The following is a 141,646-nucleotide window of genomic DNA, read 5'->3' on the forward strand; positions in this document are numbered from 1 at the left end:
TTTGAACATAAATCAGGTGCAATGTATACTAGGGAAGAATTACACATGTACTGTTTCAAAGTAAAACCAGTTGCAAATAGAGCACACAAGAATCTGGTTGCCAAAAGGATGGTACAAACTAAATATCAACGTAATATGACATTGAAATGATGGTATTGTAGTCGATTTACTCACCAGTGTTTTCGGCTAGGAAGACCTCTTTTCAGGTTGAAGTTACATAGACAAACTTTATTGTCCTGCCTTATCCGATAGACTTCGTATGTACTGTACGGTTTCTTCTGCTTTTAGTTTGGTCTATGTTCAAATTTATTTCTATGGTGACACAGAAAATGCAAAAAGAGGCACATAACGGCACATATTGTGTGGTAATACAGAGCCGTAAACATGATGTTTCTCTCAATAAAGACAATGCTGCTCAGTATCCGTCAATTCCTTTTCTAAGTATTTTCCATGCCCATTTTTTTTGAGGGGAGAGACAAGGATGGGTGGAGATAAACTGGAGTATTAAAAAAAAATATATAAAACTCAACATATCCAAATGGGCCGTTACTGAATTGACAAATTTAAAGAAAACCCTACACATCCAGTTTGATTTGGCATCCGCCACCACATTAGATTAAAACAACAAATCACATCACGTTTCCTTCCACTAGTCCATATCAGGAACAAACAGGTTTACAATTTGATGCCACAATACCAAGAACACGATTTTGCGTATTCACGAATTTCCCCTTCAGAGAAGTCATGTATATCAAATGTGTAAAAATTGGTTTCTTATGAGAGAACATGGGCTGCCTGCTGTCAAGATGAAAAACTGCAGTTTGCATGTGAACACGGAGAATGAAGCAATATGTTTATAAACAAACAGACAGTGTATTCACACGAGACACAAGACTATATCTTGATGCGAAAGGCAGTGGCCTGTGAGCTGGGGGGCTCAGTGGTGGAGGTGGACTGTGTGGTGGACTTGAACAAAGCTTTGAGGATGGTCTGAGGGTCCACCTCTGGAGTTGGCTGAGAGGAGGCTCGCTGACCAGCGGGGCGAGACAAGGAGGGGGGCAGACCGTCTTTCTTTGTGCCGCTGCTTGCGCCTGGCGTGTCACTGAGCCTCCTGTTGGAGACAAGGAGAAAATTTCAAATGACAAAATGGAATAAAACAATATGCAGAGTCACACTTCTCTTTCAGGACATCTGGATATCCTTTTGTTTTGTGTATTCAACGTCAAATGGAAGCTAAACTTAATTACTTCAAACTAAGTTTATTACTTCACATCAGTATGCATTGTATGATCGTTTGGAAACACTAAACCCATTACTTAGACTGAATAATCCAATCATAAAATGTCATATTTAAGCAACTGCTTCATCAAAGGCAGCTCAATGACACATTGAATAGATGCCAAACACGCAAATGCTCATTTAAGTTGGACAATGGTCGCGGTTGAGTATTTGCAAAATGAATAAAGGCATTGTCATTTTTCTTTGAACCTCAAAAGTAGTAAATGGTCCACATTAATTTCAGTCAGTAGGGTGAAATAAAGTGCACATAAACACATTTAACAACAGAGTCATTTGGAATAAAGGAAAGGAGCCCTGTGGACTCACTTACAATAGAATGGGCTGATCCGAAGTGATGACATTTCCCTGAATATGAAGGTTACACTTCATGGGTTGCCCTAGGGGAGGACGACAAGAAAGGATGAGAAAAAAAAACACACAAACTCTACCAATCTGTGGTACTAAATACATCTAACTTGGCTATTCTTCAGTTTGACAAAGATCAGTTTCTTTTCTCCACAAACATACACAATGATGGCCCTAACCAGCAAACTCACTGTTGTGGTCATTGACCTGCATGCAAAACAGAAGGCAGAGCCCAAAACTCAGAGGGTTTGACGTGTGCGCCCTTGCTACTGGCACTCACCGTCCAGGCAGCGATTGTTGTACTTCTGGTAGGCGCTCACGGCATCCTCTTTACGCACAAACACCACTTCAGCCACGCCCACCTTCACCAGCCGTGCTCGCTTCAAGGCCCCGCACACACAGAACAGTTCCTGTGGACAAATAGGTGGGGCGTACAAGCGCGCACACACACACCAAATGAGTCATCATAGCACTACGACACTAAGATCAAACATTGCAAAAGAGTTATTGACAATCGGTATGATTTACTCACAACTATGTCCTCTTCAGTGACTCTGGGGTGCAGGTTGTTCACTGTTATTTTGGTCCCCTCCAAGGGACTGAAAGGCTGAAATAAAGGCTAGAAATAAATAAAACACCACATAAGGTATATGAAATGAAAATGACAAAAAGAAAATGTTGTGCAAGCATGATGGTAAGGTTAACACGCCTGTTAATCTATGCATTCCAATCATTCAAATTACAGCTATTGCACTCTTGTCACCATAAAGCCTAGTTTATGGCTCTCCGTCACGTCGACGGCGTACCTACGCCGTCGACGTGACGGAGAGCCATCGTTGAGCCATCGTGACGTGACGCCGTCGTTGAGCATTCTGCGTCGTGGGAACGCGTTGCTCTGCAATTAACCGCCATGCCACCAGGGGGGTGTGCCTGTGTGGCTGTGTGGTTACAGGGGTTATAGCCGAATTCCGGTCACAGTAAACAATGGCGACCAAGTTGGAGCGGCTGCATTAAAGTTGGAGCTCATCAATATTGAAGAGCAAATGCTTATATTGCAAATGTTGAAGCGCAGGCGACAGAGAAGACGTTTGCGGAGGTGCTCTGTACGACCACTAAACCGGTCGAGGCTGGGAAAAAGCAACTGCCGGAAATTACGTTCTGAGCGGACCAATCACAGCGCTTGCGGTCCGCGTCAACGCGACGCGTAGTTAGGATTTTTTGGAGGTGCGCGTGAGGCTACGGCGTAGGGGTCTGCGTCGACGGCGTAGCTACGGCAGGTACGCTGTCGACCTGACGGAGAACCATAAACTAGGCTTAACGAAGTGGTCAGCAGACAAAAATAAATTGGGGTTTCACTTCAAACGCCACCCTCGAAATTCAACTTTGTGTTGAGAAAACACGGACACAGATACTTTTATTAAATCCTAAACTTAATTACTGGGGTAAACACTAAATACTGAAAGGACATCAGCATTTGGATCAGATATTTTACTGTAAGAGTGCAGTAAAAAGGAAGCATAATGGAAGTAAAAGCTTTCTTTCTAAATAATTGGCTTTATAAAATATCAATCAACCTTAACTTAGTTGGTTTCCATTAGTAGGCTAAATTTGACAAGTCACTGACTCAGTGTAAATTCAAAAAAACACCCTGAATAATAAGAATATTAGGTGTAGACAAGCTACAAAAGGCAGAGGAGACTTGCATACTGAGCTACAGGACAGAAACAAGGAGGAAGGTTTTACCTTAAGGGGAGCAGGAGCCGCTGTGCAGGTTTCTGCTGTGCTTTGCTGGAGAGTCCTGGAGACCGGTTGTAAGCCTGCACCGGAGGACCGGGCAGCAGCCATATTGGTGTGGGGCCGGGTGGGGGCCACGGGGACAGGAGGAGGACGTGGGGCTGTGTAGGCATCATTTTTAACCACCTTGGTGATTGGGCCTGACATGGAGAATGTGGAGCCCAATGAACCCGGCTGGAATAGAAAGGAAGGGATTCATTGAATGCGGGAAACGGACACTGGATAAACAATAAAATAATGATGTGTTTCGGCCTCTGTGCTGATCCAGACCGAAAGTACGGTCAGGTCAGCAGTCATGAAGCGGCGCTTACCCGTGATTGTAGCATGTGATTAGCTGTAGTGATCTTTATTTGTTTACTATGGGCGCCATCATGGTCATTTGAGAGAGACTATGGGAGGAAAAAAGATCCATTTTAATAACATGTTTTACAATTTTAGCTTGTATACAAGGGACACATTGTTTTTGCTTTCAGAGGAATAGTTTCATCAACATAAAAATAACAGCTCTACCATTGGTGCCGAGCGTAATCCAGTGGACATCCCTAGTGCTACTGGACGTTGCTGTAAAAAACATCAAACATTACAGTAAGCAGGTCAATGTGCTCATAACACACCATAACACAGTGTCACTAATCACTGAAGAACAGAGCAACTTATTTGACCCTCACCTGGATGGTCTTGGTTATTTTTAGGGGTGGTGCAACAGCTGACTGAATCTGTGTCCCTCCAATGCTCCTCTTAAGGCTCAGCCTATCACGAGCATCCATCATTCTCTTATTATTGCTTAGCTGTGGCGTTGCGCCGCCCCTTGCAATCAGTCCTTGTACATTAGGGTTAAACTGCCTTGAGTTCACGCCGGCAAGATCGTTGCTGGCGTGTATCTGTATCTGTGGCACAAGGGCCTGGCTCTGCAGATGGTGTGCCGTTGCCATCTTTTGCGTGGTCTGCGCAGGGAGGCTGAACTGATTCTGCACCTGCTTGCGTGAGTTAATCATCTGACGAGCATCCTGCACTCCACCTGCTCCACCCATACCCCGGATTTTAAAGCGAGCATCCTTCTGAACCAGCTTCTCTCTGGCATCTTTTACTTGAAAACCTAAGGAAGACCAGCAGAGGTATACAATTAGTATTAATCCCTAAAACACAAAACTTGAGTTTGCGTTCACTCTGAGTCAATAATGTGTTTACCTGTTCCAAGCCGCTGTCTGACATCATTGGCCCCAATCTTTTGCCGAGCGTCAAAAGTCTTGCCAACTCCTGTACCGCGTCCGAACATGGGTCTGAAAGAGGGTGTTTCTTTAAGAACTCCTGCACCCCGTCCGAACATGGGTCTGAAAGAAGAGGGCGTTTCTTTAAGCACTCCTGCACTCCGTCCGAACATGGGTCTGAAAGAAAAACACAGTTTCTTTAAGTTCATCAATGAAACACCTTTCAGGACCGCGAACACAGTGGTCAATTCCACATTTTAAAGTTAATTAAAAATCAAGTGTTAAATATTTGAACACTGTCCACTTACAATAGGAAAGCTACTTTAAAATACTATAATGATTATTTTTCCAGACAGCAATTTACAGGGAGAACGCATATAATGGATGTCCTGTACCGAGGGCCTGCTATTTGAACAGAAAATATGAGATCATAATTTCTTGTCCACTTTCTGAGAATCAACATTAAGACGTTTTCACCTTTGGTCTGACCTAGTTTAGCTAGTTCATTAACTGCGACCATGAATCTGCTTTGTTGCCAACCTAAATATTAGCTCGCTGGCTAACGAAGCCTTGCGATTGAAGCTACAAACAAAAGCAGACTGGTCGCAGCTCTTCGAGCGTACGCGTTATCGCGACTATTGGATATGAGTTTGGTTAAGAACCGAGTCTGACTGAGTAATTAACCACAGTTTCACAAATTCCAACGAAGAATGGCTTCACACATACAGGCCTACAGCCAATACACACAGCGTAGCCTAGCGTTCATGGCTGTAATGGGCTAACATTAGCTTACGGTAACGAACTAACGTCAAATACAACCAGCTCTCAATTCACGTTATGCTTTTAGAAATGGTACTACGAGCCGCTCCATCTTCAATAAGAAAACGTTCGTCCGTGCATTGGTAGTTGTAATACCGTTTAGCTGGTGCCTTGAGATTAATACCGCGCTGTCGTATCACTTCATCCAAAGAGACGTCTGCCATTTTCTCACACTGACTCACAGCGCGTGCGTGAAAGAGAACTTTTTAGCGAAGGCTACGGAAGTCGATTTGGGTCAGAGGGCAAACTGTCTGTCGAGAACTGAAGCAATATTGATTTATTTTAATCTCAACGTGTGTTGATATTAAATGTGGGCATTAAGTTAATTAAGTACGTCGATGTATTGTTACAACATACTGACTATATTGTTTACAAACGTAACAACTGCCCAGTTCATATTCAAGTATCTGCGATCGATTACTTTTGCCAAAATACGCAGGACATACACGCTTTTCCCCATGAGCCTTTGCGCGAAATTGTGGCAAATAAATATATATCTTTACACAGTAAACATAATTTAAGATATTCAAAACACAGTTTGTCATTTCCTTTTCACAAGTTATCACTTAACACACTGGTACTGTTGATGCAAGCAAAAATAAACTGCGGCCAGTGAAGCATAGTTTGCACCCTGAACAAGAACACCTGGACACATTGCCTATACCCTTCTTCGACAGTTGACTTGTTATGCCTTAAACTGATGAGTAAGGAAAATAACGACGCGGGGTGACGCCCGTGTCCTCGTAAACATAACGAGAAGAATTTTTGAAAGGGCATAGGTCTGTCTGCTGAGGTGACTCGCTTACTTCGCGAGATGCCTCGTGGAGCCAGGACCTTCCCCGATCCTCTCTCTGTTAAAAATAAAACAACAATGGCCAACAGCGACAAACAATCCTTAGTGGTGTAGGCATGGCACTTTATAAATAATACGTGAAACTGGTGTAATGAAATGGTCTAAATTGGAAGACTAAACTATTATATGCATCTATTAGAATATCATGTAGAGTTAATAACCAAAGTACAAACATCACACAATACCACACAGTTACCGGGCTGATCAACTATTTGAGCCTATAGTATATGTAGTTAAAAGTATGTTTCCTGAATATATTATAATGTGCCTTAGTGTGTTGTTTTGCTTCGTGTATTTATTTATTTTTTACGAATGTAAATTGTATTGTATTGTGCATAAGAATCACAGCTCGGTAGCGGAGCAGGGCACGGATAACTCAAAGTCCCAGGATGCAGTTCGGCAGGCGCAGATCCAACTTGCTGGCTCTGTGAATCCTCGAGCTGTTCATCACCGCTGTGTCTCAGACCCGCTAGAGGAGAAATGGCTGGAGCTCTGTCCCGTGCCCTCAAATTACCCGGTAAGATGAGCTGCGCGTATTTCAACAAGACAGACAGGCAGACAGACAGACACAGACAGACAGGCGACATGAGCAGATCATTTACTTCAAAGCTTCATCAATCAGGACTAGGTTACGTGAGGACCTCTCCCGCTACTCAGCTCTTTAACGGTGCGAGCGGTTGATTCATTTGATGCTGATTCGTCACACACTCAGTCAGCGCGTGCTCCCTATCAGCCCAGATTAATGGACGTGTTTTCAAATAGATGTATTTAAGGTTGTCCGTGTTTCTGAAGCAGCGTGTTGACATCTGTCTGTCAACGCGTCTCTGCTGCGTTCCGCCTGTCACCTAGCTGCGAGCTAACGTTCAGCCAACCACCACCACCCGCGCTGCTGGGAGATAAACACGCACGATACTCACCTCTCAGCGTCAGGACTTGTATTAATGGGGTATTTAGTATTTAGTTTTGAGTATATTTCATTTTTTTCTAGGTCTCAATTATGAGCAGGCTACAATAATGATGTATTCATCACGTTTTGAACATCAAATAACCTCCAAGCAATCATTATAGGATATGGTTTTACAAGCAGTAGTTGTAGTATTATTAGGAGTATTGATATACTGCAGATGAGATATTAGAAACAGTAACTCTCTTCTTATTACTGCCCTCTAAAATAAAGCGAATCAATGTATATAAGTGTGTGTAGTTGCATATGCCTATATATGTGTGTGTGTGTGTTTAATAGTGTTACCTACATGGAATGCTTCAGGTAAAACGCGTATGGTTTCATTCATTCAAGGCCACAGGAGACGGATAAGAAAGCGCTCTTGATAGGGGGGTAAGAAAAGAATGTGTTCTTCCAGTCAAAAGGCAGTGTCGATAAAACATGCGATTTCTCGGAGAGTTTAACGATAGTGAGTATAACGAGATGCTCGAGGAGTTCCAGCACAAAAAAAGGTTATTGCCAGCATAAGCTCAACATAGTTATAAAAGTAAAATATATGATATTCAAACCTGCAACAATTATAATGCGCAGTACTAAAGGCATTAAAACCCTTAGCTACATCTAAAGAAAGGAGTGAAGGAAGAAATACATCAATGCATCAGTATTTTAAAAAGTTTAAGAGTTATTGTGCATCAATAATGTGTCCCTGCAGGGAAGAAGGGCTCGGAGCTCGGCGAGTACGACCCTCTCACCCAGGCAGACAGCGAGGACGAGAGCGAAGAGGATGACCTCGTGCTCAACTACCCCCGAAATGGCCTCGGCCGGGACGGCTGCCTCGGCGCGGGCTCCTCGAAGCTGCGGGGCGGCCGATCCGGAAGACTTGTGGGGGCCGACGACGAGGCGCAGGAGGACGAGGAGGAGGAAGAGGATGAGGACGAGTGGAGAGAACGTCTGCCCAGCAAATCCAGGCAGGACCGAGACGACGCGAAGGGCATGCAGTACCGGAGCCACAGGGACTCGGGCCGGGACCGAGGCGGCGAGGACAGGGGAGGCCCGGGCCCTTCGGGGGGATCCGGGTTGGGGGCCCACGGCGCCGAAGCGGAGATAAAGAGGCTGAGGATGAAGAACGCCGTCCGAAGTGCGTTCTTCCTGGTGCCTCTGGTGTGTGCCGCGCTGCTCGTGCTGCTGTGTGCATTCCTGATTCCCTGCCAGAAGGGAGAGCTGGGAAAGAGGCCGCAGTGGGAGAGAGCGCTGGGAGACGCGGGAGGTAAAGAGAATTCATGTCGGAGTTTGATACATCAGCGGCGACACGATCAGTGACGGCTCTCTGATAGATTTTATCGTCCAACCCCAGTGAGAGGCCTCACTTCATGAAGACTTACTCAGGAGCCTCTGTGGCTAGACACACCCATTAATTACCCCCCTGTAATCACACCGGAGTGGAGAGCATCACTCCACCCACCACATGCTCAGCTTCAGCATGAAAGCGTCTTTAATGACCACATAGGTATCCCCCCTCCCCCCCCCCACCCCCCCCAGAGTATATTTACAACAAACTCATAACCGTTAATGTGTTGATGCTTAAGCACCCTTTATCCTGGTGGTGTTCATGCTGTGGTTTCTATGTCCAGGTGTCACACCGCCCGCGCTGGCGCTGTGGGACGTCGATGGCGATTCGGTGGAGGACGTGTTCCTGGGCGTTACTGAATGGACCAACGACACGCATCCCACGCAGGGGAACAAAAGTACGTGAGGGATAATCCCCCTGGCGCCCCACGTCAACATCTCCTCCTTCATCAGTTATTCTCCCGTAACCTTTCCGCTTCTTTCGTGAATGCCGCGTGCTCTTCCGGTTTGTTGACCAGTCGTGTCCTCTCTCTCTCTCTCTCTCTGTCTCTGTCTCTGTCTCTCTCTCTCTCTCTCTCTCTCGACCAGTTTACAGCACGGTGGCTCTCTCTGCGGTCAGCGGCCAGGTGCTGTGGAGGAAAGTAATGCGGGAGTCCGTGATGTACATCCAGTGTGGCCTGCAGTACCTCACCCAGCCGCCCCCCGTGGTCCTCCTCATCGGGAAGTCCATCCTCGTGGCGGTCAACGGCACCACAGGTTAGGAGACGAGCCGAGCTACATCTGTCTACGTCGGTCTGTTTGACTGACTGTTTCATGTGAAGCCCACAGGAATTGGCGATCAGTAACCACCTCTGGTTATTCAGATGTTAATATGCCAAATAAAATGCACGTTTGCGCAAAACAAAATTCCTAAGGTCAATCCACCAGTGGAAGTCAAACCGGGTCACAGAGGTTTCCTTTCATTCCCCAGGGAATACCTTGTGGTCGGTCCAGCTGAAGAACATTGAATCCCAGGCGGTGCTACTTCCAGACCTCGATGGCGACTCCATCCCAGATCTGCTGATTGCCACCCTGCCTACGGACGAGGTATGGCTGTGAAGCCGCCTCCCCCTTTGTGTGACCATGAGCTGGAAGTCCACACCTTTTGCGTTCAGTGACTACATATCCTTTTTTCTTCCTCAGGCGTTGGATCTCTCCCTGACTTTGGTCTCCCTGACGTTGTTCTCCGGGCGGACGGGGGCGAAGCTCGGAAACCCCGTGCCGTTCAACCTCACTGGACAAGGAAAGCTGATCGGTCCTTTGCTGCATGAGACACAGCAGGGGGCTTACTACATCCTCTTCGGACTGGGTAAAGGAATCGAATGTGTAATATACAGATCAACAGTCAGCATGTGGGCTCAGGCTGTAGGCATTAGTTTAGCTGTGAGGGTACAAATAGACAAATCAGAATCAGAACAGTTTATTGAGCTTGTAGTTGGTGATCTGTCTGAGACGTCTCCAGACAGAAGCAGAGTCACCTGCTGAGAGCTGGTGTTTAGCCTTTCTACCAAAAGCACAATCTCTCCTGTTGTTAGCGTTCCAAGGGAACTGATTGAGTTCATCAACCTGAAAGAATTTGAAATGCTGGTTTACGAGACGTTTGTCTTTTCTCCCCACTCAGGTAATGTAGAGGCCATCTCCCTGTGTGACATCTACATTCGAGCCATTGGGAAGATGCCCATAACTCAGGCACTCAGAAGGAAGGATCCGGGGTGGGAGGGACTCAAGAAAAGCAACTCTTCCTCCTTCATACACATTTACAGGTAGGCCTCAGTCGCACATGGCTCTCGCTCGCTCCGACTTTTTAATCCGCTTTAAACACAACTTCTATTCCAATCTGATTGGTACGTTCACTTTAAAACGGTTTGTATTGCAGCATTCTTCATGGTCTGAAGTATACATTTGTACATATTTATACCATGTTGTCATAAATGACTGGGGAACCATGGTGTTCAATGTCCTTGGTTGTATATACAGTGAAATAAAGACGTAAATGGCTTGTTTACTGCTGGTTTATTTTTAACCCTAAATTAAATGGATTTATGTTGTACTAACAGCAATTTGCTTACTTATATTTTAATATTTATATAAATGCATGTAGAATATTTTCACCCTTGAATAATCAAATGCAAACACAGTTATTTAACAATATGTTAGGGAGTAGTTTATACAGTGTTACAGTTACAACCGGCTCTTTGAGGGCGACCATAATGATGTGGCCCAGTGTGAAAATGAGTTTTGCACCCTGAACAAGAACACCTGGACACATTGCCTATACCCTTCTTCGACAGTTGTCTTGTTATGCCTTAAACTGATGAGTAAGGAAAATAACGACGCGGGGTGACGCCCGTGTCCTCGTAAACATAACGAGAAGAATTTTTGAAAGGGCATAGGTCTGTCTGCTGAGGTGACTCGCTTACTTCGCGAGATGCCTCGTGGAGCCAGGACCTTCCCCGATCCTCTCTCTGTTAAAAATAAAACAACAACAATGGCCAACAGCGACAAACAATCCTTAGTGGTAGGAATTCCGCTTTATATGTAAAACGTGAAACTGGTGTGATGAAATGGTTAAAAAAAACTGTCTAAATTGGAAGACGGAACTATTATATGCGTCTATTATAATATAATGTGGAGTTAATAACGAAAGTACAAACATCACACAATACCACACAGTTGAACTACGACAAAACCAATATGATTAACTTACACACCAATTAAAAAATAAAAGGATTTTTTTTTCTTTTCTTTTGCCTTTAGGGGATCTGAGCGACTGGAGTTCCTGCTCCCTCTTGTGGCCGGCTTTGGCAACAACCACAACAGCCTGGACGCGGTTTCTAACCTCAACTCCACCAAGAGTGACTGGGTGCTGGTGTACGGCTCCAGCAAGCTGTCGGTGCTCCGGCAGAGGGACATACGCAAAGGGTGGACCTTCAACTCGGCTTCCATTCACTGGTAAAAAGCCCCGCATGCGTTACTGCCACCAGGGCTACTATTATGATGAAATCTGAATACAGAGCTGGAGGGTGTGGAAGTTCACGTTATGTTTAATAATTTTGTGAAATCTCCCCTAAACTATGTCTTGGCCTATCGCAGCGAACCGGTCCCAGGACACTTCAACGATGACGGAATCCTGGATCTTTTCATTCAGCATTCAGCGAATGGCATCATGGAGGTAAAGCGAACTGCCCTCACATACATAAGAGGCTTAAGTTAATGCAAGGGCTGAGAGAAAAGAAAAAAAGCGAGTTGAACCGCTCTTATATCGAGTATTCCCGCCGTTTCCCCCCCTCATCTCTCTTTGTCTCTCAGGCGCTGGTTGTTGACGGCGCAAATGGGCATCTTCTCTGGTCAGCAGAGTTTGTGTGTCCCCGTCTCGTTTTGGAAACCTCCGCCATCTCCACCTCCACCGGCCAGTCAGCGTTCCTCTTCTGGGCCAGCGATCCAATCAAAGCGCAGAGGAATGTTAACAAGACGACCGTAAGTCGGCCGTAGAGAACAAGAGTATCAGTGAAACAGGATGTTTAAGTTACTGTCCATGTTAATGACATACTCACCCGTCCACGCTGGCTGTGTAGGTGTCGCCGGGCGTCGCTGTAGCGGAGCCGCTCATCAGGAAACTCTTCCTGTTGCACCCTGCGCACCCCACAGTCCTGCTGGAGCTTACCAGCACCACGGACACGGCCGTCACCTCCGCAGGTGAGAGTTCCAAACCCCAATGCGCGGTACCGTCATCTTTACCGCTCACTGCCCCAAAGTCTGACGACCAAGCTGTCTTGAAAAGTATTTGACTGTTTGATGAGAGAAAAGAACTGTCCTACCTCCTGCTTTGTGTCCGACAGTGAGTTATCAGGAGCGCCAGAAGGACGCCTCCTACATCACCGTGTCCTCCCGGCCCACGCCCGACTCGGAGCCGGGCGCCCGGATCGTCAAGAGCATGAGCCTCAGAGCCGCGATCGCCAAGGGGCGAATAGTCAGACTGGAGGAGGGCAACAAGCCCGAGGGACCGGTCAAACCTGGCGTGTTCGAGGTCAACAAGTTCTTCAGGGGGTTGTCCTTTAAGCACCAGGTGAGAAACACAGACACACATGTACGTGCGTGCGTGACATTGTCCGAGTGCCGTTGGTCAGTCTGACTGATATGTCTCAACTGTGTTGTTTAGTGAGGCGCCGCATCACGAAGAAGCGGTGCCACCAAGAGGACCGGCACCAAGGGGACCCTCGGGAAGTCCGCCGCAGCTGTATATACATCTTGATTGGTTCACCGAGTATTCATTTTAACTTCCGTTACCCGAGATTTATGCTCTGTAAAAAGGTTATTTGTAGGCAGGTTGTGTGATTTTATTGCTTTGGTTTACAATATGTTTGTACAAAGCTTATTTAATTTATTTAACTTGCATTTTTTTGGGGGGGGGGGGGGGTTTATTTTATTGGATGCTGATGATCGTTTAGACTTGATGCAAAGAAGAGTAACTTTATACTTTGGTTTACAGTGAAGCACAATACTCCTGGAAATGTGTTTACAGTATGCAGCACTCATAACTCTTCCATGGCCGTATGTTCGCGTGGCTTCTTTTGGTTGTCATAAAGCCACTAACTGTGTTCTTTCGCCAAGCTCGCAGTCTAGGGAGTCTGTAAATATGTAATGCTGTACAGTATTTATGAAATTGTTTCAATGTTTTGAACCATCTCGCTTAATTTGTTGATTTATGTTGTGAAATATTTTATGGTTATATAATCCCCCTCAGAACATGTGGCTGCTAAAGGTTATGGCATTTCAATGTAAGCTGCAACTTCACATATCGCCAGTGAAAGTATGAAAATGGATTCTTACTGCATCCTGTATTGTGTGTCCTTTATTTCACCGTCTCAAGTTTTTCTGTTTATTAGACAGCCGGCGATCATTAGAAAAAGAGTACGTGCAGGGTGGAGGAGTTAAAGCTCCACGTCCAAAATCATCTGCAGTTTTTCACATTGCTATCTCACCAAGCGCTGAATTCAGGGTTCTTGTTATCGACAAGAAGTCAGACAATACTGTATTTACATGCACTACGAAAGTCTTGTTAAAACTGTTATAAAGATGAAGAGAACATAAGCATAAGGCAGTGTTAAATACTACTTTGAATGAACCGCCAATCAAAAGAAAAATCAGGAAACACATATGCAGATTGAGTTTCTGTGTGATATTTTTGCTTGAAAGGCTTCTTGTCTTAAGTGCAGGATTCCCAGGTTCACAAAATACCACACAAATATTTAATACCATCCTAAAAGGAACAGTTCATCCAGAAGTCAAAGTGTGCGGTCTTTCCGTCCAAATAGTTTTAGTTTGGAGCTTTCAACAGCAACGTCTCTTAAAAATATAATCTAACTGCTCCTCCCAAATAACCAAAAGACATTGTGAACAGCTTCAATACAAGCCATTTTCTATTCCCCAACTGTCTTTATCTCCTTTGCAGAAGAAGGAGGAACTATTCACAACAGTTGAGTTTGTGCGTTTTTGGTTGAGCTGTCCCTTTAAAATAATCCCATTAAAACGTCTAAATAAAAGACACAACTGTAGGTATGTGAGTTAAGTTTGTATTTACAGTTAAGGGGAACATCTGTCACACAGGACACAAGCAAAGAGGGGTCAGACACACAGTTCATGGGCCGTGACCCCCATAGAATTTGGACAGGAAGTCGGTGCTGCGAGGCTCCTCCGTCTCGTGAAAATAGCGCATCATATGGGTCTTCTGCTTCCAGACGTGGATTGTTTCCTGGAGCTCCATTTTCCCCTGGGGGTTAAACAACATACACATGGAAAATGTTTCAACAGAGTAAAGTTGTGCTCTTTTTTTCCCTCCACTGAGATGACGTCCAAGTGTGTGAAACAACTCCAAAAGACAAAACTACGAGCTGCTTCAATCAAAAAGGTAAAACAAGTATGGCTGATGCAGTTCACAGATCAGTGGCAGGCAGTTTTTACCTTAATGACTAACATGTCTATCACACGGGGGTCATTGACGTGCTTGTTTTTGTCGAACAGCTCCCTCACTTTGTCTCTTCCCTGGCGCGATGTGATGTCCAACTGGAACATTGCCACTGTAGGAAGAGAGAGAGAGACACAGCTCCGTTTCAGCCACATCAACTTCACCCAGGAACCTGAATAACTAAGTTATTGGTGATATTTCTTATAGGTCAGTCCCATGCTCTGACTTGAGGGCATCAACATAAGCCCATTTTAGTACAATGTATTAAAAAAGTACAAGTTCAGCTGTGTGGAAGGGGTTTCAATAATAATCGATATTTATATCGAGAACATGACAATACAAATACAAATCTCCTGCCGTGAGTTATTAGAGCAATAAAGTGTGCAGCATCCAACCTGTCGACCGCGCAATGTTAAGTCATGTGTTAACTGGAGCTAAATGCAAAAGGAGGCATATCATAACAAGCCTTTTTAACAGCAGCCGCCACACAGACGCGACCTTGACGCTCGCGCTTCCTTTTAAATAACGGCACCGTACAACCGCCACAGAGGACCGACGTACCCGTGTTGGGGACCTCTCGGTACCAGGCTCGGTACAGCTCCCGGACCCTGCGCTTGGCTTCGTCCAGGTCCCGGCTAAAAAGGGGTTTAACAACTTTAGCGGCACCGGCCGCTGTTCGGGTCGCCGCTGCAGACGCCATGACTGCTGTGTCGTTACAGCGTTTCCGGTTTTTCTTCTTCGACGGTGTCGCGTTAAGAAAGCCCGTAGTGCCACCTGGCGGAAGGAACGGTTCACGACAGGAGACGGTGAGTCACCGACAGCCGGTCGAATTAAGTACATCAAAAAGAGAAAGAAAACACATTTCATTGTTGTCAATGTTTTACAGACATGCTGTTGTCCTGAACGGCATTGTACTTCTAATAGGTTTGTTCATACAAACATGTAAATGAGACTATATATTATAAATACATACAAAAAATAAATCATAAAAACCACAATGTACCCGATTTGGTCTCAACCTTCTTATATAGTCTACTCTATGGTCTCAACCATAGTCGATATAGGTATCAACTAAAAACATGTCCTCTGTAGTATGTATTGCAGGGCTATTGCATTGCATCATGAAGCCTTTTCTATATTTCTGGAACTACAATGCATATTTACTGTTTATATTTAATGTGGGAACAAAGACAGATATAGGCATGTGTGTGCGTCTAGTCTGCCCAGGTGGGTGTACACTGTACAGCATCTTTGAAATGAAACGTAGAGTGCAGGAGTGTTTCTGTTGAACTCATTTTATTGATTGCAAAAATGGTGTATAATTTATAAAGATGATACGGGTTTTACAGTACATTAAATATGAAACAATATTTTCAAAAAGGCAGGTAGATAAGTCATTTTATCACAATTCATACTGTCAATAAAAAAATTGGCTCATTGATTCAACACCTGTCATCTGTTAAGTGGTGGCACATAAATGTCAACAATGATCAGGGGGGGGGGCTGGAAGCTGAGACTTCCTGCTTCTCAGCCATGGTTTAAAAAAAATGAAGACACCCGTGATGTGGGTAAACATCCATTCAACAGCTTTACAATCAGAGACCAACTTCCAATTCAGCCTGCCAGGAATTATAAACGCTCGCCGTCTTGTCCTGCATTAGTCCCAATGTACGTTTCAGGACTTCATGTTCACAAACACAACACTACGTAAGCTCACTTCTTTCCAGATAAAAATAAAAAATAAAAAAAATGTAATTACAGCAAATGATAAGCTCCCATTTCTAATAAAATGAGCCATTTTCACAGATAAAAAATGACTCAAAAGCTGTACAACAAAGAAAACTGAGATGACAGTAGCTCTTATGTTGATACAGTATGAACTCTATCTACAATACCTGATAATAATAAAAAATAATGTCACTCAACGAATGTTCCAGTTTTCAGACCAAATGCGCACTCATACGTTCTTCCACTCAAAGCAAGCAAAAGCTAAAATAAAACATAAAAAGTGCAGTTTTATATAATGTGTGTGGCCCAGTGTAACAAAACCAGCTACTAGCTATTCTATGCTGCTCCTCGGCAGAAGGGTTGAAAACTAAAAAGGCACTATCATGGACCCCACACAGCCGGAACTGTACAAGTCCTCCGCTTTTTCTTTGCTGCTGAATACTTCTTTGATTCAGTCACCGTGGTGCAGACACACCTGCAAAACAAACACGCAGAAGTAAATACATGAAGAAAAAAAAAAAATCAAATATATACTTTAAATATGCGCCTCTCAAAATGGCCAGAGACGGCGAGTCGCTGCCTGCTCCACATCCGTTCATACCTGTCTCCAGGTCTGCCGGGGCGCTGGCGGGGCAGCGGCGTCTCAGTGGTCCAGGCTGTTGCCCAGCTTCTGCCCCTCCTGCAGAGCAGCCATGGCCAGCCTCAAGTGCTCCTTCAGACTCTGGATCTCTCGCTCGCTCCGGCCCTTCATCCCGCTCAGCTCCTCGTGCACCTCGGCGTAGCGTTCACAGGCCAGACGTTTCTCCTGCGGGGCAGAGAGGAGGAGGCGACTCACTATGGCTGTTTAATGGAGTGCTAGGTTTTCCCAGCCCATCGAAATCTAAGGAGGGCCAACTAAGGCCAATTATATAGATTCATCCCAGTGGTTTATTTTTCTGTTCATTATTTCACTTTTCCTCAAAAGATCTAGAAAAGTTGCTGCACTGCATTTTCTGAAAGGCTCCAGGCTATAAAGACACGTAAGCACCTTGTTCAAGGATTTGAGGATTAACATTCCATGTCATTCATCTAATAGTTTGGGGTTTAAAAGAAAAATAAATAAAAGATATCACATATTTGTAGGGTCGACACAAACAGACAAAAAGTACCGTGTTAAGAAACTGCAGCTCGTTCCTCAGACAGCTGATCTCCTTGTTTAGGTACTCGATCTCGTTCTCTTTCACCCTGAGAAGAACCTGGCAGGAAAACAACAAAACAACAGTGCGGTTGTCATTTTGCTGCCAAAAAGAAAGAAAGAAACGACAAACAAAACATATATACCATAAATCCTTATAATTATCACTTCATTCCAAGAAGAACAAAAGCAATTGTGTTGTGACTGATGTGATAAACACAGTGGCGTTCTCTGTCATTTATTAAGCACAGAACTTAGGCTTTCGGCCAATTACTGTTTATTGTGACATTCCGTTTGTATTCCAAAAACTGCTACAGTTATGCTCCTTCAGGTTTTGGGTGACACGTCGTGTATCATTTCTTTGGCCTATTTCTGCAGACTGGTGCTCCTCCTTAAGTCTCTCTGATGAAGTGTCCTTGAGCAAACCGTACAACTCAATTGAATAGTGCGGCGCTTTGCAGAGCATTGCTGAACATTTGAGGAAACTTCCTGTGACATAAACACTGCAGGTCATGCATCACACGTCTTCATGATCCTTCATGCAGTGGGTGATATTTTCGCACATCTGTCAGTTCAGGAAGTTACAAATACCCCCGTCATCCACTTTCAGTTCGTACGAGCCGTTACCTCTAGTTCACAGGGCGTCCTGTCTTTGCTGTTCTCCGAGCTCTGATATGTGATGGAGGATCGTGTGCGACTGATCTCCACTGCCAAACGGGTTTTTAAGTCCTGCGGAGGGGAAAATAGTTTGTCTTCATGAATGACGCTAGTCAGGTAACATTTACAAATCACAGTGCACAAACATGTCGTGCTACATTTCAGAATTCCACCTGCTACCGCGGCACCACGGAGAACCATCTTTCATTTGAGATAGTGTCCGACCTAAACGTGAAAGAATCTCTCCGTCACCCCGTACTCTGCCGGTAACCCACCTGGCTCTCTTTCCTCAGCTGCTCCATATCTCTCTCCTTGCGGCTGATCTCCCGCTCTCGCTCTGCGCTGTTCTGCTCAGCTCGGTTCAGCTCCAGACACTTCTGGGAGTAGCGCTCTGACAGTCCGGCCAGCTCTCTCTGCAAGGCCTGAGTTTCTGCCCTGCAGAAATGCAAAGATGAGTCGACGGCAGAAATAAGAAAAGAAAAAAACCTGCCATGCTGCAGAATGTATGCACATTACCTGATTTCTGTTTACTGTGAGAGCAGCATCAATTACAAAGAGACAAGAAACAGTTATATGAAACAAAATGTATCAAAGTCACATCCCCGCTGCGGTGGGAAAGACTTTTGTGAAACGTCGTGCACCGACAACCAAAGCTAATCTTCCTATAAAGTGGTAACTCCTTTATTCTGCTCCGCTGTGACTGAATGCCTCTTAAGTACACTGCAAAAAAGGAATTTCAAGAAAGTAAAAAAAGCCTTTTATCAAGAAAATAAGTCATATTTGCCCAAAAAAAATAATACTAATCTTGTCAAGCATGTTTTTTTCATCTAATTTTAGGAAAGTATGCCTTACTTTTCTTGATTTTTTTGGCTTATTTTAAGAAATCTTGTCAAGCAAAAAAATCTGCCAATGGGATAAGTTTTTTTTTTGCTTTGATATAGGATGATTTGATTGAATATAGGAATGTTTTGCTTCTTTCTAGAAGGGCTGTTTTTGCAGTGTAAAGTATCATATTATTAAATAGGATGTATTACATTTAATGAGAACAACATGCTGTGAAAAAGTACACTGCTGGGTTTTTTTTCTTCCATTTTCATGCCGAAAGTATTTCCTACTGCGGTTTTAAAACATATTTACTGGTCATGACCAATAACCACAAAAATAAGGAAGAGCATGCAAAGAGGGGAAGAAGAAGAAGAAAAAAAACGCAGAGTAAGCAGTACAGATAAGCCGTAAAATGCAGGTTCCAGTAGCAGCCACTGAGACAGCGCCGTGTCAAAGGCCTTGTGAAGCTCACAAAGGAAAACCAATCCATGACCAAATTCTTCCACATTCCTCAAGTGCCAAACAGGACCCAGTGTCCGCCGCCATAATGGCCTCACGTAGACAGGGAACCCTGGATAGTTGTGGAGTCTGCAAATTCTACCTTTAATCTTGCAGAGAAACCCTTTTGTGGCCGGCTAACTCCCACTTAAAAGCACAAGAGAGCTATTCACATAAATGACCAGTGTTGGCCCGGCACCGACTGAGACCGAGAGCCAGGCTGCAACCAGGAATGTGTCTTCAAGGCAACATGAAGTAAAAGTGTCCACACGGCAGGGGTTTGTATTCTTCTATTTCCGCATGAATGTAAATTATGTTTTATTTTTTGTTTCCTGTGGAACTAAGTATCTGAGTGTACATCTCTACCCCGCCGCCATTAAACAGATTAGAAGTCACTTACTGTTGTTGAGCTCGCAAAGTCTGTGAGTCGAGCACCCCACTGCTCAGCCTTTTGACTCTCTCCACCTCTCGCTCCAGCTCGTCTTTGTGCTTCTTCTTCAAAGCCTCCATTACTGAAACACAAACAAAAAGAGCGTGACACAACTTCTATGTTATGTTGGCTGTTAACGGCACATGAAGGATTTTCGCTGCGGGACTGAGAGGAGAGAAACCACGGGCAACTGATGCAAAACACGTTCAAGTCTTAACCGGCACTCAATTGTATTTATGCAAATCTAATATGGACGTGGAACGATGGAACCGTTATAGATGTATTTGCCCATTTCCTCACCAGTCAAGATGAAACGGTGAACTCTATTTGACCTTTGACCTTTGACCCCCCCCCCAAACCCAGTTCAGACTACTTTTCTTTATCACGTTGAACACTTAACGCCGCCTTCACGCTTGTAAATTTGTCCTCGACGCTCTTCTCTAGCCCGTCTGGTCTGCTGACCTCGTGCCGTGTCCCGGGTCTCCTCCAGCAGCAGCCGGTCCTTGTTGGTCTCCAGCTCCTTGAGCTGGCGCTCGTGCTGCCTCTGCAGCTCCTCCATGGCCTGTCGGTGAGCGCGCTCCATGGCCCCCAGGCTGCGGCCGCAGGGGGCCTCGGGGCCGCAGCCGCCCCTCACGCCTCCACCTCCACCCCATCGCCCTCCTCCTCCCTGCAGTTGCTCCAGCTGCTGCCTCAGTGACGCCACCTGATTAAAAAGACGAAGACGGAGGTAAAGTCCACTGAGCAACAGAAGCCGATCAATTCATCATCATGTGATTAGCTTGTTGACAGTGACATGCACGAGCTGCAACACAGGAAGCTTTTGGATGGCCAAACTGTTCTTAACCAACAGTAGGAATAATGCAGTCACACTCACTGACTTGTAAACAGCTCCCACTGCCAACACACACTCTACACATGATCACTGGCAGAACCACTGCGCATCCCTTTTCTGAGGGCGGACTAATGATGCCAACTCTCTCGCTCCACTGCCACCATGGGCATCGAGCTTATTTAGTCGTTTGGGCTCAGTTCTAAAAACATTTGAGCTTTGACCCCAATCACTGCTGACCAATCAAATCCTGAGTAGATTCAAGCTACAGAAGAAGCTTGAACACAAAGGAGGCATTCAGCTTTCACTATAATGATAGAATGGTGTGATTAAAGAATGAATGCATATAGGCTTCTCATTAGCATGAATTGAACAGCTCCTGTTTATGAAGTAAATGAATAGAGCGATGCGATATCAGCGTTTAGCCTCGTCCAGCCTTGTGGTGCGTATCATGTGTAGAGAGACCGCAAACAGATTCAAACCAAAGACGCACATCACAACACGCAGAGACAGAACAGACAGGAGTTTCAGCAGCGTTATCTCATCAATATATCCGTATCATACATCTTTACTTTTGATGTTCCACCGCATGTTTTAGATGGAAAACATTGCTGAAGAGCAGGTCAGGTTAACAGGCAGGAAGAGGAAATGTTAACTTCATCCGGACAGATGAGTTCATTTGCATTTTATTCAATTTGCAAATTGGAAAATCATCTCCACGCACTACCTCCCTCTGCAGCGCCTCGTTGGCTGACTGGCTGGAAGGCCGCGATCCCATCGGCGGCAAGGAGCTCATCTCCTTTAGCGGCATGCGCTCGAACTCAGCCCACTTCCTCTCTATCTCATCCACCGAGCGCGGCCTCTGGTTCGATCCCACGCCGGTGCCCTTCCTGGACAGCACAGCCTCCCACTGGCTGCTTGTGTTCCTCTCCTCCTGCCACTGGCTGTGCTCCCGCCCCTGCCCCTCTGCTGCTTCTCTCTGACTGGTCGGGAGCGGGCTGGACGAGGCAGGAACAGGGGACAGCTCCACATAGTCGAACCTACGATGAGCGGGCGGAGCGGAAACCTCTGACTGAACAACATCGGCATGACGTGATGATGGGCGACAGGAAGACAGCAGAAAGCGAGAATGGGAGTTTTCCTTGTCACTGCTGCCGTCAGGTAATCTAGAGGGGAAGAGACATATACATCAATTATAAACCAAGGCATTTATTACTTCTTCTCCTATCTGATCAACTTTTGAAGCACAATTTAGTCAAATAAAGACTTCAGTAAGGATGATGAAATAAGTAAACCAGCAGAATACAAAAAGGCATCATGAACACTCAAGGCACAGCTGGAGGTGAGTCACTATGAAAACAGAACACATCGGTGCACCCAGTAACTCATGAAACGTTGATTCTTCGTCTACAGGCAAAGTCTAAAGTGACTAAAACTCAACTAAGCTGCAAGTGAGTAACAGAGCCTCTTATCGGACTGTATTTAGCCAAGGCTGAGCTTCAGCAAGACCTCAAATGAGCAATACATGAATGCTGAGGCAGCCATCTTAAAATAACAGGAGAATGAAAATTTAAAAAAAGTACTGCAGAAACAACCAGGAGAACTGAAGCATAACACTTTGCTCTAAAAAGGCGCCACCAACACGAACACTTCTCTCTTCGATGATTACAAAAAAAACGATACTACAATATAAAAGGAAGCTGTGAAACAGAACTAGTACACTTTTGGTGCATTCAATGTGGCCAACTTTTGATCAAACCAAGTATCGAGGTGTGATTGGTAGAAGTGACACAATTGCTCAATCAGCCAGAAAAAAAAAACAGAACCAAGATTGAAAATAAGATGAAACGGTGAAAACTCCTTGACTTCATTGAGGTAGAAGATACTGTTTCATATAAGTGATGGAAATCAAATATTTTTTTTTTTTTTTTTTAAATGTCATTGGCAATAAACTCACACTACCAATGATGTCACAACTGACTGCTTTGTAACTTACATTTGCCAGGTCTGAAATTATTTCTTTCTCAACTTTAGCCAAAGCAAAATCTCCACTCCTAAAGTAGCTAATATTTATATTTCACAATTAAACAGCAATTACTGTGTGAGGTCTGGAGAGCTGCTGGGCCGGATGCACTTCTTCAAAACCTCTATCCAGTTCCGCCTGATCCCGGCCGTCATGGCCGACAGTGTGTGCGCGGCCTCCCGCGTCTGCGGAGAAAAAGAGCAAACAGGTTACGGAGACACAAAGATGTGACAGCGCTGGAATGAGATGAAAAGAGAATGAACTACGGAGAGAAAGGTTGGAGGAGACACTGACAGAGATAGAGAGTCACGATAACGAAAGAAAAAGAAACCGCAGCGGAAAACTGAGAGCGGCGGTCGTGGTTATGGCAGATAAGGAGGACAAGAAGTGAAGAATATGAGGAATGAAATCAGTTTGAGAGAGCGACCCATATCAGAGATACTCACCTGTACCTGAAACCCATAGTTCTTCTCCACATCGAACTCACACACCTTCACACAGGATTTTAGGTCAATCTCTCCATCTAAGTCATCTTTCTAAATGGAAAACACAGAGACAAATAACACAACATGTTTGTTTACATGTGAAGTACTCAAAGTTTTTCATGAATAACATTATTACGATCGTTACAAAAATGTCACATGAACAAAGATGTCTCATAGAATGAAAACATACCTCCTCTGCACTCGAGTCTCTGTAGTACTTCAGTCCAGCGTCAGTCAAAACAAACCAATGCTTTTTCCACTAAAGAAACACAGCAGAGCTCAATTAATCCAAGACTGTTCTGAGATCAGCAACGCACAGGTTAAAATGTGACAACCATCAAAACCAAACAATGACAATATCTGAGAAACCAACTAAACCACTTGATGTTCAGAGTAAGCCTGGTCTGAATAAGCAATGATAACAGGAAGGCATCATGCTAAACAGCAGGCCTGCAGCTGTGTGTGAAGAGAGAAGCTCATTCACTCAGGCATATCATTCAAACGGAGACACCTGCTGTGCCTCAACGCCACCAGGCCAGTGCTGCGATAACGGGAACAATCGGCCGTTATGGAGATGGAGGACATGACAACCGGGCGGAGTACGACGTCTGCACCTTACCTCGCCACTGTCGTCCAGTTTGGACATCCATCCCTTCTTGAAGTTAAGGAGGTCGGGCTGCGGAGGCAAAGAACACACACAATCACTGACCTTCATCCGAATGCGTGGCAGAAAGGTTACAAATACAAAACTTGAAGGAAGGAACCAAAGAAAGTGAACAGAAAGACGACGAAACAAAAACAGGACAACCACCAGTTTGAGCTATATCGAAGGGTGGGGCATACGCACTATAATTATATATCTCTATACAAGCAATTAGCAGCTACCAACCCATCCGGGGGTTTATTCTATCATTGTCTAAGAAGGCAACAGATACAATGCTGCAGACTTACTTTGCCACAAAGAAAAGAAACGTTTCTATTGTGCTTTTCTTAAAATGCATAAACTGGTGCTGGTGGCTAAATGTTTCTTTATATTCTTATTGTATACTGTTTTTCATTAAATTACCAACTTCTTTAGCACTTGATAATATTACACGCACTACAATCATTCAACAGTGCTGCACTGCAGAACACCAGAGACATGAAAAATGAAAAGACACATATGGGAGGTGAAAAATAAATAGAAAAACCAAGTGCGTGTACAGGATGTGGGACACAAATGTCTGAAGACAGACAGGCAAAGATTAGGAACTGGAGCAGCACACCATTAGTGATGACAGTAAAGATCTGGGAAACTCATAAACTCTGCAGTGGGAACAAGTACAGTAACATTGCTGTTCCTAACTCAACATTGTTGCACATTACCGACATATTTTGCATGTCTCTTGCTCCAGCTGGGCGGTAGCAGTGGAAGATGTAATAAAACAAGCTTCAGCTGCGCTGCAATATTTCCAGGAACAGGCCTGTTTTTTGCATTGGACGTGATGACATGAGGAGGGGAAACATGCGTTTGGTACCTCAAGACGTGGCGATCCCAGATTAAGATTAGGCATTTTTTTCCACCGTACATGCCTCACTTTGCTTATCTCCTTCGCTAGCGTTTACATTCCACACATTTACATCTCTTTCTGCATTCGTCATCTCATCTCTCGGCGACTGGCATATCATTCCCATCGCTTTTTTTCCTCTCCACTTCATTTTGTTCCCTTGCTGCATCGCTTTGCTCAGCTCCCTCACGGTTTGCCCTCTATAATAATATTTCTGTCTGTTCTTGTCATCTCTAACCACCGCTCTTCTGTATTTATACTCCTTTCCTGGCGTCAGTTGTGCTCTTGTAGGCCACAGTACCACACAGTTTTTCCTAAACCAGTTCATCTATGTGACTGATCTTTTTTTAATCCAATACATTTTAAGGTCTGGTGGCCAGACACCATGTTCAGACGATAGCATTCCAATATCCTTCCATTCATAAATTATGTGGCGATAGCTTAAAACACTTGAGACTTCAGTATTGTTGGGTATCCATGTACATATACAAATATTTTTTATTATAGCTTGTTTTATTGTTGCATCCTATAACATCCTCTCTCAAACTACTCGACTGCCGGAGCCGGCTATGATGTGTCAGACTTCATCATGAATGTAGGTCATCTAGTCGACAACATGCCCATGTGCAGGGTTGAGGAGCGACCACAGGAGGATCCAGAATAAAGGAGCAGTATCTGATATGAATAACCCTAATTAATGCCACAGTGCTTCTGCTTGTCATGTGTGCTCAGATCAGCGAGCTCACATCTAAGGTCAGCGAAGAGGGTCAACCACTAGTGACCGTTTGAGACAATGTCCATTCTTCCTGACTCCCATCTCTATAGAGGAGTATTGTCTGGTGAACCTTGTCCTTTAAGCCTAGTACAGGCTGCTTCTCCTCTTCACTTGTTTCTGTCCAGTTACGTAGATCTGACCAGTGGGAAGAGGAGCAGAGCCCACATATACATGTGTGCACTCATTGTGATGACAGCAGCTGCTTTTTAGAGAAACAATACCTCTGGGTGACTTTAATCACTTTGGCCACTTTAATTACGTTCAACTGGTGCAATATAAATACATTTTTTAATATACTTTTTATTCCGTCTGTATATTTAATATTGCTATTGTATTCTTCTTTACTGTTTTTATTACTGTTTATTTATATTGCCTTTTATTACGATGTGTCTCTTGTGAGTACTGCTGCTGTAATCCTGCAATTTCCCCACTGTGGGACTAATAAAGGATTATCTTATCTCATTTTTTTAAATATATAATAATTTTCTTGGCTCTGTCTATGTGCAAACATGTGTCACAGCTGGCTGTAAAAACTGACTACTGGATAATGACACTTCCTGCGACTGTAAACAACAACACAGGGTAAACAGATAAAACTACAACAGAAATGTACAAGAAATATATATTTATATAAACTCACTTCAGCACACACAACACCACATCTCAGTTTTAAGCTAACTAGTTAGCTAGTTTGCCTACTTGTTAGCTTTAACGTGCACACCCCTCGAGTCAAACAAATGCAAAACGTAAAACGTAAAAACAATAACTAACCTAGCTAAGTTAACTAACTCACATTCGTCTTTCTTCGCAAATAAAACACAGACTAAAAGGGGCTAGCTCCTGGGCCGGAGCTCATTTAATAAAACACCATATGTGTGTATGTGTGTATGTGTGCGTGTATATGTGTGTGTGTGTGTGTGTGTGTGTGTGTGTGTGTGTGTGTGTGTGTGTGTGTGTGTGTGTGTGTGTGTGTGTGTGTGTGTGTGTGTGTAACAGACATTCAGGAAGAAGTGACAGGAAAAACTAAACCGCTCTCAAGGTGCAACTTACCGTCATGATGACCGGATCCAGAGGGTAAAATAAAGACAAAAGAAAAGTACCGTTATCTCGCCCTTCTTGCTCTCAAGCTCACCCTTCAGTTTAAGCTAAACCTCACGGGGAGGAGAGGAAGAAAAAAAACTTTTACTTTCTCGGAGGACTCTGACGTTACGCGACGTGAGATAAAACCCCGCCAATTAAACCCATGGCAACGTCATCAAAGGAGCCGCCGACGGGTCGTCTCTCGGGTCTTTGGGGTAAAGTGCATTCAGCGGAGTGAGACGCACGAGAGAAGTAACGACGTCCCAACTTTATGACAAGTCGCGTGGAGCTAACGTTAGACCTCTGCCTTCTTGTCGCTCTCTATTTTCTCTCTCTCTCTCTCTCTCTCTCTCTCTCTCTCTCGCTGCCACTTCCTGGGCGGATCCGCGAAGATCGTTTGCGAAAAACAAGCCTCACCACACGGTGCTGGGTCCTGAGCCCGGGGTCTGTGGACCTCCAGGGCCCGAAGGGGAATAATAATAGTAATATAGCTGCGGCTTGTTGCACCCACGACAGGTTTTCATGAGAAGAAACCGTGTAAAGCTGCTTAACACGAGGCCCTGTCTCTCCTCGGGGACCAAACCTAAAACATTCTGGGTCCTTAGTCCAAAACTCTCCAAACACACTGAACGAATCCAAACTAATTTGCTGTATTTTCCTGACTGCAAATATTTTTGAGGGCTTTCAAACAAAAAGTGGCGCTCCCCCCTCAAAAAATCCTCTCTTGGTAGCTATGGGTTTCAGTTCAGGAATTTCAACACATGCCCTGGCAGACCACAATTGACAAAGCTCAGTCAGTCTTATGAAATGCCTGCAGGCTGTAGGTGAAGTCTATGGACACACACTGCAACCGGCGGTTATGAGTTAAAGAGTAGATCTGCTGCAGATATGCCAGCAGGTTAAGGTGCCAAGTGCATAAAATCTTTACAGTTATGGGACAGGATCTGTGTGAACACTGGACAAGCTGCCACCTTGTCTAGTAAATGTGTAACAGAGAGATACCATATATTGAAATAAGACTGCAAGGGATAATAAACTTGCATTGACCCACGTGTGCTCCAGGTTTATTATGTGTTCATTACAAACATTAGTGATAGGAAAATCAACCGTTACTTGTCTTCAGCCTACGGCGCAGTAGAGGGAGAGGTTGTTTCCACCTACACATAGAAAGAGCCTGCATGCATTTACTGTAAACACACTGGCCGTGTCACATACCTGCATTTGTTCTGATCTGTGGTGGTTACCTTTCCAAGAACTGCCCTCATCTGCCGTGGGACTGCCAGACCTCTGGAGAGGAACAGCGTTTAGTTATGAAGGTAATCAATGTCTGGCTGAGCAAACACTGGAACCTCTGGAGTTTCACATCCACAGCCTTTTTTTCATATGTGATGTACAGTATGGTATGTGGAAGATGTGGTTAGGCATGAACATACTATGAAGGTGAGAAAACAACAGAGCTGCCATTCCACTGCAATGCATTATATTGTGTAGGGTTTTGTGCACTATTCTGCTGCAGCTCTCTCTCTGCTTATGAAGTTTTAAAAAAACAATACGACTCAATGTTAGTGTATTGCAAGTTTTGCTAAATGTAATATCCCCTTATTAATGTTTAGTTGTGTCAAGGTTACTCTAATAAAACATGGTTTAAGAGAGCTCATTTTATCCTTTATTCAAACTCCTCTCCGCCCCAACCAGCCTACCTGCAGTGAGGTGGAGGAGTGAGCTCGAGATAGATACCCACTGCCACCGGAGTGCCAGTCTCTCTCCGTGTCCCCTGTATCGTCCCACTCTCTGGAGGGATGCTTGCTCAGAGAGTGGCTGAAACAGCACAAACAGGTCTTCAGTGACTCTGATTTGGTCAAATGTATTCAATGATGGAGTCACGGGAGTTTGACATACCATTAAATACCACAAAAATGCATGTAACATAATGGGCCTCATGCAGGAAGCGATATAAGAAGAACACACTGTCCTGTATTTTGTGTTCCTTCCTGCACACCGTCACAACATCTGCCCTTTTATAGTGTTTACGAGAGTTACCGATGCTAATAATAGAAAATTGCCCACACTCCTCCAATTTATGATCAAGTGGGATTCCTCCTTCAGCACAGCTAGGGGATGATTAACTTTACTTATTAGAAAAAGAAATTTAAGAGTTGTTGAAATGTTGCTGCATGTGGCCCAATGTAATGTTAACGAACATGCATATCGTTTAAATATGTTGCTAGCACCACTCCGTCCCTAATCTGAGTCTGACCTGGCTGGTTTAAAGAGCTCCTGTCTCCGAGAAGGCTGCTGGGTCTGAGTCCGACCCATGTGGCTCGGCCCTTCTCTCTGAGGGATCATCTTGACCTTCGGCACGTCGGCCAACATGGCATACTCCTCCCTGTTGCGTCCTGTAGACCCCACCGACTGTTGACCCGACTCCGAGGACTCCAAGGAGCTCTGGGAGGAGGTGTGCTTCCTCAGTTGAATCTGAGGGGAAGGAGAAGGGCTCCGTGCGCGACGGGAGGGCCTCTTGTCATTGGGGGAGGGGCAGCGCTCGGCGTGGCTGTGTCTACCAACCCCAGACCTGACGCTGCCGGGGCTCCTGGGTGTTTCCAACGTGACGAAAGCTGTTCTGCGGCCATTCGTGGTCTGCCTGGACGGGGAAGCAGCACGAGACAACGAGGAGCTGCGGGGGGACGGAGTCGACTCCCGCCAGGAGCGCGGTGAGCGATTGGAGTCAGATTTTGAGTCGTGGTTAGTGTTTTTTCTCTGAAAGGAATGGCTGGATTCTCCGTTCGTGACCTGTCTTAGGATTGAGTAGCCCGGCAGGTCGCTGCTACCTTTTCTGGCAGGAGAGGAGTTGCGGCTGTTGTGGTTCTTGGTGTTAAGGGAGGAGCTAGGTTCTGCTTTCCGCAGTGAGCGCTGGTCAGGAGCATCATAGCTTTTCCTTGAAGGCAACAGACTTTGGCTCTCACGACTTCTGGCAGAACTGTTTACTTCAGACTTGGGCAGCAGGGACTGAGAAGGAGCTTCATAGCTTCTCCTCGAAGGGGAGGAGGTGCGACTCTCGCGACTACGGCTGTGTGAAGAACCATTGGTGTCTGTTTTCTTAAGCGGATACTGAGTAGGGGTTTCATTGCCTCTCCTTCCAGGAGAGGAACAACGGCTGCCACGACCTTGATTGCCACCGACCGCGCGTGATTCATTCTTACGGAGTACCGACGGACTTGTGTCATAACCTCGCCTGGTCACGGTGGGGCTTTCCTGTTCTTGGTCATTCAGTCCATTCTTTTGACCCGTTGGGCTGCGTAGCAGAGCCTGGCTTTCAATATCATAGCCTTCTCTTATGGGGGAGCCACAGCGTCCGTGGTGACTACGACCGCTTAGAGACACAAGTGATTCAGATTTATAAAGGGGCGATTGGCGAGACGAGCTGTAATTTCTCCCTGGCGGAGAGTTTCTGTGACCATCACGGTCGGATGTTCTGCGAGACGGAGACGAAGTACGAGTGTCGCTCCGGCGTCCGGGAGATGAACTGCTGGGGAGTTCCGTTTTGCGGAGAGACGTTTGGCCTGAAGGGTTGTAGTCCCTCCTCGAGGGAGACGAGCCTCTGCTGTCACGACCTCGACCACTCGAAGACCCGCTCGCTTCAGTTCTCCTCAAGGCACTCCTAAAATCAGAAACCGTGCTGGTCTGGGATTGGACCGAACCAGCAAATGATTTAAAGTTTCTTGGCAGAGTTCCTGACTCGACACGTCGCCCGTTGGTGCTTTGCAAGGAGTTTCTGGATCCCGGCGCCGTCCCTTGAGACCGCCCTCCACCATCAAAGTTCTGCCTGCTGAAGGAAGCGTTGGACTCACTGTGTCTGAACGGTAAGTTTCCACGCGAGGGAGAAGAGGATCGAGATGGCAGAGCTGAGCCTTGCCTTGAGGACTCAAAGCGTCCTGACTGATGATAGGAAGAGACGTCAGAAGAAGGGTTTCCCCGACCATAGGAACTGCTGAAACCTTTTCGCCCCGTTGAGGCCAGCGACTCGGCTATCTTAAAAGGAGTAGGACTCGGAGAGCGGGGGCCGACCTGTGCCTCAACCTCAACGGCAATGTCATAGGGGTCAGGAGGCTGGTTTTCCAATAGCAAGTCATCATTTAGACCCTCCGGCGTTTGCCTTTCAGAGGCCACGCCGAGATTAGGGTTTCTGAAGGGCACGGTGTCTTTGGGCTCGACGCCTCTGCTGCCGTAGATAGGATGGCCTCTCTCAAAATGGCGGAATGGAGCCGGTGGCCCGTTATCGTGGAATGAGCGGACACCCGCTGCCTTCCCCAGGGAGAAGTACCCACTTTCACGCTTCTGTGCGTCTTCTTTCAACCCTGCAAAGAAAGAGAAGTCGCACAGTGTGACAGAAATAGAACGAAGGAGGGGTAAGAGAAATAAGAGATCGTCAAAGATCAACCGCTGAGCTACTACCAGAGGTTTCCTGACACAAACTGAGCGATATTGTATTACTGATAATTGCTCTGGGACACCTCAGCTGGTGACATCAAACAGTATTGCCAAGTAAAGAACACCTTTGGCTGTAACTGGATATGGATTGGTCAAATGCTGTAAGTCATAGGTTTACTGAAGGCTCAGCCTATTGGTGCACAGGACTCATCCTTAGAACGGCATGTGTTCAAATAGGAGATACTAAGGTACATTTCTTCTTCCAATGCTTCTATTATGTCGTGCATACATCTTCTCCAACTCTAATCAATGTATCCCTTCTGCCAAGAAATCAATGAAGCAGTTGACAGTCAAAATATACCAGGTCATCTTTCATGTACCTGGTTGACGGCTGAAATTGTCTCTGCTCCGAGCTTCCTCCATCCAGGCGCGAGGGTTGGGCCGATAGGGCGGAGGGTCGAGCCGGGTCATGGTGAGCTTGGTCGAACGCCGACGGATCGGCAGGTATTCGTCCTCTGCACTGACGGAGCCGCTGAACTCTTGGTAGTCGCTGTGGTCACGACAGCTGCGTGGAAGAGGAGATGGGAGAAGCATGACGAGAGCAGAAGGGGAAAGATGAGAGGTTAACAGGAGGGGAGAAAAGTACGAGGCAACAGAAGGAAGAGAGAGAGAACAATTTAATCAGTATAACAGGAATTTCATAGATTGCGTCACACTGAATGTTTAAGAAACATCAAACATTAAAGTCTACAATTCCACTTTCGTAGCTCTCCTGAGTTACTTATCACCGTCCTGTGCTGTCCTACCTGTCGGTGCTGTCGTCGTCGTCGCCGTCACAGATATAAAGCTCACCGTTGGGGCTCAGGATGCACAAAGAGCTCTCCCCATAACCCAGACGGCCTCCGTTGACATCACAGTAGCTGCTCACCACCGACAGACCGTCGGAGTCCTCCTGATAGGATGACAGGGGAAGACACGTGCCAATCACAAGGCCTCAGAAAACTCCATCTCTCTTTGAGTGACAGAGGTAGAGGCACTGATGTCGCTCTCCTAGATCTGTCTCTCCGACTCCATCTCCTTGAGTGGAGGGTTAGCTGAATAGTGTCCGTCCCCTCTGTCCTCTGTGACACACACTCGCATGTTCAGTCTGCTGTTCGATTAGGGTTACACCTCTGTAACTCGACCTGGCTTGTGGCTTTCCTCATTAATATTTCACCGCTTTTTTTTCTTGACATAAAACCTCGAAGACTTAAGATGTCTTAACAAGGATCTAAAACGGTGACTTCACTGTCTGTATATGTCAAAAACTGGCTTCCATCCGTGCAACTTCCAGCAAACTGCAGGTGGACAGTTCCACTGGAGCTGAACTGGTCCAACTCGTGACCCACTGGGTACATCACTGTAACCAGATAACAGCGGCTGTGACATGGGAGCAGTAATAAACAGAAAAAAGTGCAGTTGTCAGAGTTTTAATACTGTATATAAACATGCCATTCTGTGTGTGGCCCCTCTGTCTTGTATAACAAGTGATTCCCAAGAGGGCAGTAAGTGATCCAGCTTCGTTAAATTATAATAGGAGCCACCTTGCTACTCGTCAGTGCCTCTCATTCTCCGTCGCTGACCTTTTCTTGATTTACTCAAAAGCAACAAAGACTCACACATGATCTCAAAAACTGTGTTTACGTGTGGGCCGTGATAAATTAGGGGGCACCGGATTTCTTTACAAACCCAGAGAAACGCTGACTTTTGAATCAAGTGAGAAGTTGTTCAACAGATTATTTTTGATTCTAAATGATATCATGAAACTTTGTGCATCATTTCTTACATCAAATCTGAGTGAAGCCACACAGTAGTACTTGATTCCTTCTCATCGGCTTCGCATACACCATCAGCATTCACTTGTGACTTCTGACGCTCTCATCTTTCTTCAGGTCCAGCTAATCCCATCACTCGGCACACATTCTACTCTTGTTCCCACCTCTACCCTGTTACCTAGTTACTGTGTTCACTTCCCTCCCTCCTCTCCGGCCCTCTCTTCTTTCGTACCTTGCTGCTGGTGTCTCTTTCCTCTGCCTGCGATGGGATCGGTGTTAACAGCACTCCCTTGTCCGATCCAATCCCAGTGTCAGTCCCAGTTTTAGCCCCAATTCCAGTCTGTGCTGTGGATTTCTGCTGTGGCGCTGCCTCTGCGCTGTCCCCCGCGCCGGTGTGCAGGCGCCTCTGACGCAGGCAGTCGTGGCAGCGGGAGGGGTCGAAGATGTTGGGCTGGAACTTGGGGCAGATATGCTCATCGCAGGAGAGGGGCATGGTGAGTCCGGAGGGGGAAACCTGCCCAATCATCACATCCCTCGGCGAAAACTGGGAATAGGGTCAAGGGGCAATATCCCAATGATATAAAACAAACAGCAGCCACTATGAGTATAAGTTGAAGACTTCCGTAGCAATCTAAACATTAGAAATGTGTTGCACCTATTAAATCACTTTGAAAAGTATAGCAGAGCAAAGTACCGTTTCAAAAATACATAAAATATAAAAATGCTATATTTTCAGAGCATCCTCCAAACCAACAGTGTGACATGAAATAAGACTATTACAGTTTTGGGAATAAAAAACTCCCCGTGTGCTGTAACACTACATTACAGAGACACGTGTAAACACAGAGCAGCAGCTGTGTGAGTACCAAAGAGGCTCTTTTACTTCATGGTTCATAGAAGATCTGAAGCACAAGTGTTTCGGTAGGTGTTGACTCACACTTGAGATAATGAAACACAACCCAACCAGACACTGTCAAAGCTCCCCACAGAGTAGCATTACTACGAAGCACATGTACTGTAATCTACCTTAATTTAAAAGCTGCACAGCATCTATACATTGTGAAAATAGTAACTTTTGACATTGAAATCATAATAACTGATGAGCATTACCTGACGAGAGGCTCCCGCTGTGAGCTCCACTTTGAGTATGTCATCAAGAGTCTGAGGATAAGCTGCCCATCAGACCCCCATCAGACACATGCCTCCTCTTCCCCCATGCTCTCTATCCTCCAGAGCTGCCAAACCCTCAAATCCATCCGATTGGCTGCTCTGACAATGAGTGAAACTGAAGCAACCGTGACGGCCATGGTGGCTCTCAGTTAACACAGCGGAGGCCCCGAGGCGCACGCGGACCCTAGAGCCACCATGGAGCCAGTGGCCGGCCGGTCCCTCCATTGAGCGGTTGTATTAAATATCATGGGCTTTAGAAAGCGAAATGAAACGCTCATGCTAGTGACAGCTGGCACACGCTGGCTCGGGTTAACGTAAATAAATAAACACCGGCGAGGTGTAGGTTTAACATACGTTCAAAACACTGGCTGTGTGGTCTAAGGTTCTCGAATAAGTACACAGTAAGAGACACAGTGGTCTCACACATGTGATCCTGAGCTAGGAGGAAACATAGAGCAAAGGGTTGATTTCCTCATGCTCCAGAGAGGATGTTGACATCAGTGTCAGCTTTCCTATTAAACAATAGCAAGAAAAACAAACACTGACAGCTTATGAGATGCGGTTGCATCACAAGGTCAAGATTTATCTTTTATTTCATGAAAAATCTAGCCAAACACTTCAGTTTATATACAATCAAGCGATAAACACTACAAAAACAGTTTGAGCACAAGATTTCAAGAGGCAGGTACACTGGAAATATTCTGAAATGTCATGATAGATGGTCCAACACGGTGCAGACAGAGCATCCACATCAGCTTGTGTTCATTTTACACTGTTCTCAGCATATACACTTCCAACACAGGAGGGTAAATACTCAAAAGTCCATTCTGTTTCCACAGTTCCAACCCTACATTAGATTTACACCCGATGATGCACCTTTTTCCCAGTCAGTCGACGTCTCTGCCACTTGGTGGTCTTCCCGGATTTCTTTTTACTCTCCGCGGTGCTCTGTTTCTTGTCTGCCTGGTGGCCTCGTCCACCTCGGCCTTCCTGCTTCCCCTTCCCTTTCCCTTTCCGCTTGCTGCAGGTGAAAGAGCTGAGCGACGCGTTTAGGGTGCGGATCCTGTAGCAGCGGGGGGACAAAAAGAAATGCAGCTGGACTGAGTGGCTGGAAGAAGATGGCCAGACAACTGAAGAAACATCTGAAGACTGCCGTTATGTCACCACTGTATTGTTGGGGTGTATAGCACATAATACAACACTTGGAAGACCTGTTCATTCATTTAGCCTGCAAATAACATCAGTGATGTCTGACCAATTGTATTTAAGTTGTCACAGGAAAAACTGGCAACACTTATTGATGCTCATATGAAGAGACCTGCATGATAACCAGCTTACTTTTTGTTCATGATTGGATTCCCAGATTTTCTAGGCATCGCTCTCGTTTGCACCTCCTCACTTTCTTGCCCCGTTTCTTCATCCTTGCATTCTTCATTACCCTTCAAAAGCAAAGTTCCTCATTGTTAATGACATTTAATTGCCATCAGTATCCTTCATCCTGATCACAAACACTGATGTTAAGATGGGGCCCGAGGATTTACTGTTTACCTGATTCGCCGCCGGTCCAAGCAGGTGAGCCCCCGTGAGGTCAAGTTCACTAACGGTCGTCACGGTGACGGTGTGGTTGGGGTGATCGAACTGCACAGACTCCGTTTTACCGGTAATCGCACCTTCCAGATCATCTTCAGCCTCCTCTGAGAAATTAGATCAAGCGAGGAAGAAAAACAACAACAACAACAACAATCAGCACAGATTCTTAAGTGTTACAGGGAAGTAAAACAATCAGCAATAGACTTCTGCTTAAAACTCACCGAGAGCGTCCGTCCTCTCCTTCAGCAGCCTTATGTATTCCTTATGCCTCTGAAAGCAGATAGACAGAAACGTCGTCAGTGGATTCTTTCCTTACATGCTCCCACCAAAAACAGATTTTAAGTCCCCGCTCTTTAACTTCACACTTACTTCGTCTCGGACTCTGATCTCCTCTTCCTTGATTTTCTTTCGAATTTCCGCCACTGCTACCTTCCTCCTTTCCACCTTTCTTTTATGGAACCCGGTTAAATAATCCCTGCCAGGGCAGAAGAGGAAAAGGTTCAGAAACCAGTCACTGTATAATTCTCTACTGGTTTGTGTAGCATAAAGGATACATATAACAGCGATTATAATAGAATAACACTTGGCTTGGTGCATTTTCTTAGAATGAAAACACTTATTTACAATTCAAAAATAACATCTTGGTCACTGTTTTTTTTTAAGTTTATGTTACAGTAAGTAAACTCACAATGAAATAAACTCACAATGAAAATAATATGTTGCTCAGAACAACAGCACAATGCTTCAATTGTAATAACGTTATATTTAAAACTGTTTTGGCTGGTGTTAAAGAATGTGACTAACTTCACGTTACTAAGCTCCCAATAACCTATAATTATTGTTACCTATCATGAACATACCCTTAAACCTGCTGCTATTTTGAAATGTCTGCACTTGCTTGGTTGTTATACTTGGGAGAAAGCTAACTAATGATAACCTAAGTTAGGGCTAATGCTAATGCTAGCTAACATCTGCATAACACGGTTATCGGTAGAAAAACTTACTCTCTGCCTTTGTCGTCAAACGCCACAATGGTTTTGTTTTCTCTTTTCTTGGACCCGGGCTTAAATTTACCCGTCTTGGTCTCTTTCTTGGGTTTTTTATTATTTTTCATGTCGTACACGTGAGTTTACCCTGCAATACTTCCGGCTTCTGCTGTTGAGGTGGTCATTTAACTACGTCCGACTAGAAACACGCAAGTAAAAGCTCGACAGGCTCCACCCGCAATAAACACAGAGGACAAAGTAATGATTTTGTTGGTTCAGACTGTATAGTTGGTGTAATTAGATGTCTCCTAAAATAAATACCATAGTTTATATTGTTTATGATGCTGCTTTAATTTAAACTGCATAATCTGTTGATATAATTATGTTGTTGATATCAGGTCACTTGTCTTATTGGGATATGAATGAAAATGAATACAATGCTATTTCAAATTAGGTAACACGGTCTGTATTTCAGTTAATCATGATGTGATGACTGCCTTTAGTCTTCAATCTTTCACCCATGCATTTGCTATTTCTGTCTTAGGTACTTAGGTATTTACACAGAGGTGTTCAGTGTTCATCGCACAAAGAGAGTATGTGAAAGATGACACCAATAAACTTCACAGCGTCATCGTTATCAGATCTACACCGGCAGTCACACACAGCCAACACCCATGTTTAAATGAAACATGCTCCCTCAATTCCCCCGTTTCATTGCTCGTATTTGGGCTTCCTATCTTAAACATCCACGACCAGCATGGGACTTTTAACACCGAAAGATCACACACAAAACACTGTCATGTGTTGTTTTATTACAAAACAAACATCAAAATTAAACACAGAAAGTCAGACAATAAAACACATCAAAGGGGAAAGACAAAAAAAAATAAAATACTGTAACATAATTATAACGATAACAAAAACTATTGTCCACCGATGTGTGAGCACTGTTTTCCTCTTTGCACACGTTTACCAGTCAGGAGAGATAATCTACACTGAAAACAGTATATTCAGGACTCTTTATGTTGCTAACTTACACCTCGGGTTGACCTGGAAGACAGAGTTCTAATAGCATTCGTGTGTGTTTGCCTGTATTCTAAAAAACACCAAAGAAAGAGTGAGTCGAAAATGTCTTCGACAAAAACAAATCTTTCTTTTAGAGATTCCGTTTCTGATCCAAGGATGCTTTTACAATATGAAACAATAACAATGAAAAAACTGTCGATAAAGCATTTGTATTAATATTGCATAACCTTTAAATAAGAAAACCAGCGCACAGAAACAGGAATGACAGAAGTGCCTTCTCCCGTGTAAGTCAGCAATTACAAATAAAAAGCAAACTGGACAAAGAACTCACAAAGATAAAACTCCTCCATCATTTCACATGTGAAGAAACATAATAAAATAATTCTTTACATTACATCAAGGCCATTTTGCTTGAGAGCGTTACATCACAGGTGGATGAAAATCCACCAAGAAATACCATTCTTCACTTTTATCACCGTGTTCGGCCCCTTTTTCACTCAGATTTATCCTTAAGTGATACATCAGCCAACATCTGGAGTCTTTGACACTCACAGCCTGTGGGCTCGAAGGACGGCTTCACGAGGATGGTCAGCCAGCACGTTTATGGATGTTCGGATGATTTTCTTTCTGGTTGGAGTATCACTTTAAGGGTGAGGATGCTGATGTTGCTCTCCTGGTGAGAACTTCTGACAAGAAACCGTTGGGACTTTGACATGATACGTCTCTTTCTTCAATGTGTGTGTATACTCTCTCAAGCAGAATTCAGGACTCCTTGTTTCATCTACTTCTGTCTGTCTGCCTATGTACAACCTATATACAATCACATTGTGAGTTTGAATGCAATTAATTTAATATGGAATAATATGTAGAAGCATCTCTGTGAGTGTGTCCCCGCTAAAATCCAACCTTTGTCTCGTTTGACAGTGCGAAGCCGCTCTCTACCGTTTTTACAGTTTCTGCAGCCGCAAGTAAAATCCCTAAAGCACTGCTGCATCCTAAAGTCTAAATAAAGCAGCTCAGCAAGGTTTTATCAGAATGACTCTGCACTGGATTGAAGCATCACTTCAAACGGTCACTTGTTTCGTATTCCGGATAACTGACGTGGTGCTTCAGTATCCTATTTTTGCTCCACAGTACAATGCTGTCATTGCACCGTGTATGAGGTAGATAAGAAGAGACACTACTCAGCGCTGCGGGTTGAAAAGCGAGATCGTCTATCTCCGTCTGCATCCTACAGCACAGCCATGCTCAACAGACCTCGGCTGTCTACTCTCAAATACTCAGACGGCCTTAATTGAAGCGCGCAAGCTCAATGAGACGTTACAGTTATTGCAGCACTCACATTGCCGTGTGCCAATAATGATTGTACAGCTCGGTATCCTACAGCTAATCAATGCGCTGCTGCATTGCGTTAATTTGAACAGCTATTAGATAATAGTCCCTTTTCCCTGTGGGGCCTATGTAACCTGATTTTCCTTGTCGTGTAGCATTGTTAAAAATGAGGCAGGAAGCCAGCGTGGTACCCTTAATGACCAGAAGGTGGCGGGATTGTGCTGCAACAATGAGACTAAGCATCAAAGAGGCCGTCTGTGTGTGAGAACAGTGTGACAGAAAAGTCTTACATGTTGTTGGTGGATGAGTAGCTTGGTCTATCTCTTTGTATGTACGATAGCAAATTACAGAGTGTGTTCTTGAGTAGCCCTAATTTGTGTGTGTGTGTGTGTGTGTGTGTGTGTGTGTGTGTGTGTGTGTGTGTGTGTGTGTGTGTGTGTGTGTGTGTGTGTTCAGGAGGCAGCGATGGTTGTGCCCCCGCTGAGGCGCAGCAGGATCTGCTGACAGTCCTGCAGGGAACGACGGTCTCCCACCCGCTCCAGGGTGCGCTTGGCCTCGGCCAGCAGGCGGGCGCGATGCCCGGGCGGGGTCAGCAGGGGCATGGGCAGGTGGCGGCAGGCCAACAGGATGGCATGAGCCCGCTCCCTTTCACCCAGGACGCACTCGCCTTCTGACGGCAGCAGGCAGGGGGAAGTGAAGAAGAAGAAAAGTGGAGGTTAGGGTCCATTGAGTGAGTGAGTGAGTGAGTGAGTGAGTGAGTGAGTGAGTGAGTGAGTGTGCACGTACAGGGTCGTGTTGCCCTCTAGGATTGTTTCGAGTCATTTCGCCATTAATAGTTCAAATTAAGAACGACCACAGGGGAAATGATTCTGAGCCGGCGGTCAAGGTGAACTTCCACTCCGAGTTGGAGCGTGAATACGAGTCGGTAACCATGACGATGATGTCTGTACTTAAACCTCTCCCTTACCAGCCGTGAAGGAGTTGTGCGTCCTGCGTCGGAGGTTGTGCTCCAACAGCTGGTGTGTCCTCGTGGGGCTGGCTCCAGCCATCAGCCTCACTGTGGTCTCATGGAGAAAAACCTGCAGAACAAAAAAAGAAATTCATAAATTAAAAATCCACAGGCATCAAAGCTGCAATGATGGTCATCATCATCAAGTATTTACAGGTGTTCGGGTGATGTTGAAGCAGAAACACATCGGTTTACGCCACATACAGCAAACTACCCGGGCGATCTAGAACAGTGATTTTCAACCGCCAGTGTGCCGTTAGAGATTGTCAGGTGTGCCGTGGGAAAATGTCCAATTTCACTTAAAATCGGGCCAAAAAGATATTATTTAGCTGCCACAAATCATTTTCCATTGTTAAGCGTCTGAGCCTGCAATATAGTGGCTGGCCTAGTAATTAAATACTCTTCCATGCCAGTAGGTAGCGCAATAATGACCTACCATATATGCTCTATTATGCTACAATGTGATATTTTGAAACGTTTTGGGTTGTTGGGTGTGACACTGATCTAGAAGCGTTCTGCAGTTCTTGTGAAGCACCTCACAGCACCGTGAGCACACCTTTCTGGTCTCACAACAGAAGCTCATGAAGTGATGCAGTTCACGCGGTTCTCAGAGTTTTGCACGAGTCAAGACGGAAACAAATGAGCGCCAACCACTGTGAGAGCAGTAGTTGCTAAAGACCCTCTGGCTACAGTAATGACTACTCCAGTAAATCTTACAAGTATGATTGATGATAGATTAAACTGCTGAGAGATTTCTGCAGCTGGCAAGCGCCAGAGAGAACGTGATATCCAAGACCGATGCAGTAAAGGCATTATTATCCCGAACAAGATCAGCAGGTCCCACCTGATTTCTGGGCTTACAATCAGTACAGAGTTTTTGTTAACTTGACATGCCAGCAACACATTTTGGGTATTAATACTTAGGAGAGTTGCCTGCTTGTCAGTGTTATATCATTATACATTGTTTTTTGTTTTCTCTGGCTGAAAGACAATTTGATAACTTGGGTTGGGCATTTGTCCATATTTTTCAATGATAATAAATACATGCGTGTTGGAGCCAAGATGGGGTTTGTTGTTTGAGGGAAACACTGGGTGAATGTAAGACTAATTTAATTCAAGTATATTGGACATTGCTGATTACTAAATGGATCAGAGAGACACAGCGCACTGGACAGTGGATTTGTTCGTGGCAGAACACGCGTCCGAACATGTTCTCCCCCCCCCCCCCCCCCCCCCCCCGAGTGGCTCTAATACTTAAATAGGTAAAGGTTTGAGCCTCTACAATGCGCAATAAATTAATCAAATACATGAAAATACTGGTTCATCTGGCCAAGTTGCTGCATGAAATACAGTTTGGCCACGGTTGTGTTGTCAGAACTTAAGCGTCGATGTTGTTTCTCCATCTCATCCTGCACTTGTTTCTTGCAGATTACGACACCTGATATGATGTATACAATATAATGTACAGTTCTGAACCCTACCCACTGTAATCTATTGCCGATTCCTGAACATATCGGGTTGATCTATTCAGAGATGTACCTTGTGCTGCGCCTGTCTGTAGCACTGTGTGAGCTTTCTGAGCGCGCTGAGGTCCCTCTGGAAACCAGCCAACTGGGATCCCGGGGCCGGGCCAGGTTCTCCATTACTGCTGCTTCCCCGCTGCCACAAACTGGTCCTCAAGGTCAGCAGAAGGTCACAGATCAGGAGCTCCACCCCCTTGGAAGGGAAGGAAGACAACAAGGTCAAAGAGCTGTTTTGTGCATCTACATTATATGCATGACTTGAAAAAAAACACTTGGGTTCTTCTCACCCAATGTCCATGCTTAAAATTAAATATTCAGTGCCGTCTAATGTGAAGTGGTGGGGTGTGTAGCGGGTGCGTGCAGATTGGGGAGGCCTCTGTACTGCACTGCAGACACATTGCACTCGGCTTTAAGGATCATGCAATGCAACTACAATGCACCACAGCCACCTCCTGTCACCCATACTGCCCACACACACACACACACACACACACACACACACACACACACACACACACACACACACACACGTCGGCCCGTCCCCGACAGAGCATGCAGTGCGTGTGTATGCATCAGAGTCAGACAGCGGTTGCTGTGTCTACACGCGTGTGTGTGCAAGACAGCAGACAAGATGACATAACAACAAGCGCTCTAACCACAAACCCAGAGCAGATCTTAAGGAAAAGAGGGCGCTGCGAGGAATGCTTTGTGCTTTACCTTGTTCAGCCAGTTCCCAGTCTGGGCGACGGGCACCGAGATGCTGGAGCGCAGGTAGCCGCTAGCTCTGTCGCAGTGGGACAGGTAGGCTATCGCCCCCTCGCCCTTCAGAGGAGGCAGACTCATCTGGACCGCCTTGCAGAGCAGCAGCACGGCCTTGGGCAGAGGGTGGCTGAAACAGAGTCGCAAGAGGACAGTTAGTTCCTTTACAAAAGAGATGAATGTTTAATTGTCTTTATTACCATTCTTCAGTTTAATGTATCTGAGATGCTTGTAATCTACACAAGTTAGAGAAGGTTCAAAGATGATCTAGTTATGACGTCCATGTTCCTGAATCCATATTATCTTGATTATTTTGTCGGAATTTAAAAAGGTTGCTGTGATCGTCAACAATTTAAACTTGAAGGAAGAATGAAAGACGTTCACTCTGGTTTCTGTATCGTGTGTTCTGTATTTCTGTGTTGTCATATCTGGACCGACTGAAACAAGTTTTAACTTCACTTACTCAAGAGTGTGTAGAGCCCTCGGCATGCGCTCCGCTTCTGCCAACAGTGACCTCACGGCGACATCGTCGCCCTGCAGCCAATGCACGGTGGCCTTCAGGACCAAAGCCCACCAACGACTCACTGGGTCTCCCACTGGCAGGACGAAGAGAGGGAAATGATGTCGGAATAAAAACAAGAGGGAGAAACTAGCGCGAGTCAGAGAGCCTGAAAGCCCTTTTCTTGAGGCTGTAAAAAGCTTTTTCTTTTCAAGCTTTTGTGAAATGAGACGATGTGAGGTTAAGACCCCGTCTTTGAGACTTCGCTGTGTGTCTCCAGTGGGATCAAAAGCTGTGTGTGTGTGTGTGTGTGTGTGTGTGTGTGTAAGATGATATAAAATGCTTTGTGTGCTGAATGTCTCAGTGTGAAAAAAAAATCTATTAACGTCGTTGCTAATTATCATCCTCAACAGATTGTCAATGTGTTTATATCTATTGCAATCATTTATTACCACAAATCAATGACTGCAAGTGTTATCTGTGATAATCCGATAAAAAGTTAATCTCCAAAGCCAAAATGGTTGTCAGTGTGTGGTACAGAAAATCCATTCATGCTGACAGTATAACTCTGATGGCTATCTGGATAATATGCAGTAATGACAAACTGAAATCTCTTCTCTTCCCTCCCCCAAGCAAACAACATCCGATGTGATTCATGCTTTATCGTGATTGGACAGGGTGGTTCTCCTCATGCTATTCATACCTGGAGTGGTGGTGTGATTGGGAGGAGTCGAGAAGGGAGGAGGAGGGGACGGCGACTCCTCTGTACAGCTGTTTAACAACTGGAGGAACTCCAGGGCGCTGGAGAACTCCCTGAAAGAGAGACAGATTAGAGAAAAAGATTAGGTCCAGGGTGAGCCATTAATTCACGTCAAACTGGGAACAACGTCGCTGGTGCGGACGGCCTTACCCGGAGTCGCTGGTGCGTTTGCCGGCTTCAGAGCCGCTCTGCGGCTGGATGAGAGTGTGAACCGCTCTCTCCAGAAGCTTCCTGCAGAAACAGCGGTGCAGCTGGGCAATGGGGTCAGCTGGGGGAAGAGAAGGAAATAGAGAGGTGAACAGTGAAATCACAGCATTCAGCATGTTTTATTTTCTTTAACATAAATAAACAAAGAAACACAGTATTCCCTCAAGGTATATGAAGCTCAACACAATGCAACAAAGATCTGTAAGCCAACCCAGCCGACATGATTCAGTGTTAGATCCCTCCTTCTATCTATTATCCATTGATTATCACGGGCCCGGATAAGATTTTAGTATCATAGCTGGAAATAAATAGCTGGAGTAATACTCGCAATTTAAGATAAAATTAAGTACTTCCATTTAAAAATATTAGATTTCCTTTTAAAGAAAGTTCCTCTCGCAATACGATTGAGACTTCTTCAAAAGGGCTAGATGTACCATAAAAACTATGATGACTTAAGTTTATCTTGTGTTATACAACATTTTCTTACAACTGTTGTTTGAGTTCAAATTAAAAACAGAAAGAAAGAACAAAAGAAATACACAAGGGGTTAATTAGAGTATGTATTTGTGTCCTACTTGGGTCTCTCTGAGAGGTGTACACCCCGTCGCTGCTCTCTGACTTCACCGACCAATCACAGCTCAGGAAGAACTGCCTGCCCAACGGGGTGAAGAGCCAGCGCAGGCAGTCGGGGATTGGCTTGGTCTCCGATTGGCTGGCCACACTCTCTGCACAGCTCAACAGGTAACCCTGGGAGATACACGCGGAAGAAAAGATGCTGACGATGGAAAGAAAACTCAAACAAAGTAAACGCCACTGAAATACTAACAGACAGAAGATGCACTATGTAAAAGACTCACAGGCAGACAGGAGAGGTGGTGGCCCAGCACGGTGCGCAGGGCTGTGGCCGCGGTGACGTAGATCTGGGTGAGCTGGGCGGGGGCCATCTTGCCTTGGGCGCTCTGGCTGAGGTTGACGGCGCTCAGAGACACGGATAAAGCCCACAGGCTGCTACGCTGAGGCAGCTTTCCTACAGAGAGAGAAAGAACAGAACCCGCATTATCGTGTTTGAATCTTCATATCATGTCGAAGTGTAAGTAAGGTCCAATATTGACTCGTTGCATGTAATATGGTGTGGAGGAATTTATTTAACCACTTTTTCCTCACCTGTGAGCTGCAGCTGGCTCAGCCGGTGGTAAACCAGCGCTGCGTCCTTCGCGCTCGTCCGAGCCTCCTCCCCCTCGTGCTTTCCTCCAACCTGATGAACCAGCCAACCCAGAGGAGTCGGACGATGCAGGATGTAGCGAATGAGATTCCAGGACAGCGAGCAGACCAGGTCCAGAGTGGTCGAGGGAAGCAGTCGCGTCAAGACGGACAGGCAGGTCTCTAAACTGGCCATTGCCGCGGTGTAGTCACCCTGCAGGAGAGACGAGACAATCAGTATTCAGTGAAGAGTGATAGGAAAGAGTGGGGGGGAAATAAAGCCTTGCGGGGAACAGGCAGGCGAAACTGAGACATCAGCGAGAGATTCAAAGCCAATCAAACCGGGTGAGGTAATCTTCAGTTAGTGATAAATCATCACAAATAATTCTCAAAGCACATCTAAAACCAGAGCCAATATTCACATATACACCAGTCACATGAAGTGTGAGGAGTGTGATAATGTCTTACTATCTTTGAAAATGCTACCTCACTTGCAAGGAAAAATAAATAGTAATTGCATTCCAAATTGGCTTTACTTGGCTTGTTTAAGACTTCTCCTAAACGTCTGATCCCAGGGCTCGTCTGTACTCACCCGGTTGAGATGCAGGTCGGCTTGTTTCCGATGCCTCCAGAATGACACAGACTTTGGCGAGTGCAGGGCCGTGACGGGCTCCCACAGGTAGAGCACCCTGACACAACCCCACACCGCTCCCACTCCGCTCAGCACCCACACCATCACCCACGGCAACAGGCAGCGCAGCCAGGAAGCTGGAGGGCCAGAGGAGATGAGACGTGTTAGAAGACTTCACAACCAAGTGTGCCGCTGCGTCAGCAGTTCGATCACGACTCCGCCCTGCTCACCAAAGTCCTGCGTGTGAATTGGGAACCAGACGAGCGTTCGAGAGGGCCCGTGGCCCGCAGACAGGCTGGGGCTCCCCGAGGCCTCAGAGCCCAACAAAGATGGCAGCGGGTTCAGGGACAGGCAGAAGAAGGTCAGGGCGCAGAGAAGCAGTCGAGAGCGATCCATCACCCCAACCGAGGAGGGAGAATCTGGCTCAATCTTCATCTGGCGAGAACAGGTTTTCAATAATCAATAACTAGACAAGCAATGTCTGTGGAATAATTCACAATCATGTCGGCTAATAAACCTTGAAGTATGCTTTGGCAACACTGCATTTTAATGATGGGGAGTATAATTATGGTCGTGCTATCTAAGTAATTTAGAATTTGAATCTTAAATTGAAAGATAGAGAGAGCGATCAAATGAGTAGAGGAATACAAAAAGGTAGTGGTTCGTGAGAGACCCAGTATTCACAAAACAATCTTCTTAAACGCTCCCTTCTTGTAACATTCAAATTCAGACGATTAGAATTATTTATAGATAAAAAAAAAAGTGATAAAATGTAGTGATAAAATGTATGCCAACATAACGCCTTCTAAACTATTTCGCAATAAAAACCACTGGAGGAAAGCTTTAACTATGAAGCATAAGGAGCAATCCATATAATAAACTACTACTATTCTAAGAGACGAAGGCGTGTTACCTGCTCGTGATCCATCAAAGGGCTGCCTGGCTCCGAGTCCACACAGTAAGGAGAGAACTGCCCAGGGGAACCAGAACCAGAGTCCGAGGCCGGAGGAGACATCATCACTATTTCCTCTTTAAGCTCCACGTCCTCAGACAGGATCACTGGCTCTGAACCAGAGAGGGGAACTCAATGAACGCACAAGTTGCCACAGATCAGCAGTCATTAATGCATTAATGTAAACGCTTACTGTTCTTCTGGTTGCCCATCTTAAGGGCCATGTTCTCCTGCCGTAGTTTGTTGTTGACTTGCTGCAGGTATTTGATGTAGTCAATGGCCTTCTTCAGCACCCCTGACTTGTGCATCTGTGAAGACATGTAGGAGGAAATTTGACGATCCAACTATCAAGCCATCAAGCGTGCAAGAGTGAAATCAGAGGTTTTATTTGCTTATTTTAAATGACTGACCGGTGGACTAACCTTCGCGTCATTGCCCATGACAAGGTCTCTGAGCTGCACGATCTTGTCGTTGATGGACGAGCGATACCGCTTCTCGATGATGTTGTGCGTCGTCCTTCTCTCGCCCTCCTTCACCACCACTCCTCCCGGGCCTATTACTGCGCCCATCATCTGGCCCTGATCCATGCTTGATCTGGCCATGTTTGTGCAGTGAGAACCTGGCTGTAGCTGCTTGATCGGCAGTTTTTCTCCTCCTCCTATCATCATGGGGACGGTGGTCAGGATGTTGCTGCTCATCAGCGTCTGGGGATGGAAATCGGTAGCAGTATGGTAGCTGTCAGTGTGGGGGGGAAAAACAGGATCATTATTAACAAACAAATGGTTATGCAAAATCTTTTAAGCTCGCTGAATACCGGAACTTGCAGAGCTGTGTTCTGAATGGGCGTCGTCAAGGTGGCGATCCCTGTGGGGCCCTGCATGGTAGACAGCACCTGCGTGCCGTCTGGTTTCAGGGTTGTGAGAACCAGCGAATCCGTCTTCAGAATCTGAGGCTGCTGGACAAGAACCTGATGGAAAGACGTCTAAAAAAGGTCAATGCAAAGCCTTTGTTTGTTTACAAGTAGTTTAAAAGATCAAAACAGATCTGCAGGGCCTCTACTCCGCTTTGCAGTGACATCAAGCGCTGTAAAACAAAAGGAATTAGTGTACGAGCTGTCGTTTGTTGGTGATTGTCAACTGCGAGCTTACTCACAGGAACTTGCTGCATCTGCTGCTGCATCGCGTGGACTGTGGTGGGCGCTGAGAGGGTCTGGATGGTCTGACAGGTCGGGGTCAGAACACGCTGGTGTTGAATGGTCATCGGCTGGAGCTGCTGTGACGTCATAATGCTCTGCATCTGTGGCTGGAGGACTGGGAATGGAAGACAGAGGATGGTTGATTTGTCTGTCAAATTAAAAACACACTGCAGATCCTGAGAATGAACCACATTAATACAGCAACAACATGTCACCATTAAGAGACACTGTAATGGGCTGTACGATGATCTTAAACAGCTTCCTATTCCTCTCTTTAGTTACCTTGGAAACCAGAACCTGGGCCCTGGTGGCAGATGACGGGGCTCTGGATGAAACGGGACTGTCCGCCGTTGGAGGCAATCATCACAGTTTGGGCCGCTTGGGTCTGGATGGGCATGCCCGTCTGGCTGTGGGTCTGAACCAGGGTGTGGACTGGGAAGCTTTGGGTCTGCATGGCGATCCCCTGGGTGTGCATCTGTGTTTGAGTGAAACAAATACACCCAGTTTTCATCTCAACATGCATTCTTCCCTCAGAGATCACTCAAGCTTGATGCGACATAAGACAGTTCATCTGTCTTTTTTTGATGTACTAGGAAAAAGTTATTTCACTCAGAAACAATAAACTATATCTGTCAGGCCGAGTACAGTTTTGCTGAGACGTGCTTTGTTATTTGTGGGGCTGCTGAGCTGGATATTATATTTTACGGTCCGTCAGTACTATGATTTTTTTTCTCCCGTCAGCAGAAGTTTTCTTCTTCTTCTATGGTTGGCACAATAACAGAAAATTAATCCACACTGTCTTCAAAACAGACAAAGGAATCACAGCAGGAGCAGCAGACACTTTGAAAACAGCCTGACTCAAAACTACAGCACTCGTCCATCACTGCAGCACAGTGCAGACCAAGGCTGAGATCCAAAACGTATCCTTGAATACAGCTTTCAATACGCAATTAACAGCAGTATTACTACCAGTAACAATGAGTAACATGGGAGGTATTACTCAAAGTGGTGACAGTTGATACCTTGATGGTGGGCTGGGCCGTATGTTGGAGCTGAGGCTGGATGGGCTGGACCACCTGAGGCCGCGGCTGGAGGAGCGGAGGGCTGCGGGTCACCTGTTGCTGCACCGTGGAGACGGCCACGGGGGAGGGAGTCTGTACGGGAGTGAGGGGAGGGGTGAGGGGCATAGACCGGGGAGACAGAGTCTGGGGAGACAGAGTCTGGGGAGACAGAGTCTGGGGAGACAGAGTCTGGGGAGACAGTGTCTGGGGAGACAGTGTCTGGGGAGACAGTGTCTGGGAGGCGACAAGGCCGATGGCGGAGCTCTGGTACACAGCAGGGGCTGGCGTCTTGGGGGTTGGTGGGGTCGGAGGGGTCTGAATGGTCGGGCGCGGAGCGGCGCCGCCGCTCTGCACCGAGCCCACTGAGGTCATCTGATCCTCAAACAAGTCGGGGAAGTCCCCCACCTGGTTGCTGACAAACTGCAGCATCTCTGAGGAGATGGAGAAACAGAATGGACGTTACAAAACGTCTGGATTGGATTTAGAAAGGAACAATTACTTTTGTTCAATTATATAAAACATGAGGTATACATCAACACCTTAACAATTCCGTGGTTTAAATACAACTAAATAATAGTGGATTAATTTAATTCCAACATATTGCAAGATTTAGGTCTTAGCTACACACAATATTACAGTAACAAGAAGATAATAATCTATGGAATCGCTTTCCCAAGTGTCCTTGAAAAGAACCCTTTGATTAAAACTTAACACAAGCTGGAAAGGTTGCCCCACTGCCGACCTGGCACAGATGTGTGAATGTGGTTTACTGCTAACAGATAAGACCAGTAGAGCCCAGAGAATTACTCGGACTGGCCTTGAGCTGGCAGATGCACACACAGAAAGATGCTACTGTTCTGGCCATAAACCAGTGGAAAGGTTGTACTGAAAGCAAAAGGCCTTCACACGGATAACCTTGAATAGGTGTTGAGTAATCTCACTGATGATGCCACGAAAGTAAAACGAGTAAAGCAATATACAAAGAGATACAAAAACAATGTCACTTATTTAAGACTTTGCTGTGATGGCAATGGGTTCTCTGCAATATGATATTATACACTCAGTTGGGCCCGCATTAGCAAAACTGCAACAAATCACTTCCTCATTAATGTCAATGTTAAGTTCTTGCACATGCTTTATGAAGACGGAAATGCATTAAATATCTTTTTCAGACCTCAAGCAAAACACAGCAAGTTTGTTTTAGAGAAGAAAACTCCAAAGGCCACCTTTAATATTTAGTCTACCTTCGTTGATATAAACACGGTGGATTATTTTTCACCAATGATGAAATACTAAGCATTCTTGTCTGTTTATTTTAATAATATTACAGAGTATATCATTTTTAAATGGAATTCCCCAAAACATAAAACAATAATATATATATACATATACATACATACATACACACACACACACACACACACACACACACACACACACACTATGATCATTTGTTTCATTTTACTTGGTGCTAATGTCTCTTCAATGTCAAAAAGCAGATGGCTAAAGAGAACAAGCCTGTCCATTACTGTGGAAAACACCATGCTGTTCATAGTCCCTGAGGACTTTGGTACTTCCAGACATTTGACATATTTACAGGGTCCATATGGTGGAAGCTGCCATGACTGATCTATATCACTGATAATGCACATGGGATCTGCCCTCAGAGTTTTCAGCCTTGAACTTAGTCCTACAGTTCAGCGAACAACAGAACATGTTTATGGATCGTCTCAGAGGGACTTGAAATCACTGGTTACCCACACAGCCCTAATATTCTGAAGGGGAAGAAGCACAGACAGACAGAGTCAGTCAGTCAGTCAGTCAGTCAGTCAGTCAGTCAGTCAGTCAGTCAGTCAGTCAGTCAGTCAGTCAGTCAGTCAGTCAGTCAGTCAGTCAGTCAGTCAGTCAGTCAGTCAGTCAGACACACACACACACACACACACACACACACACACACACACACACACACACACACACACACACACACACACACACACACACACACACACACACACACACACACACACACACACACACACACACACCTGCGTAACATGTAGAAGTTAATTCCAGTCACCACTGTGCTCTGTGACATTATAATGATGTCATTCATTCGAGAAGTGGCAGTCTTACATATTTTAAGAACTCGTCTCAACAAAATCATCCATGGAGCGGTGACACATGCTTTCAAGGACCTGAGAATAATACTTATTTTTTTGTCATCTCTTATCTCATTGTGATAGATTCGACCACAAAGAGTCAAGGGCGAGGAAACCAGAATAAATGTAAGAAGCTGGAAAGTTGACACGGTGGGGAAATAAAACGTACTCATCTTTCTCAGCAATGGAGGCCAACTTTCTGTCACCTCTAACTGTCTGTCATCCCTTGTTGCATATAATTAGAGTGTATAAAACAATAAAAAGGTGTTCTTCTCTCCATGCATGTCCGTCTTTTTCATGACCATAAAATAATTACGCGATCGAGGGTCACAAAGTACCAACTGGCCGAGGCCGGTAGTTCCTCTGATGGTATGACTGAGAGGAAGTTCTGCTGACACTGAGAGGTAAGCAAGAGGGTCATAAACAGTTAAAGTACTTCCTAACATCACTGATATGAAATTATGCAGAATCATCTTTTCAAACAAGCCTAGTTGAGTGTAGGACACCGTTTCAGATAGAAAACAACATTTCCCTGAGCTTTTCCTTGCTCAGGAGCTTTTACCAGCCTGTCCTTCCTGCATGTCACATGGACATGCACACACATTATCGAGGCCGACACACTAGTGCGTGCACTTGTGCACCTCCATGGGGGGCAGACTGTTGATGACAGACAGGACAAAGCAGCTCTGAGCCCCAAGAGCCTCGGACAAGCTTACACAAAGGGTAAATCCCTCAAAAGGGGGACAGTTTCCCTTGGCTGCTAAACGCAGAGAAAATAGGTTATATAATTAGAGCTGCGGTTGCTAAGAGAATAATTGGGAGAGGAAGAATGTTCTAGAAGATGACTAGAGTCAACTGCATGAGCCCTTACAGGGGCCTCCAAGACCTGACACTCAATGAACATGGCTCTTCTTAAGTAAAGAGAGTCGAGAGCAATCAGACCCATCACTGAAGATTTGAAAAGAGGTCGGGAGGCTTTCTGTAACTAAAGTACATTTCTCTGCAGTTGGCTGCTCTGCCTGATGGGGGAAAATTAACTCATCGATTAGTCGTGGGCCAAACAGTGAAAACAACCTTGTTGTTGCAGCTACCCTATGAATTCATCAGTCAACCCTCAGTGGTCATTTCCCTCTCTCACTGGTCACAATCTGTACGTTCTTGTCTTTTCACACAATGGTTATGTTGAGATTACATAACTGTGGCTGAGGAGGAGGGGGTGGGGGTTGTCTGCTCTCTGTCCAAGGGCCCCCTTAGAAATGAGAATCAACACCCCAAACCAAAAGGCCAGGAGGTTGTGAAATGTTTCATGAGCCTGTGTGCAGTAAGTATCATTATTATTTGTGACATCATCTTAGTAGGTAGTGGTATAAACCCACTAGGAGACAAACAAAGACAGGATGCTACCTTGAAACAGCGTTAATCTCACACATCTGACACAGAGAGACAGACAGAGAGACACACACAGACACACAGGTCCATCAGTCCGGTCTGGTGATTTGGCATTCATTGAAATTCCACCTAAATGGAAATCTGGTGACTCGGCACTGGCCAGCGTTTCACCAGCAGCCCAGTCCTTTCAATATGTGCCAAAGGGCTAGACTTGTTTTGATACAAGCTGAGAGCCTGTCTGCAGAGCGCAGACGGGATCTTTACGGGAGATGTTGTCCCACAAACTCAGCTCTGTTACAACAATTCTGCAGAATAAGCCTGGAAAAGATGCTGAAGAAAGATCTTAATTTAATTCTGAAAAAAAGAAAGAACTTAAATCTTGACATGGAGGTCATGAAGTCTCAATAATCCAAAGGGTTCACCTGATGACCCTCGGCTCAGGGTGGAAACAAAACAGACAAGCTGGATGAGCAAGTTACATTCTTGGGTCATTCACTCACAGCTTCGTGATGAATGCCACCTCTCACCGAAACCCACCTCTGCCTCATGGAAAATAACACACACAACTTATTACTCATGTACTCTTCCATTGATTTGCAAAAGATGGTGTGTATATTTGCAATGTGACAGACACGTGCATCCTTCTACATTTGTATTAAATTAAAAGGAACTGTGAGGCTAGTAAAGCTTTACTTCCCTGGCTAGCAGTACCGTGAGTACTTACGTCTTGTGCAGCCTCCATATAGGTTACTTCATAAGCAGACCTCTCCAGCAGGACGAGCATCTCGCACACAGCGGAAACAGGCCCACGCTAACTTAAACACCACACCTGACAGCGTTAGAAGCGACGACTCACCGTCGATGTCTCCCAGGGTGAACTCGTCCCCCAACTCCGCTAAAGTCGGGTCCATGTTCTCCATGGTGGAGATGAACTCTCCGGTGTCCATCCCGTCCGTTCGCACCTCGCCGCCCCGGCTGTCACCGGAGGGTCGCGGGAGGGAGAGAGAAACAAGACCCGCAGGCTATTCCCAACGCCCACAGCACCGTTATCCACCCGGGAAGAGTAGTCTTGTTCCGGGCAACCGTGAGACAACACTGGAGCCCCACGAGAGGCGGACAACGGCGTCGATAAACTAGTTCACACCGATATACGGTTAAATCGTCGCCATCTTGTTTTACGCTCATTACGTCATCCACAAACAGACTCTGTGGCTTATAGCGCGCTCTGATTGGTCGAAGCCGAGCTGTTGTTGTCGTGAGACCAGTCATCGCCGTCCAATCACAAGGTCGCGTTCGCCGTGGTCTGATAGTACGTCAAACATCAGAAGCCTCTGTGTCATTTAAACCGCGCCCCCTATCTTTGTGACAAGTGGAGTCATTAGACAAAAAAACCACCTTGGAAGTAATGTAAATACATTCATGTATCAATAGATCACATTAAAATAAACACTTGAGACATTTTAATTAAAATTATAAGCATTTTCCTCAAATTATACAACACCCAACATTGTTTTATGTTCAATAAAAATGGAAAATATATAACATAATTATAACATAATTTACAAGCTCACTTTTTTCCATTCAAAGAGATAATGATTTTCACCACTTTATTGCATACAAATAGGATACTTCAGGTCAGGTGTTTTAAGTTTTGCTTAAACTGAAAATACATATGTATTAGCTGTTTAGCGTTTCAGTTTTAAGACAGATAACAAAAGAAATACAAATATAGCTGAATTATTAATGTGTGCACGTATTTCAACCAACAGTTCTAAGATATAGTGGATTTAAAAAGTCTCACAAAATATACTCGGGCGCAAGCACCTAAGTGATCTTCAAAAAAATTTCTTGTGGTAATTTTCTCATAAAATCAAGTGACACAGTTGAGGCAGAAAATATAATCAACAATTTAACAACAGAAAACATGAAATGAGGACAATGCATTCACTGAAAGAATACGGACATTTGTGTTTATTTCACTGCAACACAGTTAACACTGAGCTATTGATACAATTTACAATTTGAATTCAGGTTGGTCAAAACTAGTGTTAATACTTAACTTCATAACTCTTGTCTGGTTACATATTACAGGATGTGAAACACTGCAAGTCATCTGCCAATACAAACACGTCAGGATATAAATACAATACTTAGGCCTTTTGTTCATTTATAACACTCATTACTGTCATGAGTAAGACTAATTACATTAACACTTTTTTTTTCACCTGGCAAGAATGTCTTATATATAAGATTTTTCTTTTGAAAGGGCAACATGTTTTTTTTCAGTCAAATTGTAAACCTTCATGAGATTATCATCATTCGTTCAACTCTCACACTGTTGATGACACTTTCAGCAACCCAGTTTCCACAAGTAATTGTCTTTATTTCTATTCTGTGACATTAGTCGTGTTCAAAGGCAACCAGCTGCGAGATGAAAAACAACCGCATGAAAATAGATTCAGATAAAAATGCGATTGTCATTATTACTCAGCCCACACAGCATTGCATATGCCACTGAATTCATTCACCAGCCTCAAACAGTTCCAACCCATGTACTGCAATTACAAATGCCGCTCTCTTTTATCAATTGTAATTTGTGCTTGAATCTTTGGGGTAGTTTGAATTTCTGTAGCAAAGCATTATCTCTCACTGCTACTGTGTGTGGGGTCTAGCACTTTATAAGAAGGCTACAGGGAAACAAATATGAAAATTATCTCACGCCCTGTGTTATAACTACTTATTTATTCCAGTAGACCTCATACGACTTCTTCTCTGAGTAACTGGCTTCTGTTGTTCCTGTGCCACATCTTATTTTTTCCTTTACCACCTTCACTACCAGACCACCAGCCAAGGCAATGCCTGCTGCAGCCTTGCCGATATCAGCCACTGCAGTCAGGATGCGTGTCGATACCGCCACGGTGCCCCAGGGATCTGACCCCACCCTGCTCGCCACCGATGCCGCACTGGGCCCCGTTAGGCCACACACAACACCGGGGGACCCAGCAGCTAGTGGGACATTCACAGCCATCTCCTGAGCTAAGGCTGCTCCGGCTGCAGCACACTGAGGAGTCCCAGTACCTGCGGCTGCACTTCCTACGGCGGCCACTGCATGCTGCCCGGCTGCTGAGGCTAAACTGCCCTGAGCTACAGAGGCATTGGCCACTCCTGCTGCCCCTATGGATGCAGTTTCAGCTCCACCGAGGGCCGCTGTGGTGAAAGCTGCTCCCTCCAGGGCTGCGCTTATAGCAGCCCCAGCTCCCATGGTGCCTCCCACACCTGCTGCCACTCCCACTGCGGAGGCACCTATGACACTAACCTGCCCCAGGGCATCCAGAGCACCCTCCCTAGGACTGTCAGCTTCTGAACCAGCAATGGCTCCAACAGAACCACCCAAAAGTCCACCTGTAGCTGCCCCCAGTGCCACAGCCGTTTTCCCTGAGGCGGCCGCCACTATGGCCCCAACAGCTTTCCCCACACCTGTGCCTCCCGCTACAGACATCCCGGCGAACTGGCTCGCAGCGAAACCAACCGAGTTCCCCATGAAAGATGCCCCGGCCGCAGCTGCCAAAGGGGCAGCCGCCCCAAACACTGCCCCCACCGCCATGCCTGTGGCTCCAGCAGCCACCAGGATCTTAACTCTCTCCAGCACCTTCGCAGACAGCGCAGCCTCCCTCCTCATGTGGATCAAGGATGAACAGACAGACTGGCGCCTGCTCCCGGCCCTGCGCCTGCCTCTGAACTGGTCCCTACAATGGTCAATGCCGTCTCTCAGGAAGCTGAAGGCGTTGCCTCTGCGTTCCTCGGTCCACCTCTCCACCCTAAAATCCTCCCCTTTTCCTCTCTCCAACTCCCTCCTCCTGACCCCTGCTGACCTTCTATCGGTGCCCTCTGCTCCGTCAAACTCCATGTCGCACTTTCTTCGTTTTGCAAGTTTAGCTTGCTCCTCCGTGTCGTCATCGCTTCTCTCTGGTTCTGCTGGCCCTCCCTCCCTCAACATCCTTTTCTGCTCCTCCCTGATGGCGGCCTCTGCTTCTAAAAACATGGCATTGGTGTAAAACCCTTCTCTAGTCTGCTTCGCCATCTTGTCCACCTTCATTAGGAGTTCTCTAACCTGCACTGAGTTACTGGGGTCTTTGTTGTTAAGTACATGGTACCTGCCCCCACAACTGTCAATCAAAGCCTTAAGCCCAGCAGGTGCAGTCTCCCGCAGGTACTCCTCAATCTCTACGCCCTCCAGGTCATCACCTCTGGTAAAAAGAACCACTGTGTGGTGACGCACTGCATCCTCCCCAAATATCTTGGTCAACTCACAGGCAGCCTGGTTCTCATTGTCTGTGTATCGTCCTATCGGCACCACCAGGAGGAAAGCATGTGGCCCGGGGGCAGAGAGAGACACACATTTGGCGACCTCTGCGTGGATCTGCTCCTCACTCAGGTGAGTGTCTCCAAACCCGGGCATGTCAACCACCGTGACTCTCCCCGTCCTCCTCTGTGCGACTGCCTGGCCGTCCTCCTCAGCATCCTCTTCCGCTGCGAGCTCAGTGCTCCCAAGCTGGCAAGTCCGGGTGACAGAGCTCGCACTGATCTGCGACAGGAACTGCCTCCGGCCCAGGAGGGTGTTCCCAGACGCGCTCTTGCCAGATCCGGTCTTTCCGATGAGGACCAGCCTGAGCTCTTCACTGCATCTGGTGTCAGAGTCCTCTGCTTCTTTCTCAGCCTCCATACCAATTGGTGGCCTCTTCTCTTACTGGTACCCTGGAGGAAAAACTGCACAACAGGAAATTGTCTGTGAGACTATGGGTATTTTATTTTGATAGATTCACTGCAACAGCATGAGCTAATGCAGACAATACAGGCGTGTTAGTGTTCAAAGGACCAGAAGAGTCGGTGTTGGTAAGGACGGTTCTGGACAGAAACAAAACGTTTCACCTCAATAGGTCAGCTAACAGTTACTACTATGTTACTACACAACAGCTAGCCAGCTAACAGTAGCTATGATGTTTATAACCTAAAGTACTAGCTTACCAAATGATAACCTCGAAACTAAAGATCAAAAGGCAACTCTGTCACTCATTTTTTTCTTTATCAAGCCGACGCGAATTTAAACAAATAGCAATAAACAAAACTCCCACATGAACAAGCTAGCATTAGCAAGTTGTTAATTTAGGACGAAAACAGCGACTGTCACGAGATAACCGTTATTAGTGTTATCTTACCAGGGTCCACGTTGTTAGTCGCTTCTCAGTTTCAGTAATAGAGGTCCGCTTCTTCTCTCCATTAGAGCTTTCACTGAGTTTTCTTCTCGTGGAGCTAAAGTTAGCTACATGCTCAGTTCAACCCCAAACATTGGACTTTAGTTGCAGACAGTCGGTTTGGTGACGGCCTGCCCTCTGTTGGCTGACTAGCTCTCACACACTCTGTCTCTCTCACACACACACGTTTTTTTGTACATATCAGAGTCACTTTATTTCTTTAAACGTGATAACAAAATGGCTTGTTCATTCTGCAGCAGTGATATTCTTTCTCTGAATATACATATAGTTTTTTATAACAGTCTTAATACAATTTCAAAATTACATCAATCTCAATTCCATAAATCTAAACCATTAAAATATGTTAATTTCCAGCAATGATGAACAGAAGATGACAACAACAAAACAAAAAGAGAGCACCAAAACAGGTGCAGGGCTCATATACTCTAATTCTGGCCGACAGATATTTCCAACAGGATACAAATAACTAAAGGTCACTAAACTGAAACAACTACGGAAGTGTGTGTAAAGAAAAAAAAAAGAAAAGCCAAATATGGGAAAAACTAATTCACTTATGATTCATTTGATGGAGATCAAATTGACAAAACAAAAACAAAAAATTCAAAAATATATGAAAATTAACAAATTAAAGAATACTGTCTTGTATGCAAACTAAACATTACATATGTCCTTGACACCTTTGAGCGGCAATAATATGACAGAAATCTGTCAATTTATAAACAACCCTCTGGAAATATCCCACAAATCTCAGTTGGAGGAACAAGGAACAAATAAATAAGCTGTTTTCCATCATCAATTCAAGCTCAATCTAACCAGAAACAGGCCGAATTTAGATTTAACAAACACACGTATTTCGAAGCACACAGGTTTTAGACACATTAAATCTAGACACAATACTGTGTTGTTGTTTTTTTTAAAGATTATACTGAAATTAATTCTATTCCATAAATTATCAAAAATGAGCTTCCCTTATCAACTCCTATTCCAGAGACGTCTTTACCTCTTATACATTATTAGATTTTCCAATTACGAATCACTGTAGATGCACAGCAATTCAGACCGTTGATCCTGACACTTCCCCGTTACTTTATTTTTGTGTAACCTTGAGGGTTCCTCTGGTTTTCAACAGAGCACCGGGCTTTTTACAAGCGATGACAGCTTTTTATTTCCTTCACTGTCGCCCAGAGTCTACCAGTCGAGTCCCCCCTTGTGGACTGTGCGTATGCTCCCTCCTCCTCTTCTCTGCTCTCCACCAGCAGCGCCGGTGCCGCGCTATAGCTCGGTGCGGGAGCGGGAGATGCGAGGGCCTTTCCTTATTTCTTTCCTCTTCTCTTCTTTCCTCCTCCTCTTCTCCTCCTCCCTCAGGATCTTCTGGAAAGCCTCGGCAGTGTGAAGCACCTGAAGCACACGGGTCAGGGTTAGAGGGATGGATCTTACATCGAGGCGTTGCGATGATATCGTTAGTTCAGTGACTTTTTCAAAGTAAAGATCGGTCTGCGTTACTAGTGTTCCGGGCTGTAACTTGGGGGTCACCTGACTGTAAAAGGATCGTGAACAGAGTGTGGAAAAACATGTGCGCATACTTACATCGTCTCTCTCCGTGCGGTACGGGTTTATAAAGTCCGCGGATTTATCAATTATTCCCAGCTCCTGTGACATCTGCAGAAGAAAAGAGGAGGAGAGGGCACGCTATCATTTCTCCAGAAGAGATAAGGAATGAAAATGAGACACCGTCCAATCCCTTGCAAAAATCTATATTTCTTCGGAGAACTACAGCTTATGTTATAATTTTATCATTTCATCTTAAGACCCTATGAGCTGCATGAACTAGAGAGTGTGGGGCAGTTATACTCAACTTTGACCTGTGACAGGTGGCCGCCGAGCCATAAAATTAAAATAAATTGATACACGATGGGATTTCTTTTAAACTGTTAATGTGAGTAAGGAGTCAAAGTGCATACAGAAAATCATTAAAATATACTAAAAGAGCTGGTTTAGAGAGAAAAACATGCTGCCATACATACATGTTTTGGTTGTGGGAGAAAACCGGAGCCTCATGTATTTGAGCTGATGAATTCTATTAATGTTTGTTCATTAACTGGCCCCGGGCAAGTTGAGTATCCCTGGAGTCGAGGATCAGAGGCAAACTAAACTAAGAGTGCGGTTACTGAGGCACGCTTTCACCGCTGCTGCTGCTCCCAGTCTCAGAATTAATCCACAATATAATCCTCTTGGCACAATGCTCCAGTCACAGATTAATCCCACCAGAGTTTAGTTCATTAACCCGCACGGAGAATACCGTCTCATCCGCTACAATGAAAGGCCTCAATCCATCGGGACAAATCTGACGCCAAATGACACATTTAGCGGCGATGGCAGAGCCGGCTATCGAGGATGTGTCGTGCGCCCACACGACAGCGTCTGGTCGCAGTTACACCGCGGTGGGCTTTACAGCGTTTAAGTGTTTTCCATGTTCTCTCTGGTTCGTCTCATCGTGAGCTTGTATTGTGTTCTGCGTCGAGACTTCGTTCACAACAAGGACGCAATGTCAACATTTTGCCCAGGATTTAAATGGACCGTGAAAATAAACAAAACTGAACACATCAATATTGTGACTTATTTTCACATGTTCGAGGCATTTACTTTTAGCCTCTTTAATGTGGTTTGGGTTCTCACTTTCAGCTGCGTTGTCTAAGCAACGCTCTTTCTGTTTAGCTCTGCTAGAATGGTGATCTCACAGATATTTTCAGTTTTACAGTTGGCACGCAAAGCCAGATTTTCTTCTTTTTTTTTTTTACATCCTTGCTGCAGAAGACATGAGATTTGTTGCAAGACTTATGAGTTACAATAGGAACAGGGTCAGTGTGCAGCCTTACAAGGGTGAGGACATGTTGATGGGCTCCTCCTGTGAAAACCCCCGTCTGGTTACAGAAATTCAGGCCCCAGCGCAGCAGGCCGTCCCAGTCGGTGTTGCGGTCGTAGTAGTGGTGGACGATACGGGGGAAGCGCAACGCCACGTCGCCGAAGAACGCGGTGTTCTCCACCACGTGGGAATAAGCTGCAGAGATAAGAGAGAGAGAAACCGGGAAGTCAATAAAAAGAAGTAAAGACGGAGAGAGGAACGTTTTAGACGTTATATTTTGCACTGACAAAACACACAGAGCATGCTGGGAAATAGAACAAAAGGGGAAGAGTGCAGCTGCAGCAATGGCTGATCTAGTTCCAGGGAACACTCAAATAGGTGGAGTCGTTGAATAAGCCGGAAAAACAGGCGAGATGATCTTCGTGACATTCAGAGAGATGTTTAAAGCCGATATTATTGGCACCAAACGGGGATAAGGATGAAAAGAAAGAAAGAGCGACACAAGAGTGGAGCTTTTAGAAACGGGTCACAAACCAGTCAGAGCAGTTGGAGACAGAAACGGGGTGAGATAGACACACGAGAGAGACTGCTAAATAAAGTGGCTCATATAAGTAGAGCAACAGCGAAAGGCGTCGAGACAAATAAATGAAATGATGAAACGGCGGCGGTGTAAAAGTGAATCAGACCTTCTTTGATCTTGTCGTCCATGGGGAAAGGGTCTTCAGGCTGCATGTTGGCCGCAACCAGGATTAGTTTGGAGTCCTCCAACACCTTAGGAATACACAAATAAAAGCAGCTCAATAGCCAGGTTTATTTACTTCACACTATGAGCTGGGGATTTAAATTGCCGTCGTAATTCAGAGAGGAAAGCAGTTAAGATCTTCGAGAATAAAAAAAGGATTCCCACTGTGATATTTTACACAGCACTTGTACTGCTGAGATCATGGGATGCAGTGAATCTGCTCAACACAACTTTCACAGAGGATTCCACGAGCAAAGATCAGGGATAGTAAGAGACACTTGTCGTATTGAGGTTGAGACACAAACTGTGCAACACACTAATCTGAGAGTTAGTCAGCTTCTACTTGGAAGAGATTTAAGCAGGCACACTGTTAAGTACTTCACTCACACACACGGTGTATAGAAATGCTGACCATGTCTTCGGGCCACTGAAGGTTGACTATGCTGGTTGTCCTTGAGAGGCGAGCAGATGCATAAGATAACCGTCCTCTGGGAGAATGCGGCGCGCTGTAAAGCAAAGCTCCGAGCAGCTGAGTCGGAATTAACATTCAAATGAATGCGAGGAAACATGCTGAGGAACGAACGTGGTGCGGAGCTTTTGATCCTCTGGCGCGCCGCGAAGCTCCTCATCCTTCGATTGTGCCGAGGAGCACAAGCCGCTCGAGCTCTTTGAAGGGAACGGTTTCTGTTCGCATTGTTATTTTTTATACTAGTGGCCTGTCTGTGTTCGATTTCGCTGCTGCCCAACAGACTATGGGAGCATATGAGGCGAGTGCACACACATCCTACCTTGAAGAGTCCTTTCAGCATGATGTCTATGATCTTGTACTGCTGGTTGATGTCGTTCAGCTCCACCAGGTTCTTCAACGCGTTCAGCTGATCTTTCCTCTTGGTCTCGAACAGCCGCTTGTCTAAGAAGAGGAGCTCAGGAAGACACGCGCTCTCCATGAATGCTCATGCACCCATCGGTCACATTAAAAAAAAGGGACAGAAACACAATCACACACACACACACACAAAGAAGGATACAGATGTCCAGGTTGGAGTCATGTCTCAGTCTGTGTGTGTCCGAGTCCGCCGAGCAGAGGGCGGCAGCGGCGAGCGCCAGGACGAGTGCACACACACTCTGCATGGTCAGCAGGGAGGCCTCGCTCCTGAAAAAAGAAAAAGATGACAATCCATGAGATGTACGTCGCATTGTTAAACATCTAAACACCGAGCGTGCACACACACACACACACACACACACACACAGTGATTTTGAATGCGTTCAAGGTTCCAGAGCGAAGACTGCACATCTCAAAAGAATTCTGCTTTTGAGTGCGAGTGTCACGATGATCACGTCTTCTTTTTCATTCATGTGGCCGTTTTTTCTTCTTCTTCTTCTTCTTCTTCCGAAGCCGCTAGGATGGCTTTCGTCTCGTCTCCCTGGTGATACTTTGTGGAATAGGAGAAATAGAGAGACGGGCTGGGGAGAAGTGGTCAATGTGTTGCAACGAGAGGAGAGCCGGCATTTGAAGAGGCTCCTTATGCTCTTTTAAAAAAAGAAACACATCTGATATCTGGCACTTGCATAATGCCCGAGAGGAACATTCACAATCTCTGCCTCTCTCTCTCTCTCGCGTCTCCTCCTCCCCATCTCCCCCTGGTCCCTCTATCCAAAGCCGTGGTCGTACCCAACATGTTTCATCCATATGCAACTTCCTTTCCCTCAAGAGGCGTTTAATACATTTGAGAGGGAGAAGATAAATACAGCAGCTAAAAATAGCATCTCATCAAATGAACATTGGATGAAAGCGTATTTTTTTAAATAAAAACATTAGCAGAAAAACAGAGGGAATTATAGGAGGGGGCAATGTTGATGAAAAGCTCAAAGGTGTAATTCATATAATTCATGCATAATTTAGCAATGACACCACGAGAGGGAGGCCACAGGTTACGGGGCTCGGGTTGTGGTGGAGGCCTGCAGGGAGAGTCGGGAGGAGGGCAAGAGATGAGCAGAGGGCGGCGAGGCATTTGAGGAAAGGGGGGAGGCTGCAGGAAAGAACAGCTTTCCTAGTGAATATTTAATTTGCGCGTACCTTTGCTGAGACACAGCGGTACAACTTAGAGACTCGCAGAGAGGAGAGACAGTGGGAGGTAGAGCACCGTGCGAGAGGAGATGGAGAGTCAGGGTCTGGATGCTGCACCGACAGGATGAGAGCCTGAAGGACCAGATGGAAGTGAGCAAACGTCTCGGGTGAAAATGTTAATTGAGACTGGATCTCACCTACATCAGAGGAGGAAAGCATATATATGCTCCTGGACACAGACACACACACCATCCATCTTCAGATTAGCGATAACATGGATCGAAAGCGATCATTTCCTACTACAACTTCCTCCTGTTTCAGGAATGCTTTGCTTCTTTTTACAGCAGCAACTGCCCAAAGACTGTAATCTGACAGTTGCCTTCAAGATAAAATTGCAACTTTCTTTGGTTTTGAAGTGGTGGTCTCTGTGTGTCTTATTTCAAAAAATAAAAAACAGCAAGACAACTTTTTCCGGGCAGAGTCAGCAGAATCCAGTGTTCCCGCAGACAGCTGAGTGAGGACAATGTTTGATAAAGGCCAATTTGTGCTTTCTGGGTAGCTTCCCAGCCTTCTGAGAAATGCAGCAGTAAATATCCTTAAGTGCGGGTCGAAAGCCTCCATATTTCTAGATAACAGCCAGGGAAAGGGCGCCTCGTCCCTCTCCTCCCCCTTGTGCCATGTGGCTCTGACAAACATTTATGAGCAACGGAAAACAAAACAAAAAAAAGGTTATCACCACCAGCACAATGGAATGCAGTCAACACACACACTGCTGACGTTTCCACGCAATTGGGCGAAGTGCAGAGACTTGAAGAAGTAGCGGAAGGAGGACATTAGGAGAGGATCAATCATCTCTAATGTGGCACAGAAAACGAGGGTCCGAATGCGTCCATTAACCTCAAGCAGGCATCACTGATTGTAACAGGACGAGCATTTGGGGGGAAATCAAACTCAAAAGGAAAACCTACCCGGTGAAGCACTCTGGTTTTGAGGTCGGATTACACCGGAGTTTTAATGGAGACACAGAGTGCTCCTTACATCGTATGAGACACCGACATGACACGAGTTCTGCCTGTGGTCTCAACACCTCTCTGGCTTTCTACAGAGATGCTCTGGAGAAGCGCGTTTGGATGGATCTCTCCTCCAGATGACCAGCGTCCAAGGTGGGAGAGGTCCGGGAGAGGTGAAAACGCCGCGGGGAGATCTGGAGGCAGGGGAGAATGTTTTCTTCTTCTTGCTCTGCCAACAACAACCCACTGTGGCAGAGAGGATGACGTTTGATTTCCCGTGTGGGAGACCCAAGGCTCCAGCATCGCCAGGTAAGAGAGGCTCGCCTGTCTTATCACACCACACACACCCGTGAAGATACAGCTCCACTCTGAACTCCCCCAGCGGTGTGAAAACACGCACCGCTGTGCAGCAATCTGAAAATAAAAAAGCAGGAAAACGCTCCAAACTGTTCAGAAACCAACTCTGACGTGATCTTCAAGGAGGCACAACTATAGCCCTTGAGGCAAAAGGGACTTCTGAGAGGATGGAGGCAGCATCACCAGGCAGCTGGATGCAGATCCAGATGCGGACCCAGACCCAGATCCCCTCCGGGCTGCCAGCCTGCTGTGCGAGGATTGAGGTTCATGGACTGACACATCATCATCCGCGAGGCTGTTATCACGCATGCTGCCACGGACATGCGTAATAGTGATGATGATGATGATGATAATGATGGCAGAGCCTGGATAAAGTCATGTGGACCATCAATTACAGATTGTGGTTGATTGCGCGAACCCACGTTATAATGGGCAATAATGAGTTCATGCATTTAATCTGCAAGCAATAACGCGTTTAGTGTGACGCTGTGGCGCGAGAGCCCGTCTATTAGTGATCTCCATCAACTCCGCAACACCACATCGCAACCATTCAGACCAGGTTCCCCTCAAAGGGGAAGCGCGTTTCGGGGAATCGAACAAGTATTTGAAGTCGCTCCTGGACTGAAATCGATCCCGCGACTGCGCGCGCCCCCGGGATCCAGCAGCCAGCGGCCAGTTCAGGTGAGACGACGGACAAACGCGTTGCACAACACACACACACACACACACACACACACACACACACACACACACACACACACACACACACACACACACACACACACACACACACGCTCACCGTGTATTCGCGAGCAACGGCAGCGGGCGGAGAATGGCGTTTGCTCCAAAGTAGTGCTGTTCAACCTGTTTTTTCTTTTCTCCCCTCTTTTAAATCTCCATGTTTGCGGTCAGTTCGCCGATGAAAAGGCACGCGCCGGTCAGTCTGCCGCTGTGGATCCTCAGGTGACAGCAACACGCGCATTTACACGCGGCTCTCGCTGCTCCACTCCGCCAGCGCCACGATCACACCGGCTGGCTCGCCTTGGACGAATGACAGCCAGCGGGCGCTAACAGAGGAGGAGGAGGATGTTGTTGTTTCCGCACGGAGCGTTTAGAGAGGGACGCCAACCAGAGAGGCGGCTGCGTTCCGCTTCCCTCGTGTTTTTCCACGTTGGGTGATTTCTCCGAGATAGAGTTTTGATTATATTTGCAGTGAAATGGTAAAAAAAAAAAATGGAGACAATAAAAGCATTTATTTGTTTGGTGATGTAAAAGTCAGCTGAGCACACAAATAAACTCTTATTTGATTTGTTTTTTAATTAAATGAACACTTGTCCTGTCTGACTGATCCACCTCTATCAAATCATATCAATTTTTGCTTGTGATGTCGTCCTTTTATGTTTATATTTTTTTTCGTGCAGTTATCCCCCCCCTGTTTTTGTTTGTTTATTTTATTTATTTATTTGTTTTCAATTCCATTTGCTCTTTTTTCATTGATGTATTCATTGCCTTTATGGTATGGTCCTTTTTTTGTTTACTAATATTTATGTTATGTATAACTATACTTCACTTCTCTGTAGAGCACTTTGTTTTTAAAAGGTGCTATATAAATAAAGTTATTATTATTAGGAGTTTTACAACTACATTTATCTTATCCCTGGAATACCAGAATCCTAATCCAGAGATCACCAGTGGACATTATAGTTAAAGATCCTCTCCACACTTTGACGTCTCCAGAAGCTTCTACACACATCACCAACAGCTGCACCCATGGTCACCTCACGAATCCCCATCAATCACCCAGTGGCCTGCAGGGTGCCACACTCTCACAGACTGACAGCTTAGTGAAGGTGCTGATGGGTAACCAGTCCTTCCAGTTCTGGGTAATTTACGACTGGGACCCTCACTGGGACTAAGCCTTCTCCCCGGGTATATGAAGGGTAGAGCTGAGGCTTGAGGTGTGGGATGGAGATAATGGCCGTTATGATCAGGTCAGTTACGTCTGTGGATCGTGTGAATCATTTCTATTAAGTCAAATGTGTCTTTTCACCTTTGTGTTACAGAATCCATGGAAAAACCTGGCTACATCCCAATAACAAATGGCGACACTAATGATTGGTTTCACCTTGACCACAAATTCTAATAGAACACAAAAATGTCCAAGTGAGAAATTTCTCTCTCTCTCTCTCTGATTGTGTCCTGTCGGCGGCTCAGTGTAGTAGAGACTGGTATAGCGTGAGTCATGGTATCATATAATAAAGTAGTACATTCACAGATGTAGGCCTATAATAAAGAAAAACAAATGTGTTTTTTAATCTTTAATAAATAAAGCTCACGGCTTATAAATACTTTCAAAAATACACAAAGTAAAAAATATTTCAGAGACACATTAAATGTAGGATGGGTGTGCTGCTTTAAGAGCGCAACAGAAAAACACACGAGGTATCTAGTAAAGGTGTAACAATGAGTGAACAATGAATCCAATTGCTAACCCGACGGCGCAACAATATCAGACATTATAATATCAGTTTGCCAGAAAACATCCGCCTTCTTCCACGGTGAAGTCCGACAGACAGATGGACACATCTCCAACGCGCCTGAGGACAATCGTTAAGGAGCTTGGAAGAGAGAATGGGACTAAATGAGGTTTCCCCTGAATGTATGTATTGTGTTTACTATGAGTGCCTAAAATGCTTTGAATGAGTATCCTTTGTATCAAGCCACTGCTTCATTTATGTATTTACAAGTAGTGTGATATGACAATATTCCTGTTGTAAGACAGAAGCCAATAAAGCTCAGATCAAGCTGAACAGACAGAGACGGAGTGTGTGGGTGTGTGAAAGGAGGCATGTGTGTGTGTGTGTGAGAGTCAATCAGCACGACGGATGTACTGAGCCTTTAAGTACCGAAAGACAGTAACGACCCTGTGTTGTACAACACGCCGTCACGGAGACGGAGTGAAAAACAAAACAGACGTTTAATGAGTGGCCAGAGAAAAAAATCCAAGAAGCTGCTCTGCTGACGTTTGAAGTACAGCATGGGTGTCTTTTATGGCGTTGCAGCTTATTAGAAACATACAGATGCATGTTTGAGAGAGTGACGTTGTTGTGATTGTGTCAGCGTGTGTGTGTGTGTGTGTACAGGTGTTTCACTTCAGGTGAGGGATACAAGACGTTGCTGGGCAGACTGGGGCTGCAGCTCTCGCTTGGCGTCTTGGGGCCGAGGGTCTCAATCATACTCCTCACTCTCCGCTCTTGATCCCCCGTGAGTTGCGAGTGCAATGCACTGCTCTGGATCTGAATGAGCAAACGGACGAGAGACGGGGAGAATTTTGACTTTGTTAAATTAAAAAGGGAGAGGGGAGACGAGCAGCATTGTGAGGAAGGAACATAAAGGAGAAGGGAGAAATTAAAAAGAAAAGAGCACAGGACATAATGCCAATATTGGGACTACAAGGTTAATCGGCAGTGAGGAGGGAGATGAGAAGATAAAAGCTGACGGAGGAAAAGAAAGTTGAATGTCTTTTTATCCCACGTGGCTGATATACAAGAGTGGGAGCATTTTGATTGCCTCTCAACATGCCGACGGCTTTGACCTGAAATTACAGCAAAAGTGCTGATGGAGCTAACAGTGTTGACCTGAAGGGAGAACGGATGGTGGGAACTACGCTTCCTGCAATGACCGCAGTTGGTCAAGACGTTATCAGCTGTAACCGCCGTATGAGAGCGGTGACCGTGAGCTGACCAGTGGGGCCTCATGCACGTACGTGCACTAAAAGCACTACGGCCAGAGTGGCGGCCACGTCAGAGCGAGGAGAGGCGACTTCATTCTCTGCTCAGGTAGACAGTTATCCGTATACTGCACCTTTAAAAAACTAAATACGAAGACAAGGCTGACAAAAGGCAAATCTTTAGAGGGAGACACGCACACACCTGGGATTTGCAGAGATCTAAATAAGAAAGCATGACAGAAAGAAGCTTCTACTGCGAAAACAAAACTATTACTGTCAGTTGTCACAGGCAATACAGAAGAATTACAACCGCATTAACGGAATATTGTTGTGAGCTACAGCAGCCCGAGTTTTGTCATTAAAGCACCAGCATCCCTGATATTGTCACCAAACTATCATCATCTTCCTCATCATCATTCTCTATATCACTGGAGAAGGAAGAAAAAATCTGGTACTTTTCCAGAGAGAGAGAAAGAGAGAGAGAAAGAGAGAAAGAGAGAAAGAGAGAGAGACACTTGGTGGATCTCCATATCCAAGTGAATATTGCATTGAAAGTTAAAGCTGTTTTTTCCCGGCAGTTCTCATGAAGCGACTCGAGAGGATGACATTTTGAGGAACGGGCGAGTGAACAAAAGGGCAACATAAAAAAATAAAGTGTTCCGGTAACTGAAAAGAGCTAAAGGGGGAAATAGAGGTGAATGGAGAGGAGTTGGTGGGGTGAGAACAATTTGGAGAGCAAAAGAAGAGGAGAAAGGAGGCAGAGAATAGGGGGGAGGAACAGAATGGTGAAAGTTCAGGCTGTGTACGCGAGAATGAAAGAGAGAGAAAGAGTGCTGGGTAACAAGAGTCCCTCCAGTCTGAGGGAAGTTATGAGAAGTCTGCAAGCATTACAAATTATGAAGAAGGGACTCTCCCAGAAGACCAGCTCCTATCTGACAAGCTGACTTAGCATGCAGCGCCGCCCTTTTACGCCGAAACACTGGATCATGCAGACACACACATACTGTAAGAGGCTGGAGGACCAGCACACGCAAATGTTTAACGAGTCTGAATGGAGGACTGGAAAGAGCCACGGGCTCAAGCGGCAGCATGCGCACGCGTGCTTGCTTGTATCATATCGTGTGTTTCACGACACACACACACACACACACACACACACCTCATCAGGAGGAAAGCGAGATAGTGATACGACAGATGTGCATGGAGAGCTTCCTCGTGACCTGAGATTGAAGTCCACAGGCAGATCATCTGGAGCTCATGGACAAAGCTCAACGTGTGTGACGGATTGGAGCAGAGGACATGTTGGGGAAGTAAACTCGTACTGTCTAGCGCCTGTGAAGAGGAGTCTGACACATTGAACCCTGCCTCCCCTAAACCGCATCAATGTCTCCAGAAACACAGCGACACACACGGTACACACACCCACACACACACACGAGCGAACAGACACGCATGCACACAGATTTGTGATCCCTGGCACTTGCTGCACTGGGAGCTGCAGTTTGTGCCATCATTCTGTCACTCCTCTGATTCTGAGCTACTCTCAGAATACTAAATGTGCTTCTGGTCCGATATGCGATGCCACATTTGAGCTACATTATCTGATGTGGCTGCTTACTCCTTCTGTGTTTTATAACATCTTGAAGCTAGCACAAAACCCAGATGAGCTTTATGCATCCGCCGCAAAGCTAACAAGGGTAGCGACAAGGAGATACTTCATCATGTTCAAGTCATGCAACAAGATCTTCACAGGGAATACTTGCATTTAAAGCCAGTTCATACAATACCGTTTCTTCTGGCAACGATCTGTGGGATTTGACGAATGATACTAATCACGAGTTAATGCTGCGATCACAACTGAGCAGAGCAAAAATTGGATTGAGGGCCATTTATTCAATTTAAATTATTTATAATTATTTCCTGTTGGCACTTTTTTGCATGATGTCCTACATTAAAGTTCAGTGTCACTTTTTTCAAATTAATTAGTTGTTTCCATGTAAAATGAAAGTTAACCTTTGATGGCTTTGCGCGACAACTACAGATTAACCTATAATAAACAGTTTAAATGAATAATTCACCAACCGAGGTCTTTAGACTGACACAACCTTTTCAACATCTGTGGGTAGTAGAGTTTACATCCAACATCAGCGCTAAAAGGCTGATACTGTGTGCAATCATCTTCAAACAAATGGCCCGCAGCAAGAAAAATGTCTACTGAGTGAGATTGCAGTTATGTATTTATTCCTTGAATGCCTCAATGCTAACCAGCTGTTTGGGTCCAATATACGTCTTGGCCACACTCAGGCTCTATTCCTCGCCTTAAACTGCCAGGGGCTCAGTTTGGAATAATCACAACTAAATGAAAGGAAGAAAAGAGAGAAAGACACAAGCTGGAGCCGTATCAACATAAAAAAAGAAAGAATATATAATATTGATTATGATAAATTAAATTATTAATCAATGATCACATGAAGCGTCATTAGTGCCGACATGACGAATGAGTCTGGATGCCGAAGGATATGTACAACTAACAGATGGGGTTACTGAGTTCATGTCAATGAAAAGCACTACTGACCATTAAAGGTGCTAAATTCCTAAATCAGGGCATATCTGTTGCTTCTCAACGGCTCTCAACATGGCGGCGAGCAGCTAACAGCCCTAACCGTGCAAACAACAATAACAGTTCTGAGAACTATGCTTCTGCTACAATGTGTCAGGATGCGTCATCAGCTATTGTAGCTCACCAGTGGACCACACACACACACACACACACACACACACACACACACACACACACACACACACACACACACACACACACACACACACGCACACACACGCACACGCACACGCACACGCACCCCCTCTGGTCTTTGCAATTAAAGTTTACCATGTACCTGTCACTGCTGTGTCACTAAAGTGTGATAGAGTCCCACACTGAGGCTACTGTTTTAAATTGTCACTTTATATTTCTGCAGTGCTTCTGTTCAAAATTTTGGGCATTTTATTTGCATAAAAAAACATTTATTTGCCGTAAAGAACAGCGGGACCAGAAAAACACAAAGTGTTAAAAACCCTGAGTGAACCAGACTGATACTGAACTCTGTCTGAACTTGATTTATTTAATACATTATTTATTCAAGGATGTAGATATTTATGGATAACAGGGGATAGAAGTCTATTGCTGTGAGAGTGTCCATTATTTGTTCTGCGTGTGCGTGTGTGTCAGCACGCATGTGTGTACCTGTGAGAGGAGCAGCCTCAGGGCCAGCGCTGCTTCCTCACTGAGCACCTCCCGCCCCCTCCTCTCCACCGCCTCCATCAGCTGGAGCAGGTCCGGCTCCCACAGCACTGAAGTGCTGCCGTGCTTCAGGAGCTGCCGAGGACAAAGTAAGCAAGCAGAAGAGGGAGGGAGAGATGAAGAGAGGCAGAGGTAAGCATAAAGAATCAAGCTGGTAATAAGCATGTTTTTGTGGTGGGATATTATGGACAGAGTAGAGGTCAATTGACCTTTTGCTAAGTCCCGCCCTTGATTGCACAGGATCTGGCTCTGCTCTATAAATTCACATGCAATCCGATTTTTTTAATTTTCAGGCTGGTTTTGTGAATTTGGAGCTCGTCCTGATTAAATGTTCTATAGTGATACTCGTTACCTGGAGAGGTTGTAAGGATATATAAGTTTCTGAAAAAAGACCGGTGTATTTTAGTACATTGTTAGCTAGCGTCAGCGCGTATATGCTACGCTAGCTACCGAAGGTGAACTGAATGTATACACATGCTGCTTTATAATGATTGTAACAAACCTGCCGGGCTTTACAGGAACAGTATTGTTCCTTAATTTCGTTGTCTTTTGTCCCGATCTCCAGGTGATGTGGTGGTTCACTTTTACACTGTGATCTGTCGGCTCTAGCTTCTATCTTAATCGTTTCAACCTGTTTTCTCTCCTGCTTGACATTCTGGATATATCCTTCAAACACTTTTTGTCGACCCTTCTGTCTGCTTCACTCTGAAAGAGCTTTTACATTTTTCCACAAATGAGATAATATCTATTCAGGGAGTGCAGTGAGTGCTCCATGGTAGCTCTGACCGCTTGACAGAGTAGCAGTGGGGGGCTTAGCAGAGGGACAATTTAATCTTCTTCAATTTTGTAAAAACTAAAACATGTCCGAGAGATTCAGACAAAAAAATGTTTCTCAAATTTCTCAATTTAGTTTCTGCTCATTTGCATGTGATGGGTCACTGGGTTACAGCTCACCCGTAGTTCCTCCCCTGATTTAATTGAATAAATGAAAAATGTTTAGAGCCTCAGTTCATAGCAGATAATATGGTAATATTTTTTTTGTATGTCAGCCTGCATAAAACTGTACTATATTCACTCTCATTACTCATGTGATCCAAATACCCAAACACTTTTATGTTTTCATTACCTTCATTAACTTTTCATGATATTAATATCAAATATGTAGTACTGCTCAAAACCTTGCCCAATAAATTATACTTGATTTGAGTGTGTGTGTGTGTGTGTGTGTGTGTGTGTGTGTGTGTGTGTGTGTGTGTGTGTGTGTGTGTGTGTGTAAAACGTCTCACAATTGTGATGAGTCTGAGAGTGACAGGGTGCAGACGGGTGCTCTCTCCTGAGCTGAGCAGGCAGTAGATGAGGAATCGACTCCATGGCTTACATGCCACGTACGTTTCTAACACGCCGACGAATGCAAAGAAAACAAACCCAGGGAGGAAAAATGACAAGTTAGGATGCCTCACCCAGATCAATCACTAAAAAATGCTTCATGGTTAATGACATACAGCTAATGGCATGCTACAGCGCTGAAGACTGCGCTGATAGGAGATACACACATACACATCCTCTTTCATTTCTCTCTCTCTCTCACATGCACACGTGCACAGATAAACCCACACTCCCCAAACTGTCTCCCTGTCTGGTACCTGTAGCGGGACTCTTCCTCTGGAGGAAGCCCAGCAGGGAGCTTAGACAGTTGACGGAGGCTCTCAGCAACAACTCGTGCTTCTGAGGAGAAAGAGAGGCGGAAGGTTGAGACATGAGAGAGGAGCCAAGTATACGATAAAAAGAGAAGAAGGAAAGAACATCTTCCAGCTCACAAATGTCAGATCATTGTAAGTCTTAGGAGCACGCGGGAATTTGATGTAGACACAATGGACACAAACACACATGCTCAGCAGTGGAAAGTTGCACCAAGAAATAAAAGAGAGAACAAGGGAACATCGGAGAGAGCGACTGAGTCAGGGTTTTAATAATGCATGTCTCTCCCACAGTGGCGGCGTTGGCAGTGAGCACTCTAGGGTGTCCAAAAATACTGAAGTAGGCCAGGCGGATATCAGGACGACAGTGGAGAGTTACACCTTGATCCTGAGACGGAGCGGAGGAGATAGGAGAGGAGAGGAGGGCATGAGAGAGAGCGGAGGAGGTGAAGTTGGTAAAAAAGAGGGCAGACGAAGATGAAAGGAAAATGATTAAGGAGAGAAAGGAAGGCCAGAAAGTGAGGAGAAAAAGAAAAGCAGTCAAGAAAGTAGAGGCTGGGAGCTGCAGTATTTCCTACTGCTACCCAACCCGAGCATCAAGCGGCAAAAGAGAGCAAAACAAAAGGAGGGAGGGGAACGGTTACGGTATCAGCAGCTGAACAGCAGACTACAGAGCACTGAACCATAGAGCGGAAGCTCAGTTCACCTCTAAAGTCAGTTACAGAGAGAAATGCCACTGGTGTGGAGCCAGAGGCTGCCATGCTGCAACAGAGGCACTGGATAGAAAAAGAAAGACAACAGGCAGAACACCTAATTACCCCAAAGTTACCTTATTTCATCCACACTATCTGAAGATTGTCACACTCAAAAACATAAATATCTATACTGTATATGCTGATGTCTTTGTTTGCTTGTCATGATTGAAGCCTTACCAATTAACTTCAGCGCTGTTATCTGCATTGTTCATATCATTATTATAACCATATGGTGCAGTGTTGGCCAGTGTACTGGAGGAGCTGGGTTTCACAACACGGTTTGCATTCTGCATGCAAATGAGCATCAAAATGAGCCCAGTGGTATTACACTTCATTAGCGGGAGCCTTTTTCCAACTTATTTGATTACCCATTAAAATACATCGCAGGTTTCCATTCAACCTCCCTCGACAACTCTGACACTTTCTCTCTGGTTCAGACATCTTTTTGATGACCTCTCACCGCCGGCAAGGGCGGCAGCGCGCCGATGGTTTCAACACATTTTGTGTCGGCTGTAAAATTTTAATGACCTGCCACTGCAAAACAAAATCATGTAGCTATAAATCACGTCTATTTGGATGAGTATCTGTTGAGTCAAGAATTACTTTTCAACCTGAACTCTAAATGACTGAATGCTGGTGTAAATCTACAGCATCCCTACCCCTCCCAACCCCTTTCAGGTTGCTCATCCTCGTCAGTCAAAAGGACCAGCAGTGCGAGGACACGGCACTAAACAAATACATTTGACAGTTTTAGACATCAGTGTGTGTAGGAATACTTCATCTTGAACACAACCACACACTTCACACAGTCATTGGGAGAACAAATGTATGTGGCCAAGAAAGCTCTTTTGTCCAGCGTGTCTTGTATCTAAGGATGGGCAAGATATGGATGATTGATATCGTAATATGAGACCAGATATCGTGATATGGAATAAGTGTAGTCTCTTCCTGGTTATAAGTTCTGCATTAGTCAAGTGATGGAACTTTCTGAACTTACCAGACTGTTCTATTATCTGCATTTACCCACTCACACATTATTGATGATTAGTTTTAGGTGGTTTCATCAAAAATTTCATCCTGTAAATATTTTGTGAAAGCACCAATATTTTTCAATGTGGATATCGAGGCATTGGGTCAAACCTCTCTTGATATTTGATTTTCTCTGTATCGCCCAGTCCTACTTGTATCCCAATCTTCTCATTACGTGCTACTGTATGTACGGGTCTTAAAAATAAGTCAAACCCATGTCCATTTAATGCACAATGAGTCTCAGAAGTGAGCTGTATTAAAGAAGTATCTTCCTGCCATTTTATGGACACAGTAAAAATGCATCACCACCACTCGTCCTGGAGCTGCTCATAAGTCCTGCCAAGCCTTGTGATTCATTGGTTCCCAATCTATTAGATTCAGTAATACAGAAACAATTCTTCCTTTATTATGTGACTGTTGAGACTCGGCCGTTAGGTGACGGCAGTAAAGGTAGCAGTCAATATACTTTGACTGTGTGATGGAGCCTTTTAGTGCTTCATCTTTATGTGCAGCAGTGCCTCTGCGTCTTGTGACACTGCAGCACTGCTTTGATCATAAAGAATTACCAGGTTGAGTCAACTGTGATATCAAAGCTGTGTGTTAAGTATCAACATATGTAGTAGTTATGTGCGCAGCAGAAGTTAAAAGGTACAATTATTTCTAAGGGTCTGCCTCCTGCCTTATGTTGTGCACTGGATGACTGATATTTTGGACCATTTTGGTTCTTGCTCTGTACTCTGCCACCCAGGAGAAGTAGCTTCACCTGTTTATTGTTAAACGACTACTGGTGAGACTCCAGTCAGCCTCTTACGTAACACACGACCAGAGTCAATACATGTAATAACTCTCCGGGATTGCTCAGGAGATGTGTGCCACCCCATTACGCTAATTACTAAATCAATGGAAATCTCATTTTCTGCACAACCTTGTTTGTGGAAGGCGGGTTCGATGTCATGCTGTTCAGATCTCAAAGACTACCTTCATGTTATCTCTGCTGCAGAATGAAAGGTGGAGTGAAAGTAAGGCAAGAGACGGTAGGCATCGTCATGTCAGTGTTATGAATATCTGTATGAGGACAGATACCCTGCACACTGGCTTCCGTGAGTGAGCATTTTTTTCAAGCGTTACCTCAAGTTTTGTAACTAAAAAAGAATCCCCAAAAAGTATAAATATCCCCTTTAATGGAACATCTCTCCTGTCTCCAATAATCTATTTCTCCCTCAATCTCCTTCTCAGTTTCATTTTCACACCTAAGTATGCCCCACACGTATTTTCACACACACATACACACACACGCCAACACAAAGATCAATACCCCCAAGTACATTTAAGTTGTTAAAGTCTAAAGTAGTACAACCTGCAAAAGAAGTCCGCTGAGAGCAGTTGAGAGGCACTGGGCTCCTCTGGAGCCGAGCGGGTACAAAGCACCATCTTCGACCCCCAGAGGTTTGGACCCGACCAGGCCGGGACCGGTGGTCAGACGCACCACTGCTGATGACAGGTCAGCATCAAGGAGAGCTTGCAGCAACCTCAGGTAGCTGACTGGAAAGAGAGAGTGAGAGAAAGAGAGAAGGGGAAGAAACGAAGACTGGTTAATGTCTGCAGGGAGGAGATGAAATGCCTAAACACACAGGAGAGAGCAGGAGGAAGATGAAAAGAAAAAAAAAGTGAAGGGCAAGGCCACAAGAGAAACAGGTGCATGGTAGAACCGTAAGGTGGGGAAGTGAAAAGTTTGAAATAAAAAATAAGAAAGATGTTAAAAGCAAGAAGCAGAGGGAATACAATGAGGCAGAGGGAACCGTTGAAAGGAACTGAGGGACATTTGAACTGATATGTGACAGAGAGAGATGGAGCGTGTGAGGCAGTGAGAGACAGGGTTGAAGGAAGGTCAGAAAGACTGACGGACCAAAGTCGTGATGGAGATAAAGAGAGAGACACGGCCGGAGTGATTGCTAAAACACAGAGGGATCCAAACTGAGGGCTGCCAGCCATTTGAATGGCACTAATGCCATGTACACTGAGATTAGAGCTCTCTGAGGGAGGGAGGACTCAATTAGTGGCAGCAGAAGAGAGGGAGGAGACACAGCATAGAGATAGAGAGGGAGGGAGGGATGGCTGGAGGCTGAGTGAGGAGAGGGAGAAAGAAAGAGAGAGGGAGCCGATACATCACAGCAAACCCTGACAGGCCACTTATCCGGCTGACAGTCACAGACACAGGAGCAGCAGGGATGATCTGTCTCCGAGTGGTGAAGCGAGATGTGGGCCACTTAATATAACTAAAGTGTGTGAAATTCATGCTCAGCGTTTGGTTTACTCCTCTGAGGATAAAGCATGAACAAACAGACACTCTACCTGTGCTGGAGGAGTACGGGGAAACCAATTGGAAGTGAACCTCATTAGTCCACCCTAAAGCTTACACAGTATATGGACAGTTGCTGCAATAATCGGGGGATGCCAGCCAAGCTCCAATTCCTAACTCTACTGACGTGTCTGGTTTCACAAACCCTCTAATGTCTGCAATTGCCCTGGACAGAGTAAAATAGAGAAGAACACAAATACAGAAAGGATCAAGCTGAGAAGAGACTAGGAGAATGCAGAAAACTGGGAGGACAAAAACTAAATGGTTGGGGGGAGAAGAGAAACGGGAGGCGAGCACACGACCCCTTCAGTGCTCTCAGGTTACACACACTTGCTTTAAGCAACGCATTTGCATTGCTGACGAACTCTTTTGGTACCGACTGTCAGTCTTTTTAAAAAACAATCATCAAATTAGAAATCAGAGTTTGTTACCCAGCAAGAGATTGTCTGTGTTTCTTTTGCGAACAAGGAGTCGCTGCACAACAGTGTCCAGACTCCAGCTGACGCTCTTTGGGACCTTACATAATGGAGAAAAAGAGAGAAAGAACAAGAGAGAGACGGGAGATCAGAACGATAACTAATTAAAACATATCATTGCCAGTTAGAATGTGTTAACTCTGCAGTGCCAGGAGAGAGCAGAGAAGAAAGTGCATTGTTTTGTACCACATGCCAGCTGTGATGAGTATCGAACAGATCCAAATAGTGTTTTGTATTCTGTGTTCAGATCTGAGTCTATGCTCCATTTGCTGCATGTTCAATGTCTCGCCCTTGATCGTGTTAAGTTCTCTACGGAAGTTGTGATAAGAGCAGAGCTGCGCTGTACTGTGTACCTGAGCAGAGTGAACGCGCTGCAAGGTAATGAGGGAGGACAGGAGTAGATGGCTGCAGCACAGCAGGGCTGAAGGAGGACAGGCTGATGGAGCAGAGGAGGAGGAGGAGGAGAGCAGAGTCTGCAGCTGGTCCATCAGTCCACTGTTGGAGAGCAGCACGGAGACAGCTGGGGAGGACAAAGCACTATGTCATCACACTTTGATGGGATTTGCACTTGGATGTGTGTGTGTGTGTGAGAGAGAGAATAGCAGTTGGTCTGGATGACTGCATGGTGACACACTGCACTGCAGGCAACCACACACACACATACATTTCTGTGAAACATTACAAATTGATAAACTTGTTACATTTAAAACACACTCGGGCACAATCACACGCGCGCAGGCACACATTCACACATTCACCCACTCACTCGCACATCATGTGCACATCATGTGCACACGTCTTTTGGTTTGACTTAATATACAAGCAGCAGTTGAAAGAACTTCTAGCCTGAGGCTGAAGTAACTAAAGTATCTGTAAACTCACCACTAGTGATGAAGAAGCAGATGGTGAATGCAGGTAGCCTCCAGCAGAAGCGGTAAAGCAATGCTTTGGGCATAATTAGCTTTGCTTCCCAAAGGCATGCTATGCTCCCTCTCTGGCCGCTAGCCTCGCCTTATTTACTACAAACCAGCTCATTGCTGCTGACCTCTGATGAGTTGTATTTCTTAATTAATTAGCTTGTAACAAAATCAATGGCATCAAATAATTGATGTATTGGTGTAATTGGTGCCTTGATTCTGCCTGTTGATTGCAGCTCACTGTAAATTATTCCATCATATAAATTATCTCCAACTGTGAAGTTATTTCTTCTGTATTTTGGCTCGTTGGTTCTAATTTTGCATCGGCTTTGTAGGTTTCAGCAGGAGGGATTTTTTTGTTGGTATAATGAATTATTTAGCCCTGATCTGGTATTTTTCTAGTATGTGCAAAAATAAAAAATAAACTGATAGTGTCCACCCTTCTGGGAGTGTGTGTGTGTGTGTGTGTTTGAGATCTCTGATCTCTACTGACCCTGTTACTGTGTGGGTGAGTGTATGTTTCTGTGTGCATGTGTGGTTTTGTCTATGCGATACACGTATTCATGTTTAGCAAGGCCACAACATAACACTGAGCTCTTGTCGGGATCTTGTGCAAATGTGTGAGAAGCTCTCCGACTTGATGGTGTAACTGTAAGTGTACAAGACAATGTGCCACTACGTATTTACAGCAGGTGTCAGCGTGTTTACTTTTTCCTTCCTCTGTGTCTCAATAGTGCACGCTTGTCAAGGTCAGCTTCTCGCCTCTGATAAAACTGGGCAAAAAAAGGGACATATTTGAGCAGAGATACAGAAAGAAAGAGGTAGTGGGTGAAGAGGGAGGGAGTAAAAAACAAACGAGGAGATAAAGAGACAAGAAGAAAAGTGTCTCTAACCTCTGTCGGTGCAGTGTGCTGGGGACAGACTCAGGCAGCAGTACAGGTAGCTGAGGGCAGGTAGCAGGCTCTCTGTGTCGGTAGGCTTCAACCTCCCTGCTATATTACTCACTGGAACACACACACACACACACACTCAAGTCTGATGCCTCACTTGGTATTTGATCTGCAGTGCTCTTAAAAAGACGAGAGAGACACACTGAGACACGATATGACAGACACAAAAATGACAAACATGTCCTGCCTGTCACGTCTCCTGCCGGTCGGTAAAGACTGAATTAATCTGATCTGCCAGTGCAAATATGAAGCTGGAAAATGTAACTACCCACACAAAATGACTTCCACTAATGCAATCAAAACACAAAGTCACAGAGGGATCAGGCCGTGTTGACACCAAGGCAAGAAGAAATGCAGATGTGATTCTAATCATAATACGCTGAGAGTTATAAATTGCCAGACGAAATGTCTCGTAAATTCTGAACAGCATTTTCATTTGCAGATCAGCAGCGAGCACTCCCTTGTTGATGAGGGTATTAAATAAAGAATGAGTGATGCCTCCACTTAGAAAGGAATATAGGTGAATATGGAGGGAGGTGAGATGAACTCGGCAGCAAAACAGACGTGCTGAATGGAGAGCTGTGTCTTAGTGCTGTGGCTAGATGATTGTGTGTCTGTGTAGCAGTTGAGTGCCTGTGCGAGTGAGGAACATACTGAAGGGTGTTTAAGTAGTCTGTGTTCACAACAGCAGAGCACTCTATGCATTGCGTGTGTTGTTAGTGAGTGCCTTTGCGTGACAGACAACATCTGTGTGCGTGTCTGGCTGTGAAGTAGCAAACATCTTCTGCCTCAAACGTAGGGTGCGTGCGAGCCTTACATGTAAACAATGGGTTTGTGTTTTGCGAACAGATGAGGTCTGTGGGGAGTTTCCCTCAGTGTGACCGGCCAGCAGCACCTTTTGAACTCACCGTGATAGAGCAGCTTGAAGTGCACTCCATCCATCTTACTGTAAGTGGAAGAGGAAGGCAGGTCACTGGCCTGCATCGCACAAAGCAGCTTCAGCACCAGAGGGAGTGAGTTCACTGCTAAACAAAGAGAGAAAGTAACAGAGTACGACAGTAAGCATAAACGTGAAGGAGATCAAAGAGAGACAGAGACTGATTACATGTACATGAAAGTAAAAAGTATGTGAGAGTGCTGCAGGGGAGAGAGAAGGCGAACTTAAAAGGGACAGTGAGGTGAATGAATAGAGTCAACAGAAGAGAATCTTGCAGGGTACGAACAAGGTGTAGCATCAAGAAGAGTCAAGAAGAAGTAAGCACATCTTTGCCAGAAATATAACAAAATAGCATGCACATTTTAAATGACAATATTCTGGCTCTGAATCCAGATCAGGTTGAGGGAATACAAACGGAGTGAAAGGAGAGAAGTAGGCTGCAGGAAGATCAGGCATTTCTTTCACACTGTAGTGCATCACATTAAAATGTCTCCCCTTGGAATGCCTCTGCATTAGAGGCTCGTCTAAAGTATATATTAATGCAAATTACAGTGGGCTGAACTGGAGCGCATGCACGGATAACGGCCTGTAATCCCCTGCGGGCCTGTGATGAGCAGAAAGCAGGCAGAGGCTAACCACAGCAACAGTTTCTGAATCCCCAGCTGGCACCCTGGTGTCGTGCCCTTCAGCTGTGCTCATTAACCTGGTCAAGTATGCAGACATAATAATACCATCTGGCAGACACCTCGACCAATAGCAACAGAAATGCATGAATGGATTGCACAGCATGTCTGGGAATTGAACCCCATCAGGAGCGTTCAAACCTGACCTTATTTGGACAAGACAGTATTTAAAATATACTTTTTAGAAGGTTTCATTTTACAAGTTTCACCACATCTCCTTATTAGTATATAATCATTAACTTTCAGGGTAGCTTGTATAGTGATGTCATGATCATCACTGTATTATCATTTGACTAAACTGTTGTCAAATGTATGATTCAGAAGAAACTCATTATTGTGATCTCTTTACAAGAGTTTTGTCTGATGTTTGACGATGCCACAGATGCTGTCGCAGACTGTAAACATGGAAACAGACCGTAAACATGTACACTGTCTCTTTTATGAGACAATTTAACAAATACTGCACATTACTAACAAAACACAACAGGTTGCAATCGTCCAACTCAATCAATGTCTTCCAAAATGTGCATTTCCCCTGCTTAGTTTATACTATCTGAATACTGAAATGTAGGAATAAAACTATTGAAACAAAGCTGGACACTGTTTTCTTCTGAATTATACACAAGAATACAAAACCAGTATATGATAGCAACCTCCTGCAAACAGATACTACCGTCTGTTCAAACTAAATCAATAACATGCACTTTAATGCAAGGGAGTCAGCTAGATAAACAAGTCTCTTATTTCCCACAGTCTGTACTGACAGAAGATGCTGGGAGGATTCGTCTTAACGGGAGATTAATGGTTCTTCCCTTCCAACATTAATCAGAAGTGACAAGTGTTCTGGGACCGGTTTTCCATTTCAATTTAAAAACAACCAAGTTCCAAGGAAGACTTTGTGATTACACTTAGGTTAAACCAAGTTTTCCTGGCAAAACAGCTCAAATAAATAACACCAGCACATGCCACATTTGCTCCCTATAAATGGCCCGTAGTGCTATGACATTTAGTAGTATTAGCATTCTTACTTGGTGATCGATGAACTGTCCTTTAGCTCAACTACAAGTTCACTCCAATATGAACTCTGTTGTGTCTGAACAGTGTAAGAGGGTGAATAGTTACTGTACGCTTTTGTGACCGGCATGAGCCCACCTTTAATTATGTCTTCATTAATTAATTCTAACTTGAACAGTTGTTCGCACCATCAGAAAGAAAATGTTGGCACAGAGAATGACCCAACAAACATAAATCAACATAGGTATTCTTTTAAATATACAACATGTGGGAATAATTAAACTAAGAGCTTTCCATTATGTTGCAAAAGAAAATTGTGCCCAATGGAGCTATTAATCCATGCACATGACTTTATAGATGTTTTACTGCTGTGTCTGGCCATTGTTATTTTCATATCATTATTCAATTGCCGTCTATCATTTGTAGGTTTACTCAGATCAAGTTTGTGGAGTTGAGCATTAATATATGTTTACATGATAATTGGAGGATTAAAAAAAAAGCATTCCGATAATCTTGATTTCTAATTATAAAATGAGAAATTTAAAGCGTGCAACAGACTACCACATTCTCATTTCAGCACATTAATTACCAATTAATGTGCTGAAATTCGACAAATTTCCTTAATGCAATTTACATGCTTTTGGTCTGCCATTGGAAATAAAGCAGCCACCAGCCAAATGCTGGTAAAATATGCGAGTGGCTGCTAGATTTGCTTCACTCACCAGCCCAAAAACCGAGTTACCTATTGAGTGGCAGTTTGATTTTGGATTCCACCAAAAAAGTTAAATTGCAATACTATTTCAGTGGCAATTTCCAATCCTACTGTCACACATATTATATTTATTGCCAGCATTTCTACTGGGGACAGGGTTGACATGCAAAAGGTTCTTCCAGTCTCTTCAGCCTCTTTTTTTCACCTGCCAGCAATGTGTCTAGTACTTACAGCCAGGCATGAGGTCCAAACTCTAAAATCTATCAAGTAGCAAAACTTGGCACCTCATACAAATGTGAATATTGTCACACTACAGTGCATCATTATTTCTAGTATCTTCCATTATTGAAAATCTCATCTCATCCATTTCAATGAACTTGAGCTACGGCTCTGCAAAGGTTTTTACTTCAAAATACGTTTTCTCTGGGGATGCTCCAATACTTCTAAAGATAAATATATTCTGTGTGTTTATGTCTCTTACCCTGTGCAGTGGGTCCCCGTCCAAGCCCGTGGCCCATGTTCTCCACGCTGAGCCTCTGTAATGCCTGCAGCAGGGCTGGCCTAAGATCGGCACACAAGTCAGCCTCATAGTCTCTTTGACCACGGATAAGAATTTCCAGCACTTCTAGGGCTCGCCTCGACAGTGTGGCCTCCCTGGTGCAGACCATGTCCTGCAGTCAGTCAGACAGACAGTCAGTCAGTCAGACAGACAGTCAGACAGACGCATGCTTGAACACAGATTGATTGAGGATATCTTTGTGTACCAATGTTGTCCGAACATTGAAGCGGCACCGAATACAGGTTAAAGACAAATATGAGTTCTCCACAAACTATGAGACCCACGTCTTATTACCGCTTTAGATTGCTACACATAAGGCAGCATTTAAAAAGTATCTGCACTGTATAGTGGCTAACTTAAATACTCTCACCAGGAGGGTCAGTATGACAGCTGGGTACTTCTCAATCAGAGTCAGCAGCTCCATAGTTTCCGTGTCTGGCTCCTGATCCTGTGTTTCGTCTGCATGGCTTTCTCCCTTCTCCTGAATGGTCTTCTGTGCCGAGTGATGAAATCCAACCACTTATCATTAATGCATATTCGTGAGAGTTCAAAGGGAATTTAAAAAACACATACTATAATGCAACTCTAACAGTTACTCTGTTAAAGTGAAATTAAAGCTTGGTTGGGTAAAATTGGGATTAAGCAATTTATTTTAATTAGCCAACCAAAAAACCCAGCCGAGGGTTGTCATTGGCAAACACCCTTCAGGCCTCCCTCCTCAGCAGATCCCCCAAAATGATCACAATGAACATAAAACTAAAATGTCTGCAATTGTTAGTAATAACAGCTGACAAGCTAGCAGCTTGTGATGGACTCTGGTGACGTTCAATGAGTGCACAGGCAGGCGGACAGGCACAGCATTTGATTTATTGTTCGGGATGTAAAGAGAATTTATACAAAAATAACAAAAACTAATTCTAAAATACATTACTCAACCTAGCTTTAAATTGTGAAACACGGCACACTGAGTCGGTTTCCTGCTTCTGTGTCACATGGGTTTCACCACTGCCCCGTCTCTTTAGGAGACTGGCGTCAGGTCCCGAGTCTATTGACTCCAATGAGTGAACGTGAACACAGATTATGACCGATTCTTTCCCCCCAGTCACCAAAGTAACTTTTGAGAGCCATTTTTCAAAAGCTGTAACATCAGTTGAAGTGTAGAGTATTTCTTAATTTAAAGAAAGGTTTTTCTAAAAAGGAAAGGATGTTTTTGCTCTTCCTCCGACTCACGTCGGTATTTGTTTGACTGACAGATGGTTCATTAAATCACCTGCTATGTATACCTTCCCTTTTCTAAACTGTTTCCAATGACTGCTTCACAAATGTGTAACAAACCATGTGGCGGGTCAGAAAACTTGTGAGTCTGAGGTAGAAGAGAAACACTTGTCCCCTTACCACGGTCCGCTCTGTATCTCTGTGCTGAGCTTGCTTGGTCAACCAAAGTTCCAGGACCAGGGGCCCATATTTCTCTGCTAGATCTGGATATCGCCAGATGAAGTGGAGGAGTGCAGGATGGTGAATGTAGAGGGAGGGGAAGCTTTGGCGGGAGGAGAGTGCCTTGCTGATGCAGTTCAAAGAAGCCTTGAGTGGGTTGGTAAAGAAAGATTGAATAAGCTACAGCACTTTCTTTGTGATGAGCATACTAACACAAGTTTAAAGTTGGCACTTTTGAAAAAGAATTAAATCCAAAATGTGAGACTGCTTCTAAAACCCCACTGAGGCCGAGCCGTCAGTCACAGCAGGAAGTCTCCTGTAATCTAGTGCTTATACATGTCCATCGTATATACTCTTCAGCAGTGTGAGAAATACCCGTTGGCAATCGGCAGGTCACCCGACTTAGTGCTCCAGTGTGATGCTGAAGTCTCACACACACACACACACACACACACACACACACACACACACACACACACACACACACACACACACACACACACACTTTAGCTTGTTCAGCTTTTAAGAGCTCTGGTCTGGCTACTTGTTTTACTGTTCCACTCAGCGTAAAGGACAAATTTCCCTTGCCATTTGAAATCTCTTATCCTCTGTATCATTGCCATGTGTCGGGGCGAACATTCCATTAAAATTATGTCAAATGACAAAGTGACAAATTATTATAATTTTTTTGATATTCTAGAGACACCCCCAAAACCTTTGCTGTTGTGTTGAGGCTTTCAGGGTTTCAATCAAGTGTTTCGGACACTGCTATTAAGAATTATTTTTGAAAAACGTAATTTGTCCTGTAGCTATAATTTGTCTTGAAAGCTATAATTAATGTTAGTTGCTGCTGAATCACGTACAGCAGAATATGGACTTTGCATCAAAAGATGAATATGAGCTGTCAGGCTTTGACTCTGGGTAAAGTGTGTCCTTCATATTCACGGTTTCCAAATTAAACCACGCAGAACTTGAGCTCCAGTACACGCTGTTCTCGTTCTCTGTGCACAGGAAAAAAACAACGCTTTGAACATCTTCATCTTAATGAAATCCTTCATGTGCTTGTATTAAACCTCTGTCGCTAGTTACGTCTCAAGGATTTCACTTTGTTAGGATGACTAAATGGACAGAACATTAAATAGAATAATGTAAAACTGAGGCACAAACTGAGTACTTGGAAACTTGGTTAGACCAAGATAACAGTGCAGCTGTTCTTATTGAAGCAACACCTCCCAACTTCAGTTTCATGAGTGAAACAAGAACGCATAAGAAAGGAGGTGGAGTTGCTATTTTATATAATGAGTCTCTTCAATGCAAGCAGATGTCTTTTGGTCATTCTACTTCCTTTGAATATGTGGCTCTCAATTCCACGCAAGTTTTATTCCTCAACATTTACAGACCACCTAAATACTGTCCAACCTTCTTTGATGAGTTTACTGAACTGCTGTCTATAATCTGTATTGATTTTGATTGTGTTGTCATTGTTGGTGATTTTAATATCCATGTTGATAATCCCCAGGACAGAGGGTCTATAGAGCTATGTGGTGTCCTTGATAACTATGATCTGACTCAGCATGTAACAGGTCCCACACATAACAAGGGGCACACTCTAGACCTAATCATCACCAAAGGTCTGGACATTTCCAAGGTTGCTGTGACGGATGTTGCACTCTCTGAGCATTCCTGTGTTTTCTTTGAGAGTGCAATCTCCCTGCACACAAATGTCCAAACCAAGGTTGTGACAAAGCGTTACATCACTGAAAACACCAGTGAATTATTTATTCAGAAGTTCTGCTCCACACCAGGCCTCTCTTGCATCTCAGTCAATGAGCTTGTGGATGGCTTCAATTCTAAAGTTAAAAAAGTTATTGACGCCATTGCACCCACTAAGGTGAAGGTTGTCTCGGGTAAGAAAAGATCCCCTTGGAGAAATGCCACGCTGGTCAGAATAGAGAAAAGAGAGTGTCGGAAAGCTGAACGCAGGTTGCGAAAAACTAATCTCCAGGTTCACTGTGGTATCTATAAAGAGAGACTTCACAATTATAATTTGGAACTTAGAAATGCAAGACAGGCCTTCTTCTCTGACATCATAACCAAAAACAAAAACAATACACGCGCCTTATTTGCTACCGTGGACAGGCTAACAAACCCTCCGGTGTCGGTAACGGCTACGCTCCAATCCACCTGGGCATGCAATCAATTTGCCTCCTATTTTGCTGATAAAATTCAGAAAATTAAACAAGCAGTCGGTGGCTCCACACCAACCACAGGATATGTGTTGTCCCCATCTTTAAATAGCATCCATTCAAATATCATGACACAATTTCACTCAATTAACCAAAGAAGCCTAGAAGACATTATACAACATCTGAACACATCCTCCTGCTGCTTGGATATTCTACCAACACACTTTTTCAAAAATATTTCACACTGCATGACCGCTGATCTTTTACAAATTGTAAACACATCCCTTCTATCAGGTGTCTTCCCACAAGCCCTAAAAACTGCAGTTATTAAACCACTTCTAAAGAAGGCTAGTTTAGACCCCGAAATAATGAAAAACTATAGACCAATATCAAACCTCCCATTCTTAAGTAAAATAATGGAAAAAGCGGTTTTTCAACAGCTGAACAACTTCTTGGCCGAAAATAACTGTTTTGATGTCTTCCAGTCCGGCTTTCGTCAGCACCACAGTACTGAAACTGCTCTTGTTAAGGTTTTCAACGACATCCACTTAAACACAGACAGTGGCAGAATCTCAGTCTTAGTATTACTGGATCTCAGTGCTGCATTCGACACGGTTGATCATGACATACTACTAGACAGACTGAAAGTCTGGGTAGGACTCTCTGGCACAGCACTTAACTGGTTTGAATCCTACTTGAAGGACCGACAATACTTTGTGTCGGTAGCTAATTACACATCAGAGCTGACTAGGATGACATGTGGTGTTCCCCAAGGTTCAATACTGGGGCCTCTTCTGTTCAACATCTACATGCTTCCACTGGCTCAGATTATGAAAAACAACAAAGTGTGTTATCATAATTATGCAGATGACACACAACTCTACATAACTATATCACCAGGGGACTATAGTCCCATACAAGGGCTGGCTAAATGCATTGAAGAAATCAATAACTGGATGTGCCAGATTTTTCTTCAATTAAATCAAGATAAAACAGAAGTAATTGTTTTTGGTCCCAAGGATGAACGATTGAAAGTCAGCGCTCAGCTTCAATCACTAATGTTAAAAACCTCAAACCAAGCCAGAAATCTAGGTGTAGTTATGGATTCAGACCTCAACCTGAACAGCCATATCAAGACAATTACAAAATCAGCCTACTACCACCTGAAGAATATATCAAGGGTTAGAGGACTTATATCTCAACAGGATCTGGAGAAACTTGTCCATGCATTTATCTTCAGTAGACTTGACTACTGTAACGGTGTGTTCACAGGCCTCTGTAAAAAGTCAATCAGAAAGCTGCAGCTGATTCAGAACGCTGCAGCTCGAGTCCTCACTAAGACCAGGAAAGTGGATCACATCACTCCAGTTCTGAGGTCTTTGCACTGGCTCCCTGTCAAACAAAGAATTGACTTTAAAATCCTGCTGCTGGTTTATAAAGCACTGAATGGTTTAGGGCCTAAGTATGTTTGTGATCTGCTGCTACCTTATGAACCATCCCGGCCACTCAGGTCGTCTGGAACGGGTCTACTTTCTGTTCCAAGAGTCAGAACTAAACATGGAGAAGCAGCGTTCAGCTTTTCTGCTCCACATATCTGGAACAAGGTCCCTGAAAGCTGCAGGTCTGCTGAGACCCTCAGCTCCTTTCAGTCCACATTGAAGACTTTTCTGTTTGCTGCTGCCTTTAACTGAACCAGATTCAATTACTGCATCTCACTACTGCATTTTATTTCTTAAACTGCACTGCAACTTTTATTCAACTTTTATTTTTTAAGTTGCTTTTTCTACTTTTATTTTGTTTTTTGACTGTTTTAATGTTTTCTTAACTGTCTTTAAATCTGCATTATGTTTTGATGCTTTTAATGGTTTTATGTGAAGCACTTTGAATCGCCTTGTTGTTGAAATGTGCTATACAAATAAACTTGCCTTGCCTTACTTTCCACCAAAGTTTTAAATATTCTGTTGTAAAAAGGTATCTCCCAGGTATGGACATGTACTGAAAAGCCTCAAAAACAGTTTAAACTTTTCTTTAACTATACCTGGATACTGCGTATCTACTATACTTTTGTAAGTGACAGTGTGTTTCGGTTTCTGTGCAGCGAGCGAACCAATCATAGCTACCCCGTCGAGGTCGGGGCTCTTGTCCTGCGTCCTTGCCAGCAGGTAGAGAGCAGAGCGGAGCGCGGAGCGAGGAAGGGCACAGCTGCCCTGCGCCTGCACTGAATGCAACAGCCACGTCACACTGGAGAACACGGTCTGGTCTGGGAGGAGTCTGGATGAACACACACACACACACACACACACAATAATGAGGACAGTAACAAGTTGTGGTGGCGGGGCGGGGTTATGCACAGGTGCAGAGGGAGAGAGGGGGGGAGCGATTCAGAGAACAGGTGCTGGGATGAGGGATAATCAGGCTCATTTGGGTGCAATTGGTGTCTGTGTCTCTCCCGGTTTAAAAACCAGCAGTAGCGAAGGAGGAGGGGTGCGACGCAGCTGACTGGAGAGCAGTGAGCCGAGGCGACGGCGCGACAGGACCCGAAACCAGCAGGCAGGTGCGCTCAGGGGCGAGGCCGAGAGCGTACCCGAGTCCGTCAATAAAGCGTGTTCCTAACCCATCCCGAGTGTGTTGTCTTGTGTGCCGCCCAGACCTCACGGGGTAACGCAGAGTCGTTACACAAGTATATGTGGATAAACATTTACATTTGGATGTGTACAAACACACAGACACACACATGCTTGAATGTCAAACACACCTCAGCAGTGACGGTCAGTGTGAGGGTAACCGAGTGGACACACACACAAGACAATGTGCTCCAGGGCCGCGTTGATGTCCCAAACTTGGTATCTCTCATTCTCACACAGAAATATGCACATAGACAAACACGGACAGTTAGAATGTGCGCGCACACAGATCCTCTCCCCGAGTACGCACTCAGCCCTCCCACGGTATGTAAATCTCTGGCCACAGCTCCCATTAATCTAGATGAGACCACAGAGTGGTAGGGAGAGGCTTTCATCCCCTTTTCCCTGGGGGGCTAATGCACAGCCGAGGCTCCACAGAAGGACAGATTACACTTTCCAAAGAGGGCGACGACTCTCTGAGGTCATAAAATATGTACTTAAGAACGCCCTCGGTGGGCTGTGGTCGTGCCGCTGGGACAAGGAGAGCGCTACATGCAAACCCTGCTGTTTTCCTTACAGAGCTGATAAAAGACACAAGATATCGTCTGGTATTTCGACTATTCAAAAACTGTGATGGAGCTCAACGCCTGCCTCTCAGCAAAGTGGTGCTTTGTGAAGAAATCCTCTCCAGTTAATAAACTTGGACAAATATTTACAACATTAATATAATTTTCAAGATTACTTCCTGCATCAAATATTTCTGGAAGCACCTACAGACATATCAATATTGTCAGGGCATAAAAGTTTACACACAGACAGGGCGGGAGCACTGGCATGAAGAACAGAGGTTTGGTGATGTTTTACTCTTTATATTGATTCTCTGAACACTGAATTATGCTCATCGAACAAAACCACTCTACAGCAGCACTAGTACTTACAATTTGTAATACCAAAATGCTTTTTCACTGATGCTGGATTATTTTTGGGTTCTTTCCATTTCAACTCCAACTCGTTTTTTTCGGCACTCTGTTTTAAATTGATCAAAGATTGACTTTCTAATAGGCAGAATGTTTGGAAAATGAAATGCTACTCTCCCTTTTCAAATCTTGATGAATTATGAATTCCCAGAGTGATTTGAGTTTATGTTTCCTTTTGCTTGATGCTGTCCTGTGTGTTCCAGTGGGACGTGCAGATCGTGTGCATGCACTGCATTACCTGTCTCCCTGCTGCAGGGCGAGGTGTAATATTATCACCAGACAGTACTGGGTGGCCCTGGGTCCTTTGTAATCACACAGCTGGAGGCCCGGTGATTCACACAGCAGAGTCGGCCAGTTCGACAGATGACAACACAGAGAGGGAAGGTTGTATAGCAGAAGATTCTCCACCTCCTCAACATCTGGGGGATGAGCAAGGCAAAAGAAGAGAAACAGAAAGGATAAGGGTTTAATAGTCAATGCTTGAAACAAGAACAGGAGAACGTTAGAGAGAGAGAGACAAGAGAGGAAATAGTTAAGGATATGGATGAGTGAAAGAGATGGATGGAACAAAGTAAAACACATCAGGAGAGGCCCTGAGGCCTCATTTACAAAGGATCATTACTCACCCATTTTGTGTTTACGACTACAACAAGCCAAAGCTGTTTCTGAATAAATTATCTCGGGGTGAAAATTAGTGGAGTTACTCAGATTTCACACTTACAACATTCTTTAAAAAGCTACATCATGTAATATAGCAAAGTTAAAGAATGTTAATTTCCATAAATGAGGTCCCTAAAGGATAGGAAGACTGGAGTGAGGTGTGGTACGAAGAGGAACACTGCAACTGCAAGGGAGAGGTGGATAATGCTGAGGAGGGCTTTCCACCTCTTCATCGAATGGACGACTGAAAGACTGGAGGAGAAAGAAAATGATACTTGTAAATAAACAATACTGCATGAAATGGTAAGAGAGGGAAAAGACAAAAGAGACAAAAGGGAGGGTAAAGCCCAGCAGGGAATTCAGATTTTTTTTCTGAAACAGCTATAAGAGTAGGACTATCTGCACCGAGACATTGCCTCCATCTCTGGGTGGTCTTTAGGGAGCTGGAGAGAGAGAGGAAAATGAGATGCAGCATATAAAGAGGAGAAAGAGAACAATGCAGAAAGAGACGAGGAAACAGAAAACAGGACTATTGAAACATGGCACAGAAAAGAGAGGAAATGCAATGCAGCCTCTGAAAGGTCTGGAGAAGGGGAAAAAAAGGTAATTTTAACCTTTAATCGAGGTGTGAGGGAGGAAAAAAAAACATATGCAGTATATGAGGGAATTGCAAGAGAGCAGGGGCAGAGCAAAGAAAAGAATGACAAAAAGGGAGATGTCAGACAGGGATAGAGGTCACTGATGCATGACCACACAGAGGCTATAAAGCCACAGCGAGGTCTGCAGGGACAGAGACTACCAATCAATCAGAGAGGGAAGCAAAATGAAGAAGGGAATGGGGTTTTGAAGAAATACAGAAAGAGAAGGAGAGATAAATATGAACGGGAACCGAAAGGGTAAGTGGCCAAGGCTGCAGACCCAGACAGAGAGCACTGTGGTCGAGAGGGACAGCTGGGAAGGAAGAGCACGAAATAAATGGCATTGTTTAGAAAGCACAGAAAATATGAAGAAAAAGGGACACCAGGCACCAATGAAGTCGTCACCTCCAGGGAACTGGGGAGAGAAGGAGGATGAGAAGGGAAACATCAGATGGAAGAAGACAACAAACGGTCCAACAAAGCAGGCTGCAGTGAGATTGTGGGACAGAGAAGAAACATTTGAGCAATTATTCAATTGTCAGACACGTGCAAAAGTAGAAATGACACACGAAACAAATCACAATTAAATCGGAAACATTGCAGTTATTCAATCAACAAAACACACAATCCGAACTCTGAAAGAGAGGGTGTGGACAGAACAAGATGGCGAGGAGAAGCGGCAAAAAATCCAATCTGTTTAATAAGAAAAATGAGAGGCTGAAAATGAAACAAACAGATAAGGGTGATGAAAGGGAACAAACAGGAGTCTAGCTCCGCAGAAGCCATTATTCAAAGCCACAAGCGCAAACAAACACACACGCGGCACGCATACTAACACACACACACCTTCACACTTGCTCAAACAACTCTTACATCTCATTACTTAAAAGAAATATTTGACTCAACTCAGGTCTCAATGTCACATCATGTCTCTGGGGAACAACGGCAGTTTCCAACAAAACACGTCTTATATTTCATTTTAGGGGACGCTACGGTAAAAGGGATCAGAAGGGGCACAGCACTGGAGTTTAGCTTTTGTTTTTCCTCACTGACCGCTTCACTTCACCTCAAGTTACCTTTCCCTAATATCATTTACTTCAGTGAAACATAATCAGAGGCAATCCCCCTGTAATTGGAGGTGTTATATGTGTGGTCACAAACGGCATCTGCATTTTAATCAACAGCAACTAACAACCGGCAAGCAAACACTGTTCAGTGTTTAATCCAAGGCCATTTCACACATTCAACATGTTTACAGTAAACACATCTGAGTGCCTTCCTTTAAGTCTAGCTGGAGCTCATCTTTAGTGTCTATGACACTAAAGCCTCTCTGGCCTTCAAAGTGTAAGGCTTAATTAAATGAGTAATTATTAAAAATCTAATTTAAGAGAACAGGCATCTTTATTAGAGGGGAGACTCTTGTTTAATGTTATTGATGTTTAAAGTCAACACACAGGGTGAGAGAGAGAGAGAGAGAAAGAGAGAGCGAGATAGAGAGAGAGAGAGAGAGAGAGAGCATACAACACAGATAAACTGGACTTAAACTGGAATGTCATTTGAAAATGTTCACCTTAAACTCTCAATTTGTTTGTTGTTTAGTTTGGTTTATTAAATAAATGCCGCTTGATTTAGTTTGTTGAATATCCCTTTGGTCTGTGCATTTACTAGAGCCGGGGGACAAATTTGGAGAAAAATAACTTTAAAGTCAGCTGAGACCTTACTTCAAGACACAAATCTCCAAAGTGGTAGTGCTTCCTTCGCTTCGTGTCATAAACAGCATCCTGACATCACCTCTCACTGTCAGTATGGGAGTTCAGACTGTCACACCAAAACAATTACAAGCAACTCTGTTGAGTGGCAATTATAAAGAAACTTGTTAAGATCTGCAGCCGCCAGACTCCGCCCCGTGGAGCAGAACCCGCATGCCTTGAATGTTTTTGTCTGACGTTGCAGAGAATCTGACCCGATGAGAGGATTTAAGAATATTTACCATCACCTGCTTATGTAGGTAGGTCAGTGGCATCAGTGTTGTGTTGAGTCTGTTTCACAACCAGGTAAAATGTCCTTGTAGGACTTAAATAACAATGATGTCATCCATTTGAAACGGTAATTAAAAGTGTTTCCGCAGGTTTTTATAGGAGTCCAATGGGATTGGAACTTTTTATTAGATAATAAAATTTAAGATAAAACTAGTGAAAGAAAATAAAAGATTTGGACAACTGAACACACCTGACCTTCTTTACACAACAAACAGATCTTTTCAACAGTCTCAGACGACCAGCCGCAGACAACATTGCTTGGAAACAGGAACAGGGTTAAACTGGCACTTCATGTCGCTCTGTGAGTGTGAGTGTGTGTGTGAGTGTGAATGTGAGTGTGTGTGTGTGTGTTTGTGTATTTTCATACCATGCAGACAGGAGACAGAAGCAGGGTCGGACTGATAAAGCAGACATGTACTGAGTTTCTGTAGAAAACCGCAGCAAGACGTATTCAGATATGGGTGCCTGAAAGAATTGGAAAGAGGGAGGAACACAGAATCAGAGAAAATACACAAAAAATACGGAGAAAAAAAAAACAGTCAGAAGAGAGCAGAAAAATGGCAGCAATAATGGAAGAGTCTAAATCTACTATCTATCTAGACCAAATCTACCACACGTAAAGCCGTGAAGAGTGAACTGTGAGAGAGGATGTGCCTCGAATTAGTCTTTTCAAATATGAAACACAGGCAACGGCATGGTTCAGTTTCATTACAGCTCAGAGCAGCGGGGCCTCGAGCCTCGAGAGTCACATTTATGACCACACTAGCACACACACAGAAGCTCATATGCTTACATACGCAATCTAAACACACACACACAGCAGGCTTTGAAGCCGCAGATCTGTTGCTCTGAGACTGACGCACTGCTGAGAGGACTGGCTTATTGGAAAAAAGGAGACAGAGTGACTCAAAAATGACGGATGCCTCAGTCGAATTATCTGTCTCATTGTTCAATGTGCACCAACAGGGAATGATAATAAGAACTCAGCTTTATGAGCCACCATGGTTTAACACACAGACACACACAGAAACACACACACACTTTTAAATTGGTGTGTAGGTATGTGAGTGAGTCTGTGTGTCCTCAGGTTGTCCTGCTACACTTTACCTGTTTCCCGCACAGAGCAGCCCTTTGTGTTCCAGAGGCAGCCTGTAGAAACCAGAGGACGCTGGAGGGAAGAGGAGGTGTCGAGCAGAATAAAGGATGAGACAGTAAGAAATGAGGAAAGGGAGAAGCATGGTAATAAAAACACTATTTATACAACACCTTTCAAAACAAAAGTCGTTTTAACAGTAGAGACACCTGTCAATATTGTGCCAGAAATCTGCCACATGATTCCGCCTCAGTTCATGACGTAGCCCCAAACGGGGACATGCTAATTTAATGTTGGGTTTAAAGCTACACCCCCACACACACTATATTATTAAAAAAAACTCTGAGGGATCAGAGGGGAGAGCTCATCATTTGGCCACGTTGGAGGTAATGAGACAGCGGTCCTGTTTTAATTCTAGTGGGGGGGGGAAAAGCTATATGGTAAAGCTGTACTTAATGTCTTGGCTGTGTCAGTGGTGCAGTGGGAGAGAGAGTACCCCTCACTTATCAGAGGGAACATTATATTTCATAAAGCTCCTAACTCACTCTCTCGTGGACCTGTGCCAAGGTACTGCTCAGCCATATCAGCAGAACTGCTCTGAGCGTAAATATAAAGCTTAAGTTTCTGTTTTATGCCCCACACCGGCTCGAAATGATGCCCGAGGCGGCAACGCGTTTCTTGCCAATAATTGAGGCTCATCGTGCTGACTGCCAGCTTTGGACAGATTGCTTCGTTTTTGCCCTACAGTGATATGAAATTCCATCCAGTCAACAGTCAGGCAATTAGTCCCATCTTTGATGTGAGCAGAATCGACTATTAGTAAGGTTTTTATATTAGGGGCTGCTATTGAGCTCCGTTAAGACTGGCCTCCCTTTGTGTGCAAACTGTTTTTGGACTGCAGTGAAAATGCTTTTTTTTTTAAAATTTATATGGATTGAAGCTGAATATTTTGTGAGAAAAAAACTTGTTGTCAATTTTGTAAATAATTTAGAATGTGATGATCTACGTTATGAATGATGAAACTATTGGGTACAGCCCTGTACTGTTAGCATTGCTGTTTCTTTCAACTGCAAAACATTTGATTTTTGTTTTATGAACATTACCTGACAAAAAGAATCAGTGTTTCAAAGGGGAACAAAATCTGTGATGTGTTAAATAAATAATACTTAAATAAAGCGTATTGCTTTTTTGCTCTTTATTGGATTAGCTGGAAACTGATATTAATAGTATAATTGTTTCAGCATATTTAGTTAAGTTAGACATTAAATGCTTGAAATTAAATGCATTATTATAAGCAAGGTACTTCATTTGCAAATCTGCATTAAAGCAGCAGGCATGTTCAGAAATGTGTTTTTATTCCACCACCTCCAGCTTTACAGCGGTGTGGGGCGGTGCTGCATGTCACCAGCAGTAACAAGACATAAAAGCTGGGGCTACTTTAAAAACATGAGCTGTGGGCTCACCCTGTACCAGCCTCTCACTTCTTGATATCATAAATCTTCTTCTCATAGATTAGCAGAAATCTATCTTTACATTTTCAGTTTTCCACTGACAACCATCAGATAAAGACATTAAAAGAGAAACACTGTCCATTTTCTTAAAATACGGTCCATAAAGTCTTATTTTCATTAAGTGGCGTATTTACCAAATTCAGTGTGCAGGGAAAAAAACATGTCAAATTTGACATTGATTATGCCAAATATATTTTTAATGAAGGCAATATTTGTTGTATTACTCTAGAGGACTGTATGAAAACTCATGAAACAAAATTAATATTTCTCTGTTGTCAGTATTGCATTTATCTTTATCTAACATTAAATGAGTTCCGTTGTAGCTCGTCAGCAATGAGTTCATAATCTTTTTCTCTCACACACAATCTATATAATATTACAGGGATCGACAGTCTGGATTGACAGATAATGGGAAAGATTTTTCCATTTAAGGTAGAACAATCATAAGATGATAGATACCGACATCAGGATTGCCTCACCCAACCTGGCAACATGCCAGTTTGCTGCCATGAGAAGACAGGATGTGTGATACAAATCAAATCATGGGACACTTGTGTGATGTTGACTTAAGATTATAAAGTGTTCAGTGACTCACCAAGCTTATTTGCAAAGACAGGCATTACAGATGGAACCAGGGTGAACTGGAAGGACAGGATGGAGTAGAAGTACTGCAGTATATGAGCGTTGGGTGCGTGCTCAGACATCGTCTACACACACACACACACACACACAATGACCTCAACACAAACAGTTAATCGATTTCTAGCCTGAATAGAACCAACTTTAGAAAAACACAACATAATAAAACAATTACTAGCACGACGGCAGAGGTACTGATCGATTGGCTCAAATGTCCATGTTCACACGAAGCAAATGAAGACAGAGGCTGTGTGGCTGCGCGTGTTAATAGAGCTATTAAGAGAAACAGCCAGTGTGTGCTTTCAGATCTCACAATGACGATGGGTATCCAGACGGAGTCGCAGCAGTGCAGCAGACACTCACAAAGAGACTCCAGTGAGTCCTGAGCATTTCTGTGTTTAGATGGAGCTGTGAACGTGTTCTCCTTCATACCAGGCTCTGATGAACACTCCTCGGCCAACCTTGGACACACACACACATTAATGCAAACACAGCCACTCACATACATACAAAAATAACACAAGACATACTGGTAAACATGCGTACCAAGGATTTCACTAAATTCCCTTATCTACATTCCAACGAAAGCATTCTGCGGGTTAGCTGAAAACAAACAGTTTTGAGACTGGGCACTTAATTCAATACTATGGTTTAAGACACAAGTAACAAGAAAAACTAATCTTTTCACAAGGATATTCACTCTCACTCTTCCAGTGATGACATTTAACTCTCCGAACATGTGGCGCGACAATGTGCTGACCTGCAGGCAGCCTGGAAACAGACCAGGGACTGGAGCAGGAACCCTTCGGACCTGGAAGCCCGGCTGTTGGGGTCTGACTTCTTCAGACTCCTCTGGAGGATACCAGAGAAAGATGGGGGAAAAAAGAAAAGAAACAGGATGAGTGAGAGGAGGGAGATGTGGAGCATGAGCATGACCAATTTGATTAAATCATGTCAGATCACAAAGAAAGTGTTCCTCAAGGGAATCACTAAAGTTGGTGTTTAAAACAATACAACTTGATGTCCTTCTTCGTTCGGATGTCCCAATCCGAGTAATTCAATTTGCCAGTCTGATACTTCTGTTTTAATAGATAATACAGTTGCACAGTGCACAATTCAAGTACATTCAAATGATGAAATTCAATCCAATGTATATGCTTGACAATTAAGTATCTCTGCAAGGCATTAAAAATGCCTGCATCCAAGCAAATGTTTTCTTAATGAAACGAAATAAGCTCAAATATGTTTAAATGCCTCTTGACAATTCCACTTAGTGCAGCATTGTTATCAAACTAGAGTGGTGTAATAGCTTAGCTTTAACATTCACAGGCGCAACGAATAAAAATCATAATTCCGCTTAACGGAGCATTATAGTAAAACTAGTATACTCACAATAAACAACAGAAATGTTAATGACACTTAACTTAACACAGGAAAAAAAGAAAAAAAAAGCATTTGCAGTAAAACCTAAACAACAAAATCTCAAGGCACTCTTTTGAAATCAAGGAAGAGCAGTTCTTAAAGTGCTTTTATTGGAGCAGCTACATGAGCGCTCTCTCTCTCTCTCTCTCTCTCTCTCATTCAGTTATACTCTTCCTCTCAGCATCTCTGTCATGTTAGCGTTCAACCAGTTCCTCTTCTCTTCATCGACATTTGAGAATGCACTGAAGAGTCTCTCGCTGTCCACAAGGGGCACAGAGAAACTTTGCTGCAGTGGCAACCAGTGAGGGAAGATTGTGCAGCACTTGCCCTCCGGTGCTGGAGTGGATTTCTGACCTTGGGATGGTTTGCTCCTGAACAACTACTGATGAGGAGCTCACAGACCCCAGCCTCAATCTCTTCTAAGATCTCATTAAAGACCCTGCCGGGGCCGCTGCTTGCTGTGTGCCTTTTTCACAGGCTCTGCCTCTGGCATTTCACTGGAAGCCCTCCTTACCTCCCTCTACTTTACCTCTTGAATGAGAGTATCCTCAGCAAATCAATCTGGATATCTTCCAGACGAGCCTGTGATGAATGCTTTAAGTGTCTTAAAATCTTCGTTTTGTTAGTCATTGTGTCCGTGATGCTGCGCTGAGAAAGCAGACCCTTGAGTACAACCAGCTGAAGCATGCGCACCATGAAGCCATCGCATGGTAACCCCCATATCATCCACTGCCTTTTCAAAATATTTCTTACACTGTCCCTCAAAATGACATGGACCCTTTGCTTGTTTTTTTTCCCGGTGTTCATTTCCTCAATGTTCTGGTTTGCATGCTCTGCTGTATGTGACCCGCAAAAGTCATGAGCATGCAATATCTCCTGCTTTAAATCAACAGTGGAGTCAATCCAGTGTGCAGTGGGGCTAAGCAATGACACGGGGCAAGCATCAGAACTCCAAATGTCTGTGGGCGAAAACCTGTATTCCCTAAAACCGCGATGGGCTGGTCGTCGAAAAGTACGCATCCCATTATCCTCTCTGTAACCTTTTAAAAGTATCTACTGGTGTTAGCTGCTTGGGTGCAGTCTTTGCCTGAGTAACCTGAGTGAACTCACTGTATCCCATAATGTGGTTATTTAAATTTTTTGGTGTATCAAATCGGTAGAACTGAACACAGCTCCATTACTGTGTTACCATGCTTGCATTGCAGACATTACAAGTGGCTGTTGACTGCTTTTATTTTCCAATTTAAAATATTTACACACTGCAGACAATTTTGGCAAAGATACTACAATCGCCTCTAATTATAGACACCTGTGTGACAGCTTGTGTAAAGTAAAGGGTTCTTAATATAGCCAATACGATCATTTAAAAAGAAAAAAGAAAGATTGATAGGCATCCCTAATTACATGCATTCATTAATACATGTACCCTTTAAGTTGGGACATGAACACATTCAACCAGAAAATATCTTGCTGACAGTTGCATCACTGTCTCTGCTACATGCGTAATGCTCCAGTCTGAGACAGAAAGCTGCAATGAGTAACAGCTATAAAAAACAAACAGAAAAAGACATTCAGTCCTTCACAGAAGAATGAAATTCCTCTTGATCGAACCTGTCAATCACAGATGTACTGTTTGACACGTTGCTAGATAGCATCAAAAGCTGATATGTCAGTTGTGATAATCACAAAAATACTCTTGAGAGAATCCCCACAAGACAAAGTCTCAGACACACGGCACAGACTCTTCTCTTCACTGCCAGTTCTTGAATTGTGTATCCTTATTATATATTTGTGGATCAGACATAAAGAAAAACTAACTCACAGAGCTTCGACGACGGGCAGGAGAGGGGAGGGGCAGCTCTGAGAATCTGCTAGTGATAGCCTCAATCAATCCCTCTATCTTCCTGTACTGGACTGGTCTGGACTGGTGGTTCCGTCTAGAGGATTCAGAGTGACAGCAGTTTATACAAAGGAGTGTTAAGTAGGAGGGGACGGGGTAGGATGGAATTTCTGGGTAAGTGTGTGTCTGTATGCGTCGTTATGAGTGTAACTCGTGTGTGTTGAGTATCCTTGAAAAAACACCTCCATCACTACGAGGAAGCCTTTCCGTCTCTGAATGTGTGTGTGTTACTGTTTATCTGTGACATTGTGCAGGTGCACGCGCATACACGTGTGTACTGTACATGTGTGTGTTCATCTGTTGACTCAGTAAGTGACTATGTGAGTAACTGACTTGCAGTCCAACATAGAAAATGTCTGGAAGGACAATTTTTTGGACGAACAAACAATCATAATCTGAAGACAAAGTGTCCTTGACAGTGTGTGCCTCTTGTATGTGTCGACAGGATGTGTTTGTGTATACCTGAACAGGGCTGATGCAGCGTTGGCAGCCTGTGTGGCTACCAGCAGGCAGGAGTAGCAGACTCCACCTAACACAGCCTCTGAAACTGCCTCAAAACCTGAACCACTGGGGAACAGACGCTCGCTCGGGGGCTGCCTGTTCACAGATAAATAAGTGCCATTATTAAATGTAGCCTTGAAGCGGTTCCTGGAATACGCAGGGAAATGGGCTTCTATTAGGGCTTCACGATATGTTGTTTCATCATCGACATTGCAATGTTTATAGATCCAGCCTCTTAAATGTTGCTCTCAAAGTGCATCAGCCCAAAGCATTTCACTTACCAAATTTAAGGTGAAAAGGCCTCCGTATCGCAATATAAATCACAGAAAGAAAGAAAAATGACCATGTCAGCTTTTCCCAATAACATGCAGCGCTAGCATCTACGATAAATTCTACAGGAATCACTGTTGTAAGCAAATAATCAATTATCGAGACAACTACCAAATGAGATGGAACTGCGTGGATCCTGAATGGACCGGTGAATCTATGCCAAAAGTACAGAGAAGGGGAGCGGCCTTTCAGAATGGTTTGCTGATATGGGTTTTTGACATTTTGGCCCCAACAGTCTGTTCCTTTGCCTGGTCTGTCTGTCATTATTTGGCTTGCTGTACCAATAACAGCAGTCAGTGACTGTCACAACGAACTCACCCTCCCTCTCACTACCGTCCACAAAGACACTTGTTTTCTCCCTTTCAGGGCAGCGACACATAATAAACAAATAGTGCCGACCTATTGGCGTTACAAAGATCACCAGAGTATGTCTCTGCTCTATGATGGAGCACCACAGCAGCTGTGGACTGGCTCCCTGTTGCCACAACAGTAGTCACAAAGAACATCCTAAATAGCACATCAATGCACACAAAGGTGCACACAAACACACACATGGGTGCTTATCTATGGATACAAACGCACACGAAAACAGCCACAAACGAAGAAGCACTCACTTACACATATTCAATGGCCATCACACACACACACACACACACACACACACACACACACACACACACACACACACACACACACACACACACACACACACACACACACACACACACACACACACACACTTTAGCTTGTTCAGCTTTTAAGAGCTCTGGTCTGGCTACTTGTTTTACTGTTCCACTCAGCGTAAAGGACAAATTTCCCTTGCCATTTGAAATCTCTTATCCTCTGTATCATTGCCATGTGTCGGGGCGAACATTCCATTAAAATTATGTCAACCTTGCAGAAATATGACAAATTTTACTGGCTCGTGATATATTTTCATCTGTGAGCCAGCAGACACTTAATTCAAATATAATTAAACCTTCCAGTGCTCCATATTTAACACGCTTTACAGGAGGTCGCTGTTCTGTGTTTCGCGTGGTTCAGTGTATGTACGAACATGCAGTGGTGTAAAACATCATTAGCATAGGTGTCTTGTTTTGGTGATATTAAAACGCAAAAGTTTCATTATTAATTTGGTTATAAAGTAAAAACTTCTTAAATGCCACGAAATGGAAAACAGAAAGAAGAACAATGACATAACTCATAATCATGAAGTAATTATATCACAAAATATGATCAACTAGTAAGTTTTACAAAGTGTGTTCAAACTCCATCTCATTGCATGATAATTATGTCAAATCAATAACACATCTTTCTTCCGAGTTCAGTGGGCGATGGCATAAAGTTATGATAAATGAATAAACTAGAAATTGCTTCTTCAGTTGAAAGTAATTCCCAACGAAAGCTGTTTACTGTGAGGTCTGTGGATCATCGTGAAAAACCAGGACAAGGTTTTTGCCGTCATTTTTCAATCCTTCTCAGTGCGGCAGAGGTCTCGGCAGCAGATATCTCAAAACTTAAATAAATAAATAAACTCTCAACTGTTGTTTTTTTTGTGTTCAGCTGAACTGACCTTTCACAAACATGGGTTTAACAATACTTGCATTTGCAAGTTATCGAAAAGGGACCTTGAGTCGAAAATGTCAGCAAAGAAAAAGTGCTATTAGCTGCAGCTTTGTCTGTCTACCTGCGACGTGGACACTATTCAATGCAACCTTTGTGATCGGATTTCCTTTACATTTTTAACAATAAAAGTCCCCCATTGTTGTTGCTGATTACATTTCCTCTCTGCAGTATTAATATACTTGTCTTATTAAAGAATAGTCGTGAACAAAGCGCAGCAAATTTTTCAGTTAATTTCATATACAAACACAAACGCACGCGCGCACACACACACACACACACACACACACACACACACACACACACAGTCTCACCTTTCCAGTATCTCAGTAAGGAGCAGAAGACCTTGTTTCGGCACTTCAGAGTTGGTCAGCTGCAGAGCCTCCTTCAGACTGCGCACAATGGAGTCAATACCTAACACACAAACTCATTGTGACAAAGAAATACTCGACCTGGCCGACAGAAACATATCCATCTCATCTTCAGAAACTTATTTCCTGCATAAAAATGAGAGTGACATGCTCATAAATGGAACACATGTGCAAAGCATCATCACACCAACTAACACAAAATCCTGCATATCAAAAAAACAGTGGCAGTGGTACATCTTTCTAATTTACGGCGACACAGAATCTGCTGTAAAGACCTCATGTTGATACTAAGCTAGACTGGGAACCTAATAGCACAAGGGATGGTTACACCAGATATCCTGTGTACTGGTAAATTAGGTTTTTATTGCAAGTGCTTTTCAAACAACTTCTCATCACCTACTGTAAAGGCACACACTCATAGAAGATATGAAACACACACACACACACACACACACACACACTAGGGGTTTCAGAATTGAACAATACTGTAATTGAGATATTTGTTCTAATAAAACACATAGGTGTGAACTAGTAGCATATCTAGTTTTGTGCATTATGTCCACGAGACTGGGAGATCGGCTGACAGTTTCCTCCTAGCTGTTGGCTTTATTATGAATCATTACTAGCAAACATCACAATATTAAACGCGTGTTTTCTGTTTCAAAAAGTACAAGCGTCGGAAGATGGCAAATACTACTCACCCATCTTTGTAAGTGGTTACGTCTCCAGTCTGATCTGTACAGTACGTGGTCAGTTTACATGACGTAATGCTCGCGGTTATCTTTCATTTATTACGGTTGTTGTTGAATTATTCATGGTTCAGACTTTTGTGTATAAGCTGTCACATGACCTATATTTCCATCAATACATTTTCAGATGTTAACTGATATACCACGAAACTCTGAAGTCCTACAATGGCCCCTTTCACATAGAGATTCCTCAGTATTGTCGGAAGTGCTGTCTGACGCTGTTTTATGCAGAACAGCAATCTGTCTAAGTTCTCTTACCGTAGACCGAGTGACACTGGGAGAAGAAGAGTGGGTCCCCAGTCAGTAACATCAAACAGCTGTAGACCGACCACAGCAGCATCTCATTCTGACAGCTGGCCAGACGGTCGAACAGAAACTCTATGAGGGAGAAGAGCGATGGAAAGAAAAAGAGAACATGTGTGAGGGGGTAAATGACACAATGTTGCTACACTATTCACTACAATACTCTTGTGTAGCATCATCATACCATGGCGAAAACAGGGTGTAATGTTTTTCATGCAAATTTAGCGAATGCTAAACAAAAAAAGGATGTTTATATTGTTATTGAAAGCCTCATTTAGAAATGTTACAAATAAATCCACTGCAGTGCTGAAGGGAAACATATAAAAGCAGAGCAGAAAGCAACAAAGGCAAACAAGAAGAAAGCGATATACACAGAGTGACAGCTAGGGAAATAATAAAAAAGACAAAGAGAACGAGTCGAAATGGAACGTAGAGGACAGGAGATTAAATTATTTGTAGAAGACAAAGCCGAGAGGGCAACAGCTTGCATAGCTAGCATGTTTGTGTGTCTGTGTGTGCGTATCACCAGTTACGTCAGCCTTGATGAAGTGAGCACTGCACTGGGAATGAACCAGGATAGATGCAATACACCTTGCACTGGTCGCCTGCAACGTCTCATCACCACTCATCAGCAACTGGGAGAAAAACATTGTATGGGCTTTATTAGAATCCATCTAGCATTGAAAACAGTGTTCAGAGCTTTCATCTTGTAGATACATACATTACATGTCTGAGCATCTACAGTACACTGTCTATACTCTTAGTTTAGGTCATTTTAGTTTATGAATTTGTCAAAGGCTGTCAAATATCAGTACCATGACGCAACCGGTCAGCTTGCACACACTTGGAAATGATCATGTTTTTGTAGATTTGTCAAATTTACATGATTTCTGATCTATAAACTCCTTTAAGAATGTCGGTTTAGCATTGGGTGAGGCTTGATGTGCTGTATATAAAATAACAATAATGTACCAATAACAGCTACTAAACCATCCATTTTCTTGTTAGGTTTTTGTGAAGCACTGTTATGGTTGATTATCTTTGCAACTTTTTTTTTACCCTTCAAGTTCTCTGTAGTGTAATGCTGCATTCACCCAACTCAACGCAAAGCGAATTTTTCGCACGAGTGGATTAAATGTAAAGTCAATGCAAAGATGCAAGTGGGCGCCTCCGCCTGTCATCACTGACATCCTCTCGTCGTTGAATCGGAAACTCTGGAGGATAAGTTGATCGTAGTTTGTGGGCACCCGGGCTCTCATCAAGACGCAGTTCCTGGAGAAGTCGGTGAAATGTACCTAGCTGTGTACGGCTACGGATAATATTATGAACCCAAACACAAGGGAGTTTGTGGGACTTCCACAACATGTACAAAGCAGAAATATATTTTACATGGTGGATGGCGTAAATGATACCTATTCCCATGGAGATAAGCCACTTCTCCTCTGAAGCGAATGACCACTAATAGTCCGACGAATAAACTCACGCGAGTAAAGTGACACGAAAATTTGCTTTGCTTTTGGTGTGAATGTTAGGGTTTGATTTTTAGATCAACTCAACACACAATGGTTATCTACAAAAAAGAGTCATAACTGAGAAAATCTAACTAGATGTCCTCTACACATTGATTTCCCAGGCATGAAGCACACATCTTTGTCCAGGGTAAACCCTCCCTGAACCCCTATTCAAAGGGAAATTAATCCAGGATTAGAACTTCTTGTTATGATTATCGTCAGTGTCAGTATGTGGGTCTTGGGGGTGGGAGCAGGATGTTTAGACAGAGACCTTTTTCAGCATGAGAGGCAGAGGGCACTGGTCCGGGGACTGTTGCTCTTGGTCTTGGCTGAGGTCGTTGTCGGTATGGATGTTCTGGTTCTCATGGCTCATGATCTGATCGGTATTGCTGCTCATCAGAACTGACACGGTCCCTTTCAGCTGCAACAGCAACCACAGCAGGCCTAACAGACGAAAGACACAATACAGTTACTGATGACAAAGCACAGCATTCTGAACTTAGACACAAGTCCTAACACATCGATAACAAGATTTTGGACAAGATACATTTATGATGACAGGCATAACTCTTGCAATAATAAAAGTCAAGTCTGGGGAAAGGATCCACAAAAGGATATTATAACGAAGTCTTACTGTGCACAAATCAGAACACACAATGCAATAAACAGTTATATAATTAGCAATTACATATTTTCCTTTCCAGTCACTTGGGGACAAAGTACATAAACGCAAGAGATCATAAAAAGCACATTTTCTTTTCATGGAAAACTCTTGAACGCTGTGTTGATAATACAGCACTAAATACAAAAACAAAAACAATAATCCTGTTTAAGTCCTCCATGTTGCTGTTCTCACCAGGGCTGGGAAGGTTGAACCTATTAAGATTCAATCCATTCAAAATTACACAAACAACAGAAAAATCTGAACTGCGGCTCCTGTAAAAGCTGGAATAAACCAACCTTGCACCTCTATTCTAGGCCCACAATGCATCCCACCTCTCCAAAATTAATACAGTGATAAAACAACTTCAAATGTCTCGATAATAATGACTTTCCTTTTTAATAACGTCATCCTGGTTATCACCCACTGCACACGCTAACATTTTTTAATTAAATGAAAATTCCTACAAGATAGCAACACTATTTCATCCCCGTATAATCACTCCTCTTTCTCCATCTAGCTTCACTCTTAAGTAGATTCTGGATCTTCACTGAGAAATATGATGATGAACGTGTTATTTTATGGCCTTTTAGCTTTTCTAAAAAAAGAACAACCGGCTCTATTTCATTATTAATAATCCCCACTAACTAGTGGGGATTTATTATGATGAGACAGCAGTTTGTGAATTCACCGTGGTTCTGACAATTCTTTTAAAAGTGAACATAATTGCCACCAGGGCTATAAAGCCTTTTATTCCTCTGTTAAATCCACATCTCATAAATCCCAATCCTAATTCTATCCCAAGCAGCTGGGAGTGAGATGATGTTTCCTACATGACAACAGATTCACAATAGCCATTCCCTGACTCTGTCACCAAACTAGCTGTTGTTGTGCTCAGTAAAAATGTCTATCTATTTTTAATAACATCCTCCCTTTATCTTGGCCCGATAATTGTATTTTTCATGCTTGCCTAAAATAAGCACGCTGTACTGATCTCAACAACTTCAAACCTGTAGAAGAAAGCGATTCAATCTCACTTAAACTATCTAGTGCTTCAGAAAAAGAAATGAAGCCAATCTTTTTCTGTCCTGGCAGCTAATGATGCTCTCAAGGATGCTTTTACACGCTCATTTAAAAAAGAAGTACGTTCTTAAATGTGGAAAAGTCACAAAACTCTAAACACACATGTTGTCATGAAAACTTTCAGTTCAAGAAGAATATCCTTATATAGAATATATCCCTTGTCTTTGCTCAAGACATCGGAATAAAATAAGATGTTTTTTTCTCACCAACACAGTTTTTGATGAGTTGCGGGGAGCTGGCATTGGCCAAGGTCTGCAGCAGCAGGATACACACTCTGTCCCTGATGGCAGTGGGCAGAGACTGAGCCGCCGAGCCCCCAGCTGTCCCCAACAGTTTGAGCCACACATACAGGACCGAAGCCTTCAGCGTTTCATCCGGGTAAAACAAGGCCGAGCACAGGCGCTCCAGCAAGGGCACTGGAGGACAGAGACGAGGGACAGGTGAGTACACGCAGAATAAAAGAAGGGAAAACCAGGTCGGTGCAACTGCAACAACAAAATATCTTGTATACCAATGCAACAAATCAAGTAAAGTGTGTTTAATCTTGTGATGCGTCTACAGATAAAAAGGTTTACTTGGGTTTTACTTGATCCGGACTGTCTGGAGTACAGCAAGTGTGATCTAAAAGATTTTCAGTGTCATAGCTGAATATTTTACTAATTACCACAATGTGGATGAGGCCACAGGATTTCATAACAAGGCCCAAAATCAAAATGTATTAGTTTTATTTCCCTGGAGAGTCTTTTCCAAAATGTTATCAGACACGGTCAGCGGCAAAAACAAGCACATTTACTCGTCGCACACTGGCGATGAGTAATTGCCCCGATCGATTACATTATTGTCCGTTTAGAGGCTGCCGAGTTCTCCCTCAATACAAAAGACTGTTTAGAGAGAAAAATAGGGTCCTGGTTGAAAAATACTAAAGTCCCCCTTTAAAGGTAAGGGAGGAGCAGACAAAGAAACCCAGTGGAGAGTTAACGATTATATATTGCAAGAGGAGCACAGATAAACAGCACAATGAAGCGTTGAAATGAAGCAAACCCCTGGGAACAAAGTCTGTTTGTGAGTTTCACCTGAATGACTTCGTAAGCGATGACAGACAATGCTAGAGCCAACACGGAGGGGAAAGTTGCCATGAAGATGAAAGGATTGACGTCAGGCTATTGAGGAGAGAGCACAGTAAAATGGCAGGCGGAAGAGAATGAAACAAGGAGATACATAGGGGTAGGATAGGAGTCTCCTCTCTGAGACTCACAGGTTGGCTTACTGACAAAGACAGAGAATTATTCAGAATCTGAAGAATGGGAAAAGAGAGAAAGACAGAGGGTAGAGAGAGAGACACTTTTGGAGAGACAGTGGTGGTGCAAAAGAGAAAGATAAGAAGAGCTGGTGGAGGTAGAAAGGCTGAGTGAGAGAAAGAGAGAAAGCCAGATGGTGGGGGAGTATAAGAGGGAGGGAGAGCCATCCACAAGAGTCAGAAAACACAAGACAGATACATATACTAAGTGACACATTTCTTTCTTTTTTATGTTGTTGCAAATGAGCGACAGTATTTATGTATAGTACTTGAATAAAATAACATATAATTAGTCTCTAACATCACAGTTGTTTCTATCAAGATACAAATTAAAGAAGTGACATGAGCTAAAACGTACTTAGGCAACAAACATAGGGGGAAAAAACTCCACCTGGAAAAAAAGGACGTAGCTTTGTAAATATAGAATAGCCTTAATGCATTATTCTGTAAACATAAATAAATGATGATAAAAATCCCTGTAGTATAGTCGACAATGCGGTGTGGCAAAATTGGTGCAATTTCGACATGTGACACGTTAAATATCAATTAACTTTAAATAAACAAGCGGGCCGTGCACTGAGCAGTAGGGGGGGGGGGGGGAGGTGTGCTCTGACATATTGAACGAAGACAGGGGGAGAAAAGGTGTGTGTGTGTGTGTGTGTGTGTGTGTGTGTGTGTGTGTGTGTGTGTGTGTGTGTGTGTGTGTGTGTGTGTGTGCTGAAACAATGACGTTGGGACACACCTCTATCATAGCTCAGAGAGCAAATGACCACATCCCCGAAATACAGATCAGGTCTAATGAGTGAACGAGAGTAACGGAAGACGTTAAATCAAAGGCCTAAAGCAACACACTGTGATCACAAAAGATAATTAATTTGCTGGTACAAGCTCAGTCAATCAGGGATCTTAATGCCAGTAAGGTAACCTTGAGCGTTTATGTGGCAGCTGCAATACCTACTTTATTATTGTGGATATAATCAAATTATTAGTGAACATTTTAAAAAGGTCAGACAGAAAATGGCTCTCGAGTAGAAAGAGAGCTTCTTTGACAACAGAGGATGAACGATGTTTAAGCGCCGGGCAGCACTGGAGGTGGAAAGAGACAGAGGAACAAAGACTCAGCGAGAGGAGAAGAGAGATGCAAAGAGACGACAGAGCCGGACAGCCAAGCCCAAAACCAGCTGCCCTGTGCAGCAGATCAAACCCCATGTGAGGTAGGACAGGCTCCCAGACATGTTTGATTAAACCAAAATACATGAGAGAGAAGAGAGCCAGGCTCAAAGAGAGGAGAGAGCGAAGAAGAGGGAGAAGGGGAGGAGGGAGATAAGACCTCCACAAGCAGAGAGTGGTAACATAAAAAGCCTCATTGTGGTTGAACACCACTTTTTATGACGCATACATGCGAGAGAGAGACGCACAAAGAGATGACTAAAAAAAAGATCAAACATGTTCCTTTTGCTTTCTTTAACGTGTAAAACCAAAAGGTTCATTTCCGTTTTGGCTTCTTTACCGTTCTGCTGTCCCACTGTGACGCTGTGAACTACCGCTCTCTGTTCGTCTTGTGATCTGCTTTCTACAGCGGTGCTCTGTTGTTTTTGCACTTGTTGCTTCAGCCGGCTTGACTGAGCCTTTCTGTAGTTTTTGACTTTGAGCTTCGAAACACAGCTGTAGGCGCATTCATTTGACGTCTGATCAGAGATATTATGTAGTGAATTTATTTTATTTAGTGAATTTATAGTGAGCTGTGATCATCTGAACCTGTAAAGCGTTGCAAATTTTTCGCGCGAATAGATTGCATGCAAAGTCAATGCACAGACACGGATGGTTGCGAACAACGCAAATTTCTAGCGTCAGATGTTCCGATGTTTGTGGGACTTCCACAACAAGTATAAAGCAGAACTGGTGGTTATTGACATGGTGGATAGCAGAAATAGCAACAGTTTTTACGGAGATAAGTTGAGCGAGTAAAGTCATGCGAAAAAGCGTTGAGAAAATTTGCAGTGCTTTTGGTGTGAACGTAGCATTAGAAACACTGCAGTCGTTGTCCTTTCCCTCCCTCATCTGCCTTGTTATCTTTGACTGCCTTCCTCTTTCCTCATCTCATTAACGCTTCATCTTCCCTCCCTGCTCACTCATTTGTCTGTATCCACTCCTCAGTTAGGACCTACGAGAGTGAGACACCGGCAATGCAGAAATGAGCGAGGGCGGGGGGAACAGAAAGAGAGAAAAAGAGAGAGAGAGAGAATACAGAACAGGTTCAGGCAGAGAAAAGCAAAGGGGTTAATCAGTTAGACGGGCAGGCGGACAGGTAGTCAGAGAGAGAGAGAGCAAGAGAGAAATGTGTTGGGTGCTCTGGGCCGTGTTGTCGTTGCTGTGCTGTTGTCATTAGTCCAAACAGCCCCACAGAGACTCGTTGAGTGACAGGCCACAGACAGACGCACACAGTCAATAGTGGCAGCCCGCATCTCGCATCCGCATCACAACAACCCGCCGCTACCTGAGGCTGTTCAGGGGAGCTTGTAAAACTCATTAAAATACATGAAGGTGGACACACATGTTGCACAGTGAAATAACTCTGCCGCCTGCTTCATTTGGCACAAGGCTCACATTCACTCTTGCCTGTAAAAACAAGCGTTCGAGCATGACACAAACATACAACAACAACACACACACACACACACACACATACTTGAGGTTGATTAACGATGTGCATTAAAAAGAGTGCGTAATGGTTCAGGAAGTAGACGGCCATCATACAGGTGATTGTGGCAGAGATTAAATCGATTCTGCCTCACTACACTGCAGGATTATACACACACATATTATATACAGTATATGTATATATATCCATTTATATGGGGAATTTCAGGGTAAAGGTTGGATGAACATGTATTTGTAACTTTTGTAGAGCTGGCATGGCATTGACCATGCAGCTGGAGCGTAATTGAAAAGGTCATAGCGGCTAGAGAGATTGAATTGGGGAAGTGCCGGGGAAAAAAGGATATGAAAAATACAGTTTTATGACTTTTTCCCCAAGACCATTTCGAAAGTGGACACAGTACAACTTTTTCTATGCATTAGGGATGTCATTGAAAAGGTCAAAATAGGCTGTCGTGATTTCATTGTGGATATCCCGGTGCCGAGAGAACAGGGGATGCGGAAAATGTAATATTCTTTCATATCCTTCTCTTCCATTCAAGTTGAATATATTTCTCGATCTCAGCTTTCAAGGTGAATTGCCCCAGTGTCGCATTATTTTTATGAATCCAATTATTTTAGAAGGCACAGAGAAGATAGACATAACAGGCGCAACAGCATGTGGAGCCATCTGAGATCTGACCCGATCAAAACTCATTTGCAGTTTTAAAACGGACCCAAACCAATTTTTATCAGATTATCTGTTCTGCCCCAAATGATTGTGCAACTCTGTAAATTACATTAACAAATTAACTAAATTCATCACCCTTCTGTCCAGTATCAAGAAAAGTAGACAGAACACTGTGAACTGCTGACAACATTTACAAGTATCACCTGCCCTCTCACAAAGCAAGGTTATTTTTTAAAACACTAGCTTTATTGACTGTAAGTGCCAGTCATAACCATTAAAAATGACAATGCAAAAGTAAACACACAGCTGTTCACCATTGTGCAGGGGGGTATTCTTCGTACGTGGTTCAACAAAGTCGATAAATTAGCGAGATGATTGACATCAGGCTTTCCCGTTCTTCAAAGGTTGACCCGTCCTCAAACGGTCTTGTTAATTCGAACCAGACGTCAGTCATCTGGATAATTGCGCGTACACGCTCCTCTTCAAAAGGGGGAGGAGTCGAACACAGATTTGATGATCTTCAAACGCTACAATGGCAAATAAACTCTTTTCTCCATGGAGGAGCAGGAGATGATCATGACTACATATGATGAATTTAAGTCCATAATCATGGCAAAGTCTAATGGTGCGGTCACATCCAAAGTGTAGCGAATATTCGCAACACTTCCTGTTGTGAACGCAGCATAACGCAGCCCCCGCTGGTCGAGCTAGAGTCACATAAGCATCGCAAATAGATCAAGTTAAATGCGTACATTTTGGGAAAATGTATTGGCTAATTTTAAGTGCCTCATCACCCAAACAGCGCGGCATGCAGCAGCTTTCCCGATGTTCTCTGCATCGCCAACACTGTACAGACATGTACCACTTGCAAAAAAGCTCAAGGCTGTGATCTCGTCTGTGAGACACTGGGATCCAGTCTATGCATACAGTATGTGAGACGGACAATGCTCGGCTACGCCGTGTGGTGATTTTTCTAAACTTGCTTCGAAGAACCGAAAAGCCTGACCTACGTAATCTTATCCTGAAAATTATCCGGCTAACTCAGTAAACCAGGTACGAAGAATAGGGCCCTGTATATATAACTGAGATGTGACTGGGTGTGTCTCTTGCAGTGCCTCACCATACTTCGTCACCAGACTGTGTGCCACATTGGGAACTGCTTCCACGAGGTTCCCCAAGAAGTTGAAGGTGGGCAGGAAACCCTTCACACTGAGCTGTACTCTCAGCTGGACAGGGAATGCACAAAATCAAAATCAATAGCGATAGATACACAACAAAGGAACATAGCACAGGCACATATATATACAATGGAAAGCTTCCAAGAATTTTAACTAGATTTATAGGTATTATTTTAGTAGCACAGCAGGCATGAAAAAATATATACTTCCATAATCTTATCTACGATTTTCATTTACCATTATGTTGAAATGATTTAACTACAAATACCACAACCCCACAATTGATACTCCGATCCTTATCCATCTGATCCATATTAATCCGAGACAAATCCCTGTAATTCATGTTTTTTTCTGAACTATTAGTTCTAATCAGAATGTATTCTAGCAACATACATGAGACTTTTTCTGCAGCTATGCCTGGTGCTGTACATCATCAGTTCACACAGCTTTACTATCATCCACCTGCGCCGGCTGCTCAATTGAGTCTTTTCCACGGCTGCTTTCCCGAGAGGCGACAACAACAGCGGCAAGAGGGAGACCAGCCCAGTCTGTTTACTAAACGACCCTGGGAGGATATGTTGTGGGTTTCACGAGCGCTGCTAAATATTTTATGACGTTGATGTATGTTCTGTGCCTGCACGTGTGGAGGAGCAGGTGTGTTTCTTTAAATGTCCAGAAGTGTGCTAGTCCCACCTGTTCGTAGATCTCATCCAAAACAAAGCGGTACGACAGCTCGCACTGGAGCTCCAAAAGCAGCTGAACCAGCACTGGCACACACAAACACACACACACACACACACACACACACACACACACACACACACACACACACACACACACAGACAGTCATTACACTTTGGCATTACAGTTTAAGCTTAATCTCTTCCTTCATAATATTTACATCTCTCCGTTCCCTGCAAAAAAGGTTAGAACATTTCAAATCAGGTTAATTTACGTCATAACTAGAACTTATGTTGTTGATTTCTAGAGTGCAAAGGGCAGAGGTTTAGTCTTTGACATAAATTGTTTTGCCATCTATTATAGAATTGTAATTAGTATTATCAAGAACATTAAAAATTAAGTGTCAAGTCCAAGTAACCCACTCTACTGTATTTGAAAAAATCTAATGTGTTGATTTTGAGTGATAACCACTTTTGCAGATACCAAATTCATATACTGAATTTTCCATACTCTTACTGCATGCAGAGCAGATCTTTTGGGAATATACTTTATCATGTTTGATATGTTGTTCTTGATTTATAATAATCCAGAATGAATACTGACACAGTTACCAAGATAAAATATGGACATGCTATCAAATTATAGATGAGGACCTTGGTTTATGAACAATAGGTTGATCATAGCATACAGTATTTATGCAATATGTTCCTCGTCACATGCTTCCTAAAGTTTAGGCCTCAGCTACATTACTTTCTGTCTCACAATGTCTGTTGATTTTTTCAAATTCCCACTTTATTTTTGAATCTGAGCCGCTTCATCACAATGGATTAAATGATTAGCTTGATCTTCACATTTTCCCTTGCGATGTACATTTTCAACCTCAATTGATTTGGGGGTCAAATTCCAAATTGTCAGCCAGCAAATGTTTAACTTTAGATTCTGTGCCTTGCCATGTTTTGCTCCTTTCTTAAGGGATCAATGATGATGTTGTTCCTTATAGACTGACTCTACAGATACCTGCTGGAGACTCATAGTGTCACAAAGGCAACATGCCGGTATGCATGGCTTTCTTTCCCCTACTTTGTTCCTCCTCCCACACACACACACACACACACACACACACACACACACACACACACACACACACACACACACACACACACACACACACACACAAACATTATGACTGCATTATTTATAGGGCTCAAATGAGTTTCACAGTGTGTTCTTCACAAATTTTCTGTGCAAAGAGCAAAACCAGTGTCAAATTTTAAGCACTCTACTTAACTATTACAGCAAAGTGGTCCCTGAGGCATGTTTGAGAAAGCTACCATAATATCTCCTCACGCCATAAGATCTTTTGCATTTTGGAAGACTTTGCTGCAGTGAGACCAATCTGACAGCTTAGTTCACTGTGAGTCCAACATTACGACCGAATCTGCATATAGCAGCCTAAACTGATCATTCAATTCAAAGAGACAAGCTAGTGCAAAGTGTAGCAGTAAAATAATATCAATAAAATGAAGTCAAGAGCATTACATTTAGAAACTGCTGGGTGAAGTCAATGTAAGATCACCTTAGTAACCGGCAGAGACCATTATCACAGTCACAAAGAGAGTTCTTGTGGAAGTGTCTTTGAGATTAAAAATAAAAAATTGACATATAGCCTGTGTGTGTGTGTGTGTGTGTGTGTGTGTGTGTGTGTGTGTGTGTGTGTGTGTGTGTGTGTGTGTGTGTGTGTGTGTGTCTCAGACTCTGCATTGTAACAACTACATCAACAAAAGTCTGTGTCTATGTTTGTGAGCTGGGTGTATGTCCGCATACAAGCGCACACGCGTATTATCTGAACCTGAAAGAAGCATCTCTTCACCTTGGTCAACGTTTTCCTGAGTGGCTTGGTCCTCCACTTTGTGAAGCATCCCTAGGGACAGAACAGAAATGACACGGTGGATTTAAAGAGCACACTTTACAAACCCATTGTGGCATTAAGAGCTCTACCAAAGGTATAATATGAAAAAGGAGAATGGATAAACGAGAAAGGAATTAACAAGGTTAAAAAATGGGACCTTAAAATAGAAGACACAAAAGTAGAAGGAGATTCATGTTATTGAGGCTCGAGGTCAAATTGATCATACTGTACAGTTTGTACCCAAATGGAACCTGTGTGACAGTCTCTAATCTACTGCATCCTGCGTTAGCTTTGCAGTATTTCCAAAACATAAAGCAGCAATAGAACAAAAAAAAAACAATTTCATGAAGCAAGTGTGTGAGAAATACTGGAATTGCTATGTCTGCATTTGTGTATACTACCCTACAAGCATGTAAATATGAAATGAAAGGCTTATTTTAAATTGGATTATGCTCTCGATGGCACATGGTGGAACTCAGTTTCGCCCCACAAGCACCGTAATGGCTTTTACTGTCATATTGGCCGCAGCTTTAACAGACTTCCCATTTTGCCACACATCCTCTCATTGCCCAAATTTGATTAAAGCTCAAATGGCATAATAATTTACGCTGTAATAACCTGGTGAAATTCATCCAAGGAGATAAGTATCAGTTCCATAAAAACACACTTTGGCGGTAAGAATTGTATAAACTGTGCTAGTCCTCTAGAAGCCTTAGTAATTAATAGTGGTGGGGATAATGTACTGGCCGAAAAGTATTTACCAATATACAGGGATAGTAGAGCTACTCTCTCTGTACGCAAGGAGGATCTCGGAGGGTAACTGGCTTCACTCGGCGGTTGTCATAATATTGATGACTTTATATACAACCAAGATAGATGGATGAGGGCTGCACCAATTCATTGAAGATTCTCATCAATCATTGTATCATAACAAAATAATTATTGCATCGGTATGCAGCTTTATACTCTACTTATAGCTTGGTCAGCAGAGAATATTTGAACAGTATTTAGACAGTCGGAAACAAGTAGTTTAAATTAAACTGTGCAATTGTATTACCAGACAACTTCACATTTGATTTAATCCAGCTGTCAGGAAAGAGGAACAGCAGTTATATACCCGGTACTTAATGAAGGGCCAAAGATCTGCTCAGTTCATCATCTGTAAATGCAATGTATGGGTTTGATCCACAGATGGTCAATGTCTACTTTGATTATGTCTGTAACATGGAAGAAAAGCAGTGAACAGCTGGTCAACTCTATTTAATCTATTTTTAAATATAATTACATAATATTGATTATTTCTGTAAACTACTCAGATAGCACAGGTATTGTGATAAGATCTATTGTCCTGTTTGTTCGGTCTGACCTTGCAGAAAAGATGTGAGGTGACTGCAACACTAGCAACGACTGTGGACCGACCCAGTGGAGATTAGTTGTTAGTGCTGGTTTGTGATGGCAATATCAAATGGAAGATCTGTGCAGTGCTCAGTAAAACGTACAGTTGATGCTTCTTGTTAAATTACCTTCCCAAACACAAACCCACATTATGACTTATCAGCGTAATATTTGCGACAGCAGAACAGGTGAGAGATGAAAGCCCAGAGCTTCCCAGTCATTCTTGCTAGTCCTTCCTTCACGTCTTAATTTGTATGATCCACTATTTCTCACCCAGTAGAGAAGCTATAAATCGCAGAGAGGCCCGGTCGTCCTGTAGGAGCAGCTCTCTCAAGGCCCCCGGAGAACCCCTCAGCACGCCACTGATGCTAGACAAGGCAAAAGACTTCCTCACTAACTGCAGCAGAAACAGAGGGAGGTAGAGAGATATGGGAGGGTCAATAAAGGGGAAATCAACAGGATAATGTAGTTTAAATATTTTGTGATGAATCCTATAAAAGTACCTAAGATAGGAAACGCTGGGGGATAACACACAGACACACACACACAGACACACACACACACACTTACACACACACACAAACAAACACACACACACACACGCACGCACACACGCACACACACACACACACACACACACACACACACACACACACACACATACACACAAATGCCAACGAATCCAGTCAAATAATGGAATAAGATAAATCAAGTGAATACTCCTCACCGCTATATCTTCACTGTCAATCATTTCGATGACGCAGGCCACACAGAGCAGCGGCCCGCTCCCATCTGCAGGCCCCAGGCGGCCGCTCCATTTAGGGTCATGCCGGAAGTGGATCTTGTCCAGAACAATATCCCGTCTTGTCATTTCGCTCATTCCACCTGTTGAAACAGAAAAACGCAAACTATGGCCTCTCAAATCATGTTGCAGTCAGGCAGGTGAACAAAACGCTCACCAACCTGGCTACACATAGCGTGACTAATTAATGCTAACTGTGAGGTCAAGCTAGCGTTTGCAAATTAGACATTTCCATCACGTTCCTCATAAAACAACCGTCATTATTTTTAAGAGAAACTTAAAAAAATAAAAAAAGTGGCCTAATTGACAACGCTACCACGAGACATTTATGTAATTCGGTAAACTAACCGTTAACTAAACTAAAACGCGATGTGGCGGATCGACTCGGACGGGAATTCCACTCCGTGATGTTTAATCAGGCGCTCGCGGGCAGGTCGCGTGCGCCTGTTGCGTTCCGTGTCACCTCGGAGGTCGGAGACTTCCCACTAATAACACGGTTATTAATATTTAATATTTTGACATCGACTTACAAACACGTACAACAACAAATATAATGGCAACGAATACACAAGTAATGCTACTGATACAACATAATGTTATGAAAGTATTAAAGGTCAAATGAATAGTTGTAAAACATTTCAAATAATCAGCCTATCAGATGTGTTAGGACGTCTGATTTCCACAAATGTGTTTCGAAGAACATTTTTACCTAGAGCATTTGTGTTTTAGTTGTTTGTAGGGGCAAGAAAGGTCAACTCAAATAAGAATTAACCACACAACTTTCCTGATTCTTATAGATTGACATTGATATACCAAAGTCCAGTGGTGAGCAATTGTTGACAATTATTCCAAGCTGTTACACCATAATTTCCAGGCAATAAGTAATTGCTAATACAAGTTAGAATAGCATGAGGACACTGCATACAGTGAAAGTATTTAAGTTGAATCTATGACATTTCATCAAATGAATATTGATCGGCTAAATGTCTTGGATCTCCATTAGCTACATCACACTTGATTGATTCGGAGAGGAGTAATCTCAGTAATTATGCCATTGTGCCAATTTGCCTTGTTATCACATTATCACATGCGTTCATACAGTAATTGTATCAAAAATGTAAGTGTATCAAAAGTCTCTGTAGTTCAACGGTATAGGCTCATATCTTGAGCAACAGGCATACACTATCTTCAAAATGATGCATCAGCATTAATTTATTCTCTGAGGAATGTCATTGCTGAATAATATGCTGTGGGTATAGTGGGATGCATGAGACGGTTTTTCAGTATCATTTAGCAGTGAAGGCCACAATTTGGTTATTGCCATGACAACAAAAGCCTCTCGGCAACTATCTGATGATGGGAGTGTGGGGGCGAGTATCAACCACTACCTACATGTCAATTTATAATCTCTCTCTACTTCTCCTCCAACAGAGTTCCCTGCACATCAAAGTAGTGCATGACATAAAGGGAAGCCAGCTCAGCTCTGCCTCATGAGCGCGAGTGTGTGTTTCTGTGTGAGTGTGTGTGCACTCACACACTCTGGCTAATGTCTCAAAGTGTCTCAGTCTGCAATATGCATGTGCAGGAAGTGGTCAAAGCCTTCTTTGGCTGACTGAAAAGAGTAGCAGACCTCTGACAAGCAGCAGGTGGAACATATGTGTTTCCAAAGTCCCCATTTGTAGCGGGACAGGAGCTAAATCCATCATTCTCTGAGTCTTATTGGCCACAGAGGGAGAGAAGAAAAGAAAAAAACAGAGAAAGAGACAGAGCTCCTCTCACTATTCAGGTGGGAGCCGATGCATATCGGTCAACTTTATTTGACAACTATCTTCGGGGGCCAATAAAGCCCAGAGACAAATGGATTCAGCTCCTGTCCAAGCATAAGTGGAGTCCTAACATGCCTTTGCGTTTCTCTCATTTGGCTCGACACATCTCGAATCACTTCCTGTGTATAACACACACACACACACACACACACACACACACACACACACACACACACACACACACACACACACACACAGATCCGAATGCAGTGTAAAACAACATGCAGTAATATATTAAGAAACACCCGGTCACATACAGCAGCCATCACTGGGGTTGTTGAGCGACCCTAAATATAGCCCCATACCTTGTTTTCCATCATCAGCCCACACTCTGTCACACCATCACTCAGTGCTCATATTATGGTACCGTTTCCAGTGACAACGACATTTACAGCTCATGCAGCAGCTAAGCAAAGGTAACAATGACAGCTGTCCCTGTATCACTGTGGTGATCCTGTATAGGCCACATATATACCAACAGTATACTGACAAAACATTGGAGGATCACTGTTATTAATACAACAATTACACTGATTAGTCTCTAAGGATTTACAAATATGTAAACCATATACTGCCAATATAAATACTTGTTTATTTACTGAACCCCAAATAGACTGAACATACCATTCACAGGCAGCGCTATTTAAGATATTTAAAAATAAGTTTTGTTCTGAGAAATTAATGAGATGAAGAAGGAAGGGGGCGGGACAAACAAACGACGTGCGCGTGTATGCGCGCGTGAGTTTGTGTGTATGAGAAGCGGCAGTCACTCACTTGGGTGCAACGTTCAGGTGCGCTTCACCCTCAGAGGTGAAAACTCGTTGGTCGGTACGATGGATTATATCTGAGAGTTGTTTTATTATTAAAACAAACAAACATGGAGAGGCACCGGTGCAGCGTTGGAGAAAAGGCCAATTAAAGAGAGAGTAACGACTTACGGTAAGAAAGGAAAACTTTACTCTACTTTAACCTGTGGATTGACTTCACTCCTCCATTCGGCGTCAAACGATTAACTATGGATTTATGGTGTTTTTCCACGTGGCTTTTTCTGACAAGAAGTATCGCTGTATCAGTATCTGTATGATATTCCTCTTCTAGGATTACTGTTGGATTACAATTATTATAATATAAAAAAAAGATCCCGTTTATGAACGCTTCTTGGTCTTTTATACATAGTGACTTTTTATGATGATTTAGGCTGCAGTCTGCATTGATCTGGTGTGATGAAACATCCATTTCCTACTGCTGTGCTGTTGGTTTTTCAATGATCATTATCTATAACTGGCTTCTTATGTTGACTTCAGTTTGCCTGTTGCAATGTGTGTCCCTGAATAATCTATAAGACACATAACTTAATGTACGTGGAAAATAAGCATTTTTTGGAAACAAAGTTAGATACTTGAAGGTTGATGTCCTCTGTGGTTTATTTGCACAAATGAATGTACTGCATTACTTCCTGTGGGAATAGAAATATTAGTCATCAGATGTTTCCACGCACAACTTGATAGAAGCAGAAAGTCTACACTGTAAAACATCACAGCCCTGTTTAGTTATGTCCACTTACTTCTTATCTTTAACTCAAAGAGCTCTGACATGTTTTAGATTTCAACTTAACTGTTCAAGTTAAAACTTAGTTCAACTTACAATAATGCCTTGTGTTGACTTTTTGAGATTTGTTAGTGTTCATTGAACTTGACTCTTTAAGTTATCAGAAAAAACCCCAGAAAAGACTGGAAAAGGCGGGAGTGAGGATTTAAATAAGCAAATGCTGTCATGTTTGTGTTTTAAGTAAATTGTACTTTTTAAACCATGGCCAGGTTGAAGCCTGGCCATAATCTACTGGTTAAACACTGCAGATAAGTCATATACTTAAATTCCAATGAAAATATAGGCATTTTGTGGTAAACAAGAAAGGACTATTTCCACCGGCGGAGGGATTATATTAACCTGACAACCTCCAGTGAATCGAGGCGGAGTAATTCACCGTTACTTTCCACCTGCAACAAGTAGAGCCAACGGACCAGAGCGCTGAGGATTCTTTTCGCTTGGGCACATGAAGGTGAGTTTAAATTATGACTTCAAGTATTTTTCTTAATTAATAGCATGTGAAACGTTAGTAATGTAACACAGTTATGTAGCTCGTGCTTGTCAATGGTCTGGGAAGGCTTAGATACTTTGTGGCTTTAATGTTTAGCTAGAACTTCTTCTAAGACAAATAGTAGTAGGTTGACCTACTTTATCCGTCCTGCAGTTGATAAAACGTAATTAATGTAGAAGTACAAGCTATTGGTTCATTTTTTAAAGTGACCACAATTGTCCTGCATTATTTCATGCTTCATTTAAGTTACGTTTTTCGCTCAACACCCCTCCAACTGGCTTGTTCGGTTAGCTAGCTAGCTAGCTAGCTAGCTAGCTAGCTAGCTAGCTAGCTAGCTAGCACGAACTTTAAGCAGTCTGAATGTAGAGTCATACGGCCCGTGTTTTGCTTGCTCTTTCTATTTTATTTTGACCTTACAGTAGGCAACATGTATGTATGAATGTGTTGCTATTTAATGTGTATGCCAGTAATGACTTATATTAATGCAGATCATGCTGTAGGGTCGCAGCTGCGCACTGCGCACAGACCGTGTTGATCCCCCTCTGCTCCCCTCTGCTGTGTGGATGCATATTGTTGTTTTTTGTAAACTGGAGGATTTTTGCTTCAAAATCGCTTGATCCCTGTTTTTGTTTTAACTATTTAGAAATGTAAAAGATTGATAATTTAAGCATAAAGTAAACGCATGATATATATATATATATATATATATATATATATATATATATATATATATATATGTGTATATATATATATGTGTATATATATATATCTATGAAATATAAATACAATAAAAATAAAATACAAATAAAAATGTGAAACTATCGTGCAATTCATTTTTTTTCTGTTTCCAGATGTCATCAAGACTGTCCAGTACGCGATGTGGAAATGTAAGTATTGTGCATTCTCCTCTAATATACAAGGAAGAATAATCCATCATTATAAACAGCATCATGGACATCATCGGCGGTGTTTAGGCCTTCTCTGTACTCAAGTTAACATTATATCTTTGATATTGCATTCATCTACTCTTGTCTGTTTTTGTAGGATACAAACCAGAACCGAAGAACAGCTGCCCTGCTTGGTCTTCATGCTACTATCTTTCAGAGGATTCCTCCGACATAATCCGGATGTGTGATGTAAGACACTGTATTTACAAATGTACTACACTCAATGGTTGTAATACGACAATGGTAACATGTTTTGTGTTCATTAGCCTTATTACCCATAGCCACACACATTTTTATAGATATTTTGTATAATTACAAACTACCTTTGCAATGGAGTCTCCTTCACCTTTTTTGTTTTAGGGATTTTTAATGAGGACTCTCAAAACATTGAACTAGTACTATTTTGGAGATGTCAGTTAAGATGTGAATGTCTTTATGTCTTCAGGTTCATGGAGAAACCCTGGATGAATGCAGGTTGGACTGTTGATGGGACACGAAGGCATTCTGCATGCAGTATATTTTCTTCCAATAAATGTTATATCTTTTGAACAGAAGTAAGAATTATTGGTCATTTCTTTTTTATAAAGCAAGCACACTTTAAATTCAAAATAAAGTCAAAATAACATTTATATGCAATTTGAAAAAAATGTGGAATGTAAATCCTCTTAACTTGAAATGGCAAGTTGTATACACATGGTAAAGTTATTTTAACTTGTAACTGTGAGTTACATAAAAGCACAAATGTGCGTTTGTTTGACTAGCTAAGGAAAGTTTTCTTGAACTGATAATGTAAAAACACTCTTTGTTTTAACTTGGTGGATCAAGTTCAAACAACAAGGGACAAACAGTTCACTCAACTCTGACAACTTGAATCATAATGTTGAGACAACTAGCACGTTCTAGTTACATCAACCTTATGAACTTTAATTTATCAGTTGAATCAAAGGAAATTTCAAGTTGAGTCAACTAGATTGCTCAAGGCAGCAGGTGAACTTTTGTTTGCAAGTTGAACTGATTTGAAATTTCTTACAGTGTATTTGCAAATACGAAGCATACTTTACCCTCATCGTGTGAGAGATAAACATTTATTTTTTTTAAACCAACATCACCACAACCTTGAGATACTGACATCAACAAAGCCACAATGAATCTATCTATCTCTGAGTGTGTGTGTGTGTGTGTGTGGCTCAGCATATGTTCCCTCTAACTTACACATTCGTCTTCTCCTCCCAGGTGTTTTGCCTTGTCTTATCTTCGTGCTGCCTCGAAAAAAACAAAACGAAGGCACACACCAAAGCTAATCTCCGCTCTCAACTGTTTCATCAGCACTTTCCACAACTGATGTGAGACATAACAAACAGGGCGAAACTGTACCAATAACAATGGCTGGTATTAGCCATATACAATACGCCAGCATCCCCACACACAGGCAGTGCGGGTACTGTACACACCAGTGAGCCACACGGTGAGGTATAGCAGGTGATGTGTCATTGTGGCCAGAGTCCTCATATTCTGTCCTTAGAGCACCAACCAGGGGAGTATTGGCTTTCACACAAGGACAGTGGACTACTCTGTACACCAGGACTTGACTCGACAGAGGTTACACAAAAAACAAAAAAAACTCTGAAATTTGAGGCTTCCCTTTGGATGGGAAAGTAGTGATGCGAGACGACAGAGAGGACGGAGTTTGAATTTCCAAAGATGCTCTTCAGAACTGGACGGACGTAAAAAGTCCTGCCGAACTATAAAAAGAAAGATGAGAGAAAGCAGATGACAAGAAAAGACAGTGACAAATGTAAGACGTGACGATTGAAAAGGAGCAGGGTGGGGGTTATGCCTGACTGCATTTGCTCCAAGTGTTGGAGATAAAAGAAAAGAACAGAAAAAGACAGATCTTCAGGCCCAAAAGTGACTGATTGTAATGATGAAAGCACGATGGAATTGATAATGAACCATCATTACTGCGGCGGCGATGATGGATTTTTATCTTCAAGCCGATGATACGAGGAGATTCATATTTATTACGAGGAAAGAATTTTGGCTCCTCTACACGAGATTGCTTTTCTTCAGTTAATTGGATTGATGGGTCGGCCGCTTTGTGCGCTGAGAGACTCCATTCAGGGCGAATAAAACCTGTGTCACATAATAGCGAGGAACAGAAGAACAAAAAGGGGGAATAGTAAGAGGCACAAAGATAAATGCTGCGAGGCATTTTTTATCGACTGCGTACAGGCATTGTAACTTGTATCCATTTATCCCCCTCCACGACAGCCCATACTCACCCGTCAACTGTGGAGGAATCTGTGTGAGCCTGATTGTACATTCTGTTTTCTCCATTCATGCACTCCTCCAGGTTTCTGATGACTATCACCTTTTCTCACAGTCTCCTCTTTCTCCCCCATGTTGTTATTTCATTATTTGTTTTCTGTTTCAAATGCCACTTTTCTCATCCCATCTTCTCTCTCTATGGCTCGTAGGTTGGGGGTCCTAATCTTGCCCGCCCCATCAACTCATCCATCCTTCACACCGCTCACTCTCTCTTCTTCTGTCTTCCTTCTCTTCAGCTATCTCCGGCCTCCTCGTTCTCCCTCTCCTCCCCTGTCATGTCCGTATCCATGAGCAACCCACTCCAGCGGCGGCGCTCTCTCGGCCCTGTCTCGCCCAAGCGCATCTATAGAAACCTGTCCGTCAGACTGAGGGGTGGAGAGTCATCTGTTGCCACGGAAATGAACGCGACCAAACACCAGCGCAAGTCTGCAGATGCTGTAAGATATTATATGGCGTCATTTTCTTTTTTAAAGGGGAGGTCCAGTCACTTTGGCTGAAATGCTCCCCTGTGCTCTGCCAGGTTGTCTTTATTTAAGAATTACGAGATCTTATTTTGACATTACATGCTGACTGTGTAACTCTGAATACATTATCCTAGGCGAGACTGCTGCTCTGATTTATGATTTGATTTATGTGCCCTCTGTTACCGCATGGTCCCTTGCCTCTTTCTTTGCACAGAAACTCCCATCCCTCTATCTCGTAAAATAAATCTCTCGTTCAATATGAATTCTCTTCTTCTGTCCCTCGCCCTGCTCCCCATTAGTACCAGACCTTGTGGGAAGCAGTGGAAAATGAGGACACTTTGGCCGTACAAAGCCTGCTGTCCAGAGACAACACCAACTGTGGAGGAGGAGGAGGAGGAGGAGGAGGAAGCAGCACGAGGGAGCGAGGGGAGAAGAAAGACAAGGACTGGGAGAGGGAGAGGGAGACAGGGGTAAACAGGGTGAGCGAACAGGGCCTGGTCCCCCTGGACGTGGCTTCCCTTACCCACAATTCCCCTCTGCTCCATGTGTTGACAAAGGCGGGGGCCAGACATAACCCTGTTTGTAAGTCTTGCGTTTTGACATAACACAAACATTCTGTTGGAAGTGGACGGGTTTAATTCAATGCAAATCCCTTATCATTTTCGTTCTCTCTCTCTCTCTCTCTCTCTCTCTCTCTCTCTCTCTCTCTCTCTCAGTGTGCCGGCCAGCAGAGTGGGCCCGTAAACTGGATGCTCTGGTGGCACTGGCGGGCAAACGGGTGGAGGAGAGGAAGGATGAGCTGTTGAAGAAGGCCGGGGCGGGGCCTCAGGCGCAGGCCGACGTCCACAGACACATCCGCCTCTGGAGCCTCAGGCTGCAACTGTACTGCCGCATGAGACAGAACTTCCAAAACACGGGTCAGTGGTCTTGGGTCAGCTAGTGACATTTGATGAAGTACTGCTTTGGACACAAACTAGGTCACAGGCCTATTTCTTTCTCTTTTTTGTCTTTTCAGTCTCCTCAAGCTATAAATACTAGTATTCTCTCGTTTTTTTCTTCCCCTGCCCTCTTCAAACTCAATCTCAAGAAGGTAGAGCTGATTAATGCCCCCACCCCTTCCCTTCCCCCCATTCCTTCTAGCTGACAACACCACAGTGATCAGGTATTCAGCCCTACCACTCGCTGATTTCTTGTGACGCCTGTAGCTGTTCTCTTGAGAGTCCCTCCAACCCCTCTCAAATAATCCAAAATTCAACAAACTGCCCTGTCATCAACTGTTCCAAATTCTCCCATGTCCTACACTTTGTCCACCGGCTGCCAATGGCCGCTTGTATCGAAATAAAAACCCTTGGTGCTGCGTAGAAATGCACACTTTATTTTCCTCTTCTCTTTCCTTTCCTTCCCTGCATCAAGCTGCTCAAGCCGTCTTCCTCCTGGCTTCAAACATGCTTTTCAGAACTATCTGTGATGATATCCCCTCTGCAACTACTTAAATGACTCTGTGTGAATGTTTCTCCTTAGCTCTCATTTCGTTTATCTTTCAAACGCGTTTAGTTCTCTTCCCAGTTTTAAGATCACAGTGTGATTGTAGAGCCAATAAGGCTCGCTACACTGAAATGAATAACACTCTCTGGATGATGAGTGTCAGCTAAATGCTTCAAATGTAAAACATAAATGTGTTACAATCACATGTGATCACACTGCAGGAATTCATGTCACTGGGCTGCTGCTGGGGTTACGGTTGTTATAATGATATTGTGATAGTTTGCGGATTTGTGTAGGGAAAACTCTCACTGCTCTATTCATAGGCGAGCGGGTCAGAGTGCAGGCTCAGCACCGACCAGCTCCCACAGAGCTGCTGGAGACTCAGTGTCTTGGGGCAACGCACAGCTGCAAGAGGAGAAGCTGCACATTTTATTAGCAACACTGGTTGGTTCGGCTGAGGGCCAGGACACAGAGATTCTTGTCAAAAATACCAACAAATTATGTATTAATCTGTGGTTGTCCAGTGAGAGTTCGCTGTTTTGCTGCTCAATGTTAACACGAACTACACGCCAGGAGCCAAATGTGTTATTATTACTTTTTAATCAAGCAATGAAAAAGATATATCATTAAAAACATTCATTCCAATAGAACAGACTATATGTAATACGTACAATATGTATTCTGTGGTTGTTGTATTGTGTATCATTTAGTCCGAGCGCTATAAGAAGTGCTTGTTTTGAACAGTGGTCTGTCTAAATGTTTTGCACCAGAGCTCCCCGGGCCTCCCAGTCATGTGTCCATACTGGTGACCAGCACGTCCTCTCTGTTTGTGGCAATCAAAGAGCCAGAAGATCCCACCATCGGGCTCATCACCCGCCACAGAGGTAGGTGGTGCATAACAAGACATTAATATATTATAGATGAAGAGACACCGGACGGTTAAATAAATACAATCACAGTCTCACGCATCATTGAGGCCGACGGGTATAAAAGCCTCATAGTCATGGATCTCACTTGCCTTCTGTATTTTTGCTACTTGGCTCTACAGCGGCATATGTTTCATACTTTGCAGCCAAGGGTAGATTAAGCTCAGGTATGAGCAAGTTCCAGAAACTGTAAACACTCAAATCCTTGGTTCTCCCGTAAGGGGCTTTGAGTAAAGCCAGAGAATCATCTGCTGTCAGTGAGATTGTTTTGTGTTCACAGTGGAATGGAGCACCTCAGCCAGCTTCAAACGCATCCTCGGCTCAGCCCAAGTCTCAGAGACCAAGAACCCATCCTACAGCATCAAGGGACTCACGACAGTAAGGCAGACAGTGTACTCTGCACACACACATTAGCTCTGGACCTGCACACAAGACAGCGTTTCTTGTGTGCCCCGATCGCCATCGACTGCCCTGAACCACTTCCCATAAGAGAGCACTTATCCCGCTGGGCGGCCTTACGTAACCAGATGAATTAATAATGACGCCAGAATGTGATTCCTTTGTCCGGGAATAAATGATTTCATAAGGTTAATGCATGGTAATAATCTGGATGCTCTGGTGCTTCCTCAAATGCAGGGAACGCATTACTTTGTGCGAGTGAGCTGCTACAATGTGAAAGGATGGGGCCCGCCTCAGTGCTCCACTCCGGTCAGCGCCGCCCCCTCCAGTGAGTATACTGAACTGCAAACTCTGATGAACACAGATGTACCGCTCCGAAAGGGCTCCATTCTTTTCTCTCTGTCCTCGCGTAATGAAATTATTTGGCTGACATTAAGACTTAATGTGAACAAGTGGATTCCACTCATGCCTGGTAGATTAAGGAAATATTAAATCGTGGAATTAAAGATGTCAGTGGGAGTCAATGGGCCTTGTACTGTGAGTTTGAATTGGCCTCGTAATCTCTCTCTCTCTCTCTCTCTCTCTCTCTCTCTCTCTCTCTCTCTCTCTCTCTCTCTTCTCTCTCCATTACTCGGTGTTATTTTCCACTTCGTACTGTGAAATGAAAATTGCCACGCAGTGTTTTTGAAATGGAGAATAAAGGGGGAAATATTGACACAGTCAGAGGACAACCAAAGTAGTGATATTCAACATGTTGCAGTGTCAGTTCGGTAACACATCTAACTTTAAGGAGACGCCAGCAGCTTAGAATGAATCGCCTTTGAAACAAGTAGACAGATTGTCTCTCGTGCAATCGCTCTGCTGATCACAAAGATCGGAAAAAGCAGCACTCAGGATTCTCCTGCAAATGAGTTCTTGATGTCTTGAATGATTTTTTTGCCCCCTAATTGTGTCTCTTTCTTCCTGTGCAGGTTGGAGAGAGTGCATCGGCGTGTCACAGTTCAGGAATCACGAAGGCCTTGTGAGGAAACTGCTGGAAGACGCCAGAGAACCACATTACAGAGGATTCTGCAAAGGTAACAGCCGGGTCCTTGGTGATGGAACAACTGAAGCAATCACATAGCTGCTGTGAAGCAAGTGTATACGAGTCCAAATATGAAACGCTGTGTATTCAATTCCACTGTATCACTGTATTTTCTGTCACATTGGAAAGAAAAATACATATTAACCCCGTTGGCCAATTTGCATGTTCTAAATGTATGCACATTTAGTATTAAATGGTAGCAAAGTCCCAATTTTCTATTACTTTTAACTCCTGGGAAACGTTGTTCCTTTGGTGGTTATTTTATGTACTGAAAAAAAAATCTCTCTCCAAGTATGACAGCATGAGTTTTACCTTGTTTTCCGCTGTACTTGTATTAATGTGTGTGTGAGAAAACTCATTCCAGAGGATATCGTCTCAACACCCTCGGACATTCAAATATGTTGTGCGTGCCCAGTAAATGTGCATCGGCAGATAAAAAGTGATTCTCATGCTGACTCATCCTCCTCTGCTCCGCTCCACAGAGGGCTCGAAGCCCCAGAGTCCCAGCAAGCGGCTGTCTGTGTCTCGAGGCATCAAACAACTGTTCCAGTCCGCCACCAAGTTTGTTCGTCTCCTACAGAGGTAGCGCTCCATTTGTCTCACCTGTCCCACTGAGCCTTGAGGGCATAGCATGTGACACGATCACAACAGTGATAGTACCTGTTACGGTCATTAAAAAGCACAGTATTCACATTAAAGCTGCCGTCGCCATAAGACTAGTGAAGCGGTGTTTACGACGGGGCGATGTTTGAAATGACTGAATTGATCAAGGCTTCAGCTGCCACAAGTCTTAAGCAGCCTGTATTCACTACATTAGGTAGGAAATGTTTTTTAAATGAAGAAACAAACCTCTGCATAAGTTTCCATGAGGTGAAGTGGCATTTACAGTTGACAGGGATGTATTTCGAAAAACATGTTTCCTCCCTTCATTTGGCCCGTCTTGCATTGATTGTTTTAGGGGCGTGTACTTGGCTACTGTGTTCTACCACAAGGAAAACATCCTGGTGACAGCTGAAGATCAAATCCCACTGGTGGAGATCCAGTGCTGCTCCACCTCCATCACCCAAGACTTTCTTTGGTTTGCCAAGGTAAACTGTCGGACGTCACTGGCGTCAACGCTGTTGGTAACTTTTAGATCCGTTTGGAACGCGGTTAATAAACGTCGTCAGTTGTTTTTTTCATTTTCTCATCTACCACTTCTACAGATTCTACAGTTGAAAAATGTCATGTTTTTCCTTCTTGTAGTTGTCCTGTGCATGGCAACAAGTGCCCTGGCTCCAGCAGGCCCTTTCCTCGGCTCATTCATCTTCCTCCTCCCTCCTTCAGAACAGGCACAACATTCTAAGAGCCGTTTCCCAGCTGCAGGTAGGAAGTTAAACCGCATGCAGGGGCGATGACAGGCATCAGAATGGGTTAATTGCTATTTAAATTACCTCTTAATAGCCCTCCTTTGTACTCTCACTGCTATTCTCTCTGGTGCCTCGCTTCCCTATCTCAGGCTGCATACCTGTACCCCCAGAACATGCATGTTAATCCCTAACATCCTCGCATTTATTCATCTGCACGTTTCTGTTTTAACCTCTCTCTGCTGTCAGTCTTCCCTGGGGACAATGCACCTGGGCCAGGTGTACTACGAACCTCTGAAAGACCGGCAGGGCAACGTCCTACTGGTGACTCTGAAGGAGTTCCCAAACCCTCCCGGGTGAGGCAGTGTCCTTCGTTTCATCATGTTAACCCAATGAAACAAAGCATTTTCAATCAATGTGCTATACCAATATGAATTCATCATATTGTTTTCATTTCCACGTGGTTGCATTTCATTTGAACCCGTTGTTGTGTCCACCGCTCATAGCCCACCAGACCCTCCGCTCCACTGGATGCCCCTGGCCCGTCTGGAGAAGAACCGCAGCAGAACCCCTCGGCTGCCTGAGCCCACTGCCATGGACATGCTCTACGAGCAGCTGAAGGTGAGCTTGTGTGAAAGAGAGGCACGCAGAAAAAGTCTAACATCATGGAGCAGTGGCTGTGCGTAACAGAGGGTAGAGTGTGTAGTGTTTGAGTGCATTGACTTTGGTTTTCTCTATTCCACTCCCATCTGAACTCTCCATCCTGTTAACATCTTTTAAAACGCCTAACCCTGCAATGGCCTCTCACTGTTGTCCAGGAGAAACTGACCCTCCACAGGCACAGCATTCAGTGCGCCAAGCCGGGTCTGTACGTCGGCATCCTGAAGCTGTGCAGCTCGGTGGAACAGATCCGGGTCCTGGTGCCCCAGAGGCTGCCCAATGTACTCTGCCACACACGGGTCCGACACAATGCCCACGTCTCCAGGTAATGCAGTCTGAACATGTGACTTACTGTGCCAGCGCCACGCTGTAGCTCTAACAACAAATCACACTTTGTCTTTGTTGGGCATTTTCCAAAGCATACCAAACCAAAAAAAAACTTAATGTGGTAATTCCTTTCCCTTTAATTCCACACCAACAAGGCAGCTGTACTGTGACTGCATCACCTCCCAACAGTATCTAAATCAATCCATAAATGTAAGACAATGCTTTGGAAAAGGCTCTGCCTGAACATAAAGTAAATGCAATTAGTAGTTAATGGCCCACAACATGCAAAACGACCCTTCCTGCTTACTTACTACACCTTTTAACTGCATCCTTGCTGTTCTACAGAGAGGAGTGGGCATGGCTCCAGAGTCATGTTTACACCACAGCCAATGGCAGCGTTCCGAACCTGTTGAGTGGCGAGGATGAGAGCGCGATGGAGAGCAGCGGGCTGGCGGAGTTCATCATGTCTCTGAGAGCGGCGGTCGCACACCTCCTGACAAAGCTCAACATCCCCCTCTACAGGGTAAAAAAAACAGCTTGCAAAACAGCCACCTTGACGCTCTTCTTTCTGGAGAATTATGGGATTCATTGTTTAGAATGATGAAGGTTATTCTGAACTTCTTTGGTCTGTATTTACAGTACTTTCTCTTTATTCCGGATTGCATTCTGGGTAAATGCAGGCGTAATGAAGTTCAGTTCAACATGAACAGGTTTTCACAACATTCGGTCGTGTGTGTGTGTGTCTGTGTGTGTGTGTGTGTGTGTGTGTGTGTGTGTGTGTGTCAGGCGTATCAGTACGGAGTGTACACCCGGGAACTGCTGCAGTTTGGAGACAAGCTGTCCATGCTGCTGCTGCTGCCTCCCAGTGAGGACTTCAGCTCCAACTACTGGCCTCTGGTGGGGACGAAGGAGCCGGGACTCACCATGCCCCTGCAGATCTTTGAGCTGGGTAGGCGGATCTCTCTCGCAATAGTAGGACCGAGAGAGCGAGATAATACATAATTCATCAAACTGGGACCACTGTGGACCTCGAGGATATATTAGAATACCTGGCAGGAAAACCTTCATTTGCAGCTTATAGTCCAGGGAGGTTTGAGTTCACAGGAATAGCAGCACCGCATACGAGTGTTTCTTTAAGATTGATATGTTGTTTCATCTTCTATGGAACTAAAGTAAAGAATTTGAGATAACCTCCCGAAATAACCCATAAAATGCACTTCAACCATTGGCAGTTTGATTGGAAAGTATAATATGCCTGTTGGTCTTTTGAAGACGAGTCACTTCTTTTGTTTTTCCTCATCTAATTAGTCCTTTGATCCTCCTTTTGATCCATACTTGAGTTTATTCCGTCTCTAATTTGAATTCATATCTCCTGTCGACCCTTTTTTTTAAAATTCAAACACGAACGGTTTGATAAAGAGCACTAATTAGTTCTGAGGCTTTTTGTTTCTCTCTGTACTCATTTTGTTTTTCCTCTCAACTCTGCCTCATCACCAGTTCACTTCTGGACCTATGAACGCGACTTCCTTTCCCAGTACTGCCAGGCCTGGGTGAAGCTGGAGCTGGACTCTCATCTGGCCCAGCAGGCTCTGCGGGAGGCGCTGGACACCAAGGAAGTGCAGGAGGCCCGAGAGCGCCTGAACCACATCACGGAGCTTTCCCATGTAAGGTTGTCTACTTGTGAAACGTGTAGTACAGGCGGGGCAACGTCCTGATCCACTAGAGTGCTCTCAGAGCTTAAAAACTATTTTTTGTCTGCTTTTCATTGGACATTATGGCTTTTACTCATGTTTTTGATTAAGTTAGGAGCCCAAATATCCTATATTTTGAGAATTTCCCTTAATCACTAAGAGGCCAGTTTCCAGTAGACAACAAAAAGGGATGACTAAATCAGATTTTGGTTGCACTTGAGCTAATTCCACTGTTCCAGTGTCTTTATTGCACATTATTTACCTGTTTCTTCAGCGTCTGGATGTTGTGTGGAGGGATGCCCGCTGGATTATGGACTGTCTGCAGTGCGTTCGGTCCAAGCAGTGGGTCGGGGCGGTGCCTCTTGGCCTGGTGATGGGAGGAGACCCGCCGCCATGTCCTGATGGTGAGGAAGAGGAGGAGAGCTTGACTGCCAGACTGACGTGGCCCCATCGCATACAGGCACAGAGAGCCATTGCAGGTACAATGATGATGTGTGTGTAGAGAAGCCCGTATCGAATTATATTCTAGTACCACTTTTAGGATTGAGACAGCCAAGGAAATAAAGTACAAGGTTATAATTGTAGTTACATAACACATACAGTACGAGCAATTAGCACGTTTCAACATATTCATCGACATGGTTCCCTTCTGGGTTTATTTTTACATGTTGTGGCGCATCACATGCAGAGACTGTATACAAAAAATAAAATAATGTATAAGATATACTATGTTCAAGTGAGATAAAACTGCTTTGATAACAAAGTTAATGTTGATGTTTAGTTTGTATAATGTTTAATGTATCTTGTTTAATATTTAGCATGTTAGCTGCAATATGAATTTCTGTAATTTGCTTCAGACTGAATGCTGCTGTAATTTTCTTTTTGTCTCCCCATTTCCCTTCCAGAGTCTCTAGTCGGTGGGACTCCATCAAACGTCGTACCTGCTGAGATCGCCGCTCCATCAGGAATCATGGTTGTCCCTGAAGAGGCCACGCTGTTAATGGAGGGTGTCGCGAAGGGAGGATACCCTGTAGACATCGGCCAATCAACTGTCGACTTGACAAGCCTTGGCCAGTCAGAATTAGGATGTGCCAACGCTTTAATCGAATCTGGACTAGAGCCTGGTGCTGTTGCACAGTTCGAAGTGGGGTACACAGTTCTGGAAACACAGGAGTCCTACAGTGAAGAACAGGACTTTTCTTCGAGCATCACCGAGGTAATCCGGCCGATGGAGATGGCAGAGTTGGTGGACATCTTGCCTACTCTCAGTCTTATTGAGGAGGAGGCCCCCAGTGGCCCGTCCACACCGTCAGTACTGGATATGCTGGAGAGCTTTGGACTGGGGATCGGCGAAAGCAACACCTTCTTTGACTTTGAGAATTCAGCCGGTGGTGTGTCACAGCCCAGTAGTGTTACAGAGACTCACTGTGAAAGCACAGACACGTCTGCCTCCCAGGCCACAGTGGATGGCACAGGGAATGGCACAGGGAATGGCACAGGGAATGGCACAGGGAATGGCACAGGGAATGGCACAGGCGGTGACGCGCCTGTTTTGAGCTGGGATTTCAATCCAGGGGATACAGAACCGCTGCAGGTTCCACACAAGGGAGCGAGCTTTCCATTGAGAAACCAGGTGGAGTGGGACACACCAGCTGACACTTCATCCTGATATCAACTCAAGCGCCAGCCTTTCTTCGACCTCGTATCAATTAAAAAACAAATCAGTGGGCTGCAGCACCGTTCATTTACGGACAGAGAATCCTAGTTCGAAATGGCATTTTTAATATGTGTCCAACTGGCCGGTTAACATTAACTGTCGCGGAGAAAAATTCAAGTGACATCTAGATTTGACTTCATCTTTCACACGATTTATGATTTTTGCACATTTCTGGCCCTGTGGTTTGTCTTTTCTAATGTCCATCAGAGCTTATTGTGTGGAAAAACTAAGCTAAAGTAGTAAACTCCATCCCTCACTACAGCATGAAGCAGCATTGCTGTTTGATGGAGCTCATAAATAAACTCATCGCATACAATTCAGTACAATGGAAGTGCCGTCTATAAAGAGCTGTTATTCTGAATATGTCGTTAAATCGTTTCTTTTTGGTTTACCTGTGTGCACTTTTGGCATTACGAAACAGTAGCACGATTTATAGTTCTGTAGATTTTACATGAACTGCTAGTTTGCCAGTTCGGATATCTAGATCGATACCTAGTGAGAGAAAACATGCAATTCAGACAAGGAAGGGAAGCCGGAGCCAAAATGCGGGTGCTGCAAGAATACTCAAGATGTCAACTTTCAGTTGTGAGAAGGACGTAGAAGAGGATTTCTTCTTCCATTTCGTCAGATTTTATTTTTTACACAAATGGTCCTTCACTACAAAGGCGTATTCACAGGTTTTCAAAAGTACTCATTTGTTTCTGTTATTTGCCTTCTATGTAGCATAGCATGCACATTGTTTTCTGGCTCTCAGTTAGTCAGGGAAAATGCAAAACATTCAAATTCACACATTCATGTCAGATCTTTTTTTTTTTTGCCTTGGAGGAGATTTGGCCTTACAATGTTTGCATTTTTATTTATTGTATCTTTACCTCCTCCTGCATGGCATCCAGTCAACCAGAGATTGAGCTACAGCCAAGGAAACATGCAGACTGAACAAATGTGTTGGAAAGATTGGGAATAGAAGAATAGAGCAGGAGAGCTCAGTGCCTTTTAAACTAAAGTCCATAAATTGCTTCTTTTTTTTTAATTAGGAGGCATTATCTTTGGTAGGAATGAGATAAATACACAAAGAATGGCCATATAGGTGTTAGACTGTTAAGTGGGCTAAAACAGCCCAAACTGTTGTTGTTAAAAATCCTATTAAACAATGCCTGTGATCACATACTGCTTCAGCATTCCATGTTTAATTTCCTAAACTTCTTCGTAATCGCCACGTTTCAAGGTCCTGCTGCACTTCAACAGGTGTTCTCACTTGTCCTGCCTAATTAGCGCTCTTCTTCCTGTGGGCGTGTCCATAATGTGATTGACGTCAAATCAAACACCAGTTGCGCTCGTTCAGACCTTTACATGATAAGGTAATACGATATATTACATTTCTAATTATCTTATTCCCACTGATTAGGAGCTCGAAGCAGAACGTTATCATTTGTTTTCCATCTAAAATTAACCTTCACAATTACGGGTTTCCCATTACTAATTATTATCCCTCATCGTTATTACTGAATGCTGGCTTTCAACTGCAAATACAGGGATGACATAATCTTTATGTCAGTTGCACGTCCTGAAATGATTGACATTTCACCTTTGCATTCAGATGCCAGATTTAGAGTCCACGCACTCGGTGGTTTTTAATGTACATTGACACATACATTAATGTCTAGCGCGGTGGTCTGATGGTTAGTGCATGGGTCTGTCACACCGGAGTACCGAGTTCAAATCCGCGTTGGTACGCTTTGACACGGTTGTAGGCGCTACCCTTCGACTGAGTCCGCAAGGACCCTAGAGGGAGCCTCCCATCAAGCTGCCGCCTAAACTGACGTAGGAAGAGGAATCTTCCGAATGACTTCTCGAGACCTTGGGTTTCTGTGAGAAGATCACTAATCCAGGCATCGCGTTAGACATTTTTTTGTTCATTTATAAATATGAATATTTATTTATATATATATATATATATATATATATATATATATATATATATATATATATATATAAAATCTAAATGAAATTATATTTCATTTAGATTTTTTTGTGCATGCGCAAATAGACTGAATTTGCACCTCTGCATTTATAAAGCAATATAATGGTGGCAATGTTTTTCAGGCTTCCCCTCTCAAGCTTATTTTAGCTTTTAATTCCCTCAACATGTCCTACCAGGAATACACAGAATCAAAAGGTCAATCAGAAAGGCAAATATACCATTTAATGGGGGAAAAAATATGAACAAAAACACACACAAAAACCATACATCTTGATTATCAAGATGTACTTGAAGTCAAAACTATAGGATTGCAATGTACAGAGAAAAACACTATAGGACTAGATCCAGGTAAGCAGGTTAACAACTACAGATAGCCACATTCTGTAACTACCTGCACTTACATTGCCTGCGTGCATCATTTACTTTGAGCTAAACTCCTTGGTATAATCCTGCAGTCGTTGAGAGAGACGTTACTTGGCAGAGTGAGAAATAAAAAATACGTTGTTTTTTTGAAGAACAACACGACTGGTGTCACTGATAAGTTCGCTTCAATAGCTGTAAGGATTAATTTAAATGGATATATTTCTCTGTGTGATTCAATGCAGGTCGATATTAGAAAGACAGCTGTCTCTTTTAATTGTTTTTACTGAAAATATTAGCGTACGTGAGTCAACGCTGCCCTGAGACTACAGCGAGTGTTCACGGCCCTCTAGTGGTCACAATGGAGAACTGCAATACTATATCATTGTCAATATCTCTAAGTGCAACTCATTGGTTGAGTGATTTCTACAATGACAACAGTGACACTAGTACTGCTGGTCGCTGCATTAGTAGAGAGACGTTTTAATAACAGTTTTAACTTTTCCTTTGTGGTGTCGTCATCACATCTGGGCTGCACAGCGCCTCCCTGCTCTTCCATGGACTGCAGCTGCACCGATGCTCTCTGCGGTGCTAATTGAATGACTTAAATAAGTTAAAAGCAAGAAAACGTCTCAATCGCAGCGGAGACAAACGGAATACGTCTCCTGTATTTTCGCTCACCAAAAAAATAAAAAAAAACAGCCACCAAGCCATAAGGCGTTATTGTAGTTTCTCTGTTGGGATGTCGTCATCTGAAAATGCTGCGTCACATGCAGGTATGTCGAATACTATTATTGTTACACAAGTCTTACAGGCTATTAATAAAAACAACAATAATAATCATAATGTGTCATATCAATGAAATAAACGAATAATTAAGAGCACAAATATGATCTGAAATCTAACTAAAATGTTTTCTTTAAATATCTGCTTTTAAATATAATTTATATTATTACAAAATGATAATATACATGTAATATGACGTGTCATTTTGCCCCCCAGTCTGTGACGCGTCACTCCCTGCAGCAGAGGCTGAACCCCTGAGGATTGTTCTGCTGGGGAGGACAGGAACAGGCAGAAGCTCCTCGGGTAACACCATCCTGGGCAGATCCGCCTTCTGGGTCAGCGCCTCCCCCTGTTCCGTCACCACAGAGTGCAAGAGACAGACTGGGACGGTCCACAGTCGGAGCATCTCCGTGGTTGACACTCCGGGTTTCTCGCACACGTGCCTGTCCCCTGAGGAGGTCATGGCAGGCGTGGGACAGAGCGTCGCCCTGTCCTCTCCGGGACCCCACGCCTTCTTGGTGACCCTGCAGCCCGGCAGGTTCACCCAGGAGGAGAGGGACGCCTTAGAGTGGATCAAGGCTACGTTTGGACCTGGAGCCACCAGGTTTGCCATGGCGCTGTTCACCTGGGGAGACCAGCTGCAGGGGAAACGCATCGAGGACTTCCTGGGGGAGAGCGACGAGCTGTCGGAATTTGTCAGCGGCTGCCGTGGAGGTTATCACGTCTTCGATAACAGCGAACAAGGACAGACAACGGACTCTCAACAGGTCCTACAGCTCCTGAAGAAGGTAGACAGGACTGTGGCGAGCAACGGAGGCGGTTGCTATAGCAATGAGATGTTCAAGGAGGCTGAGAGGGCCATCAGGGAGGCACAAGAGAGGATTCTGGGAGAGAGACGACGCGAGGCGGAGTCCCCGAAGAAGGCGGCTCAAAACAAGGAGGAGCAGAGACCCGAGTTGGGGAGCAGGAGGAGGGAGGAAGAGGAGAGGAGGAGGAGGGAGGAAGAGGAGGCCAGGAAACGGGCGGAGAGGCTCTTCTGGTGCGAGTTGGTGACCGCGGTGGGGAAAGGCGCCGCAGAAGGAGCCGGGATCATGGGGAAAGACGACGCCGACGGGAAAGGGAGGATTGTGAAGAAGGTGAAGGTGGTGGAGAGAGCGGCGGCTCTGGCAGCGTCGCCGCTCTCCATCACTGCAGCCGCCAAAGCGGTGGGAGGAGCTGTGAGGGAAGGGAGCAAGGTGCTGTACAAGCACAGGAAAACCTTCCTGAAAACTCCTCAATGAACAGTCAAGTGTCCCTCGTTGCAATTTAAAACCTTTGATCAATGTAGACGGGTGATGTGAGAACGTCTTTCTTTTTTACATTGTGCATCTAATGTTATCTGTTTTACGTCAACACAATGCACCAGCACTTTCAAACCACACTATTAAATAGGAGTGTGCGTGTGTGTGTGTGTGTGTGTGTGCGTCTGCACCCTTCAGAAAGGTAAACATCCTGGTGTGAGGCGGCCCGTGTGGATTGGTAACAAAGAACATAGCCACACCTTTGAATTGAGAGGATTCACATGTTATAATAAAGGTAATGTCATAAAAATGGTGAGCAATTCAACTTAATGTACTAAAACATTTGCAGGTGTAAAAAAAGAGATTTATCTTTGACAGAAGTTCAACACGCTCTACTGCTTCCCCCCCATCCCATTCTTTTATGTTTATATATCCCCGACACAAAAAGACAGTCTGGTCAAAGAAACAATCCAGGAAAGACGACAGTTAAAACATCGGCGGAATAATCTGTTCCATCTTTGGCTTCATTTAAGACACGACACAGTGTTTAGCCCTTTTTCCTCCCACGAAGAAATACATTGAAATTGAAAGACGACGATTAAGAGGAAATACAAAAATTTAACATACTTGGCAATGGGGAAAGAAATTGTTTGCATATAATGCAGTTAGTTATTCAGGGAGCGTCTAATGTTACACAACCAAAGAGGAAGACACTTTATGGAAGATGTACAGATTGTGACGCCCCGAGAGGAAAACGTACGATTAGTGATATTGTGCTACATAAATAAAACTTGACAAGAGTACATATTTGAAATAAAAAAATTAAAAAACTACAATATTTGTCACTGCTGTAAATCAGGGAGGACTACGTTTGTCAAACGTGGCGGTGATTGGATAAAGTGTAGGAAGCTTTGACATGAAACTCTGGGACCTTTTACAGCTTCAACTCAGCAAACAAAGTACAATTTTGTGGATTCAACATCGTAACAGTCTCCAGAGCCAAAGTAAAGAGAAATAAACAGTTTCTATAGTGTTAATCACTCGCCTCAAATTAAAGTTCCACGCGCTCATCAGGGACATTTGGATCTTATGAAGACAAAAAAACCCCACACAAAACAAACATACGTCCCAAATCTCTGACCACAACACATGTATGCATACAGACTCACGCACCAAGTACCCATCACAGCACACAGAAATCTGGTGCACACATGTTGGTCTCCAGAACGACGTCGGACCATCAGTCCCACGGCGAGAAACAGATGCGGAGCTGCAGCGGGCACGGGGGTCGGCTTTAAATGGGCATCG

The 141,646-nt window shown here is 44.0% G+C and overlaps 11 protein-coding genes across 12 annotated transcripts in view; 3 read left to right on the forward strand and 8 right to left on the reverse strand.

Annotated features, from left to right (window-relative positions):
- Positions 1 to 4,732, reverse strand: part of poldip3 (polymerase (DNA-directed), delta interacting protein 3) — a 4,831-nt gene extending 99 nt beyond the window's left edge. Inside the window, exons 1-9 of the mRNA XM_079233001.1 lie at positions 4,627 to 4,732; positions 4,107 to 4,534; positions 3,949 to 3,999; positions 3,750 to 3,827; positions 3,388 to 3,612; positions 2,177 to 2,263; positions 1,925 to 2,054; positions 1,610 to 1,676; positions 1 to 1,111 (exon numbers count right to left, since the gene is read on the reverse strand). The exon at positions 1 to 1,111 is cut by the window's left edge and continues 99 nt beyond it. Coding sequence (XP_079089127.1) covers positions 895 to 1,111; positions 1,610 to 1,676; positions 1,925 to 2,054; positions 2,177 to 2,263; positions 3,388 to 3,612; positions 3,750 to 3,827; positions 3,949 to 3,999; positions 4,107 to 4,534; positions 4,627 to 4,714 — 1,371 coding nt within the window. The 5' untranslated portion in view covers positions 4,715 to 4,732 and the 3' untranslated portion in view covers positions 1 to 894. The remainder of the gene's footprint in view (positions 1,112 to 1,609; positions 1,677 to 1,924; positions 2,055 to 2,176; positions 2,264 to 3,387; positions 3,613 to 3,749; positions 3,828 to 3,948; positions 4,000 to 4,106; positions 4,535 to 4,626) is intronic.
- A 2,063-nt stretch (positions 4,733 to 6,795) lies between these two features.
- On the forward strand, positions 6,796 to 12,841 carry fam234b (family with sequence similarity 234 member B). The gene is made up of 13 exons (XM_079233341.1): positions 6,796 to 6,835; positions 7,974 to 8,528; positions 8,893 to 9,006; positions 9,197 to 9,364; positions 9,579 to 9,694; positions 9,791 to 9,956; positions 10,269 to 10,410; positions 11,405 to 11,599; positions 11,741 to 11,819; positions 11,957 to 12,124; positions 12,223 to 12,343; positions 12,487 to 12,713; positions 12,807 to 12,841. Exons 1-13 carry the CDS (start codon positions 6,799 to 6,801, stop codon positions 12,807 to 12,809), a joined length of 2,091 nt encoding a protein of 696 aa, XP_079089467.1. The 5' UTR covers positions 6,796 to 6,798; the 3' UTR covers positions 12,810 to 12,841.
- Positions 12,842 to 13,544: 703 nt separating this feature from the next.
- Positions 13,545 to 15,319, reverse strand: ndufa6 (NADH:ubiquinone oxidoreductase subunit A6). The gene is made up of 3 exons (XM_079233167.1): positions 15,174 to 15,319; positions 14,609 to 14,724; positions 13,545 to 14,417 (listed from the first exon to the last, which is right to left on the reverse strand). The coding sequence occupies exons 1-3, from the start codon at positions 15,310 to 15,312 to the stop codon at positions 14,286 to 14,288; spliced, it is 387 nt and encodes a 128-aa protein (XP_079089293.1). The 5' UTR covers positions 15,313 to 15,319; the 3' UTR covers positions 13,545 to 14,285.
- A 613-nt stretch (positions 15,320 to 15,932) lies between these two features.
- triobpb (TRIO and F-actin binding protein b) lies at positions 15,933 to 26,734 on the reverse strand. Its single transcript, XM_079233543.1, has 13 exons — positions 26,634 to 26,734; positions 23,881 to 23,937; positions 23,452 to 23,520; positions 23,223 to 23,312; positions 22,852 to 22,961; positions 21,481 to 21,919; positions 20,387 to 20,627; positions 19,895 to 20,006; positions 18,447 to 18,606; positions 18,142 to 18,243; positions 17,489 to 17,575; positions 16,942 to 17,145; positions 15,933 to 16,815 (listed from the first exon to the last, which is right to left on the reverse strand). Exons 1-12 carry the CDS (start codon positions 26,637 to 26,639, stop codon positions 16,984 to 16,986), a joined length of 1,635 nt encoding a protein of 544 aa, XP_079089669.1. The 5' UTR covers positions 26,640 to 26,734; the 3' UTR covers positions 15,933 to 16,815; positions 16,942 to 16,983.
- Positions 26,735 to 34,639: 7,905 nt separating this feature from the next.
- nol12 (nucleolar protein 12) lies at positions 34,640 to 36,794 on the reverse strand. The gene is made up of 6 exons (XM_079233169.1): positions 36,670 to 36,794; positions 36,035 to 36,140; positions 35,887 to 35,935; positions 35,624 to 35,769; positions 35,414 to 35,514; positions 34,640 to 35,138 (listed from the first exon to the last, which is right to left on the reverse strand). The coding sequence occupies exons 1-6, from the start codon at positions 36,777 to 36,779 to the stop codon at positions 34,934 to 34,936; spliced, it is 717 nt and encodes a 238-aa protein (XP_079089295.1). The 5' UTR covers positions 36,780 to 36,794; the 3' UTR covers positions 34,640 to 34,933.
- A 649-nt stretch (positions 36,795 to 37,443) lies between these two features.
- On the reverse strand, positions 37,444 to 53,300 carry srebf2 (sterol regulatory element binding transcription factor 2; the record flags this gene model as incomplete). Its single annotated transcript, XM_079233548.1, has 20 exons — positions 37,444 to 39,679; positions 39,977 to 40,088; positions 41,558 to 41,734; positions 42,259 to 42,430; positions 42,764 to 42,896; positions 43,503 to 43,612; positions 43,710 to 43,827; positions 44,342 to 44,513; positions 44,624 to 44,793; positions 44,931 to 45,180; positions 45,559 to 45,734; positions 45,828 to 46,032; positions 46,511 to 46,662; positions 46,743 to 46,857; positions 46,972 to 47,253; positions 47,364 to 47,516; positions 47,702 to 47,859; positions 48,027 to 48,219; positions 48,767 to 49,236; positions 53,210 to 53,300. The coding sequence occupies 20 exons, from the start codon at positions 53,298 to 53,300 to the stop codon at positions 39,462 to 39,464; spliced, it is 3,627 nt and encodes a 1,208-aa protein (XP_079089674.1). The 3' UTR covers positions 37,444 to 39,461.
- A 4,530-nt stretch (positions 53,301 to 57,830) lies between these two features.
- On the reverse strand, positions 57,831 to 65,607 carry ccdc134 (coiled-coil domain containing 134). 2 transcript variants are annotated; one of them, XM_079232678.1, is made up of 7 exons: positions 65,469 to 65,607; positions 62,260 to 62,384; positions 62,020 to 62,141; positions 61,176 to 61,260; positions 60,503 to 60,684; positions 59,214 to 59,285; positions 57,831 to 59,024 (listed from the first exon to the last, which is right to left on the reverse strand). In XM_079232678.1, exons 2-7 carry the CDS (start codon positions 62,360 to 62,362, stop codon positions 58,899 to 58,901), a joined length of 690 nt encoding a protein of 229 aa, XP_079088804.1. In that variant the 5' UTR covers positions 62,363 to 62,384; positions 65,469 to 65,607; the 3' UTR covers positions 57,831 to 58,898. The 2 variants fall into 2 exon arrangements, with proteins under 2 accessions (XP_079088804.1, XP_079088805.1); XM_079232679.1 differs by lacking the exons at positions 62,020 to 62,141; positions 62,260 to 62,384; positions 65,469 to 65,607 and adding an exon at positions 61,644 to 61,825.
- A 1,586-nt stretch (positions 65,608 to 67,193) lies between these two features.
- On the reverse strand, positions 67,194 to 118,702 carry mei1 (meiotic double-stranded break formation protein 1; the record flags this gene model as incomplete). Its single annotated transcript, XM_079233549.1, has 32 exons — positions 67,194 to 67,266; positions 67,838 to 67,965; positions 71,644 to 71,775; positions 72,987 to 73,093; positions 73,344 to 73,425; positions 76,539 to 76,723; positions 77,972 to 78,056; positions 78,370 to 78,536; positions 79,827 to 79,937; positions 80,792 to 80,908; positions 83,711 to 83,900; positions 84,159 to 84,263; positions 85,187 to 85,369; positions 89,529 to 89,679; positions 91,248 to 91,428; positions 94,714 to 94,811; positions 95,454 to 95,514; positions 97,546 to 97,657; positions 97,903 to 98,050; positions 98,350 to 98,441; positions 100,834 to 100,948; positions 101,374 to 101,508; positions 103,680 to 103,779; positions 104,744 to 104,863; positions 105,315 to 105,423; positions 106,571 to 106,743; positions 108,250 to 108,459; positions 113,789 to 113,894; positions 114,540 to 114,613; positions 116,398 to 116,448; positions 118,105 to 118,228; positions 118,559 to 118,702. 32 exons carry the CDS (start codon positions 118,700 to 118,702, stop codon positions 67,194 to 67,196), a joined length of 3,969 nt encoding a protein of 1,322 aa, XP_079089675.1.
- Positions 118,703 to 126,107: 7,405 nt separating this feature from the next.
- LOC306750155 (ankyrin repeat and fibronectin type-III domain-containing protein 1) lies at positions 126,108 to 135,883 on the forward strand (the record flags this gene model as incomplete). Its single annotated transcript, XM_079233551.1, has 18 exons — positions 126,108 to 126,269; positions 126,596 to 126,878; positions 127,013 to 127,213; positions 128,552 to 128,665; positions 128,988 to 129,085; positions 129,344 to 129,434; positions 130,078 to 130,182; positions 130,673 to 130,772; positions 131,149 to 131,278; positions 131,436 to 131,555; positions 131,786 to 131,892; positions 132,043 to 132,157; positions 132,355 to 132,521; positions 132,869 to 133,046; positions 133,310 to 133,472; positions 134,021 to 134,187; positions 134,489 to 134,693; positions 135,120 to 135,883. The coding sequence occupies 18 exons, from the start codon at positions 126,108 to 126,110 to the stop codon at positions 135,881 to 135,883; spliced, it is 3,270 nt and encodes a 1,089-aa protein (XP_079089677.1).
- Positions 135,884 to 139,014: 3,131 nt separating this feature from the next.
- LOC306750156 (GTPase IMAP family member 7) lies at positions 139,015 to 140,338 on the forward strand (the record flags this gene model as incomplete). Its single annotated transcript, XM_079233552.1, has 2 exons — positions 139,015 to 139,048; positions 139,275 to 140,338. The coding sequence occupies 2 exons, from the start codon at positions 139,015 to 139,017 to the stop codon at positions 140,336 to 140,338; spliced, it is 1,098 nt and encodes a 365-aa protein (XP_079089678.1).
- A 275-nt stretch (positions 140,339 to 140,613) lies between these two features.
- kdelr3 (KDEL endoplasmic reticulum protein retention receptor 3) overlaps positions 140,614 to 141,646 on the reverse strand; it is a 3,485-nt gene continuing 2,452 nt past the window's right edge. Inside the window, exon 5 of the mRNA XM_079233012.1 lies at positions 140,614 to 141,646. This exon is cut by the window's right edge and continues 30 nt beyond it. Within this exon, the coding sequence (XP_079089138.1) occupies positions 141,633 to 141,646 (14 nt within the window). The 3' untranslated portion in view covers positions 140,614 to 141,632.

This window comes from Taurulus bubalis (assembly GCF_910589615.1).
Source record: "Taurulus bubalis genome assembly, chromosome: 17".
NCBI classification, from domain to species: domain Eukaryota; kingdom Metazoa; phylum Chordata; class Actinopteri; order Perciformes; family Cottidae; genus Taurulus; species Taurulus bubalis.

What these genes read in the sequence shown, in the direction of transcription:
- fam234b (XM_079233341.1), top strand. Translation starts at nt 6,799, where the DNA reads ATGGCTGGAGCTCTGTCCCGTGCCCTCAAATTACCCG. An exon ending in GGCGGTCAACGGCACCACAG is followed by an intron (nt 9,365 to 9,578) that starts GTTAGGAGACGA and finishes TTCATTCCCCAG; the next exon opens with GGAATACCTTGTGGTCGGTC. An exon ending in CAGCGAATGGCATCATGGAG is followed by an intron (nt 11,820 to 11,956) that starts GTAAAGCGAACT and finishes TTTGTCTCTCAG; the next exon opens with GCGCTGGTTGTTGACGGCGC.
- ndufa6 (XM_079233167.1), bottom strand. Translation starts at nt 15,312, where the DNA reads ATGGCGTCTGCAGCGGCGACCCGAACAGCGGCCGGTGCCGCTAAAGTT. An exon ending in CCGAGAGGTCCCCAACACGG is followed by an intron (nt 14,725 to 15,173) that starts GTACGTCGGTCC and finishes CTCTTCCTACAG; the next exon opens with TGGCAATGTTCCAGTTGGAC. An exon ending in TAGACATGTTAGTCATTAAG is followed by an intron (nt 14,418 to 14,608) that starts GTAAAAACTGCC and finishes TTTAACCCCCAG; the next exon opens with GGGAAAATGGAGCTCCAGGA.
- triobpb (XM_079233543.1), bottom strand. An exon ending in AGCTGAGGAAAGAGAGCCAG is followed by an intron (nt 18,244 to 18,446) that starts GTGGGTTACCGG and finishes TCCCCTCCGCAG; the next exon opens with GACTTAAAAACCCGTTTGGC. An exon ending in AGCTGCAGTTTCTTAACACG is followed by an intron (nt 17,146 to 17,488) that starts GTACTTTTTGTC and finishes TCTGCCCCGCAG; the next exon opens with GAGAAACGTCTGGCCTGTGA.
- nol12 (XM_079233169.1), bottom strand. Translation starts at nt 36,779, where the DNA reads ATGAAAAATAATAAAAAACCCAAGAAAGAGACCAAGACGGGTAAATTT. An exon ending in TTTGACGACAAAGGCAGAGA is followed by an intron (nt 36,141 to 36,669) that starts GTAAGTTTTTCT and finishes CTGCCCTGGCAG; the next exon opens with GGATTATTTAACCGGGTTCC. An exon ending in AATCCAATCATGAACAAAAA is followed by an intron (nt 35,139 to 35,413) that starts GTAAGCTGGTTA and finishes CCGCTGCTACAG; the next exon opens with GATCCGCACCCTAAACGCGT.
- ccdc134 (XM_079232678.1), bottom strand. Translation starts at nt 62,362, where the DNA reads ATGCAGAGTGTGTGTGCACTCGTCCTGGCGCTCGCCGCTGCCGCCCTC. An exon ending in GGACGACAAGATCAAAGAAG is followed by an intron (nt 60,685 to 61,175) that starts GTCTGATTCACT and finishes TTATCTCTGCAG; the next exon opens with CTTATTCCCACGTGGTGGAG. An exon ending in ATCAACATGTCCTCACCCTT is followed by an intron (nt 59,286 to 60,502) that starts GTAAGGCTGCAC and finishes TTTCTTCTGCAG; the next exon opens with ATGTCACAGGAGCTGGGAAT.